This window comes from Amphiprion ocellaris, chromosome 2 (genome assembly GCF_022539595.1).
Source record: "Amphiprion ocellaris isolate individual 3 ecotype Okinawa chromosome 2, ASM2253959v1, whole genome shotgun sequence".
Classification (NCBI taxonomy): domain Eukaryota; kingdom Metazoa; phylum Chordata; class Actinopteri; family Pomacentridae; genus Amphiprion; species Amphiprion ocellaris.
The window spans coordinates 12,217,516-12,361,694 of record NC_072767.1 but is presented as its reverse complement, the minus strand read 5'-3'; the positions used below and the strand labels follow the sequence as shown (position 1 = coordinate 12,361,694).

General features: G+C 40.1%; 3 protein-coding genes and 1 long non-coding RNA gene across 5 annotated transcripts in view; 2 read left to right on the top strand and 2 right to left on the bottom strand.

Annotated features, from left to right (window-relative positions):
- Positions 1-47,220: 47,220 nt before the first annotated feature.
- On the bottom strand, positions 47,221-50,788 carry mafaa (MAF bZIP transcription factor Aa). The gene has a single exon (XM_023269683.3). It carries the CDS (start codon positions 49,815-49,817, stop codon positions 48,882-48,884), a length of 936 nt encoding a protein of 311 aa, XP_023125451.2. The 5' UTR covers positions 49,818-50,788; the 3' UTR covers positions 47,221-48,881.
- A 12,050-nt stretch (positions 50,789-62,838) lies between these two features.
- On the bottom strand, positions 62,839-140,673 carry zc3h3 (zinc finger CCCH-type containing 3). The gene is made up of 12 exons (XM_055004696.1): positions 140,554-140,673; positions 138,341-139,763; positions 137,914-138,086; positions 97,701-97,851; positions 84,757-84,914; positions 81,568-81,643; positions 80,947-81,102; positions 80,058-80,127; positions 77,589-77,720; positions 66,996-67,159; positions 66,733-66,881; positions 62,839-63,103 (listed from the first exon to the last, which is right to left on the bottom strand). The coding sequence occupies exons 1-12, from the start codon at positions 140,597-140,599 to the stop codon at positions 63,072-63,074; spliced, it is 2,730 nt and encodes a 909-aa protein (XP_054860671.1). The 5' UTR covers positions 140,600-140,673; the 3' UTR covers positions 62,839-63,071.
- On the top strand, positions 81,406-101,670 carry LOC129347425 (uncharacterized). Its single transcript, XR_008599529.1, has 3 exons — positions 81,406-81,743; positions 83,732-83,806; positions 100,935-101,670. It is a non-coding gene; the product is annotated as an uncharacterized LOC129347425 (long non-coding RNA).
- Positions 140,674-143,563: 2,890 nt separating the features above from the next.
- The window catches only part of cyldl (cylindromatosis (turban tumor syndrome), like), a 14,951-nt gene continuing 14,335 nt past the window's right edge, over positions 143,564-144,179 (top strand). Inside the window, exons 1-2 of one of the 2 annotated variants that reach the window (XM_023290919.3) lie at positions 143,564-143,805; positions 144,100-144,179. The exon at positions 144,100-144,179 is cut by the window's right edge and continues 381 nt beyond it. In XM_023290919.3, coding sequence (XP_023146687.2) covers positions 144,120-144,179 — 60 coding nt within the window. In that variant the 5' untranslated portion in view covers positions 143,564-143,805; positions 144,100-144,119. Of the gene's footprint in view, positions 143,840-144,099 lie in introns of both variants that reach the window. The other variant, XM_023290918.3, reaches the window with a different exon arrangement.

The following is a 144,179-nucleotide window of genomic DNA, read 5'->3' as shown; positions in this document are numbered from 1 at the left end:
TTTCTCTCGCTTTTTTAGATCAATTAATACTACATTTTGTAAAATGATACCGTCTTGTAATCCCATATAGGATGAGACAGACATTTAATATGATTAAAAAATGTAAAATTTACAATAGGAATGCAGTATTGTTAAAAAAATGCTGTGAGGTAATTCATATTTGGCAAAAAAAATAGAGCAAGGCTGTATAAAAGCAAAAATTGCTAATGATTTTTTGTTGTTGTTGTTCTTGTTTGTGAGGGGGAGAAATTCTGTGGCTCACAATAAAACATTAATGTTAAAATAAGTTATCCAAGAAAACTGATACTCCTCAAAAGCTGTGAGTATCCACTGATAACTAACAAGTGTTACTGGGCATACATATGAAGGACCATGTAGATAACCACACGGTGGCGCTATGCAAGTCAACAACTCATTGCTCCTTCTAGATCTGTGCGTTAACAGTGAATCTAATTGAATTTCACTTCAATACTTTGAGATTTCTTACTGACAAACAGACCAGCAAATATACACAGCTCAGAACCTCCTTCTTGTACTTAAAAATTGAATCGAGACACAGGCAAGCACACACACTGGCACACACACACTTGCTTGTTGCAGAAGCGGCGACAGGGGAGGGGGTTCGTTCACCCACTGTGAAAGCTCTTTGGACATCCCTGGGATGAGGGAGGACTGTCAAATCCGTCCTGACGGCATTGCGGCTCTCCTCTGTGGGATGAGGAGCCGGCTGCAGAGGCCCAAAGCCGAGGATTTCAGGCCAGTGGCCGACCGACAGAGCACGGCTGTCAGTCTGAACAGGCACAAGGAATGAAACTCTTCGAACAGCTTCCACAGGATCAAGAGGACCACTTTCCCTGGCTTAGAGAGAGGCTGCTTTAGACACAGATTTGAGAGGAGAAGAGAAAAAGACGTCATGTGAGACAGTCTGAAGTCCACAATCAGGCCTCAGCCTCCTTTTGTTTGAGGATAAAGAACAAAATAACTTATTTAGATAAAGATGAAGGTTCTGTGCACAGTGTGATGATAAGAACAGCAAGCACAGACGGGGTCAAATTATGTATAATGTAGGATTGTTGTTTATATCAGAACACACTCACTGATACTGACCCACTGTCAGTTTTTACATTCAATATGTGACCACACCACAGATATCACATTACACTCACAAAAAAACAAAAACAGGGGCACATAGGTCATATAGAGTTAACTGATTAAAGTATGGGTTTAATCCCCGTCAAAGAGGCTGTGATAAACACAAATACTCAGAACACACATGACAGTGAAATGCAGATCAGTACCGTTCAAACTATTTGTAGTGACAATGGTCTTAAGTGAACCTGTGTGAGACAGCAGGGTCATGAATAAGTCATGTCAATAAAATCACAGAGCATGGAGAGCATCTGGGAGCTCTCTCTCTCACATACTGTGTACTGTACATGCTATGAGGCTTTCAAGACAATATGTTAATTACAGCTACTCTGAGCTGGAACTGGAGTAAGTGTTTATAGTTTATTTTCAGATTTGTCTGAGTAAATGAGTTTTATGGGGCACTGAGTCTAAACCTGTATGTGACAGGTCTTTTTAATTTAGTAGATAAACTCATATTTGGCATGTTTATCCACAGGAAAAGTAGGTTCACATTTACAAATAGGTGGCAGCTGTCACCAAACCGCTGTACAACGGGTCAGACGGCATGAAATTCTCATACAAAAATTTTTAGTAATTTTGATTGTAAGCATTATTGCGTACTCTGACAAGAAAATACATGGAAACTATGCACAGGGCTCAGTTTCAGCGGCATCTGTTTTGACACGATTGAAATTTGTTATATATATGTGTGTGTATGATGCAATACATTGTATGCATTTGTTACTGTTGCTCCTTTTCAGCCAACAAATCATAATCAGCTGGGACTTGTTATAATGCTATCAGAGAAAATGGATATGAATGAATGGATATAAAAACTTAAGCATAATCACACAGCAGTTTTCACAAGAAATGTTTGGGGAAAAAAATATAAAATGTATTTATCTCAATGAAGATGTATAAAAATGTTGAATTAAACATTTAATTGGCATCTTTTCAAGGTGAAGACTGGTTTCTTGTTCATGTGATAATAAGGTTTTTTTAATGATATTTTCAAGATATTTTTGTAACTTACAAAAAGCAACATGTGAACAAACTGTAAATGTGGTGTCCACACACTAGAAGGTGCTGCAGAAAGGTTCAACTGCTGCTGGTAAATGTAGTGAAAAAGACAAGCATCTTTACCAAACTGTCCCTGTGTACACTGACTGGGTAATTCAGATAAACTGTCTCTGCATGTCCAGTTATTTGTTGTTGCTTTTTAGCAATGTGCCTCTTTGGTCACTTTTACCTCTTCTCCATGCTGTAGTTGGTAATGGCTTGCACAACATAAATACAGGAGATGATAATAATCAAGATGTGCTGATGTAAGGAATTCATATGTTTTGTTGTTTTTAAATATACAGTTTTTAGTTACTCAGTTAGTTGTAGAACTGACACTGCAACCAGGAGGCAACTTCTGGGCTGAAAATTTAAACCAAGGTGGAGTGCAGTTCATTGAATTTCCACTTGAGGCTGGCTTCAGAAGTGAGTCAGTCCCCAAAGACCTCCATGTTAAAATGTCTAACTTTACAGCAAAAATAAACATGTTTGCAGCCTGTCTACTGGTTTCTGTAGCTAATTTCCCTGCTTCATGGCAACAGTATGAGGGATACATTCTTATATAACTCATGTAATTAAATAGTATTGAGGCACTGAGTGGCAGGTGGGACCGCTAAACATCAAGCTGACTGGGACAAAGTACTATATAATATATAAGTCAGATTAAATTAAGCATTAATTGAGACAAAATTTGCACTACCAGTGGACTATCCAAGGCTATGGTCAAGTAATATCTGCAACAATCAAAGGTTTCTGGGAAGAAGAGCATCACATGTATACATATAGAGACATGCATGATCAGCTCATATTTATTGAATTTTCAGGAATATATCTGTTTATTTTGGATGTTTGCAATAAGCTAAATAAAAATTACATGCAACAACTACAACCAAGTTGCATTATAAATGTGTTTTACCACCACCCCACCCCCATCCCCCCTTCTGCAGCGCCCCCTGGTGTGTGGATACCAGCAGGTGCTATATTTTTTTGCATGTTAGACAAGTTGTTCATCAACCAACACCAAGGACTATTCTATTTGTGGAATATGTTGTTTATCTGTGAGCTCACAGCCTAAGCACCTTTTTCACGCTAAATTATGATGGTCAGAAGCTATTTCTAACAGGACACTGTTGGATGTGTGGTACATAAAACTCAAATCATCCTTATATACGCTATGGTTCAAAGTATGGGGTCACCCAGACAATTTCATATTTTCCATGAAAACTCACACTTTTATTCATGTGCTAACATAACTGCACAAGGGTTTTCTAATCATCAGTTAGCCTTTCAACACCATTAGCTAACACAATGTAGCATTAGAACACAGGAGTGATGGTTGCTGGAAATGTTCCTCTGTACCTCTACGTAGATATTCCATTAAAAATCAGCTGTTTCTGTCTAAAATAGTCATTCACCACATGAACAATGTCTAGAATGGGTTTATGATTCATTTCATGTTGTCTTCATTGAAATAACCTGATTTTCTTTCAAAAATAAGGACATTTCTAAGTGACCCCAAACATTTGAACAGTGGTGTACATACTGACAAATCATGTTTTGCTTCATGTTTCGTTTCTGATTGTCAAAGGAGAGTACAAGAAAGAAATCCTCGCAACATGACTTCTGACCTCTCTCAGAGCTCAAGAGGGCTGACAGGAGAAATGGGAGTACGAGGAGGGGAGGAAGGAGGTGGAAGAGGGGATGGGGTGGGTGAGGAGAGGGAGTTTAATTTTTCAATAGGACTGTCAAGGACACACAGAGGTTCACCAGCTCCGCTCACCTGAAAGAATGTGTTCGGAGACCAAAAGAAGCGCATGTGTGCATTTGTTCATCTTTTCTGGAGAACTAAGAATGAAGTCATCAAATAACACAGAGCAGTTTATGAGCTGTGGAAAAAATGAAATGCTTTCTTACAAAGATTATCAAAGCATGGAAGTAAATAGTTTATTTATTCATCCCATGGTCACAGGAGGGGATTTGAAAGGACACACACACACACACACACACACACACACACACACACACACACACACACACACACACACACACGCACACACACACACACACACACACACACACACACACACACAGTCCTCCTCCTCCTCCTCCTTCTCCCTGGGTAGCTGTTAGCAGTGTTTCACATGTGTGGAGAAGCTCCCAGCAGAGACGGCGGGGAGAACATTCGAGGGTCTGCCACTTACATCAGAGATCACCACTGTGAAAAATTTATATCAGATGCTGTGCACCCACTGTGTCTCTGTGTGTGTGTGGTTGTGGTACAGGAAGGAGGGGTGGCTGGGGGCAGTAGAGGGGCACTTAAGCCAGTACATGTTGAATGAGTGAGATACATGTGTTACTGCAATGCAACAACATATACATGTGTGATTTGTTTTCTGTGTCGCGTTTCATGTTTATTCTGATGGCACATCATCATTCATCCATTCAAACATCTACCAGTCCATTTACCAGTCAAGCTGTTCATCCGTCTACACAGCTATAAACCACAAAGTGCTTCACACAAGCAACGAAAACAAAAAGAAGGAAAACCAATACAGTCACACATATCCACCATTTGTTATGCATTTTCCATAGTCATCATTAGTCATCAATCTATTTATCCATTTGACCACTCATCAGTCCTTCTGTCCTTCATCAATCTGCTTATTTATTATCTATCTATCTATCTATATCTATCTATCTATCTATCTATCTATCTATCTATCTATCTATCTATCTATCTATCTATCTATCTATCTATCTATCTATCTATCTATCTATCTATCTATCTATCATCCCACTAATCATCCTTTTGTCAATCCATCATTCAGTCATCCTTCATCTTTTGATCTATCTATCCTCCATTCATCTACTTGTATATCCATTCAACTATTCATTATTCATCCATCCATTTTTCTACACTGCCGTTCAAAAGTTTGGGGTCACTTAGAAATGTCCTTATTTTTTGACAAACAAGCATTTTTTTCAATGAAGATAACATTAAATGAATCATAAATACAGTCTAGACATTGTTAATGTGGTAAACGAATATTTTAGATGGAAACGGCTGATTTTTAATGGAATATCTACATAAAGGTACAGAGGAACATTTCCAGCAACCATCACTCCTGTGTTCTAATGCTACATTGTGTTAGCTAATGGTGCTGAAAGGCTAATTGATGATTAGAAAACCCTTTAGCAATTATGGTAGCACATGAATAACAGTGTGAGTTTTCATGGAAAACATGAAATTGTCTGGGTGACCCCAATCTTTTGAATGGTAGTGTATGTATCAGTCATTTCATCATCTTGTCCATTCCCACCCATCTTTCTCCCAATCCATCCATCAATCATCCATCAGTCAATCTTTTTACTCATATTTTTTCCAAAGACTTAACGCGACAAAGGTACATACTGATGTCTTGATCTTTTAACTTGAGCTGGATGTCTCTCCAGTCACCAGAATTTAAATAATAACTTCCGTGTGTTGTCTGACACAGTGAAAGAATGTTAAACAAGTTTTTCAGGGAGGCAAAGTGAGCGCAACATTTCCCCACATGCCGCCCCGTCAGATTAGATTAGGATTAGACTGAAGCAAACAGGATGTCATTCTGTGTTAATCTCCCCTAAACTCAGTTTAGCTCTACCACAGCTGACAGCTGAGGCCCATTTGGTCTGAGAGACGGCTGGTCGCTGCTGCCATTATCAACCTTTCCTCTCCATCTGCACATGCACACACACAAACATACAAAGTTTAGAGAGTTGGGAAGGCCTGGAAGGAACGTACCAAAGCTGGCATCCACCTGAGAGAGTTGATCCACACAAGTGCCTCCATCAGCAACTTCCTCAGAGCTTTTTAGCCACTTTCCTCCTCTAATTCAGCTCCTCGTCACGGGTTCACAGTGTTCCACTCTGGACACGTTTTGGGTTTGATGTCCCTGAGGTCTGAGGAGAAAAGTTACATGAGTCTTTCCATGTGTGAGGAGAGCATTCTTATTTCCACCAACCCCCAAGCCTTAATTCCATATCTGACCGTCTTTTCTCCGATGCCCTTTTTCCATCCATTCCCTCCATGTCTGGTCCATCAGCACCTCAGCACCCAATGACAGGGAAGTCTGGACTGACTGACAGGTGGTTCATTAGAAGGGACATGTTCAGCCTATTGAAATGTACTTATTATCAATTATTCAGACACACACCTCTCTCTCCCTTTCATTCATCCAACAGCATGGCAGGTGGAAGCTGAAAGAGTTCCTCAGTGACTCTTCAACTTGCCTGCACTCAAACAAACCCACAAACACACAGACATACACGCATTTATAAAAACCCTTTTCATAAATGTTTTTTAAACAATGTTACTGACCATCTCAACTGCATAATTTAAACAGAAACTCCTTTCAATAGTGACAAAATGGTCCTCATTTTCCAAAATCATCTTCACTCCAACGGCTGCAAGTAGGTCCTCACAGAAGTGAAAGCATGAGAGCATAAACACATCATCTGAAGTTCTAATAGCAGTGTTGGAAGAAGTAAAGAGATCGTTTACATGAGCACTACAATGCAAATTGTTTTATCAAATGAAAATTATATGAAAATCTTCAGCAAATTTGATTAAGGTATTAGAAAAAAAATCACTTGGCGGAATGGACACGTCATCTATTTGTTCAGTGTGTTATATATGTATTACTGAATTATTATTAATGCTTTGACACATGCAGCATTTTTATGTTGAAGCTGGTGGAAGTGGAGACAATATTATTCACTCTATCCTATGCTTGGCAACTGAATTTGTAACAAAGGTTTATGTTTTATGATTTGATTATTTATGTTTTGGATGTAGTATTTCAAAGCAGCCAGTGGTAATGCTGGTCATACATTGTACATGTAGTGGAGCTTAAGGAAGGAAATTTACCTTGACAGAAAAAAAAATTAGAAAGTGCCTCAAATTTATAAAAGCAATAACCCAAAATAAGGTTTATAAGGAACAAAAAAAATACCAAGGTATTGACCTGACACCCTGGGAAGCTTTTACACATTTAGTCCTTCAGTAAACCTTATTGTCCTATTTGTTTGTTTGACAGAAAAAAGAATAGCAATTCATCACCTTTATAAAATATTTTTATTTTAAGTTTATTTTAACCAGCAAGAATTAATTAAAGCACAAGTATTGTCTCCTTTGACGAGACAACTTCATCTACTTGTCCATCTATTTCCAGTAGCTTCCAAACACCTCACACAGTTTTATCAGCAGGTAGTGTTAGTTCAGATATGATGGAGATAGTTATGCTGGTTAGGGAACTCAGTAACTGCTGATTTTACTACAGACTTTTTGTCCCTGAGGGTAAAGCATTTAAGTTTATTCTTGATCTTTGACAAAACAATTTCAACAAAAACTTAACCATATTACCTGGTCTACATTAGAGTAAGGAGTATGTTCAGTTGTCATATACACTATCGTTCAAAAGTTTGGGGTCACACTTTTTATTCATGTGCTAACATAACTGCACAAGGGTTTTCTAATCATCAATTAGCCTTTCAACACCATTAGCTAACACAATGTAGCATTAGAACACAGGAGTGATGGTTGCTGGAAATGTTCCTCTGTACCTCTATGGAGATATTCCATTAAAAATCAGCCGTTTCCATCTAAAATAGTCATTTACCACATAAACAATGTTTAGACTGGATTTCTGATTCATTTAATGTTATCGTCATTGAAAAAAAATGCTTTTCTTTCAAAAATAAGGACATTTCTAAGTGTCTCCAAATTTTTTGAACAGTAGTGTAGATGTGCCAAAGGTTCTGCACAGATGCTTGAAACTTATGAAAATGTTCGTCATGTTGTCTCTGGCAGACCCCCATGCAGGAGGAAGGAGGGGAGGATGGAGTTTATGTCTTGTTTGGGGCCATTATTCTTGTACTTCATTTCCTTTTCACTCACTGTTAAGTTAGGGTTAGGCGCCAAAACTCGTTAGTTGGGTAAAGTCATGCCTTATGCTAAAATGCAACCCTCCCAACATATTTGAAGCTTCTTCTCTGGGTTACCAGTATAACAAACCTACCGCATCTAATATATGACTGTTGGGCTGAAAAGGAGTGAAAGTAAAGCAATGAAATAAATGGTAACAATGTGTTAATTTGAAACACATCTATGTCAGGTTAAACACAATTTAACCTGACACAAACTATGTTACTTTCAAAACATATATGAGAATGCAGTGGAGTTGTATAAAAAGGTAGTTTTTGGGATACAGGACTGCCTCTTCTCATTCTGTAGTTTCTTGGTGGTGTATCAGCTACACCAGCTTATTTTTGCTAATTTTCTGGAAATTTGAGAAAATAATCAGAAAAAAAAACTGTACTACCTTTGGATGGAAACCTGACTTTGAAAAAAAATCTTCTGCTGAACACGAAAAAGCAAAATGAATATCAGCAGCTGCAAAGGTTGTATTAACTTTGTATCAGGATATTAAGACAGTTTGGCTTTAAAACGCAAAATGAAACATATCCAGCAGATAACAGCTCCAAGCCTCTCTCCCCTCCTGTTACATCCCAGCTGGCCTAATAAAAGGATTTCCAGCACTGTGTAGAGAGGAGTACAGCTCCTGTTCCTTTTGATGCTTCTATTGAACACTTCTTGTTTTCTAAGGTGAGCTAAAAGTCTCCTCCTCCTTCCTTCATTTCCTACCTCTTAGCTTCCTATTAACCCTTCCACACCCGACCCCAGTCTGTCCAAATCCGGGCTCAGGAGGAGACATGCCAAAATGAATAAGGAGGCCGAGGAGGGTCAGCTGAAAGGCATGATGGGACTTATCATGGAGCACATATGGGAATTGTGGAGGATTTTAGCGGCAGCGTAGCGGACACAGGAATGGATCAGCCAGTGACATCATTAACCACAGGGAGCTTCCATCCTCTTGGATTTCTGGGATTTCTGTAAGCCAGTTGGTGAAGGGTTGGGAGAGGCCGAACGGTTGGGGGGAAGCGGTGCTGTGACATTGAGAGACCCTAGTGTGTGATTGGCCAAAAAGCTGATATTATGATTAAATTTGAAATATAAAAATGAAAGTTAAAGATGGAGCGGAAAGCAATCCAGAAAATTCTTTATTTCTGTCCTCTTTGTTTCTGGTTGCTTTCTTTTTGTTCCTTATCACTGAAAATGAATCAAAATATCCTAAAGCTCACACACACATACACATTCCCACTTATGTGGCAGTGCACCCCAGGCAGAATTTGGGCATGTCAGTGGATAAGTTTGTCTCCGTCAGCAGGTCTGGTGTTTGATGGTTGGACTTTGTCGAGGTGTTGTTTTTTCTCCCTTCGTTAGACTCGGCGTTAATTACTAATCTCACGGTCCAGCGCAGGACACTTGTGCTAACGTTAACTCTCTCTTACTAATGAGGGGGAAACCAGACAAACAGAGCGGATTTACAGCACAACACGTGCGCGCTATTTCACTGTCACACACACAAACAGATGCAAAAACATTCAGCAGCAGAGGAGACAGACGCTTCGAGAAGCACCAGGGAAGGTGGGAATATAGACTGGGCGAGCATTTATTAATTTAACTACACACTAAAGCACATCTGTGTGCAAAAGTGAAACAGAGTCCATTTAGATTTGTGTGTTTTACTTTCTTGGGCTTTGTGATTTTTGCACATTTGTAACATGTTATCTCCAAAGAAAGGTTGTTATGAGGCTGACCCATTCATACGCTGACATTCACTTACTCAATCAGAGAAACACAATCCACACATGTTCCTCTGCATGTACAGTGCACACACAAGTCAGGCAGTAGCATGCTAAACTGCTAAAACAGCAAAAATGTCCACCCCACGCCAGATGCAGCATCACACACCCCACACACACCCACAAATATGTTTGCATTTCTATACATTTGAGGACCCTCATTCTGTTAACATTATTCTAGCCCCAATTTTAAATCCTAATCTTCCACAAAGAATAAAATGTGATCTCATCCTAAAACTATCCCCAACACCCAAAATGAACTACTTAAAAGAGGTCCTTCTCAACATTTTTAATCATGTCCTCACTTTCTAAAATAGCCAGTTCTTTCAATAATATACATACTTTAGCATTTTCTTAAAAGTCTGTTTCTTTGCATATATGTATTTCCAACATGTCATCAACTTATAAATATATCTTTATGTTTTATTTAATGTCATCATGATCTAAAAAAGACTTCATGCTGAGTTCAGTGGCCTGTTTCTGCAATTGCAGACAATTGCAACATCTCTAGCTCAGAACACAATGGCAAGCTGCTGTTTTTTTTTTTTTCTTTTTATGTTTGGCTGGACAGCACGAAAAGTCAAAAAGAGAAAACAGTGTGTCCAGCCGCTTAATGAAAACAAGGACGTGGAACAGAACAAACCTGACAAAGTACATACGGAGCACAAAACAAATGTGCAGTCAGTGCAGCCCCAAATCCAGAGATACATGCAGATGTCCACAGAGAGGTCTGAGTGGAATCTTGTAGAAAATATGATTGGCCTCATGCCATTGCAATTTAATTTGTGATATCATTTTTAAAGTTTTTAAATGTGTGATGGAGCATTACCACATTAGTCACATTCAAAAGTGTGACTGTCGCATAAGGAGGGCGGTATGAATTTGTAAACTATGTACACAGCAGTTTAAACCATGGCTTAGATGTGCTGTGCATACTCTAAATTGCAGCTATTGATTTATTCTAAAAATAACTAATCAGAATTAGAATCAGCTTTAATGGCCAAGTATGTACACAACATACAAGGAATTTGGTTTTGGCTGTTTTTGTCACCCTAGGAGTATGGAAGAGAATAATAAAAAAAATAAATAAAGAAACTATAGAAAGAGGAACAGGGAGGAAAAAATAGTAGTAATAAAATTATATATAATGCAATATATACAGAAATTTACAGCTGGAAAGGAAGATATAAACACAGTAGTGCAAAAATAATAATTGCATGATGCAGTGCAAAAAGCAGAGAATGCTGTTCATGGTGCAAAAAAGAAAATACTGTACATGTCCATTGGAATACTATGTGTTGTACAGGTGTGTAGGAATAGCTCAGCTGTTTATCAGGGTGATGGCAGTGGGGAAGACATTCTCAATGTTCCCAAAATGCTCAAGATTTGCAAAAATAATCACACTTTCCAAATATGTTCTATAAATATACTCACTTTAAAAAAAAAACGCTTTACTTCTTGAAAATGTCTAACTTTTCCAAGATGGCTCCAGAAAGGCCTCACTTTACAATAAAGTCCTCACTTTCTAAAAATGCCCATGACTCCCCAAAACATTCTCACGTTCTCTAATGCGCTCTCTCTCGAGGGCTGAAGCCAGTCCTCACAGAGATACATGTACAACAACGAACACAACACCTTTCCCATCCCGCCTCAGTGCTCTGTTCCCTGAGGGACACCACAATTAATGACCCTACTGATGACCGCGGTGCTGGAGGGGCAGGTGGCGTCCTCCGAGGGTCTACATCACCACCATGTGTGCGTGATAGGCGCATATGGAAGAGCTGAGGGAGGCACCTCTGGGCCCAGCTGATGTCACCCGGCGTTGTCGGTGGCTGCACGTGTCTTAGGTCACTCTCCTGTGTGTTGTTCACACTTTACTTGCCGGCTTCCCAGCGCCAGGTGACGGGTCTGTATCGACGGACCAAGTGTGTGTTTTTGCTGAGGTGTGTGTGGACGTGTGAGGCAGACACAGCATTTTAAAGCTCGTGCTTCAGCACAAAGGGAGCTGTGCTAGCTAACCATCAGCGCTTTAGCAGCAGCGCCCAGCTCCATGGAGGGGTGGGGGTGGGGATGTCAAACTGCCTCCCCCCTCCTGTCCCACCCGGGAGCTCCCTGCCCTGCCCTCCCCTCCACACCCCCCACCCACACCTCCCCGTGGCCCCGCAGCCTGGCAGGGTGATGAAGGAGAAGCTGTCGAAGAGAAAACAGGCCACGCATAGGTTCAAACAAACTGCTGTTAGAGACACAAACTAACAAGCCTCAGGCCAAGGCCTCTTCTTCTCTGTTCTTCTTCTTCTGTGGTCTTCAGCGTCGGCTTTTTAGTTTCTCAAAGAGTCCTTTTATCATGCATGTCACAGATTCCACCCTCTTCAGCACTTTGTGCGTTTGATTACACCTGTTTATGTGCTGGTGATGTTGTTTGCTCAGACACTCTGTGGATGTGTGTGTGTGTGTGTGTGTTCACGATGCTGGTGTGCATGTGTGTGTGCGTTCTCTTAAACCAACCTGCTGACACAAGGTCTGTCCAGTTTAGATACCACACACTGAGGGCACTGCTGAACTTGAAACTCTCCTCTATTTCTTCAAAGTTCACACTGATGTAAGTATCCACCTTTACGCTGTTATTCAGTTTCTGCATGTACACATCGCCTCAGTGTTTATCGTAGCTCCAGTTGTGTAATTGAAAGTGTGCTAACCAGCTCTTTTATTGTGTGGTTTGGTAATCTCACTCTGAAAGAAAAGAAGGTTCTGGACAAAGTGGTTCGCTCAGCCAGAAGGACCATCGGCTGCACTTTGCCGCTCCTGGAGGCCACATATAAAGCGAGACTTTTACACCGTGCTTTACAGATTGTAAACGATTCTTCAGGCCATCCTGCCAGGGCCATGTTTGAAGTTCTTCCCTCAGGGAAAAGATATCGGTCAATTAAATGCACCACGTCTCGTCATTTTAAGAGCTTCTTCCCACAAGCCGTGATGACTTTAAATAATGCACCTTGATTCTGACATGGTTTTTTTTGTTTGTTTGTTTTTTTATGAACTATTTATTGGATCTTAGTACCTTATTCTTAAGTATTTTATGTGGCATTTGTTCTCTGTTCTTTTTACTGCCCTATTTTCTCCTGTATTTATTGTTTTTAGATGTTGACAATGCACTTGAGCTTCTTGCACCTCTTTCCAGTGTGGTTTTATACTGCAAATGGCAAATAAACTGAACTGAACTGAACTGAACTATTAGCAACATTACTCAGAAACAAACTACCGGATTTAGATGAAATTTTCAGGGGAGGTCACAAATGCCACAAGGACCAAGTGATTAGATTTTGGCAGCGACTTACAGTCTGGATCCATGGATTTGTTAAAGATTTCTGTATAGCGGCACGGCGTCACTGTAACTATGACAACAAGTGTACACTACATCAGCTGTCTACTGACGATCACATGATTGCGATCCTACTACAAATCCACCGCTGTGGATTTATCAGGACTTAGTCATCAGAAATCTTACAATGAACAACTGATTAAATTGTGGGGGTGTTTTTGAGTCCCATCAATTCCCGCTGCCTGCTACGTATTTATAACGTACACATGCATAACACACACCTGTGCTCAGCGCAAGGTCATTTTATTTGTGGGTACATCTATATTAAATTGCTACATTCTATAGTGCTGTGATTTCTGCTACGAATTTTTTCAAGATTTCAGCCGTCAGAAATAATTCAACTGAGCAGCCATGGTGGAGTACTGCTCTCTGAGTGCTTTTCTTGTTTCATTAGTGACAACACAAAAATACAGTATGTACACACAATGCACAAGAAGAAATCTGAATTACAGAATACACAGACAATACATACCAAATACATGCATAATACATAGAGCATACATATACACAACTTTTACTGAACCAAAGAAGCAAACAACACACAATTCTCCCACACTGAATCATCATAAGAATAGATTTTGTCCTACTGCAAAGATGCCATGACCCAACAATAACAATGATCAAAGAATGGTTTGCCATAGAAAGTAACCATGATTTCAGTCTCTTGAACAATGAAACACTCATTAGTAGTGTTGGAAGTACTTCTAATTACAAACAGCTGGAGGAATACAGTGCGCTTGTTGACAGCTGGTTGTGAATGAAAAAGTGAGTTTCATGTGGGTCATTAAAAACAATGGCTAAACTCATCCCACACTCCTTAAAAACTATCTCCCCATCAGTCAGTTTTTCAGATTAAGAAGGATCTGCTGCTCCACTGATGACTTCATTAAGAAGACGCGCAAAACAGGTTTGCAGAAAAGTGGTTTCCAGCTCTGTGGATTGGACATATGAGCTGGCCCTCAAGAAAATGTGCTCTGATCTTTCTTTTTTTTTTCAAAGAGTGCAAAAAATAAGAGCGATTACCTGGTACATGCCCACTTTGACCAGAGGGATACATCCAGTCCACTAACACAGACAACGTTGCAACAATTTCCAATATAAACTAAAATTACTGCAGCAGCTTATGTCAGGAAAACCTTCAGAAAAGTCAAACAAAGAATATTAAAAACAAAAGCACAATTTGCAAAACTGATCTTGACTATCCTGTAGCTATGAATTTTAGTGATGCTCATCATAACATCTCATCACTACATTTCTGAGGGATTTACATTTCACTTTACCATCATGAGACAGGAACCATAACAAAATACTAAAACAGTGTGAGGCCTACTGAACCTATACCCTCCAAACACTCCAAACACTGGCTCCTAAGGGACTGAATCACATTATAGATAGAGATTGGGTAGATTGTTGTCATTTTACTATATCCCCCCCCCTTCTTTAGGTGTAAATATGGGTCTGTTGGTCTTCCATACCGTAGACAGTCTCTGATACATGTGAATGTACACAAACATGACTTTTCAGCATATATAAGAACCTGGACTCTGTTTTAAGGCCAGACTCAGGAGCTCTGGTGAGTGAAGAACATATCGAGAAGCTGCTGAGTGTCTCATCCAGCATGTTGTCATGCAGGTCTGTGTGTCCTGTGACCTTAGTTGCTGCCCATGATTAGTTTTTATGAGGCCTAATGAATGCTTATGCATTCTCTGGCCATCTGTGATTAATATTGATGAGATCCAGGGACTGCTGACATGCACCTTTCTAGAAAGACTTGATTATGACCCGTGCATGTTAACACACAAGTCGGCTTGAAGAGGGACAATAGGGACAGTCAGGTGATGCTTTTCAACCAAAGTGTAACATCACAATGCCGTATAACAAATTATGGTAATGTCATGGTGTGGAAAATTACTGCCAGGTTGCTTTGAAAGCAGGTAAAGGCCACTATCAAAGCAACCTGGCCTTCAATAACACCTCAGAAGTCCCACAGGCTGCTCGGCTCCAATCCACACCACACGATACAGTAATTTGTGGCAAGGAAGCCCCAACCAAGTATTACAGTGTATAAAAGAACATACCGTTTAGAAGTTGGACATGTCTCTATTGTAAAATGTTGTTTGATTGATATTAAATATGGTTATAATTTGAGATGCTGGATTTTTGATTTTCATAAGCTGTAAGTCACAATAATTTAAATTAAACCAATAAAAGGATTAAAATATTTCATTTTTGACGTAATTAACACAGAATTTACGAATGATTATCTTCTTGACAAGGTACAAAAAAATGACTTTTTATGATATTTTATTTCTTTGAGCTGCATCTGTATTGGTATAAGCTGTACATTTGGTGTTTGGTGGAAGATCAGAAGAAAATAAAAAAGGATTTAATTATCCCAAAATAAAATACAGCCACAGTCTTGAATTTTCTTTCATGCCAGTCAAGTTGCATGGATTTGGCTCTATCACTCTGCTGTATAGTTGTTTTATTTTTTGTTTTGTTTGCTTTTATTCCAAAAATCCATCTGAATTTGAAGGCGTTAAAAGGGAGATACTTCTCTTCCAGTAAGATACATTAATGATGAGTGCATACTGTAGCTTACAGGGAGCACATTAACGGCCAAATTTCATTTTAACCATTAATGAATTAGCATGAATTAGGTACAGATAATAAAATCTGTCACCAGGAAAAGTTGTCATTTCAACGAGTGACTCATAGAGCAGCCGAAAAACAAGAAGGCTGCTAAAGTTACCTGTTGTGACGGGACGTTTCTTCTAGGCTCAGAAGACATGATAAGCCTGAGCTGAAAGATGAAAATGGCCTTCACAGATTACAATTTGCTTCATCCTATGCAGCACTTTCCATATATGCATCATCTATCCATCCATCTATCCATCCATTATCTATACACCACTTCATCCTCCTTAGGGTCGTGGGGGCTGGAGTTTATCCCAGCTGACTTAACCTTGTTTTAGCCATTTTTGACACCCTGGACAGGTTACTAGTCTATCACAGGGCTACACAGAGAGACAAACAATCACACTAGCATTCACACTTACGGACAATTTAGAATTATCAATTAACCTAAGCATGTTTTTGGACTGTGGGAGGAAGCTGGAGAACCCAGAGAAAACCCACACATGCACAGGGAGAACATGCAAACTCCATGCAGAAAGATCCCGGGAAGGCCGGGATGCAAACCGGGGATCCTCTAGCTGCAAGGCAAAAGTGCTAACCACCAAGCCACTGTGCAGCCAGACCCAAACAGAGAGATCAAATTATTCCAGGTGCAGCCCATGCATCATCCAAACAAACAAACAAAAACATAATGCATATCAGAATTTAGTCTTACATTCTCTTATATCATCTTGCAGTTTTGATATTATGCTTTTCATGGCGCTGACCAATAGGAGCACGGTGTGCTCAAACATGAAGAAGCCAGCAAAGTAAAATACAGGCTCATTAAGAACAGGTGATCTATTTTGTTATCTCAGTGTGAGCCACAGATGTGTCCACAACCCTCCTTTCCTTTTCAAGGCATTTCTAGCCAGCCTTGGAATCTATTATTTGCTTACATCCATCTCTCTGGAAGTTGGTTCCTGGCACCTCCTTCTTTTAATATCCCACATGTCATGAAAGACAGCAGGTTGTGATTGGTCAGGGTCCATTGTGTTGTGTAGTCTTGGCCACATTATGACAAGTTGTGACTCCTCAACCACAGAATTTGAAACCATTTCAAACAGGGACCATTAGACACAAACAGCATGTACTCTGAACTGGGACTACAGCTCACTTTGTTAGAATTGCAGATGTTCAAAATGGAAGCAGTTATCAGAACCCAACACTAGTAGAAAGTAGTTTAAAAACTTAATGAGGAAATGAAAAGCTTGAGGGGTAAGTTTTCTGTGAGAGCAGCTTGATGTTGGATATTAAGAAATAAGTGAATGTGCTTGGTAAGAGGCAGAAAATGCATTAATGATCTCAAAGTGTAGTCATCGCACTCAGGTGTAAGTTCAGCTGTCGATCACCCACAGCACCTGGATTTAGCCCCGCCTTCAATAATTCAGGAAAATGGAACACAGAAATGGACATGCCATTAGAGTCACCTGTCTGTCCAAGACCTGTCATACAGCAGGACGATGATCCACTCACATTTACACCACATCACATTCAAATCCAGGCTGTATCCATTAATCAGTAGCCCCTGGCTTACAGAAAGTAACTGTTAAATGAAAATTTCCCCCTCTTTTCAAACACAGAACAAACAATCACCATGTTCCAAGAGAGAGACAGGAGGTACGGCTGTGGAATGACAGGTGCAGAAAAGGAAGACCTGAATAATTCATTGAATGGTCTGGCAAGACCATTCAATGTGTAAATGTGTAAATGTGTAAATTCAGATCACAAACAAACCACACTAGTTTGCTCCGTCTGATCAACCAGACTAACTGGAAAAACAGACCAGAGCTCCTTTTAACCAAACCAAACAGATTAGGCATGAAAACACCATAAGACACAATCTGAACATGTATTGTCTAAAATGCATTCAGAAAAATAAAGCTGCTAAATGGAACCGAAAATGGTTCTTTACAGTGATGCCACAGAAGAAACTTTTTTACTTACCACACTTGGCCTTTTTCTTACTTTACCACAAAGAGCTTTATAGCAAGAGGTTCTGCAAAGAACCAGCCTGTTAAACAAAAGTCAAACGCTTAAAAGACATGAAGCATAAATAGGCTCTTTCTATAAGGAACCATTTTCAAGAGAGTTTGTAGACTTTGTAGACCCACTTGGTTTCATTTTGATAATGAGAATTAATATCACATAAGTGGTTTTCAGTTTGCAACATTTCTCATTGTTTCTTGATTATTTATAGATCAAATTATTAATCAATTAATTGAAAAATAAATCAGATTGATTAACAATGAAAAAAACATCACTGATTGCAGCTCTAGTTTTATGGTATTACTTGCCACTAAACCTGATGAGTTCAATATAATGAAGAACCTTTACTACTTTTGAGAACCACATAAAATGCAGTAAATAAGGAGGTTCTTTCATTGGTGATGATACTTTGAAGAACCAGAGAGGCCCCTAAAGAGAGCAATTTAAAAATCATTATTTTGGGAGAATTTTGAACTGTTCCTTAAAGAATGTTTTCAATTCAACATATTTTAAGTTCTTTAGTAACATAGTGATTATTTGCACACCCTTATGTATAGATTCAAAAAATAATCATGAATAGACATGGAGTTTTCTACATTTTCTCCTGGAAAACGTGGATTTTAGTACTTTATGAGGAGCTTTTGGTAGCCTTTTCAGCCCCTGTGTGGTCCTATTACAACTTGACGTTGAGGTGTCCAAAGTATTACGTGCTGAATCCTGGAAGTCATAGTTTGCTGGGCTGATGGTGTGAACACATTAACTTACTGTATGTGGTGTTATAATCCCTGAAACAGGAGTTATTAATTAAAAAACAGCTCTAAGTATTAATGTGTATGCAGTGGTTGCAATAGTGTGTGTGTGTGTGTGTGTGTGTGTGTGTGTGCGCGTGTGTGTGTGTGTGTGTGTGTGTGTGTGTGTGTGTGTGTGTGTGTGTGTGTGTGTGTGTGTGTGTGTGTGTGTGTGTGTGTGTGTGTGTGTGTGTGCGCGCGCTGTCACTCTGCCTGGCTGAAGTGAGAACTATCTCCTTGGTAACTCAGCACCTTTCCCCTCTCCTGATGATGACCTCCCACTGAGTGCATCAACACCCCATCACATCCTTCCCCACTATAATACAGTGACACACACAAACACACACCGCCGCTGCATGCTTCATGAATGTTTAATCACAACTGGTCCTATGACATGCAGTATCAGACCAGTGCAGGAACATCCCATCTGAGCTACACAGAGGCTGATGATGATGCTTTAGGGACACACCCACCTCCACAGAGAGATCATACACATAGAAATATGTTCCCCTTCCTTTTACAAACACACATCAGGTATAACATTATGATCACCTGCTTAATATTGTGTTGGTCCCCCTTTTGCTGCCCAAACAGTCCTGACCCATTAAGGCATGGACTCCACTAGATCCCTGAAGGTGTGCTGTGGTATCTGGACCAAGACATTAGCAGCAGATCCTTTAAGTCCTGGAAGTTGTGAGGTGGGGCTTCAGTGGATCGGACCTGTTTGTCCAGCATATTCCACAGATGCTGGATTGGATTGAGATCTGGGGAATATGGAGGCCAAGTCAACACCTCAAACTGGTTGTTGTGGTCCTGGTTGCTTTGTGGCACAGCACATTAGGGAATACCGTTTCTATGAAAGGGTCTGCAATAATGCTTAGGTAGGTGGTACATGTTAAAGTAACATCCACGTGGATGGCAAGATCCAAGGTTTCCCAGCAAAACTTTGCCCAAAGCATCACACTGCCTCCACCGACTTGCCTTCTTCCCATAGTGCATCCTGGTGCCATGTGTTGCCCAGGTAAGCGATGCACCCAGCCATCCACATGATGTAAAAGAATACATGATTCATCAGACCATGCCACTTTATTCCATTTCTCCATGGTCCAGTTCTGATGCTCACATATCCATTGTTGGAGCTTTCGGCAGTGCACAGGGATCCACATGGTCACCCTGACTGATCTGTAGCTATGCAGCTCCATACACAACAGACTGTGATGCACTGAGTATTCTGACACCTTTCTGTCAGAACCAGCATTAACTTCTTCAGCCATTTGAACAACAGCAACTCATCATTTGGATCAGACCACATGGACCAGCCTTCGTTCCCCACATGCATCAATGAGCCTTGGCCGCTAGTGACCCTGTTGCTGGTTCACCACTGTTCCTTCCTTGTACCACTTTTGATAGATGCTGACCAGTGCAGACCAGGCACGACTGACTTCTTTGACGTCTCGTGGTTCTGCCTCTAGTTATGCTGCTATAGGCCGAGGCTGCTGGGGGACCTCTCTTGATGCACTGAGCCCTTCTCTAACTACCTATGTATTTACTATATATACCATTATTGCATTACACTCACTCTGTTTCTTTCTGTGTCCTTCTCCGAGTGTCCCTGGTCCCAGAGCTGGATGCTTCAGATCTGTGGTTGCTGTCCCACCAACTGGCTTAGTTTCCATCATGTCCACTGTGGGATGCTGCTGCTGACCTTCCTCCAGCCCACTGCTTCCAGCTGCCCATTTCCACCAGTCTGTTCTGCATAGCTCTGTTCTGACATGCTCATCTACACACTGTTTGCATCTTACTTCCGGCTATATATGTAATATTTTTAATGTCAGAGCCTTACACTATGACAATAAACTTGTGAATCAGTTTCAATGTTGGCTTGTACTTTGTATGTATCAACTATCTTATCATGCATGTATCCCATGCATGTGTTATGTGTTCCTTGTTCCCCAGCCCCCTCTTCTCCCATCCCTCTCCCTCCCCCTCCCTCACCCCCTCTACCTCTTATGTCCCTCTCAACCAGGCAGCCAGTGGCAGATGGGTCCTCCCAAATAAAAGAGCCGGGTTCTGCTCAAGGTTTCTTCCCGTTGAAAGGGAGTTTTTTCTTGCCACTGCTGTCGCCTTAGGGCTTGCTCTGGGGGTTCAGGCATATGGGTTCTGTAAAGCATCTTGAGACAATCTGAATTGTATTTGGCACTATATAAATAAAACTGAATTGGATTGAAATTGAATTGAACACCCTACAAGAGCTGCAGTTCAAGAGATGCTCTGACCCAGTGGCTAACCATCACAATTTGGTCCTTGTCAAACTCACTCAAATCCTTACGCTTTCCCATTTTTCCTGCTTCTAACGCATCAACTTTGAGGACAAAATATTTACTTGCTGTCTCATATATCCAACCCACTAACAGGTGCCATGATGAAGGGATGATCACTGTTATTCACCTGTCAGTGGTCAGAATGTTATGTCTGATCGGTGTATATACAGATGTGTCACACATTTTGTTTTTGATTTTAAGCATTTTAAAAGTGCATGTCATTGCTAAAAATTGTGTCACATGGAGCAAACTCATCTCTGCTTCTTTCATTTGACTTGAAATTTCACTTCAGTCAGTCTGCACACACCTGTACACCACTAGGACTCTCCTACTCCATTCAGTCATTCAATAGAGCAAAGCTGTCTCCCAAAAATTAGGTTCCTATACCAGACTTCTTTCATATTTACATTTTCAGACAAACAGATTTTCTCCCCAAAATGCAAGATGGTGACATAGTTGAAAAGGCTTGTAGTTTGAAGGAGCCACAAAGTTTGTGTAGAGAGCATGGAGGCACAAGTCAGCATCAGGACTCTAACCTCAGAGATTGTCTTGTGTTATTCTTACACTTGAGTTTCGTTTTCACTCACTGTTTGGTTAGATGAAGGCAACCAAGCTACATGATTAGGACTGGGAAAATAGCTCACTATTTGTTAAAATATTACCCTTTCCCAATATGTTTGAAGCATTTTCTGGGTTACCAGGGTGACATGTTCCACTCTGTCTAATATATAATTGATTGGCTGTAAAGGCACAACAGTACAGCTTTACCGTAAATGACAAAGATGTATTGACTAAAAATGTATTTAGGATACATTTAAAACAAAACTAATCCAGGACAAAGGTAATAATTCATGTGGTGTCATTATTCTGTAATTTATCATCCTGCTGAAACAGATGGGGGTTTTTATCCACTCACATGTTGGTTGTACCTTTTCCTTTGATTTAAACCTGCTGATGGATGGAATTGGGGATTTAAAATGGTAGCTATGAATTTTACATTTCTTTTATAAGCTCTTAACATTCAGCTTATTGTGTTACTCCAAAAACAAGAAAGACTAAAAGCTTGAGATCATTTTGTTCAGATAAGTTTTGCAAAGTGAGAAGCTATTGTTGCTGTTGTATTGATATCTTGAAATGGTTTACAGGTTTGAAATGAGAGGCTTTCTACTTCATAACAGTGTATCATTTGTTAGACATGATTCTGAATAAATCAGTTCCATTCAAAATCCTGCATCAGAGTTTTCACTTGGTCCATTTCAGAGCTCGTGAATGTTATTGTGATCTCATAAAATCTTAAAACTGCAATCATTGGAGCTTTTGAATGGCACAGAAGTTATAAAAATTATTATTTCAAATATTTCAATATTAAGGAATTAAGGAAGCATGTTGTGGTCTAAAAAATACTTCATCCATGATCCTTAGTTGCTGTGACAATTTTTTTTTTTTTAAATTACAGTTGCTTTGCAGCAAAGCACTGTATTTACTCAATCAATTTACTCAGTCAATTTTAACGACGGGCTGCACAGTGGCTTGGTGGTTAGCACTTTCACCTTGCAGCTAGAAGATCCCTGGTTTGCGTCCCGACCTTCCTTGGATCTTTCTGCATGGAGTTTGCATGTTCTCCCTGTGCATGTGTGGGTTTTCTCCAGGTTCTCCAGCTTCCTCCCACAGTCCAAAAACATGCTGAGGTTCATTGATTATTCTAAATTGTCCGTAGGTGTGAATGTGAGTGTGATTGTGTGTCTCTATGTGTAGCCCTGTGATAGACTGGTTACCTGTCCAGGTGTCCTCTGTCTTCACCCTATAAGTCAGCTGGGAGAGACTCCAGCCCTCCATGACCCTAATGAGGATTAAGCAGTGTATAGATGATGGATAGATGGATAATTTTAACTGCTGAATTTTTTGCCAAAAAAAAAAAAAAAAATAGAAGCTCCACTTCTTTGCTTTGCTGAAGCATTAAACCTTACAGAGCAGATGGATTTGCTCCTCTGTTATGGTTTCACAGTTATCATGTGACCTTAATATGAGGTTTTGGTCATGTGGTATCATATGAATTTTTCATCAGGTTTCTACAAAAAGTAAACAGCCTGCTGTTAGCAACACACGCAACAGAATTTTCAGCATGGCCTGAATGTTTCTTTTACCAGAACACTCTTTTATCATTTTATTAAATAATCTGATCCTGATTTCCAGCTGTTCATCCTCTGGACAAATAATTCAACCAGAAGAATACCAGGTGAATCTAATCTCTGAAATGCTTCAGCCGTGAGTCGACTAATACTGGGCCTCACGCAGCAGCCACTCGTACCAACACATTTGTTTTTAAGTGGCAGGTATGAATTTTTTAACAGAATTTGTGGCATTCAGCAGTTGCTTGAATTTACTCCTATAGACAGTCTGCCTTTGGTCACAGGAGGGAAACACACTCGCTTGCTGAATGAGCGTATAAATCAGGAGGTTATATGATACTGAAGGTTAACACACACTTTCCCTTTTCATTTCTTGGTAGTTAGCTTGAAAGTTGTTAAAATCATTTTATTCCTCACCGTCTGACAGCATCAGCTTCTTCAAGTTAAAATTACAGTGATTGCACTGAGAAGAACTGAGCAAGGTTTGGATGTGCAGCAGAAGTTTGTAATGACTGAAACACCAGTGACAAACTGCTTGTTATGAAGTTAAGTGAAATCAAATTTAAATGAAATGAATCTTCTGTTTATGTAATCATCATAATAACTTGCCAATTTACTTATAGTCCAGGTGATTTGTAGAGACCACCTGGTAGCCATGGCAGCCATATTACTTTCTGCAATAATCAAATGCTATATTTTGCATCATATCTACTGAACCAACATGGTACCCCAGAAAAGCCTTGCCTTCAGTAGGTTCCTAAGGCAGCATTTTATGGGGAGTAATTCCCCATGTAACGTTGTTCTAAATTCCCATCACCCTCCTATTGCCCTTGCCACACTGAATCTGAATACTGTCTCAAAACCCTCACTTTTTTCTTGTTGACTCCTTTTATGTTTGAGCTCTTAACATTAAAAATGATGGAACAACAGGTAAAGGTACTTTTGTTCTGAATTTGTTGTTCAGGCAGTGCTTGTTGCTAGAGTTTTTAGTTTCTATTTGAATTTTATCAGGGTGCTAATGTTCCTGTAGGTGCTGCCTTATAGACTGAAGTCAGGGCACAAAAGTCTAGTGGTTAAGTAAAAACCATGAAAGACTGGAACATGACTGATTGCAGTCTTACTTTGTAGGGTATGCAATGATATGTACCAGTGGGTGTTTGTACAGAGGTGTGTAGTATTTATCACTGCACAGGTACGTACACACTGCATTCCTGGTATACACCCCATGAACACCTCTGACTGCCTCTTATAGTCGCACATTGTCTACAAATGTGTTAATATTTTCTGATTTGACTTAGGGGACTTGCTGTCTGAAGGCATTTCCACCCCTGTGGTATGCAGCCCAACCATGAAGTCACTGGACTGCCAAGAAAAATCTTTAAATTTTGTGGCAAATATGTGACTTAAACTTTCCTGCAGAAAAAAGTATACCAATTTGATGTGTAGATTATGCTAATGATGAACCCTACAAACAGGTACTGTTTAACAGATTATCATCTTTAGGCTGAAACAGATTTTATTACCTTTTTGTTGCTCAAAAATGATGAATATATGGAATAGGAAAAATGTGTATTGGATAAGAAAGCAATATTCTTGCAGGAGGTTCATTGTTTATTAAATATGAGCAGGGTTTTACCTCATGAACCACACATGTCTACAGGACCGCCACAGGTACTTCCCTCTCTGGTTGTCCTGACAACGACCCTGCATGCTCCACCCGAGTCCTGCCATTCATTCCCACTCTGGATTCTCCTCAGCTGTCACACTCATTATTCTCCTTACATAACCATGGAGGGCCATTGGTCTGACAAGATGCGGAAGATGAATTTGTCTCATCAGGAGCAGTGTGAGTTCCCTCTCCAGGGGGGATTCCCACCCACTCCTCTTCTGACAGGTTTGATGAATCTCCACTACGCCTGTTCTCTGGACACAAATACAGAGGTTTTAACCAAACGCATCACTGCTCTATCGTTCAGACGGGTTAGAGATACACTGTGGGGCATTTCACTAATGAGAGACATGACATTTTAACCTTAATTTCAGCCCAGCTCGACCTGACAAGTTGCAGATGTGTCTTGTCCTTCTGCTCAAAGTCATCGGATCCCAGGGGTGCAGCAAACATTCAAATATTACTTGTATAAAAAAAAGTTACCCACTTAGAAGTTCTGGTTTCAGATCTTTACTTCAATCAGAGTATTTGCTGTAAAGTGTAGGCTATCCAAATTATAGGTATCCATAATGAAGAATAGCTTTGTTTCAATGTCATTCATTTAGTAAAGTCCTGCATCTCTATGGAAATGGCGCAACCATGGCAAGAAGTAGGAAGAAATCATATGTCCTCTGTGTAGTACGTTGTAATGTGACCCCAGGCGTTACCAGTGCTGGGAAAAATGTGGGCTCCACATGCTATTGACGGGCTTTTTGGCTTGGCCTATTTACATTTTTAAAACCTTTACAAATCAAACATTTTCACTCTACTCTGCACAGGTGTGCTAGAAAGATATTTCCCCATGCTGAGTGTATCCTCCAATGATTTGCTGACAACTGTTGCCTTTGTACACTGTTTCTGACACATGTTGCATTTATTTAATTGAATATATTTTCTCTATCTAGTCATTTCCTCTCTGCTCTGTGTAACACATCCAAACATTCTCTGAATTTTTGCCATGTGACTGTTGGTAGCAGCTGAGTGGCTTTTCCATTGTGTCAAGCAGTACAGAATTTCACATTTGCACAGGATCTGGTGCAGCATTTTTGTTATAGTGGAATTTTCCATTTAGACATTCAAAATAAAGTAATTTCAATTGAATGTCACAGTTTTAACATGAGATTTGGGTAATTTTTTGGTGTAACTTTGGCAATTTTTTTGAAAGCATACCTTTCAAACCTGTTTAGGGTTCAGAGGATTAATCCTTTTGGCCGCATGTAAGGATTAGTGTTCAGCATTTAGTTTTGTTGGAACACATTTGTAGGCAACAGGTACAAAAATCACTTACGTATGGGACAGCACAATCTCAGAGACAGCCTTTGTCTGAAGATATTATTATTTCTGCAGTTCCTCCAGGTATATGGATGCCGGCGTGATGTCAGCAGTGATTGGTTTTCCAAAGCAGAAAAAGGAGTAAGCATAGCGATGGAGATAGTATCGGCTACAGCAAGTAAGAGTATGGTGGAAAAAACTCAAGTATTCAAGGAAAGTTTTTAATGCTCCTGATGACAAAAGAACCCTGTGCACAGAGAAAAGATTACAGTAAAAAAAAAAGATCATTGTCAAGACAGGCTTCACGTCATATGTAGGCAACAACAGTTTTTGAGTAATTACTCTCACTGCCAGAAGGGGGAGACAAAAGTTCCACACTGCAGATGAAGTTCGCACATATTTACAGTTCTCATGTGTACAAAAAGAAGCAGCTGTGTGAAGTCTTTAACTCATGCCCCTTGAGTCAGCCTTGAGCTGAAAACTAAAAGTCTGCAAGTAAAAAAATGAAAAAACTAGGTGAGCTCAATTCAACAGAAGGGAGCCCAGTAGCTTGCTCAAAATCTCTGCTTAAGATTAGCGGCTAAATTAGTGGCTATGACATAACATCTAAATCTCTGACCTAACTGTTGGCAATCAAGCTGTGTTTTCAATAATGTAGGCTCCAGAAAGAAGAATGTGTGGAAGTCAAAAACCTCATATATGTGTGTGTCCTGGCTGCAGCCATCTGTTTCAATCACACTTCTCTCTTAGTGTTACAGTTAAATCACGTTGAGATAAAGGTAAAACTTTCTATCTGCCATGCTTCATTTCCTGTGTAAATGGAGGTGCAGATGATCTGACGGAAAATTCAAATCATCAGTGTTTAAGAGGCAGAACTGGATACAAGAAGAAAAGTGAGGAAAGACATGGAAAGAAACATAGAACGTATAATTTTCTGTTCTGTGTAAACATCTGAATCAGTACAGTGTGACAGGTCAGTCTGAGATGTCAACATGACAGCTTTAGGAAAATGCATTGTGCTAAAATGCAGCATGTCCGTCTAAAATGTACATGTGGAAAACTGAAGGAACACAATGACTACATTGGAACAATACAAAGCTCGCTGATTACTAAAGGACAAAACAACAGATTAGAGGTAAACTGCCAAAGACTGGAAACTATGTAGGTTTGTCGATGTTTGATGCCAAGTTGCTTTTTTGGACGTCATTAAACACTGAGGAGAGTGCCCACAGTCATTGCTGTAAAGGAACTACTTTTTTTTCTGTTTGAGTAAATGTGCTTAATTACGTCCCCTTTCAGCAGAATCCAAGAAGTGGAAGAGTGCAAGTAAAAGGAAATTCTTAGAATTTTATTTCCTTCTCAGATATTTGTGCAGTGCAACACTATTTTAAAGCACTGATCTCCACCCAAGCCTGTAGTTCCGCCTTGTCAGAGCCTTTAGTCTTTCCACAATGTAACATCACCTCAACACTAACAGGACACATCTGCAAATAATTCTTCTCACCCCCCGAACAAGCAGGAATACTAATGTGACCCCCAAAAACCCTGTTGTGTTTGGATCAAAAGGATTAGATCAGAGGTGCAACCTGAAGTCCTTAAATCTTAATAAAGGTCATGCAAATTTAATCCATGTAAACAGGGCCAGGTGAGTGGACTGTGGAGAATGACTTATTCATGGAGGCCTATCTGACCCAGACCTGCTGGCAGAGAGGCAGATGCTCATCAGGCTGATAGCGTGTGAGTGTAACTATGCTCGATTGCTTATCTACACCACTGAGAATCGCAGGTTGTGGTGTGAACATATGGATGAGTGAGTCTGAGACGCCACAGGGATGAAGGACGATGATTTTCTGTAACAAGGATAGCAAATAAGGCTTTTAGAACCAAAATATGGCAACATAAAGAATGGCTGCTGCCTATTTATGCTATGATCCAGTCACCAATCAGGTGGCAGCAGATGAGTATTTGGCATGAACAGTATGAATCCATGGAGCCACCCTGTCTTGTGTCAGGTGCCACAGTCTGTTGTTTTGACCATGTGCATCACTTTGACGATGGCCACAGTTTACCACCTTCTAATGGCTGCTTCCAGCAGGATAGTGCAGCATTTCACAGAAAAAAGAAAGGCAAACTCAGATTCAGATTCAGATTACTTTATTGTCATTCAGGCAAATTACATCAGAGATGCACTGCAAAATAAAATGATGATGCTGGGTCAGCAATAAAAATACACACAATTAAAAAAAACACCTGAGATAAAATAAATAAGTTCTAAATACTGGTGCCGCAATGCAGTGAATGAAATAAACAAGTGAAAACGAGAGAATAAATAAGAAGTTATTTCACATGTCCAAGGTGATTGCACTTGTGAAAGGCAGTAGAGAGTGTATGTGTTTAATATTTGCAGTTCTCTGTTTAAAAGATGGATGGTGGTGGGAAAGAAACTCTTCCTGAACTGTTTATATGACAGTGAATTTGGTGGTATGAATGTGCAGCTGTCAATATGCAGAATATTGTGACGCAGTCATATCAGCCTGTAGCACAACCCCTTGATGCCTGTTGTCGTGAATTCTCATCATACCACTTTCATTCAGACTGCAGCAGAGCTAGCGTATCCATTCCCCCAATGCCGGTTTGTGCATATTCAATACGTACCTCGGAACCTTTTGCAAGCACTGGTTTCTCATAGCATCGGTCGGAGTGGAACCTAATTATTATATATCTGTTATTATTATTATTATTATTATTATTATTATTATTATTATTATTATTATATATCTGTTATTATTATATATCTATGTATCTGTGTTCTATGTGCAATAGATAAATTAAAAATCTCCCCTTATTTTAGCATCAGCTAGAAAGCAAAAACAAGCAAAAAAATGTTTTTTATTTAACTGTAAATAATTTCAGGCATCAAGAGGATGATCTCAACAAAATTCTCAATATTCTTGTGGAATTCATGATATCAAACACTGATACTGTTCTGACAACAAAGGAAAGATCAGCGTTTTAAGATTAATGATTACATCATTAATGTCAGACAACAGGAGTCAGTAACATCCCAGCAAAATGAATACAGCTTTAGTGGCTCAAAAAGTTTATATTGTACCTGTCAAGTAATGTCAAGTCAAAGTACTATTTTTATCCTACCTAAGTATACTTACTTAGCTAACATAGTCTCACATAACTGGAGCAGTCTCCAGAGTGATGAGTCAGCACTGGAGAATGCTGAACTGAAGGAATCTTTAAACTAGTGGCTGAGACCTAGAACCTTTTCAGAACAAGTTTACTGTGGTAACAGATGAAGTGAGTGGTAGATTCTATTTCATAGACTCCTATTTAATCAAACTACTTCCTACATCCACAGGAGTCGCCCCCTTGCTGTTAGAAAGAACACCGGTTTAATGCACTTTTACGTTACGTTCGCTGTTCAGACGCAGAAGGTAACTCCATCTTTAAGATTAAGTCTGTGGACTGCAACCCATTATCATCCTGCTATAGAAGAACAAAAGGCTCTGACTTCCTTCTATTTCTTTAAGCAAGCCACAACTGTCTTGGGGTGCACTGAGCACTGGGATGCAGCAATGGTGCCGGTGCCAAATAGGAAGGGACTTCTGGGGGTCTCGCTTTGATGGAACATCCATCCATTATCTAAACACCGCTTAATCCTCATTAGGGTCGTGGGGGGCTGGAGTCTATCCCAGCTGACTTAGGGTGAAGACAGGGGACACCCTGGACAGATCACCAGTCTATCACAGGGCTACACAGAGAGACAAACAATCACATTCACATTCACACCTATGGACAATTTAGAGCTATCAGTTAACCTCAGTATGTTTTTGGAATGTTGGAGGAAACCAGAGAACCCAGAGAAAACCCACGTATGCACAGGGAAGGTCAGGACATGAACCAGGGACCAGGGCTAATCACTTGTTGGAACATCCTTGGAAAATTAGTCTTCTTCCTTGACTAATTAGTAAACAGGCAAGAATGTTTCTATTAGACAACAAAGGTTAGAAATATATTCCTTACAGATCTTTGCAGCAATTTAACAAAAGATTCAAGCAGGTCTGCAGATCCAGATTTTCGTTAGAGTTGCTCAGACATTGTTGTCGATCAGTCAAATGCTCTGACATTAGCGAGTAAGAACCTTGAGCTGAGAGTGTTTTCTTGACCAAAATAAGCTTGTTCAACAGTCTTTCACTACCAGTGCATTCTTTTCCATATATGACAGAGGTTTTGGGCAACAGGTACACTGAAAAACCAGAAGAGCACTCAGAGAGCGCAGTACTCTGCCACGGCTGCTCAGTCGTTGTATCATTTCCGATGGATGAAATCTTTGAAAAAATTTGTGGTTTGCAGTGGTCAATTTGTAGTAGGATTTCAATCATGTGATTGTCAGCAGGCAGCTGAGGTAGTGTTCACTTGTAGTCATGGTTACAGTGATACAGAAATCTTATCAGATCCGTGGATCCAGACTATAACCACATCACTGCCAAAATCTATTAAGTTGGTCTTTGTTCTGACCTTCCCTGAAAATTTCATCCAAGTCTGTTAGTCCATTTTTGAGTAATGTTGTGAACAGATAAACAGATGGACAGATAAACCAACGCCGATCATCACATAACTCGTTCCTTGGTGGAGTAAATAAAAGGTTAAAGTAAAATCCATTGTAATAATATTGTTCTACAGATTGAATTAGAGTGTTTGGCTTAGAATTTTAAAAAAAACAACAGGAAAAGAAAGATAGTTAAAGATTTATTACCGTTACATTGAACCAAGAATGAGAATGAACAGAAACGAATTGAATCAACTTAAACCCCTGAGCGGAAACAGAAAAGCAAAAACAGAACAACGAGTCTGACAACAACAGCAACAACTAGCACAGCAGCATCGGCGAAGGAAGAGAAAATGATCAGTTAGAGAAACAAAGACAGAAGGAATAGAACAGCTGGCCCCAAACTGCCAACATCTCTCACCACAAAAAATAGCACTAAATGAAAAGGCAACATGTCAGACAAGTAGCTCCTCTCTTTCACTGACTCCCTTTACTTTGTCTCTGTTTCTAGCTGCTTTGCCTCTGCTGTGTGACGGCTCACAGCGCTCTGTCACTGAGCGAGGGCTGCCATGACAGTTCCAGCACTCGGTCTCTGTCTCTTCTGCACGCCGCCGGCAGAGCTGAGTCTGCACTCCTTCACCGCAATCACTTCTTCATTCTGTTTATTTCTCCTCGTCTGTCTCATCCTGCAGAACGGTTTCTCTGCTCCGTACTAAACAGGCTAAATGAGGACGTGCTTTTATAAGGCGCAGGCTTTGAGTGTACCCCAGTTTAAGTTACATCGCAGAAGAAAGAAGATGTTGTACTGCCGCTTTCTGTCACTCTGGCAGTGTCTGTCACACAGTGGGATTGAGTTTAGATGCTTCCTCCCACTCTGATACTCATATTTTACATTTAACTGAGAAAAACTTTTAGTGACACACTCTAAACTTTTGCCACCACATGTAAAGTACTATTCTAAGACTGTCAGCACTGATCATTTGTCATGCACCTGGCCAGTGTCTGTGTTTTCCTGACTCCTTGGTTGTCTCCATCTGGTCTTTTCTGGTCAAATACTGTAGTTCTGGGCTTATGTCCACTGAAAAAGGCAATTTCCCCAGTAACCAATTAGAGTTTCACTTTCTTCCATACAAAAATGTTGACATACGTTGATCAAAACAAATGTAGCGATGTGAGTTGTTATTGCCAAGAAAGAGAAAAAAAGACAAAGATTAATGTTCCAAATAACTATTACAACTGTTACAGCTATAAACTGGGATGGAAGTTTGCTCCTGTCACAAATAATTTTACTCACTATGGGTTCTTTATCAGTGATTAGCGTCCTGGCCTTCTTGGGATCTTTCTGCATATAGTTTGCATGTTCTCTCTGTTTGGTGGGTTTTCTCCGGGTTCTCTAGCTTCCTCCCACAGTCCATAAACATGCTGAGGTTAATTGGTGACTTTAAAATGTCCGTACATGTGAATGTGAGTGAATGTTTGTCTCTATGTGTAGCCCTGTGATAGACTGGTGACCTGTCCAGGGTGTCCCCTGTCTTCACTCTAAGTCAGCTGGGATAGACTCCAGCCCCCCACGACCCTAATGAGGATTAAGCTGTATTTAGATAATAGATGGATGGATATATCTTCCAACACTTTGCTGTCAATTTGCTCCTCTGTATACTCTTTTGAACCATGCTGCAATTATTTAATTAATCCAGTTTTATATAATTTTATTTTTCTCTTCTGTTGTCTACCCTTTATGTGAACACAGCCTGCAGTTCACCCCAAAAGTCCCTAAATCTAATGTTTAAAGGTTTTGGAAGATAACTGGGTGTAGTGGAATGCATCCGTTGGCCTCTGAGTGCAATAGTCTTTCTTTCTTTCTTTCTTTCTTTAAACTATGATACTATTTAACCAGGATATGTTTGTGTACCCTTTGCACTTCCAAGCTTTCTTTTTTCACGTTACACCAGAGTGGCACAAGTCTCTTTGTAGCGTATCTATTTGACATCGCCTATGAACACTTTTATCATTAATTTTAAAGAAGGAGATGCTAAAGAGATTACATATGTATCTGAATTCCTGCCTAATTAACTTGTTCACTGCTCTGTGTTGATATAACAGAGAGAGGAGGCTAAAGATTACACATTAGAGCCGGGTTCTGCTCGAGGTTTTTTTTCCCTGTTAAAAGGGTGTTTTTCTTGCCACTGTCGCCTTTTGGCTTGCTCTGGGGGTCAGGCATATGGGTTCTGTAAAGCGTCTCGAGACAATTTGACTGTAATTGGCGCTATATAAATAAAATTGAATTGAATTGAATTGAATTGAAGATTAAATATTCAGTGATGCACATTTAACATCTATTTATCTGTCTGTTATACCCAGTGTGCCCCACAGAGGGTCATGGAGGCTATTCCAGGTGAATTAGGAGAGATGATAGGTCTCCATCCCCCCTCAGGGTTAACACACAGAAACAGATGACATGCACACTCACATCTAAGGCCGATTTAGAACCAGTTAAGCTGTAGTGCATGTCACAGTACTGTGGGAAGTAGCCAGAGCACTTGGAGAAAACCCATCCAGACACAGGGAGAAAATGCAAACTCTACTGATCTACTAATATAGATGACAGGAAACATGGTCACAGCTAGTTTTGAAAAAGTTTGCATCTCTTCACCCCAAGTCTTGCTGCAGTGGAGGAGTCTTTTGATTTCATTTTTTTCCTGCTAGTGTCTGTCCACACTCTTGACTCTGCATCCTCTTGCATGACAAACAAGGCAAAACCCATTTAACAAACATAACACTGACACAGACATACACAGAGTCTGTCTGTCCGGGGAGCTAGCTTTTAGATGGGCATCAGTGTGGACAGTGTGTGTCTGCCTCTGGGTCCAGGTCCTCAGTGTGTGTCAGGCTCAGTGACACCTCAGTCACTTTGGCTGTGCAGCTGCACCATGTTCACTAACATGAGTGCCTGCGTGGCATTTTGCGGGTGCAGAGGGTGACAGGGTGCGTGACAGCAGGCGGCGTGGTACTGGCACTCCCCTGTCATCTGTGAGAGTGTGTTTAGCATTGGGCAAACAGATTCACCCGCTGGGCTGAAGAGGAGTCATTTGAAGATGAAAGCAGCTCCTGAGCTGCACAGGATGGGACTGTGTTTAAATGGGTTCTGGGTACATTGATTGATATTCACACAGTCCTAGTGAGAGAGAACAGCAGACTGAAGAGCTGAGAGCACCACTAGGATCTACAAAGGCAGCAAATGTTCAATTAAAAATGTACAAACTCAGAAATAATGTGTTGTGGTCTATCACTGATAGTCTGGTTGTCTAAAAATGCAGGTAAATGTCTTTTTGAGGACACGTGCAAAGGAAGTTGCATGTTGCACAAGATCTGACACACACAAATAAACACCCCAACTCTCAACAGCATATGCATGAATGATCAATCAATCAAGAGGCAGATGCATGATGGAAAAGAAAAAAAAAATGCAAATATTATAGTAAAAATCTGCACAGGTGTAAAGGACAGTTACATAAATGTCTTCAAATGACCGCTGTAGAGCCTGATGAGGCCTGCTTCAGCCACAGACTGTATGTAAAAGATGGACAGAGGCTCCTGGTCTGAAGAGTGAAGTCAACGCTCAGGTGCCTTAAAGCTTAATTCCCTCTAACAGCCAACAGAGGGGGACTCCTCCGGCTGAAAAAATGAGCCAGATTGTATAGAAGTCGATGAGAAGACAACCACCTCCTCACTTGATCTGTTACCCCAGTAAACATTTTCCTAATAAGTTTATAGTATGAATTACTAGTTTCAAGTCTCCTTCAATACAGTATGGTGTTCATTTTATAAATTATCTTGCTGCTAGAATCTTTGTCTTTGACAGCAGCTGATTGGCTGGTGCTCCTGCCAGAGTTGCTCAGTGACCTTGTAGACGACACTCAACTCGCCTCTTGCAGCATCACACTCAGCATCGCCTGCCAGCTCCTCAACAAAGGCATCAAAACGGTACTTCACAAACTAATGAGTGACATCAGCCTAAAGATGTATGTATGCCAGGCAAAACTTCACCAGGTCGGCACACTTTTATTCTGCTAATGCTTCTGGTTTGTCTTTCAACTATGTATAAGTGAACGCAAAAGTCTAATTGAACCTCAGATCCTACCAGTGGGTCCGGGTGCATGTTTTCTTTTAAAAGAAACCAAAACCGCATCATGTAGCAGAGTCAGAATCCAACTTTCTGTCCTTCAGTGTATCATGTGCGATACAGTTCCATCAGGAAAAATAAACAAATTAAGTATAAAATTGTGATATTTCATAAAAATTACTCTGTTCTACATGTACAAAAAAAAAACAGAAACTGCTTGGGGTTTGGCGTTAAAAACATACTAAGATATTAAAGATGGAAAGACTACATGACCAGGGTTGGGTGATGAGAACAATTCCTGCAGTGGAGCACTTGGATGTTTGATTCCAAATATGCAAGAAGAAGGAATTTGATAGTGAGTTTCTATTTCTGAGACAGTTCTATTTCAGGATAAGGAGTGGTGGCCTATAGGGCAATAAGAGGAACTAAAACATTCTAATTCTCAAGACCGTCAGCAGAATCACTGCCAATCTTCTGCTGAAAACACATCTTTTCTCACTGCACCTCGACATCAGGTCGCATTTCTACACATCATTTCGTATATAAAAAGAGGATGAAGTTACAGTTTGATGTTATCCAGCTCTTTCCTCTCTCAAGTTGAAATGCATTTATTGTATGGAATCTTGTACAAAAACATCTGCGATGGACAGTTCTGGATCCACTAAGCATTAGTCTTTATTCCCTGAAAGCACATGTGTTTACAATATGGCAAGCCAAAGTACGAGTTTAAAACGGTGTCTGAGCATCCCAGTGTCAGGTCTGACACTGCAAAATGTATTCACTGTACCATAATAATGCTGATCAAACACGATAAAGCAAAATGTCCCAGAATCAGCTGATGTAAATGTATCCAACTAAAGTAATTATAGAAAACAACAGCAAATCTACTCCTCCACGTGCACACAGTTATTTGTCTCTAGTTTTTTAAAAAAATGATCATGTATGAAACATGTTTAAAAGAGAAAATACATTTGCTTTCAGCATATTTTCTTTTCTTTTATTAATCTCTGAAAAAGATTCGAAATGAATAAAAGACTGTTTGTGTCTCATTGACTTTCCAAACTGAAACACCTTGATCTAAGTTGCTTCAAATTGGGTTTAAACTACCTGGTTTCCATAAAATGATGTTCCCTCAAATAAACTGTCACTCTATTATACTTCCTGTGAACATAGTACTGAAATGTTGGTAATTAATATCTCTGGAATGCAGCAAAATACACTGATACTGAAAGTATGTGATATATGTGCATTGCTACCAAATTTTTTGATTTTTAATAAAACTATTCAATTTTAAAGTACTTTAAAGTAAAATTTAAAACAATTTATTCTGCTTACATTACAGTTAGTTCTAATAAGTTGTAGACATATGGATGAATATGTGAATACCTTTAAGCCACATGTTTTAAAATGATAAAGTTTTAGCCCTGACTAGAGTCTCTATCTTGTGAAGCATCTTTACACCACTTAAAAATGTAACCAGCTAATTATGATTTTCCATCCATTCGTTATCTATACACCACTTAATCCTCATTAGGGTCATGGGGGGCTGGAGTCTATCCCAGCTGACTGAGGGTGAAGGCAGGGGACACCTGGACAGATCATCAGTCTATCACAGGGCTACATACAGAGACAAACAATCACACTCACATTCACACCTACAGATAATTTAGAATCGCCAATTAACCTCGGTCTGTTTTTGGACTGTGGGAGGAAGCTGGAGAACCTGGAGAAACCCACACATGCACAGGGAGAGCATGCAAACTCCATGCAGAAAGATCCCGGGAAGGTTGGGACGCAAACCGGGGATCTTCTAGTTGCAAGACGAAAGTGCTAACCACCGAGCAACTGCGCATAATTATGATTTATTAACATGAGACACATTCTCATTATTATGACATGTTGTGTGGCTTCATTTTGGCTAATGTGTAATGGCACCAAATACTGCAGGACCCACTGAGCCTACCCACACTTGGTCTCATTCAAGTTGTATTCCAGCCTGAGGACCAGCCCAGACTCCCACAGCACCTTCAGAAACCAACAAGAAATCTTCAGAATCAGTTTGATGACTGCATCAGTCTCACCAACACCTCAGTCAGAGACACATTAAACATGAAGAGCTGCTCAGTAAAGGCTGTGTAGCATGATGGGGGTAGGCGGGTGAGGTTTCCCAGCAAGCTCTTAGACAAAATGTTGTGGACATGAGCTAGAAAGAAGTGTGTTATAAGTCTCCAGAATTTCTATTTCTTATGTTTTGGTGCCACAGTTCTTTACTGGTTCTACAATGTTGCCTGTGCTTACAGTTGTTGTTGTTGTGAAAGAATTAGTGAGGCTTGATGCATGACTGCTGATCAAGTGTTGAATGTAGAATTAAATTTGATTAAAAAGACTTTAAGTGTATTTGTTTTCTTAATTAATTTATCTAGATTAAATAATTAGGAAACAAATAAATGTTTGGTTCATTTTACTTAAACCAAACACTGGCCAGTCAGTGTGTTAAACATCTAATAACAGTTACAGCCCTTTAGGTATCTAAGTGAATTTATCTCAAGTATTGATTGCCGTTTTTTCTCCTCTACAACATCCGATCTTGTAATAAACCATCCAGTCTTGCAGTGACTGCAGCAGTGATTTTTGTTTATTTTTTCACTAATTTTAATTGCTATTACAATTCTTTTTATATTACTTTGTCTCTCTTAGTTTGTTGTCATGACTTCCTTAACTTTGTTAAGAAAAAAACAGTGATGTACAGATAAAGTTAAAAGAATGGATTAAACATTTTTTAACACAGATTGTATTTGTGCACTCACAGCATTCACTAAAGGTTAGAAAAAGAGGCTGATCTGCTTAAGTCCTTGATTTGACCCCTCCATCAACGTGGACATGAGGGAGAATATTTGTGTCTATAAGGTGACTATCCTAGAATGCACATGCTTGACAGTAGTATGTGTACAAAATACATAAATACAACCAACTCTGCAATCCACCCTTCACTCTAACTCCAAGAGGACTAGAAAGTAGCCTGATTACAACAGCTACATGTCTGTGATGTCCACAGCCGTCTCTGTTTGCTTTGCAAGGGTGAATAAAGCCTTGATTGTACTTCCGAATGTTTGACTGCATGTGGACATCCATGAAGGTTCCATGTGGACTCCAGTAGACTTAACAAATGACAAAACTTACATCACATGGACCCCTTCACACTCGTGGATGTGGAAAGCATAACAATAATTTTAAATCAGAGAAAGTCCACAGTGAACTGAGTGAGAGTGGTGCATTTGTACGTCCATCCATCTATCCCAGCTCAGAAATGGAGCCCTTCATTCATTGAAGTGAAACATTGCCTCAGAATATAATCCAACCTGTAACTACAGCGCACCAAAACATTACACTGCTAGAAGACACAGCTGGTTTGAAACTTTTGTAACTGTGGGCTCAATCAAGCTGATTTCAATCCAGGACTCACACAAGGAGGCTATTAAGACTTGCTAATCCATGTGTTTGGATGCAGGATCTCAACACATTCATGGGATGGATACAGCTGTCCAGTTCAAACCAAGAACCTCCTTGCTGTGAGGCAACTGCACCACTGTGTCACCCAAGAATGAACTGTGTGGATCGATTTAGGGAGTCAGACCACGATGCCATTAGCCAAATTAACTGGACCTAACTTTTAAACCAAAAATCTTGAGTCCAGCCTAATTATTTTTTCATTCATAAATCTGTGGGTTTTGTATGAAGTGAAGCCAGGAGGAATGTGAGTGTAGTGTCTCTGATGGTGTGTAAGTGTGTGTTTGCTTGGTGAGTCTGTGGTGTGGCTGCAGGCCAGGCTGAATGGAATAATTGATTGCCGATTGACCCTCCCCTGCCACTGAGGACAGTCCTCCCTACTGCATTACTGCACACACTCATCTGGTCCACAGCATGTGTGCAGCTTCAAAGCTCGGTGTATGTATATACTCTATTGGATGTGTGTGTGTGTGTGTGTGTGTGTGTGTGTGTGTGTGTGTGTGTGTGTGTGTGTGTGTGTGTGTGTGTGTGTGTGTGTGTGTGTGTGTGTGTCATTTCTCTGCCCACAAACCGTAGTGCAAACCAGCTACTGTTATCGAAACACAAGGAACCGTGTGACCTGTGACACAATAAAATGAATGAAGTTTGACAAACAATGACTGGCTGTTTGGGACAAAAGTGCTGAATCACAGACACACACAGAGACACACAGAGGTGAGGAAGTGGAGCATGAAGGGAAGTGATAGTGGTGGTTTGAGGGATTCAGCAGGAACTCGACCCCTCGTTAAAAGGTTGACTCAGTAAATCGCCTCGTGACCATCGTCAACGGGAAATAAAATAACATGAAGGAAATTCTCTTTAAGTGAATTCATGGCAACAAATGCTGAGCTGAAACTACTACTGGGCATAAACCAGACAGAAAATGCACAAAACAAAACATAAATATGGAATCATAACACCAATTGTAGTTATTTGTGAAGCTGCAAATGGCATTGATGACAGTTATTTTGCTTAAATAGTTTAAAGAGAGTATCTGGAGGCAATTCTCTCCTTACGGCACATTTTAAAAGCCTCATTTTCCAGCTTCAGGTGAAAAAACAGCCTATTTTGTGTGATTCACGCACCCTCCCTCTTCCTCCTCCTCCTAGTTTAGAGATCAGCATATCATCCCACCGCTCTCATTTATTTGTTTGTTTGTTTGCCAGTTAGTTTATTACTGTATTTTCAAAGCATGGGACAAGGTTGGATTTGCTGTTTGGGCATATTTTCTCCTGTGATAGCATGTTTGAATTTGTCTACTCAGCATGCAGCGTGTCAGGGTGTGTGTGTGTGTGTGTGTCTCGGTGTGTGTGTGTGTGTGTGTGTGTGTGTGTGTGTCTCTGTGTGTGTGTGTGTGTGTGTGTGTGTGTGTGTGTGTGTGTGTGTGTGTGTGTGACAGCGTGGAGTCGGTGCAGGCAGGGCATGCGCTCAGTCAGGGGTCGCAGCAGCTCTACGGCGCCAACCCTGCCAAATTGCTTTCCTGGGTGTGCCGGGCGGGGACAGCACCCCACCCCAGCCCCGCTCTGTGGGGGCTCGTGGCCCCGGGTCACTAACTCCATCACCAGATCAGGAGTAATAATTATTAATACCCCGTGAGTGTTAACGGCACGCAGGTGATTTATCAAAAATGTCGATTACATTTTGTGCGGGGTGACAACTTTTTAAAGCTGAACACCTCCCTGGGGAGCAGATCTAAGGGGAGCACCAGCACACCTCTGCTGGATGGAGCTGGTGGGTTTCTGCTAAATAAAAAGGGCTGGATGGCACCTGGGAGGGTGTTACTAATACAGCAACCAGCATCTTTCATCTCCAGCTGTTAGATGTAGGTTCAGTATTTGAAGATTGTTCAGCTCAGAAACACATGCTCCCTTACTGCCTTAAAAATACACTACCTTTCAAAAGTTTGGGGTCACCCAGACAATTTCATGTTTTCCATGAAAACTCACACTTTCATTCATGTGCTAACATAACTGCACAAGGGTTTTCTAATCATCAATTAGCCTTTCAACACCATTAGCTAACACAATGTAGCATTAGAACACAGGAGTGATGGTTGCTGGAAATGTTCCTCTGTACCCCTATGGAGATATTCCATTAAAAATCTGCTGTTTCCAGCTAGAATAGTCATTTACCACATTAACAATGTCTAGATTGGATTTATCATTCATTTAATGTTATCTTCATTGAAAAGAATAAAGACATTTCTAAGTGACCCCAAACTTTTGAACAGTAGTGTATTAACTGAACTGAAGCTAAACAATTATTTCAATATAATCTTATTTTTGAAATGTTTCTCAATTTAAGTAATATATTTGACATAAAGAAATATCAGCTGCAAGTGTTAAAACCATTTTACACCCAATGTGACGCTTCTTTCGGTTACTTTGTTTTAAAGCCAGTATAGAGAAGCAGGGATTGAATTCATACTAACCTTCCTCGTGGTTTGCTCTGTTTTCATTATTATGTAAAGAGCAACCAGGATTTAACGAGCCTTAAGTGACACATGGCAAGTTCTTTTTGTGAATGGGTTTTTGAAGATGCAACAGAAGAGTTTTAAGAGCAGTTTAAGTCTCACACTGTGCATTCTGGGAAGTCTGCAGGTTCTGTTTATCCTAAACTTTAAAGATGTAGGGAATTGATTAAATTCTTAGCTATAAATTAATTCAGGTCCATAGTTATTTTAGGTTGAATTCTCTTGAAAATAGCAAAACTTCTGTACTTTTATTAAATTAACAAGAAACAAGTTAATTCTACTAAATTCCTATTTATTATTTGACTGTGTAGTTTTAATGGATTGTGAATGTTTTCATTCTAAACGCTGTCAGAAAACATGAGTGAACAGATTGAAGGATTGATGGAGTATTGCTACTGATCACAGAAACAGCCTATCTATGCAGAGATCACATGTAGGTGGGATGCTCATGCGTGATGGCATTAATTAAAAGATTTACAGCTGCAAACTGATATAAAATACATTTAATTCAATGTTTTGATGCCTGTCTGTGCACCATGTTGGGACAATACAACCTAAGATAACTATAACATCCACTCTCTGCAAGTCTGTCCTATAACTATATGAAGGGGTCCCTGTGAACATGGAAACAGGTTTTGCTTATTTTAATCACTTCTGTTCATGCTGGATATTTAAAGGATCTCTTTCTTGAGAAATGATGGTTTAGTGATATGGAATTAATTCTACAGCCCTCATTCTGCAAACAGACACACTAAGCTTTAGCTGAAGTTAATATGGATAAATTATAATAGTCATACATAGCCACATTCAGAATTTAGCCAAGTCAAGTCAGGGTGTCTACACTGGGATCAACCTGTCCTGCCAAGGGACTGCAGATGGAAATGAGCTTAAAGCTAACTCTGGTGCAATACATCAAATGGAAACATTTATGTTTAATATTGTACATGGTCCCTTTTTAAATAAACTGACAATAATAATAATAATAATAATAATAATAATAATAATAATAATAATAATAATAATAATAATAATAATAATAATAATAATAATAATAACCAAATATCAATCTATTATATTCAGTATTTTCCCAGTTATTGTTAGTTGTTGTTGTATTAAGTTAATCTGAAAAATGTGCTTCCCTTAGCAAGTTTTGTGTTGGAGTTGTGTAAAAAACCAAAATTTTCATTTTAACTGCAAATATACTATTTCCAAGTATAAGTTGTTGGTGTCCTTGAATCAATATAATAATTAGTGTCAGTCATCCAAAAAATGCCCAAACAGCGCACTTCCAAATAACAAAAACAAGCTTTGAAGTCCTCAGAACGGAACATGTAACACTGCAGCAGAATGAATGCACAGGGCTGGTGGCATGTCAGTATGTCAGACACTATCATGCATTACAGAAAACTAAACTTCAGGAATTAACAGTAGAAAATGCACAGAAAGATGCACAACTAATTCTTCCAGCTTTTAGGTGCAGTTTGCTTGAAATCCTTAATGAGGGCAGCAGATGTGTGCAACAGTTGAAAACAAGAGCATTAAATCCACAAGAGCTGATGTTTCTCAAACGTGTCTCATAGGTCTGAAGGTTTGAAACATTCCATAATTAGAAATATACATCATATTATGAATAATGGAATTCAGATTTAAGACTTTTAAAGGATCCATTGCAAGCGGGGATCTTCTAACCATGGAGCCTTTTCTGTGTAGAACTCCCCCTTTGTCTTTCCACAGGGAAGGATCGTAACACACAGAGAGATTTTTACATTGGTTTGTCTGACAGACTGTCTATATTGGCTTCAAACTAATTTTTGAAAATGTTTTTTGCAAAAAACACAGACTGTGGGTTTTGTCTCTCACCACTTTCACTAAAACTACATTAGCATCTGTGTCTCACATCATGATGAGCTTTAATGCTCACTTCCAGTTTTGTAGTCAGACCCCATCATTTTCTGTTGATTCTGTTTTCATGCTCATGTTTGCACATGATATGTATGTGTGAACACACCCTTTACTGTCACATATGTCCACACTGAACTGAAATTTGAGTCCCGTGTGTAAAAGAATAACAAAAATAATATAATTTATGTAGACATAAACCATGATGACGTAGCTGTGCTTATATGCATGTCAGGGATTAAGTTCCTTCCAGTGTGTCGTCAATGTCCTTCTCCAGAAATGTTCAACAGATTTGCTTGTCTCTCCTCTCATGCCTGTTGCTGATATATTTACCAGGCTGTGAGGTGCTGGTGCTGAATGATGATGATGATGATGGGCAATATGCACAAGGAAATGACTGAAAAACACACATGAACTGCCGTCTGACTTTTCTGAAAGTGGCCACTAGATGTTGATTTGAATCAAATCTAGGATGGCAAATGCAAATGGACCAGACCTTAGAAATAAAAATCTGATTTAGATTCCCTAACAGAAACTCAATATCAAGTATCAACAATAGGCATGATTACTGCAAACAAAACCTGTTTCACTTTTGATACAGTCACATGACTATTACTTCAAGACCGGTATGAAAAACTGTGAACGTACTGTTTAAGGGCCACAACTTTAACACCGCCTGCATTAGCTGATGAGGTACATTTGTGTGTGTAAATATATATATATATATATATATATATATATATATATATATATATATATATATATATATATATATATATATATATATATATATATATATATATATATATATATATATATATATATATATACACTCTTCCATAAGAAATCAGCCATTTTTGTCATTTTGGTTAAGAATAATAATTTGTATCATTGTTTTTATTACATTTTGGTCCACACAAAAACAATTTCACTTTTGAAATATATTTATTTTTCACTTTGTAACAGATTTTGAACATTTTAATAATTGAAAAAGAAAAATATTACACAGAACAGCAATAGAAGAATGTCCACAACCATTTTATTGCCATTTTCCACTCTTTTCCTCCGGCTGTTGCTGCTGCATCACCTCTTGTATGATAATATCAGTGATACAGAGGTTGGGTTAGTGATACAAATATTGCAATTTCTCTAAAGGAAACGACCTCACCGGGTCATTTTTGACCCACTTATGCATCTAAGGGTTCAGAGTGTGAGCTGGTAACCCAGCCTTCACAACAACAACAACAACAACAACAACAACAACAATAACAACAGCAGGTAAAGAGGTGGAGGCTGAGGTCACCATCAGTGTTATTAAAAGGATGAGAATCTAACAGCTGCATGCAGCTTCCACACTGATTGTCTGGCCTCTCTGTTTATGATGTGTGTGTATGTGTGTGTGTGTGTGTGTGTGTGTGTGTGTGTGTGTTTGTGTGTGTGTGTGTGTGTGTGTGTGTGTGTGTGTGTGTGTAGGTGGGTATGCTGTAGGTAAGCTGAGCCGAAGAGACGCTGACTGTGTTGAATCTTAGCAGCAGCAGCTCCAGACGCCAGAGACACACTGCACCCCCCTCTCTCTCTCTCTCTCTCTCTCTCTCTCTCTCTCTCTCTCTCTCTCTCTCTCCCTCTCTCTCTCTCTCTCTATGCTTCACTCGCTTTGTTTCTCAGATGCAGCTCAGATGGACTCTGGCCTGATTTATGGAAAGAAAAGCCCACAGTGTAGCCTCACTGATGTCTCTCTCTGTCTCCTACACACACACACTGAATGCACGTCCGTTCACTCAGTCCACTGCATACCCACAACCTGTGTTTGTGTGTGTTCTCAGTGCACACACACACACACACACACACACACACACACACACACACACACACACACACACCCTCTGAGTCTCAGTGAGGTGACGGCTGTCACACTGCTCAATGTTTCCTCTGAGTCAGCAAAAATAAGAAGAGGAGGAGAGTGATGAGGAGGCTGGAAGGAGGGAGAGAGCGAGGAGGAGAAAGAAGAGAGGAGGAGCGGGACAGATATTAAGAGAAAATTAAAATTTGAACTGAGGTGAGAGGGGAATGTGTTCTCTAGAGAAAAAGCTCAGCAAAAAAAGGGGATTTTAAGTTGGTGAAATGCATTGAAGATAGATAACAGTCAGACAGATGGTTTATTGGAAACTGAAGTCATTGAAATTTGCTGAGAATGAATCTACAGGTTTGTGTGAGTAAACAGGTGTGTTATAAATTTGCAGTAAATATATGGAAGAAGGTTTCATATTTGTTTTTACATATTACATTCATGATATGAAAAATGATGTGTTGCAAAGAAATGAATAGGAAAACGGATATTCTAAGCCTTTTTGGAAGAAGGAAAACATAAAAACCTGCACCCCTCCATTTGCTTTTTCATGGACACAAATGCTAGTAAAGACCAGTAATCAGAGCAGCATGTGAAACACATGAAAGACAGGAAGCTATTAAACCTGGGGATTCTAAATCAGCCTGCAGGAGAAAAATCACACCTCAGCTTGGAAACTGAATGCTGTAAAGTAAATAAAGTTTTTAAAATTCAAAACACACAGCTGCATACATGCAAGCAGCCTGAACTGCAGGTGGGAAGATGCAGCTGCAGGAGCTGCAGTGTGGGCAACATCACTGACTTCCTCCAGTCCATCTAACATCTCCTGACCCCAACACACACACACGCACGCACGCACACACACACACACACACACACACACACACACACACACACACACACACACACACACACACACACGGTGATACGTGCTTGAAGTGAGCCGCCACCCATCGGGCCTGACGGCGGTGTCACATCAGCACCAACTCGGGCTGGCATCCGTCTCAGGCCGCGTCCAGCTCGGGCCGCGCGCGCGAGTGCACGCACACATGCTATGGGGACACATCGCGGGTATCATGCAGAAGTGCCCTATGGACACACTCTAAACATGAAGTGAGTGAGAAAGAGCTGCTCACCTGCTTCTCTGTCCGGTGGCGGCAGGCAGCAGCTCGGCGTCCTCCATCCATCACCGGCTGACGAGGCGCTCAGAGGCCCGCTGACAGGCGGCCAGAGCCGGGCCAGCGGAGCGGAGGAAAGGAGGAGGGCAGCTCCGTGCGCCTCCGCTGCTGCTGCTGCTGCTTCTGCTGCTTCTGCCTCTCAAACACACAGAGACAAATCTGGAAATGTGGGCTGTGATGCAGGAGGTGAGAGCAGCTTGCAGGCCGACATGCTGCACTCCGCTCCGGCTGCACCAAACTCAGCCAGCCCGGTGCCAAACCTGGTCCTCCGCCTCAGACAGCAGAGGAGCAGTCACAGCAGAGCGGGCTGCTCTGGAAAATATACAAGAATTACAAGCAGCCAGAGAAAAGCCGAAAATAAATGAGGGAATGATTTACTTAAGGGTCAAATAATGATGAGATTCAGTGCTATTTTTGCGCCTTTACGCTGCAAATAATATATTTCTACTACTGCTGCTGCTAATAATATTAACAACTATAATTACATTATTTTCCTTAATAATAATAATAATAATAATAATAATAATAATAATAATAATAATAATAATAATAATAATAATAATAATAATAATAATAAAATAGTTTTTATAACATCTTCATTATATTCTGATTTTTGTCACCCTCGACAAAATGCTCATTTGTCATAAAACAATCAAATATATTTGCCACATTAGCTGTATTTTTTTAATATATTTTAACAACTAACATTTTAAAACAGTCTCTCATATTATTATAAACCGAGGATATAGTTTAGATGCAGGTTAAACTCGAGCAAGTCATTTTTGTTGTTCTTTCGCTAACAAACACGTCACATTTAATAAATAATGTTCGGATAGGTTAACAATAATACAAATGTTATTTAACAGGCTCATTTGAAGGATTATTATTAGTTTTTATCTACTGTCGGCAAAACGCAGCTGGCCTAAAATAACCAAAAGACGGGAGCAGATTTGTGACATTTTTCTATAAATCATTTAAGACCGGAGTGTCTTTGGGTTGTTTTCTTTTTCTAAATCCAACCTGCACTGGAACAATGACGGCAGCAGCAGTCTGACAGGTTTGGGACAGAACTTTTTATTAAACATTATGAAAACAAGATTCTCAACAACGATCCACTTTGTAGGGTTTTCACTTGTTGACACGTCAGGACACGTTCATTGAATAAATATAGAAATCATATGTACAGATATACATTTACAGCACTGTGCAGAAGTCTGTTTTATTCCCCTTTTATTTATTCCCTTCGAGTTTACATTATTTTTGTCGCTTTAAGAAAAAAAATAATAGTCAAATTTCACCCCAAAAATCGAATTAAAACAAATAAGATCACCGAGGATGATTTATTGTTCGATTAAATTTTTAGAAAATAAATACAGAAACAGAAATCGCAAGAATGAAGTCACGTTTGATTGTTGTTTTATTTCACATAAAAAAAAAGATTTTGGACGAAATAAAGAAACCAAAAAAAAAAAAACTATGAATAATCTGAGTTATATTGTTGCATTTTGCGCTTGTTTGTGGATGTGAATGGAACATTTGCAGTCTGAACCTCCAACAGGTTGGCTGAGCATCGGACACTTCTGCACAATATTGCACATATATCTAGGCAGCAGAAAACACACGAACCGGGGATTTCTTGTTGACAGAATAATGTATAGAGTTACTCCAAGAACATTAAACTCTCACCACCAGGCTCCTCTTTCCTAACAATCAAGCATCCTCCTATCACACACTGGATCTTATTAAGACACGGGGCTGGAGAAGGAACCCACAGGCCCGACACATTTTTGTCTACAAATATTTAAAGTTAAAAAAAAAAAGAATCATTAAACTAAGTCTTTTTAATCATCGGGTTGATGCATAGAGTTTTAGCAGCGAATGCAGTCCTTGTCCATTTCATAAATGAGGATTTCCGCCTCATCAAATTTACATCCAGGATTTTAAGAGTAACAGATCAAAGGTCCTATGAGTAGAAAACAAAAGTCCAGTTTGATCTCTTTTTAGTGCAGTATAGGCTTGTCTTTGACATTACACATGTTCAGGAGGAGGAGGAGGATACCATAGACGATTTGCATGCTGTAACATACAAACATTTGTATTAAGACATTTCGAATAATCCAAGCAACAAAAGCAGTTTTCTTTAAAAAGAGAGAAGGTAAAATAACACAGTTAACTGTTTTTTTTCTCTACACATTATGTACAGGTGGAAATAAATACAGTCTAAAATCTGGCTCAGATAATCTCTTTTTGTCGTTTTTCTTTTCTTTTTAAAACAATAGAAAAATTGATTGAAAATAGCAGTTAAAGACGCATCCATGTTTCGCAGTAGCAGATTGTTTTGCATTTTTGTCCGCAGTCCTTGCACCTCTCTGGGATTGTGGGGGGCAGGGGGAACATTTTGGTGGCTTTTTTTGCATACCCAGGCCTTACTGATGGCAGAGGAGGAAGAGGAGGAGGAGGAGAGGACCATGGGTCATGCTTTTTCCATACATGTGGGGGGGATTGTGGGAGATGACTGGAGGTTACCATACATGTCCTGCATGCAGGGTTGCAAATAGGGATCTATTAGACTTGCATTATTGAAAGGTCTCTTCTCTGCATCACAGACCGCCTCTCTTTCACATCAACAGTCTGTGGAGCTTTCTGGAGCGAAAGGAGAGGAGGAGTATTGCTTCTTCTGCTTCTGTTTCAGTTCTTTCAGACTTTTAAAACAAAAAAACTTTCTTTGCCCCAGTTTTAAGACAAAATCGTCGCTCTCTCTTAATTAAGACAGTCATGTCAAATGTCATATTGGTTCAGTAAGACTTCTGACTAGAGAACAGTCTACAGGCTAAGTGATCCCATGTGAACAGAAGTTTAGCCGAAACATCTTTAAGACTCAAAATGCGCAAAAGGTTCACGTCTGTGCGCATCAAATGTTAAGATGTTGAGTTTAAAAGTCTTTTTCTGTCGGGGGAATAACTGTAAACAAAATACAAACGCAGAAAAATATAAATTAATGTAAGAAGGATGTTTAGGTGGGGGTGTACTTCAGAGTCTATGCTACAAACCATCAGTCTCTCACATGAAGAACTCGGTGTTGGCCTGTTTCCCAGACGGATCTCTCGTGTTCGCAGGTCCAGCGGCATTGTAGGTCCGGCTGGCCAGCTTCTCATACTTCTCCTTGTATAGATCCCTTTCCTTGACAAGGCGCGCCACGTCCTGCTTCAGCTGCTCCACCTGGTTCTGCAGGGTGCACTTCTCGGTCTCTAGCATGTGCCTCTGCTGCACACGTTTGAAGCGGCAAGACTGCGCGTAGCCCCGGTTCTTCAGGGTGCGTCTCTTCTGCTTCAGGCGGATCACCTCCTCCTTGCTGAAGCCCCGCAGCTGCCGGTTCAGCTCCCGCACCGTCATGCTGACCAGCTGCTCGTCGGAGAAGCGGTCCTCCAGGCGGGCGTGGTGGCCGTGGTGGTGGTGATGGTGGTGGTGATGGGCTTGGTGGTGGTGGGCCGCCGAGGCCGTGGACAGGTCCTCGCCGACGTACTGCTGCCCGCGGAAGCCCTCGTAGGCCTGGTGGTGGTGGTGATGGTGGTGCGCGTTGCCGATCAGGGCCTCCACCGCGTCCTCCGGGGTCAGGTTGAGCGCCTCGGGGTTGATGTGGTGCTGGTAGCTGGGGATCCAGTACAGGTCCTCCAGCTGAGGCTTGCCCGCGTTGCTGTGATTGTTGTTGCCGCTGCTGTTGTTGCTGCTCCCGCTGCTGTTGACGCCGCTGGCGAGGCCCTGGTTGGGCTGCGCGCCCGGGCTCGGGGCGCAGAAGCTGGGCGAGGAAGGCACTGAGGAGCAGGGTGTGCTGATCGGGGTGGAGGACAGAGAGCCGGACGGGAGGCGGTGGCAGTAGCGGTCGGCCTCCGGCGGCTCCTTCTTCACCTCAAACTTCATCAGGTCAAAGTCGTTGACGTACTCGATGGCCAGAGGGCTGTTGGGCAGCTCTGCGCTCATGGCGAGGTCGGTGGCCATGTCAGTCCATGCGACTACTCCTGCCCTTACAGCCAAACCGACGGCAGGCAGCCCTCTCGGATACAGATTGCGAAGAGGAATAAAAGCCTGTATGGTGTATATATAGACACACGCACACGCCCGGTGCGTGGAGCTGCTGCAGGGCCGGCGGGTGGGTGGGTGGAGAAACTTATTACGGCTGCTCGTCCCTAAGACAACTTCTATATATAGTGGCGTGAATATACGTATGCATGTAAATCAACTTGTACACCTGCCAGTTTGCCTCCGCTCGCTGCTCTTGTTGACAACTTATCCCAGGTCAAATGCACGCTTTAATACCAGGAGCCCCCGGGGCGGCTGAAACTCGAGCCCGGTGAATTTGGAGACACCAACCTGTCTTGTCCTCGCTTCACCTCTGCAGTCCACTTGCCTCCTCGTGATTTACTGTCCTCGGTTCTGCTCGATCAGGTATCACGAAAAGGTTTCTCTCTCCTCCGCTCGGTGTGTTATAAATATTTTCCAAGCATCCTTCTTCGCTTGTTTACAACTTGATCATGAAGTCCCAGCAGCGGGCTGAAGTCACCGCAGCATGGCCCGGACTGAAACTTTCTCACACAATCACATCAAGCAGTGTGAGGCAGTCACAGAGTGCGTAAAGGTGCCAAACGTCCCAGGAATCCAAAACGGAATGGCACGTTCAGATTCTTTCAAAGTTCGTATGGTTCATATGAGGTTGCAGGTCTTACTGGAGGGACGGGGATCTGGTCCCTTGTTGTTGTGGTCTGTCCATATATTTAATAGTAGCAGCGTCTACTTACAGGCTCGGTCCCCACGCTCCTGCCCCCCCTTGTCGGGCCGCGCTGTTGACCTTACGTGTTGACTGTGTGTGGAATTTTACGGAAGAGGTGATAAATTCCAGTTGGTTTTGCCTCTAATATACCTCAAACTATTTCTAATAGCTTCACGGTGCAACAACGTAGTGTCACTGAGGCGCTGGAAGGCAATCTGCACTTATAAAGGCAGCGTGGCCCCCGACCCTCCCACACAGAGGTGTGACGGGCCAATGGGAGGAGATCGCAGGCGAACATTTGCATTCTCCTATAGCAGAGCCTCCGCTCTGACAGCGGCCGGCCGAGGAGAGCCGAGCTGTGCCGAAGGGAGAGCAGCGCGCCTGGAGAACAGGTGCAGCAGATCCCCCCCTCTAGTGACCGAGCCAACGCTACTGCACGGAGGAGCGCGGAGTAAGATGAGAGGTCCGGGAGTTTCTCAGAGAAAAATGTTTACTCGCTACAGAGAAGCACCTTTCACCGTTTCAAAGCGCCTGTCAGCTGTGAAGTCAGATTTCACAGACAGAACATAGCTTCCTAGTCTTTAATTCGTGCCATTCCTCTGAGTACATTTAAGTTCATATGGACTTTAAATGGCTCTGCTTTACACTCTTAAAGGCTCTGATCAGTATGAAACGCATCTAAGGTTTTACTAATTGCCATATTTGCGTTTTTTAGGAACTTATACTGATATGTCAATAGAAAACAGTTAAAAAAACAAATATGTAATGTGACAAAATACAATTTATCCAGAACACATTCACTGATTTCATAAATCCAGGGTGTATTTTACATTTGCTTGTACGACGTGACCCATAAATGTATCGAATGTCGATTGACCCCTAAAAAGAAACCTACTGATATTCAGATTAAATTAGAATCAAGGTAATTGGCTGTATATGGACACTCATAAACGGACTGTCTCTGGTAGCTACAGAAATCAGGAAATAAAAGGGGAGAAATACCGCGAAAGATGAAAAAATCCACTTAAAACAGGAGAAAGCAGTATAACCACGGCAAATATGGATGAACATAAAATATATAACTGCAGCTGAACAGGGAAAGAGTTGCTCCTATAAACACAGAGGTCAGGTGGGTGAGCAAACCTGCGCGTAAAACTTCATGTTGTTGATGGGACAGGGAAAAGTGAGAATATGACACCGGATGAAGCATCTTCTGTCCTATTAACTTTATTAAAAACAGCTTATTATGTCCACTGTAGTCCCTCGGGTCTCACAAAGGAGGCCCTGAGATTCCTCTGACACCACAAACCACCAAATCTATCAATCACTGATCGATTTAAGGGCGCGCGCCCCTCTGACAAAAATCAATCGGCATTTCCGCGGGTCTATGAGGAGGCCGGGATGTGGCTGCGTGCGGGTTACGCGTGATTGGATGGTTTTCATTCGCAATTAAACACAAATTGCATCCCAACTCATCTCCGCGCGGATCGACGGATAATTAAGCCCCGCTGCCTTCTCCTCTCTGGACGCGTGTTTTTCTCTGGGGGGGGAAAGACGCTTTCAGGCGGGGGTTAAAGCAAATCAGAGCAGGAGGCTGAGCAGGATGTCGATAGCGCTGATAAGCATCATGGGAGCAGGACTTAAACAGGGACACCGCTGCACCTGACCCGTTTAGCCTCTTCAGCAGCGGCCGCCCCCGGAGTCCCATCCGCTCCCCGGTATGTGAGTGATATATCTGCGCTGCAAAGTGCCGATCCGAGGGAAAAAAAACAGGTGGCAGTAAGTTTCACTTGGTCAGATGTGAACAGGAAAACCTTGCACAGCTGCTGAGCTTAACTTCCAGTCCGAACTAGCCATGAAATACGCGCCCCCCCTCTGCCTCAAATCTGCTGGCAAGGATGAAAAGGAGTGTATGAGATGAAGGGATGGAAATCATATCAAGGTATTTGAAGTTAGGTGCACTAAGTCATTAGGAGAGTTTTTTTTTTTTTTTTTTCATCAAATAAGCAGGAGCTGGCCCTCAAACGCCAAGCTAAGCAGTCCGCATTGAAATGGCACATTTAAGAAGATCTGCTGTGGTCCATTCATTGTCAGGGGAAGGGGAGTGTCTGCGGCCGAGGGCTTGAGACATAAATTTTTGAAGTCAGGGTTTTCTTTGTGCCTTTGCATATTGGGACTTCGCTGCAAGTGCAGTTCTACCGACTTAAGCAAAACGGACATCAGCAAGGTGGAGGATCGACGGCGCGCTTTGAGCCAAAGGTAGCCAGCATCCAGACCAAAGAGAGCAGCTCCAGGAGGTGGCTCGGGGTTATCTGAGGCCTGGAGGCTCTTTGTCACCGCCGGTAAGTCACTAATGCCGCGGCGGAGGAATCAGCTTTAATTGTGCAGGAGATGTGACACGCACGCAGGCATGCGCACGGACAGTGAAGTTGCAGGGAGGCTTACTTTAGAAATGAGGAGTTTCACCACGTTTGAGGAGAAAGCTTGTATAGAAATCATGTTTGTTCCCCACAGCGATGAAAGGTTTCTGGTCTCAAAGAGGCAAAGAATAAAAATGTGACAACGCCGAGTCTGGGCTGAAAGGAGGAGAATAAGAAAGCACAGCTGGAGGATAACAGCAACCTGGCTACTATTTTAGTAGTTTTGGCCACAGTTTCTGTCAGTTATGATCACACTGCATTCACCAAAATGAATGCCTACATTTGGGAACAGGGTGACATCTGAATCTGAGGACACACAAGAAACAGTGAAACCTTTGGGGACTGGACAAACTACAAATAACAGCTGTTCCCACCAAGACACAGATTTCAAATCAGAAAGGAGCACATTATAAAACAGATGAATACATTGAATGTGATCAAACATGAAAAAACTTCAGATGTTAATGAGGTTTCAACCAGCGTGACTCCAGAGACCAGCTCTGTTAGTTTTCTGTGACTTTCACTCATCACAGTTCTGGTTTCTGTCAAATACAGAAACATTTTAAATGCTACAGTCTTCATTAATTCTTCCCTGAGCCATGTTTAAGTCCTACTGTGACCCTGATCAGAGGATGCATTCCACATCAGCTAGATTCAGATTATTTAAGAAACTTTAACTGTATGTTAACCTACAAACGAGCACATGACATTAGGGCTGCAAAATGTCTTGATTTCAAAATATTCACATTTGGGAGACTGGATTTAGAGAATTTTGACTGTTTTTCATAAAAAAAAATCCTCAAACTAGTGAATTAATAATAAAAATAGCTGGCGATTAACCGACTGTGTTATAGCTCTACCTCAAATGTCAGTAAAATTTCTCATTGGAGAGGAAAACTGCTCACAAATGTTCAGTAAACTGTGACTCAAGGTTATAACAGGTTGGACCACAAGTTTACAGTTCAAGAAGAGTTTTCTTTTTCACAAGTTTGCTTCATCTGGGGCATTTCTTTTTAGGTGCTGCTACCATTCTGTCAGATCTCTCTAATAGTTTGGTGCTGAAGAAATAATGTTTATTATCTGAACCTCAGCATCAGTAAGATTAAGGAGCTACTTTTTGACTTTAAATTTGGAGTTGTGTGCCTTTTATGCTGGTCTTTGTGATACGGAGGTGATTGTGTTCTAAAAAGGATGATTCAGTAACAGTTTTATTACCCAGTTCACAATGTTTTGTAGAAAATAATGAAGAAGAGAGTTTTAAACTGTACTTCAGGCTGGAGATCATCCTTTAATGTGTCTTTCGAAACTTTTTAGGTATTGAATGGTTTGTAGATGATGCATTTGTTTTCTGTGCATAATCTCTTTATAGTTTGCTTTATACATTAACATTCAAAAGTTTGGGGTCACTTAGAAATGTCTTTATTTTTGAAAGGAAAGCATTTTTTTCAGTGAAGATATCATCAAATGAATCAGAAGTACAGTCTAGACATTGTTAATGTGGTAAATGACTATTCTAGCTGGAAACAGCTCGTTTTTAATGGAATATCTTCCCATCCTCCCCTCTTTCCTCCTAAGGTCACTGTTATACTTCACACATCTGTCAGTGTAGGGGGGTCTGCCAGGGTCAACATGATGTACATTTTCACAAATCTACCTTTGGCACATCTACACCACTGTTCAAAAGCTTGGGGACACTTAAAATGTCCTTATTTTTGAAAGAAAAGCAGTTTTTTAAAACGAAGATAACATGAAATTAATCAGAAATACAATCTAGACATTGTTAATGCGGTAAATGATTAGTATCCAGTACGCTGATCGGACCTGGACTAAACACTGGTCAGATACTGCCTGGATCTGCTGTACAGGTGTTTATAATAAACAGTCAACTGATGTCATGCACAACATAGAAGGCAGATGCAAAAACCATACCAATCTGAAAGAACTGATTATGAGGCCACTGTTTGACAGGTAAAGCAGAGCTACAATACAATTTAAAACATTCAGTTACATTAGGAAAAAAAATACTTTACTATGTTCAGCTCAGATTTCAAAGCGCTTTATGAGGTCTCAGAAATGAAAACACTTCCAGTGAAAGGAGACACAGGATATCTAGTTGCATAATATGTATTAAGATGCCAAAGCCTGAGACATAAGCATGCATCTGCACACATGAAAATAAACTGTATGTAATTATGTAATAATGATGTTACATAAATGCTGAAATTACTAGTATTCTACACTGTCCTAATATTTGGATAATTCTGAGGCATAAGTGAGGCAATGTCAAGTTGTATTCCACTGCAGGAACTTGTGGGATGTATCAGGGTGACCTAAAACTTTGTGCCTGTTCTGACTGCAAGACCTCAGGGCAGCAAAATCTACTCCAGGGTAGGTACCTCAGAGTGGCGATGAAAAGCTGCTGTGCAGGGTTTGTCGTAGATTAGTTCAACTCAAGGAACACAAATTCTGATTAGTTTAAAATGGAGAGGGCAGCAAGCACCACTTTTCTGTCCTCTTTATATGCTCATCAACCAGCATTCTTCTCCTCTCTAACATCTCTATCAACAGCACAAAAACTGTCACATAACAAACCTCCATTGTTCATTTATCTAGTGGCCCATAGAACTGGAGTTACATCTAGTACCTAAAATTTATTGCTGTTTTGGCAGAGAGGGAGACAATATGGTCATGGCTGAGCACAACAGAAAACCAGCAGAGTGAAGTATAAAGTGAAATGTTCGATGGTTTGGTGCTTCCTCAGTGTAACCTTTAGATCTAGAGTAGCAAACATGATTCTGTGAATACTGCCAAACACAAGTCACCTGTGACCTGTTGTCTATGAAGTACTGGTGTATTCAGAAAACCAGCGTCAGACACACTTTTGCTCTCTGTACGGGGTTTAAGACCCCCAGGCATTGATCAGGGTTAAATGCATTTTGATGCTGCACATGTCATCAGCATATGTCACAACTACACTACCGGTCGAAAGTTTGGGGCCTTTCAGAAATGTCCTTATTGTTGAAAGAAAAGCATTTTTTTTCAGTGAAGACAACATTAAATTAATCATAAATCCAGTATAGACATTGTTAATGTGGTAAATGACTATTCTAGCTGGAAACGACTGATTTTTAATGGAATATCTACATAGAGGTAGAGGAACATTTCCAGCAACCATCACTCCTGTGTTCTAATGCTACATTGTGTTAGCTAATGGTGTTGAAAGACTAATTGATGATTCGAAAACCTTTGTACAATGATGTTAGCAAATGAATAAAAGTGTGAGTTTTCATGGAAAACATGAAATTGCCTGGTTGACCCCAAACTTTTGAACGCTAGTGTATGTGCTGCCTGTATCTTGTTCTCAGGTCAGTTAGCTATTAGTAATTAACTTAGCGGCGAGGCAGGTTCTTATCTAAACTAATGTACTCTTTTATTATGCATTGGTTTATATGCAGTATGTCTTTCATATGTTATATGTTATGACCCATCAGGAATACTTCTCTTTTTATAAAATTCCACCTGAGCATCCAAACAACTCTCCCCTTTGACTACTAGCTCAGTTAGCCAGTCAGTCAGTCAGTCAGTCCATTCATGATGTTATCATAGCTCATAAGAATGAAGGCCAACTCCACCAAAAGAACATCCAAGTTGTAAAAAAAAGTGGAATTTTCCTTCAGTGAACTTCAGTATAACTGAAGAGGACAAATCTCATAGAAAGAAAGAAAGCAGGATTTCTGAACCCACATCATGTTCACAGAAATGATTCTTATCAAGTCTCTCGAGCACACACTTTCACACAAACACACACGATGAAGGATCACAGTTGACCTTTCTTTTTGTCTCTTTGAGTCTCCGTGGACAGATGATTTCTCTCCCTCTGTCTTCTCTCCATCTCGTGCGCTTTTACTAAAAATTGAAATATTGATCTTAATTAGAGTTTGCCGAGCTCAGCAGCTCACGTTGAGGGTTTTAGACAAGAGGCAGCAGTGATCTGTCTAAGGCACTTACGTCTTCAGCGCGGCAGAAGAGCAGCGTGGGTGAGGAGGAGTAGGAGGAGGAGGAAAGGGGAAAAAACGTGTGGTGAGAACAGAAGAGTGATGGCTCCCTGTCTCCTGCTTTTTCTTAGAAACATGTCGAGCTCTCCATCTCTGCTCGCTGCTGTCAATACAACTGAGAGAGAAGCGAGTTGAAAAGTGACTCACACACATACACACCAACACACACACACACCCACAACTCAAATATTCACCCTGACAAAATGTGCTCAACATGGTTTAACTGGCAGAATGTGACAATCTGTACATGAAGTAAAGTTTTCAAGTTCTTCTCATGTGAGTGATGCCGGGTCCACACCGAGGCCTGATGTGTCTATGGCAAGTCTTCTTCTGACGGTATATCTTAAAATTACAGACATCAGTGTCAGTATGATAACACTTTGAATTTTTTCTCAACATACACTACCAGTGAAAAGTCTTAGAACGCCCCAATTTTCCCTTTTTTTAATTGGAAATTCCGCATGTTAATGTCTCATTGTACTCTGAAATGAAAGTATAGAACAAATAAACAAATGAAGTTAAAAAAAAATCAATTTAGAAACCAAAATGTATTCAAAACTTTTGACTCATCAAAGTAGCCTCCTTTGGCAGATATAACAGCTGAACACACTCCTGGCATTATTTCCACAATGGAAATCAAATATTCTCCAGAAAGTTCTTCCTAACTCTGTTGCAGAAGTTCCCATAAATGTGTGGCATTTGTAGGTTGATTTGCTTTCACTCTTCTGTCCAGTTCATCCCAAACCAGCTCCATGGGGTTTAAGTCTGGAGACTGTGCTGCCACTCCATGTTTTCAAGTTTACCATCTTGTTCTTTTTTCCTAAGGTAGTTCTGGCATAGCTTGGACTTATGTTTTGGGTCATTATCTTGCTGTAGGATGAACCTCTGACCAACTAGGAACATACCAGAGGGTACTGCATGGTGCTGCAGAATGCTGTGGGAGCTGTTTAGGTTCAGGGTTCCTCTCATTCTATACAAGTCACCGACCCTGGATCCAGCAAAACAGCCCCAGACCATCACACTTCCTCCTCCATGTTTGACAGTTGATGTCACACACTGTGGAACCATCCTTTCTCCTACTCGACGACGTACAAAAATTCTGCGTGATGAACCAAAGCTTCAAATTTTGATTCATCAGTCCATAATACCATCTTCCAGTCTTCAGTTGTCCATTGGTGTTTCATGGCCCAAGCAAACCTCTTTTTCTTATTCTGATGTCTTACCAATGGCTTTCTTGCTGCAGCTCCACCTGTCAAACCTGCAACTCCAAGTCTTCTCTTCACAGTTGAAACTGAGACTTCTTACTATGACCACTATTAAGCTGTGCTTGAAGCTGTTGTCCTGTGAGCTCCTATCACCAAGCTGTTGACTCTCAGAAACTTGTCTTCTGATTCTGTTGTGTCTTTGGGTCTTCCAGACCTCTTCCTGTCAGAGTTTCCTCCAGTTTCTGAGTGCCTTTTGATGGTGAAGAAAACTGGACTCACTGACACCTTGATTTTCTTTGCAGTTTCTCTGTAGGAAAGACCTACATTTTTAAGTGTTATGATGGTCTGTCTTTCTTCTATTGTTAATTGCCTTTTCCTCTCCATTTTTATAGCAACACACTACTTTCTGCAGTACAGTACTGTTCAAATAATGCTCTAGAGGATATGGTGCCACAGTGTGTTCCAGCACTACTTTCATGCAGACAGAGGGGGTTGGAAGTAATCAAGAAAAGTTGGGATATCTGCAGGATTTGGTAGCACCAACTTTCAAGGCTTGATCAACCTCCAATGCTGCAGAACAGCTTTAAGTTCTTAACCTATTTCTTGTTCCCTGAAAAAGTCCTTTTTGCATAATTCTGAAATGTACATTATTTTTCAGTTTTGGGTAACCTTAACTTTTTTTTTTTTTAACCTCTGGCAGTTCACCACTTATCTTTGTACCATTTCAAGCTATTCATTGGACTTGAACTGCTTGAATTTCAATAAAAAACTGGAAAAATTGGGGCGCTGTAAAACTTTGGACTGGTAATGTATTTATAAAGTCATTCTCTATGGTCTGAATTTGGAGCTTAAAACAAATGCTTGTTATGAAGATAGGCTGCACAAGCTGATTTTCCATCATAATTTATCAATAAAAGATATAATTGGAGTAGTGGTTGCTGGACTATAGATGTGATTTACAGGTGCTTTCTTGATGGTGCTCAAACACAGTAGGAAGTTCTAAATTCTCCAGAAATCCTGTGCTATTTCTGCCTGCAGTGTTCAGAGAACTTCAGGAATACTTTAAAAAAACAATGCAGCCGCACTCCAGTCTGTAACTAACTACTATATCCTGTAAAAACTACAATGTCACAGCCAGCCCTTGTGTTCTGTATGGGGGTCAATGCTACCAAATGCAGCAGACTGATGCATACGTATTGTAGTATAAAAAAAAACAACTGGTCTTGCTAGATCATACTTAGGTTTTAATTAGGTTTGGATGTTGACTGGACCCATGGAATCTGAAATGAACATATTCCTGCCTTTTAAGAAGCATTTTCCAGAATACATTTAGCAGTTTCACAATGTCATGTGAACAAAGCAAACTTACACAAGACCAGAGTCAGCCTAGAGACACACAAGTAGCTCTGTGAGGTTGCTCTAAATGCTTTGAGCTGAATGCTGACGTCAACATACCAACAGACCCATGAGGGCAGTTTTAACATGCTGATGTTAAGCAGGTATTAAGTTTGGGAATGCCATTGGTGTTGCAGACATTTGGCCATGACCTGATGATCACATTAGAGGAAAGTCAGCGGATCACCACAGTCTTTAGACTTCATCCCCTGTTCACAAGGAAGGAATGCCTGCACTAAATTTCATGTCAATCCATCCAATTGTTGAGATATTCAAATATTATTTGAGCAACACTGGCCCCCACAGAGACATGTCACTAATTAAGGTATACATAAGCCTTTACAAAAGTGGTTTAGACATTAAAATGTCAATCAGCAATAGGTGACTTTTAGCTGCCGGAACTTACAGATTTTGTAGAAATGGTACAGATGTTTCCACAACAGCTCCATAATCAAACCATTCAGCCTTTCTGTTTTTATTGCTGTGTGCGATCAGATGACTTTGACTGTGCTATATGTTAGCCTTTACACTAAATTTTGTCTTGTTGATGGTGATATTGGGGAGGTGAAGACCACTACGTCATGAGCAACATCGAGTGGCCAGAAAACTGACACTCGTTGTTGAGTTCAACCAATCAGTGTCGAACCAGCAGTTCTTCTTTTCTTTCTGAAATAGGTTCTACAGAGGCAGTTCTTGAGGTCGGAACACATACAAAGGTTTGAGCTGACCGAAAATGACCCGCAAGCTTCTGCAGTGCAAAACTGCCTATTCATGTGAACCAGTCAAGGCAAACTTTGATACCTACATTTTTCTGTGATCTCTTGTTTTGTTGGAAAGTGTAGATTATCAAACCCTACAGACATTGTCACTTAAAAGACATGTCCACGTCCTTAATGAAGAGAGCTTCATTTTATCTTTTTATTATCATTACCAAATTCAATTAAATGGCCGAAACTAACAATAAAATGATCTAAAGCGGCAGTATGTTCATGTGGCTCACTCCTTTAGGCTGTAAAACTCCATTGTTGCATTTAAAAACAGTTCAATACACATATTTGAGTCACACATGAAAGTGACATATTTCCTGACTGCCATGAACACAGCCACTGAGGCTGAATCCCTTATTAGTTTGACAAATTAGCGAAGAAGTGGAAACATGGAAGGGTGTCACTGAGACCAGTGACATCCTGACATGTAACTACTTTCCTAGGACCAAAGTGCAGTTGGGGGCTTGTTTCATAATGAACACATTGCATTCATCATGACGGGAAATCAGTGTAACAGTTGTTGATATGCAACATTTCCCGAGCAGCCCATCGTGAAAATAAGAAGTTACGATTACTCAAAAGACGTGAGTATAAAATAATGATCCGAAGAGCAGCGGCACAAGATGACATTTGAAATTATTTGTGTGGACATGCTCTGGGATGTGTTACCTTTGGACAAGAATGAGCACTCACACACCCACTCCCACATATGCAGTGCCATTTTTTCATTCTGCTGGATGATAACTAATACTGTACAGCACACGTGCATGTTTCTAATCTAAAGTGTCACACCGCTTGCTTGCTGAAATTATGCCTTGGTTAAATAGCCCATTTACATTGTATATCTGTGACTTAAACACACAAACAGAGTAGTAATATTTTTATTAGTGGCGCCTGTGCTTTGCAGGACATCCGAGGAGTTACATCTTTGCACTCAATCACTGACATCACATAAGAGATGAAGAGAAATAATGGGCACAGAAATGACAAACACACAGGAATAACTGAGGTACACCACCGTTCAAAAGTTTGGGGTCACTAAGAAATATCCTTATTTTTTATAGAAAAGCATTTTTTCCCCCAATGAAGATAACATTAAATGAATCAGAAATCTGTGCTTTGGTCCGATGAGTCCAAATTTCAGATCTTTGGTTCCACCCGCCGTGTCTTTGTGCGATGCAGAAAAGGTGAACGGATGGACTCTACATGCATGGTTCCCACCGTGAAGCATGGAGGAGGAGGTGTGATGGTGTGGGGGTGCTTTGCTGGCGACACTGTTGGGGATTTATTCAAAACTGAAGGCACACTGAACCAGCATGGCTACCACAGCATCCTGCAGCGACATGCCATCCCATCCAGTTTGGTTTAGTTGGACAATCATTTATTTTTTAACAGGACAATGATCCTAAACACACCTCCAGGCTGTGTAAGGGCTGTTTGACCAAGAGAGAGAGAGTGATGGAGTGCTGCATCAGATGACCTGGCCTCCACAGTTACCTGACCTAAACCCAATCCAGATGGTTTGGAATGAGATGGACCACAGAGTGAAGGAAAAAGGGCCAATAAGAGCTCAGCATCTCTGGGAACTCCTTCAAGACTGTTGGAAAACCATTTCAGGTGACTCCCTTATGAAGCTCATCCAGAGAATGCCAAGAGGGTACAAAGCAGTAATCAAAGCAAAGCATCTAAAATATAAAACATGTTTTGACTCATTTCACACTTTTTTGTTTACTACATAATTCCATATGTGTTCATTCATAGTTTTGATGCCTTCAGTGAGAATCTACAAAGTCATGAAAAGTCAGGAAAACAATTAAATGAGAAGGTGTGTCCAAACTTTCGACTGGTAGTGTATATTTTGTGTAAAAAATGTGGGGACACCAAATAGATGGTAACATGCCATCAGGAGAACAGTGCATGTAAAAGATCATCAAATGTGCTATTACACTGTCAGCCACAGGCAAATGCAGGTCTTTTCTTTAGACCACATCTATTACAGACCATATACTGCAATTTTGTGATAATTAAAATACCATTCAGAGCTTGTCATGTTAATTCTATCTCAGTGGGGCTTTAGTGAAAATTGAATCATGTAACTAAATTATATGTCTGGCATTTAAACACATGAAGCAAACAAGAAAAAGATTATTGTGTACACTTTCTCTCAAACACACAGAGACACACTCACAGCATGGTGAGGATGAAGTCACTGTGTGCTCATGTGTCTCATGTCCAGGCTTTAAAATGAGGGGCACTGCTGCCTCTGTCACCACCTTCCCGACGAAACCGCTCACAAACACGCTTGAGTCATGTGACGACATTGCTGCTCCGAAAGAGAAACACACTCACAAGCTATAAACACTTTCACAGCGCTGGCTTCACAAAAAAGAGTCTGTGAAACAAACACAGATTAAAAGTTGATTCTTTATTTTTCTTTTTAAAATTTACAAAACCTGATGAAAAAAACTGCGCTGTAAACACCCAAGTATTTATGTAAACCAGGTTTTTTGATAAAGAAAAAACTCTCAGGCCCTGAGTGAAATCATTCAAAGGGAAGAGACAGGAATATATCTGTCAGGACAAACCTAAAAATCACTGATCAATAAGATCTTTTCACCTCCATTGTTGCTGGTCTCTGCAGTCTTACAGCCGAGGCTTGATCTGCAGCTTTTTCCCTGTGAAAGAAAAAACAATAAAAAAGCATAAGAAGAGTATTTGCAAAAAAATAAATGACAAAAAGATCCTGTTATAAAATGACAAATTGTTTACATTTGCCCATGTGTAGCACACTCTGATCTACTGTGTGTTAAAGTGCTTGAAACCTGCTGAAATGTTGAGTGATGACATCTCAGCTGATGAGTAAATGAGGACAACAGCGATGGATGAAAATGTGTATGTGTGTGTACAAAAAAAGAGTGTGTGTGTGGGGTTGTACTCTGGCAGTGATACATTGCATCTGGGCTAATTTATGCAAAGTGAAGAGCATGTTTGGCTGAGTTCCACCTTTAATGAGGATCTGGGCGGTACAGTGTGTTAGTGACAGACTAGAGTGTCATTAGTAATACTTAAGAGCACAAACCAGCCGGACAGCAGGGGTGGAGGATGAGCAAATGATCAGCGGTTCATCTGCATGTGTCTTTCTGTAAAGCAACAGCCTAATTCTGGTCTTGGATGTTTTTTCCACAGAAAAGAGCAAGAGAGAAAAACTTTTCCCATTCATTCACTTTTTCTGGTTTCCGTGTGTTTCCTAGTCATTAAGAGGTAATCTAAAAGCATCATAGCAGACATGGTTCAGCATGGATCCTCTGATTAATCTCATCAGCAGCAAACTGTGATGCTGTGTGTGTTCTGACACCTTTCTATGGTAGCTTAAGGTTTTCAGCAGCCTGTGCTACTGTAGCTCTTCTCTGGAATTGGACCACATGGACTAGCCTTCGCTCCCCAGTTGCATCACTGAGTCTCTACAACCCTTTCGCAGATTTTCAGTTGTCCTTCTTTGGAAGGTACTACCCACTGCATACTGGAAAAACCCCACAACAGCTGCCTTTTTGGAGATGATCTGACCCACTCGTGTAGACATCACAATTTGGCTCTTGTCCATGTCTCTCAGACATTTTTCTGCTTTCAACACATCAACTTGAAGTACTGACTGTTCACTTACTGTTTCATGTAACCACCCCTTGACAGGTGCCACTTTAACCAGATAATCAATGTTACTCACTTCACCTGTCAGCGTATTAATGCTGCAGTTGATCAGAGTTTAAAACCTAGAAGAACTGGCTGGCCAACAATGAAAAAATAAATGTGACCAGAACCAGAACTGCTTACAGAATTCTCTGGTTAAGAGGAAATACTGACAGATTTGTTACAGTCTAGCAGGACTGTGATCAAGATGACAGAATGAATCAGCTCCTGCTCAGGTTAATTACAATTTATGTGCAATTCAAATACTATCAGCATTCATTATATTTCCATTATCTATACACCGCTTAATCCTCACTAGGGTCGCGGGGGGGGCTGGAGTCTATCCCAGCTGACTCGGGCGAAGGCAGGGGACACCCTAGACAGGTCGCCAGTCTGTCGCAGGGCTACATACAAAGACAAACAAGCACTCTCACATTCACACCTACGGGCAATTTAGAATAATCAATTAACCTTAGCATATTTTTGGACTGTGGGAGGAAGCCGGAGTACCCGGAGAAAACCCACGCATGCACAGGGAGAACATGCAAACTCCATGCAGAAAGATCCCGGGAAAGCCGGGACGCGAACCAGGGATCTTCTTGCTGCAAGGCGAAAGTGCTAACCACTACGCCACTGTGCAGCCCGCATTCATTATATTTCAATTAGTAAATAGTTTGATTAAAAAAAAGACTGTAGAGAGGAAACTTTCAGTTTGAACAAATATGGGAAAAAAAACCCAAAACAAAACACAAGGCAAACTTAAGAAAAAAACAACTGAAAAAACTAAGAGGTTAAAAGTAGAGTATTAATTTAAGGGACTTTTCCTCAGTAAATTTAAATCACTTAATACATGCAATTAAAAAATGTACCTAAAGAATTTTTAAAAAATTGTAAATAAAACTAATTGTAAATTAAAATAACTGTAAATCAAAATTTGATGGTTAGGGGAGAAATTGGAACTGTGTTTAGTTATTTGTGTTGCGTGATGTGCAGACAGGTTGAACACAGGTGTTAGACGCAGTATGTGTGTGTGTGTGTGTGTCTGTGCGAGCATGTGTGCGTATGCATGTGTGTTGAGCAGGCAGGGGCAGGTGGATGGTCGAGCCTGGGGAAAGACAGGAAGAGGAGGAGGGAAGAATGGGAGGGATCAGGGGAGGCAGCCTCTCTCCTAATCCTCTATCTGTCAAGTCTGTCAACAGAGAGCTCAGCTGTGCCTCCGTCCAGCCCAAAACCTAAATATTATTGCCTCTGTCCTCAGACCATGATTGTTGTTCCTCCCCTTAGCATCATCACACACACACTACAGCCCAATTCCAGCCCCATGAATTAAGAAACTGATCCTGTTCCTTTCACAACAAACAAGATATTTTTATAAGTCGTTTGTGGACAATACTCCATACAGTCAGCACTTTTACACCAAGTAAAGCACAGTTACTTTTTGCCATTATTCTTGTCTGAAGATACAGAATTCAGCATGGGTTGAACCTATCAGAAAACTAAGGCTGGCTCGAATAGCAATTTCTGGGCTCCGGATATTCAGTCCCGATTAATGACGAATATCTGAATGACGACGAAGGGACGAAGGGATGAGTCGAATACCGATTACGTGACATCGTTCGGGGGGGTTATCGGAATATTCGGATCTCAAAATACATATTCTTATACCACTGTAGCGACTGAATATTCAGGTCCAGCCCTACAGAAAACCAGACCAGAAGTTAGAAACAAGCCTCATATTTAACTATCCATCCATCCATTATCTGTATACTGCTTAATCCTCATTAGGGTCGTGGGGGATGGAGTCAATCCCAGCTGACTTAGTGTGAAGGCAGGGGATACCTGGACAGATCACCAGTCTATAACAGGGCTACACATAGAGACAAACAATCACTCTCACATTCACACCGACAGTCACTTTAGAATGACCAGTTAACCTTAGCATGTTTTTGGACTGTGAGAGGAAGCTGGAGAACCTGGAGAAAACCCACACATGCACAGGAAGCATATTTAACTAGATTATCTGAAACACTTGATTTGGAAGTGAACATATAAGCGAGTACAGTGACATGATTCCATGTCAGTAACACTGTTTTTTTTTCTGAGAAAAACAACCATTGTTGTCAAAGTTCACAAATCAAAGTTAAGGAGTTTGCAGATTATGCACAAAAGACAAACTATAAAAATGTGCGTTTTTCTCAAAAAAAGACACAAGGTTTGTGTGATTTGACCAGTTGATTTCCCTGCAGTCTTGTTGGGACATCCGCAATTGACAGGAATGATTGCCCAAAACAAACAAATAAAAGCAAACAACAGACATCCACTTGTCAGAGAAAATTACTTTCCTTTGTTGTCTTGGTCAAAACTTCAAATTGGTTGGAATGATCTGCTGGTATGACAAATGCTGGTTAGATTTAATCTAAAATGTTTTATATTTCAAACAACTCTAGCTCATTCTCAACCTAAATATCTAGAAATCTTGACAGCTGCAAATCACTAAATCAATACTTTTGATGACTTTTATAGAGGGCTGGTAGATGGTGGTGTTTTCATGACATAAAATTTCTTTGACCACTGGTCACTCTGAAGAGCTCTGTCTTTGTTGAGTTCTGCATGTTTCTACCCTTGACTTGTGAAGTGTCCGCTGGCGGCGTGTCTGGTGCATCTGCCTCCTCTGGAGAGCTGGACAGGGAGATGAATGATGGCAGTGCCAGAGTGGGCATCCCTGGAGCTGTCTGAGGGTCCTGTGGCATGACGACAGACAGACAAGGCCTAGCAGAGAAAAAATACAGAATTAGCCATGACTAACCAAAGTTTAACTGTCAGTCAGATAGATGATGATAAGAATCTGTAATAATTTAAGACCCAGCATTTTGTGTTTCTAACCTCTTCGAAGGCTCCTTAGGGCGTGTTTTCTTGGCTGGAGTGGTGGAGGTGTTGCTGGCGCTTCGTTTGACTCGTTGGCGGTGCTGCAGCTTACAGCGGGAGCCCCGTGGGCAGGAGCCAGTTTTAGAGAAGTCTGGACACACCAGAGTGTGCTTCTTCTTACACTGGTGGAAAAAAAACACACATCAGGTTTAAAACAGTAAAAGAAAATCTCAAAGGCTCAAACAGAAACAAAAAAAATGCAATATTGGGGGAATTTGCTTCTGACCGCTGTGAACTAAAGTACCCACATGTGTGTTTGTCTGTCAACATAAAAAATATACACAAACAGAAAAGAAGACCAAATTTGAAGTTAACTCACACACATAAAGTTATGAAGAAGCTAAGTGGAAGGAATCCATGTTATGCTGAATGGAGTCTTGCCGTACGCTTTAACTTAATAAGGCCTGACAACCATAGTTTGACTCAGTGAAAAGCCACAAGGTGCCGCACAAACGGCATCACAAGGGAATCAAAACGACAAGAGACAAAAACAGCTTAAACATTAGAAAGTGATTCAACATCTCTGAAAAAAAAAAATTGTGTGTGTAGTTGATACTATGACATTATCAAGAGTGTGGCTCCCATTTTAAGCATCAATTCAAATACGTATGATCTAGTTTTAGTAAAAGTGTCAAGTAATAAAAGCTGGCGATGAATGTTAGGTACTAATATTGTACATATCTATATCTATCTATATCTATATCTATATCGATCGATCGATCGATCGATCTATCTATCTATCTATCTATCTATCTATCTATCTATCTATCTATCTATCTATCTATCTATCTATCTATCTATCTATCTATCTATCTATCTATCTATCTATCTATCTATCTATCTATCTATCTATCTATCTATCTATCTATCTATCTATCTATCTATCTATATATATATATATATATATATATATATACATATATACACTTATATATACACACATATACACAAACACACACACACACACACACACATATATATATATATATATATATATATATATATATATATATATATATAAATATATATATATATATATATGAACCTCTTGTTTGGCTACTTGCAATTTGATAACATTTAACATGAAAGAACATGGTGGGCCTCTTAAGTTTGCTAGCACTATGCTATTGTTAAGGACGTAACTGTCTGCATGCAGTTAAAGTCCTCTAGAAATATTTTACAGGAGCATGTACAAGCAATAAAGACAACAGTGTTTCCATATACTAAAAGATGATACTGCCTGTTTAAATTTTAGATTAAAGACTGATTCATAAACACTTATACTGGATCCAGTTACTTGAGTGTCTAAATTGCAATAAAAAGCTCTAAAAATGGACTTAGTGGAAAAGATGTCCTCGGTTTCCAGAAGCAGTTCGTTTATCTTACTAGTCACAGAGCAGGACTTATTAACAAGATTTCAAGTGGGAAAAGTGAGACCCATCTCCTGATTAAACACTTAAAATGATACTCTCGTAAGTTGGAACTTTTAAGACATTACGTTTGTGTCACCCTTTCTTTTAATGTGCAAGTTGAGCAAGTGGGTCACAGTTAGTGTCATTCTAAGGGGAACTGTGCATGAGAGAGTGAGCTTTCACATGCATGTTTGCAAGTGAGTGTGTATGACAGTGTAATACGGGTGTAAATTGGTAGCTTCATTCTCTACGAGATCCGATCCCTCCCACCTGTCAGAAAAGCTAATTATATTCACTCTGGGTTGCAAGCTGCAAGGAGTGTGTGTGTCTGTGGAGGGGTGAGGAGTGCAGGACTGGGAAGCAGATTGGTCCTGAAATAGAGTGTGTACCGGGACATGTGTGTGGAAGGGAGAGGGACCTGGAGATCGATTTTCCAGGAACACTGTGGACTCTTGGTCAACTGTCTCTGGAGCCCAGCGGTCCTGACTCACTGCCATCAGAGCCCCTCTCACCACTCTCACACCCATGTTCCTGCACCGACGGGTGCCAGGGCAGCCCAGGATCAGCTCGCTGTCAAATGTTTCTCTGGATCATCTTATAGGGCTGCGGTTTTGACACAACATTTCGCTCAACAAATGAGGTCTGCTGCTGGAGTCGATGATGATCGTTTTATATTTGGTGCACGACGTCACTCCTGAACATGCTCAGTCCTCTTGTGTTGTAAATGAAGGCGCGAAATTTTATGGCTTCAGCCAATTATTACTGTACCATCAAAAAACTGTCAAGCTAAAAGTCCTAACTCCATAGAGAGTCAATATATACTGATACAAAACACTAAAAGCTGCATGTTCTCATGTTTAAGTAGCTGAAACCAGAGAATCTTGAGCAGTTTTGCTTAATTTAAATGATTTATCAATTACCAAATAACCATAAGTGAATAATTGGCTCAACAGTATGGATTTCTCATTCTGACAAGGGCTGCACACTGAACTACACAATACCCTTGATCCTAATGTTATTTAAGTTAGCCCTGGTCTGTCAAACTCAGTATTCACACTGAGTTGGTGAACAGCCCATGCAATCACAGATTTGTTTTAAGTAGGTTTGTACTTGAACATAATGTAGGTGTAGCTGCAGGCCTGACTTTTTACACTACACAGAAACCTGCAAGATTTATATTTAAAGGTGACAGGTTTTTATTAGTTTTTTGAGCTTAAAAAATAAGCTCAAGCCTAAATATGGTTTATAACATTGGATAAACTAGAATTATCATATCTGCTAACCAGTCAAGATGCACTGAGCATCCAATCACCCAATCAGCTCATCCTCAAATCCAAATAAGCATTGGTGCCATTTCAAAGAAATTTCAGGGTTTCAAGTGATACTGCTCGCAAGACTGGGGACAGACAGAGGGATAGACAACCCAAAACTGCAAGCCCCTCTCAGACACACAGTCCTTGGAATGTGTCAGCTTTACGTCTGACAGACATGCTGCACACTTTTCCATAAAAGGCTCAATAGCAATCTTACTGAGTAAGACCTAGTTTTTGTATCACTTTCAACATGGCACAAGTTGGAACTTCGATTTGTGCGAGTAGTTGGGGAGGGTTTTCTTCACATTTCAGCATCAATATCAGGCCAAAAGCACCACAGAGAGTGCAAGAGACACAGTTTGCTGCCAAAAATCACAACATACCTTTCTTATTCACTTTTCCGGACAACTTCACATCGATTACAAACTGAAAAGTTTCTAAAAAATAAAACTACTGTGATAAAAACAGTGAAGAGATCTACAGCAGCTTTGCAATTTTAAGGCCACTCTGTAAATCTATAAACACGACAATGACATAATATGTATCTACTGAGAAATTGACGGTTACAGTTGTTTAGGGCTGATACAGATACTGATTATTGGTAATTTGATTGATAAATGATATTCGGAACTGATATACACTACCTTTCAAAAGTTTGGGGTCACCCAGACAACTTCATGTTTTCCATGAAAACTCACACTTGTATTCATGTGCTAACATAATTGCACAAAGGTTTTCTAATCATCAATTAGCCTTTCAACACCATTAGCTAACACAATGTAGCATTAGAACACAGGAGTGATGGTTGCTGGAAATGTTCCTCTGTACCCCTATGGAGATATTCCATTAAAAATCAAACGTTTCCAGCTAGAATAGTCATTTAGAATCAGAATCAGAAAAGCCTTTATTGCCTTTATTTTAAGTAAGTACACACAAGGGATTTGACTTGGTGTATAGAGAGCAGTACCTAGCAACAACAACAGACAGTAAAAGAATAAATATGCCAAAAAATTACCACATTAATAATTTCTAGACTGTATTTCTGATTCATTTAATGTTATCTTCATTGAAAAAACACTAAGGGACCCCAAACTTTTGAACGACAGTGTACATTTGCAGCAATTTCCTCGAAATGACTGTTATGACTGGGTATTTATGTTTTACATGTTTACTGCGAGAACAATTACCAATTAGCTAATGAATAAAAACAAAAACAAACAACCAAAACACTCAAAAACAACAGCGATAATCAGAAAATGCTGAATATCCAATCTCATTATTAAGCTGATAATCAGTAAACCTTGCTAGTGTTAAAAGATCATCATGTTTATTTGTCACATGCAGGGTCTCGTAGCGTCTGCTCAAACTTTACTGACAGACAAATTAAAACTGGAACTGTCACATAAGCATCACTCACAGGAGGACTGAGTACTACTCTGGAGGACTGTGATGGGTTAAAGCCCAAGTACTTAACCAGTGTGAGAAACAGAAAGTGTCGGAGAAATTGACTGCAGAAGCTCAGTCCACTCCCCACAGCTCCATACAGCCTCATTTTCATAAAAAGACAGAGAGGGAAAGAGAGAGAGAGGGAGAGGGAGAGAGATGGGAAATGGGAGGAAAAAGCTAAAGTGGACAGAACATCTTTATCTCACACCAAGTTAACAATTTTCCACTTGATTTAAGGAATGCTGGGATGTCTCTGGGGCCTATTAGAGAGCTCTCTGCTGGGCCAAAACCAGGAGGAGTCAGCACATTTACCAAGAGACTGAGAGAAGGAGCAAAAGAAGCAAGAAAGGAAAAGACAGGAAGGGAGGGTGGAAGATGGAAAAGACGGTAAAACAAAAAAGGGACATCACATGCATTTACAACTTGGGCATTATGCCAACACTCATTGAGAGCAACTTACAGTGAGTGGAATAGAACAATAAATGAACCCAGGCTGATACATTATTAAGATCAGACAAAAATATTAAGAAAATGGGGGTTCACCGTGTCACTACTTCAGGCTGTGATCAGATCAACATTAGTAACCTCCTGATTTCTTTCAGTGACAGCACTGTGTTGACGCAGTGGAGGTGCAAATGCAGGGAGTTTAAGTAAAAGAAAAAGCATGGCCATCCTGTTGCATTGTGTTGCAGCAAAAAGCAAAAACTAGAACCTAGTTTCACTTTTGCCCCAGTATTGCCATTGCTCATATTCCACTGCAAGCAAAATGTAGAATCTTGTCCTTTTCTAATTTTTGGACTTTTCACTATGTTTTAGGTCATATTTAGAATTTTCTATAATTCCATAAAAAGGGTTCCCAAACTTTCAAACACCACTGTATAATGCCAGCTTTCCAAAAACCTTAGATGACAGCTGGCCATAGAGAATGAATGATTCCTGGCATCTGTCAGCTTATTGTGTCAAGGAATATGAAAGAAGATAAACCTGATACAGATGCTACACAGAGGTGACAAATTAAAGTCCCAGTGTGGTCATTGGTTAAACCCCTAATGACTCATCTCTATGTATTAAAGTTACATATTTTGAAGTTTTTCCATGAAAATAATTTCTCTGTACCTACAATGGCTTGATGATGTAACTTTCAAATGTTGGTTCCTCAGATCAGTAAGCCTCTGCTTCTCTCTCCATGCATCACTGTCCACTTGCTGCAGCTTAAGCACGCCAGCTCATCTACGCCTCTGCTCACTGTAAAACCACTCTACGCAGCACAATTAGAAGCTGCATTATTGGAGAAATTCAACCGTACTGGAGGAAGATTCTGCAATATTAGAGTAATTCATTCAAACTGGAGGAAGATTGTGAAGGAGAAGAATGATACAGAAAACCCTACCCTGCAAGTTCTTCAGGATTGTTTAACGGTGGAAAAGCTCAGTCATTTTGCCAATTGCTTTTTTCTCTAAAACACCACATGGACAGGTTGCCAAGGTAAAACTTTGATTTTTTAATGTATTTATTTCAGTCGTGGGACACAATTAAGAAAAATAAATTCACTACAGGCTTTGCAATTAATTAATTGCAATTAATCACATTTTGTCAAATAGCAATATTTGAAGCAATAAGGAAAGTTTTTCAGTTCAAATAAATTTTGGTTGACAGATGAATCAATGAATAGACATATACCCGTTTATCATTTAAAATGTATAAAATTTTAAAATGGGACCTAAAGGGAAAAAAAGCGATTTTGAACATTTAAAGCCTGGATGGAGTTTGTTTTTTTCCCACTGTATGGCTCATTACAGAAGCATAAGTAGTTCCAGGACCTTCAAACAGGAAAAAATTCATAGATTCAATCTGTTTTCATAGTTTCTGGTTCTTATAAGATCTTATAAGAAAACTGTTTGTTGCCCAATTTGCACACAATCATGCTTTTATCCAAGATGCCATCGGGAAGTTTTTTAAAAGAAAACTTTCCTCCCAACAAGCTCAATTCAGTCTCATCTTCCTTGACTGTTCACCAAACTTTCTTGTGCTCTGACATCACTTAGTGCATCCTGTGCATCAGTGTTACCAGTGTGCCAGAAATTAAGGTACTGAGAAAGGTGAGATTAAATGCGTTATTTTTTTAAAGCATTTTTATTTTCTGTAATTAATTAATTAAAATGAACGCATTAAAGCCCCAGCCCTAATATAATTATTGTTATAAAGGCCAATTCATGTTTTTTAGGGGCTGGGTGCACAAGGGTCCATAATGTTATGTGTTACATAAATTTTGTCATGCGTTCAAATTTGCAACGGTCTGTATCAACCCCTGTCCTAATGTCCTTGTGCATCCCAAAATCTGTGATTGCCTGGACTGCTGGCACAGCAAGCATGAGAACTGCACATACATTGGGAAAACAAACTATGTTTGAAACAAATGCTTGTTATGAGGAAAGACTATAAGGATATTCTCTGTCATCCACACCTGTATTATTCATTGTGTAAACTGTTGTAATTAAAGTAGTTGCTGCTGGACTTGTTTCAATTGCTTTGTACCTGCTTTTCATTTGCGTTGCCCAAACACTATAAGAAGTTCTAAATTCTCCAGAAATCCTGTGCTATGTCCAACCAGTACGACACAGTGGTACAGCCAAACTGTAACTAACTGTTATGGCCTGTAAAAAGTGCAGGAGTCCTGTGTTTTTCTCTGTATTGGATATGAGGTGACTGTCTGACCAACGCATGTCTATTGTAGTGTCAGTACAGCCTCATATATGTCTGCTGTGTGCTGTTAAGATCTCCATCAGTAACACAGAAAACAAGAATTGGCCTTTAGTCAGGTGTTGGACCAGTATGTGCCACAGAACAGCTTCACTGCTTCTTAACATTGATTCTCCAAGTTTCTGGAACACCATGTTTCCAAACGATAATCCATCATTTGGTGTTTCGATGAGGGTGAGTGCATTATCTAACTCGTTAGTCCAAAGTCTTGACAAAGGTGTTCAGCTGGGACAGAACAAGTAGATTCAAACCATGGCAGCAAAATATCCCCACAGGCACCCAGGCCCACAATGTAAGGGCCAAACATTCAGTTTTTCACTTCAGACTGTCACTCATCTGTATGTTTGAGGTAATGAAAAAACAGAAATAAGTAGAAATAGTTTTAAATGAATATTGTGGAGTAAAGGAATAACACGGCCAATTAGGAAAGCACACACAGTCCTGTGAGGTGGAGGGTGAGCGTTAGACAAAGCCAGGATGAGGCGGGATGGTAGCAGGGCTGTGAGGAGGAGGAAGAGGAGGAGGACGAGGATAGAGGCGAGGAGCAGACTTAACCCCTGAGCTGCTGGAGTGTCTGCCTGCCTGGCCCATAGTGCCATCCTCAGCAGTTTTCCCATCTATAATTACTGCCTGCTATCCATCATAGAAGCACCAGAGCCTCACAGCGTAGCACTCCATAAACACACACACATATGCTCCCAGGCACAAACACACACAAACACACACGGGGGAAAATCACAGACCTAAGCACTTCAGCTAATAGAATAAATATTAATATCCCTTTTGTTTTCTATATCCTCATTTCCCCATGCACTATTTAAATGAGGTCTGACAGTGTGAAAAAGCATCTGTTTCACACTCAACGCTCAAAAACAAGCAGAGAAAGGGAGAGGGGGAGACAAAGGGAGGTAAAAACACAGCAGGGGGGAGGAGGAAGCAGGGAGGGTGTGTTTGAGGTGGACATAGGGACAGTGAGTGTGTGTGTGTGTGTGTGTGTGTGTGTGTGCGTGTGTGTGTGTGTGTGTGTTTGGGGTGACATGAGAGTCTTGAGTCATGTGTAGGTGTCTCTCTGTTACCCATCAGGCCCTCAATGTGTCACTCAGACACTACAGTTATGCCATTATGGACCACCACCCCCTGCAGCTGTTCCTGCCTGTGTGTCACTGTGTACATGTGTGTGTGTATGTGGGGTGGGGGGGTGGGGGGTTGGTTACCAAACTGCTTGTTTACCTAGGCTTTAGTTTAACTTCAGTGGAACTTTATACATGTTATAAAATATATGTGTGTTCTAATAAAGAGCACAGCTTAAAGAAATAACTTGTAATCAGATAATAGTGTCAGTGAAGCGGCAACTCAAAATATAGCGAGAGCAAACCAACATGAGGTCTAAAAAAGACTTAAATGCATATTATTATTATTATATCTTTTGGTTCAGTTATTCCATTCAGACTGACTCTGTGATACAAGTCACAGCTGTGCAGGCAGAAGAGCAGTATCCAGTACGCTGATTGGACCTGGACTAAACACTGGTCAGATACTGCCTGGATCTGCTGTACAGGTGTTTATAATAAATAGTCAACTGATGTCATGCACAAAATAGAAGGCAGATGCAAAAACCATACCAATCTGAAAGAACTGATTATGAGGCCACTGTTTGACAGGTAAAGCAGAGCTACAATACAATTTAAAACATTCAGTTACATTAGGAAAAAAAATACTTTACTATGTTCAGCTCGGATTTCAAAGAGCTTTATGAGGTCTCAGAAATGAAAACACTTCCAGTGAAAGGAGACACAGGATATCTAGTTGCATAATATGTATTAAGATGCCAAAGCCTGAGACATAAGCATGCATCTGCACACATGCAAATAAACTGTATGTAATTATGTAATAATGATGTTACATAAATGCTGAAATTACTAGTATTCTACACTGTCCTAATATTTGGATAATTCTGAGGCACAAGTGAGGCAATGTCAAGTTGTATTCCACTGCAGGAACTTGTGGGATGTATCAGGGTGACCTAAAACTTTGTGCCTGTTCTGACTGCAAGACCTCAGGGCAGCAAAATCTACTCCAGGGTAGGTACCTCAGAGTGGCGATGAAAAGCTGCTGTGCAGGGTTTGTCGTAGATTAGTTCAACTCAAGGAACACAAATTCTGATTAGTTTAAAATGGAGACGGCAGCAAGCACCACTTTCCTGTCCTCTTTATATGCTCATCAACCAGCATTCTTCTCCTCTCCAACATCTCTATCAACAGCACAAAAACTGTCACATAACAAACCTCCATTGTTCATTTATCTAGTGGCCCATAGAACTGGAGTTACATCTAGTACCTAAAATTTATTGCTGTTTTGGCAGAGAGGGAGACAATATGGTCATGGCTGAGCACAACAGAAAACCAGCAGAGTGAAGTGTAAAGTGAAATGTTCGATGGTTTGGTGCTTCCTCAGTGTAACCTTTAGATCTAGAGTAGCAAACATGATTCTATGAATACTGCCAAACACAAGTCACCTGTGACCTGTTGCCTATGAAGTACTGGTGTATTCAGAAAACCAGCGTCAGACACACTTTTGCTCTCTGTACGGGGTTTAAGACCCCCAGGCATTGATCAGGGTTAAATGCATTTTGATGCTGCATGTCATCAGCATATGTCACAACTACACTACCAGTCGAAATGTCTGTGTAGTTTCTCATTCATCCAGGTCATGGTTATCCAGTTCAGAACTGAAGAAGCCTCTTGGATGAGAAGTGAAACGTCTTCAAGGAACTTTCTTAAAGTCCAGTTGGATTGATTTAAACAACTTTGGATACCGGTCAAAAGTTTGGAGCCATTGAGAAATGTCCGTATTTTTGAAAGAAAAGCATTTTTCTCAGTGAAGATAGCATTAAATGAATCAGAAATCCATCTAGATATTGTTAATGTTATAAATGACTATTCTAGGTGGAAACGGCTGATTTTTAATGGAATATCTCCATAGGGGTACAGAGGAACATTTCCAGCAACCATCACTCCTGTGTTCTAATGCTACATTGAGTTAGCTAATGGTGTTTAAAGGCTAATTGATTATTAGAAAACCCTTGTGCAATTATGTTAGCACATCAACAAAAGTGTGAGTTTTCACGGAAAACATGAAATTGCCTGGTTGACCCCAAACTTTTGAAAGGTAGTGTATGTTTTCCAACATCAGCACTACAAACCTACCAATTTTTCAAACGTATAACTCGATGAACTGGCAAATCCTAGCTACTGTCTTTACTCTACTTCTTGTTTTGCCTGATTAAAGTACATCTTTTTTCTGGTCAGCTGGCAGTAAATGAAGAGAAACTTACGACAATATCCAGAGCTCTCTGATACTGTCACCGAGTTCACGATGTCACTGCCATGTAAACACAATCTTTAAAAAGAATTGGTGAGCTATTGTGAATGCATTGAGAAGCTAGGACATATGTGCTTGTCCTCATGATCAGGTTGTTTGAATTCAAATTAAAAGCAAACAAGCATAAATTGAATAGGTGGGACATACAGCTCACATACTCATAAGGAGCCTATGACATGTTTTGCACAGTCTGCAATGCTCTCAGATGAAATGTCTTTCATATGTTCGTATGTTTTTACCTTCTCTCCTGCAGGACAGTAGCCTCTGACAAAATCCTCACACACTTCAGCGTTGCGGGAGACATAAACATGACTGTAGGGACAGTCACTGTTGTTGCAGATGCCCTTGAGGAAGTAGGAACACACTGGCATCTAGAAAAAGACAGGCAATCAGATCACATCCCAAGAAACTGTGGATACTCTAATGCTGGGCAAAGTCAAGGTGCAGAGAGACAGTCTACGAAAAATAAGTAAAACTCATCACAACATAGGCTAAGAGATGCGTTCTACAGAAAACAATGATTACTGTGACTGGTGAAGGGGCTGAACCAGGAGTAGCTGACTTTCTTCCAGTATTCTGTGACTGCCCAGATCTCTCAGATTATTTGCAAAACACCCAAAAACAAACTTAATTGATTTGAGTGTCTGATTGAATAAAGCATTTGGCATTATTCCTAGAAATCTATCAGATAATAAGTGAAAGGTATTTATTGAAATGTGGTTCTGATAGCAAAAAAAAGAGAAACTGCAGCCTCGTAATATTGGGCAGTCAAAGGAAAGGGTAGAGGTGGTTTATGCGTTCGAAAAAGGAATGGCAATACATCAGCTAGGAACAGTGTTTTATGTAAATCTAGATGAAAAAGAAAATCAACACAGAGAGAAGAGAGCAGGGGTGATGAGAGGGTGAGATTAAATGAGATTATACGACTTTGTAAACAGACGTGTGGTTCTAAAACCACACCACCGTTCTATACAGTTCAGACGTGTCCTGTGTGCCAAGCAATCTGTCACACTGAGCAGCTAAATGACCTTAACTGCAGTTGACAGCGGCAGAGTGAGAGTGAATGTGTGTCTTGACAGCATGTGTGTGAGTGCGTGTGCAGAGAGATGTCTACTGTTTGGTGTGTGGGGGCGAGCCTGGTGGAGGCCGGTCTAAATATACCTCTGAGGGGGTTTGGCAAGTTTGAAGGGGGGGGAGGTCGGGGGAGGCGGAGTGTAAGAGGGACTCCTCCTCGTTGAGTTGGGATCAGTTCTACTTAATTAACTGCTACAGAAATATTTATCCAGGCTGCAGCTCGGCCAGCTCTCATGATGTGTTTATGTGCTCTGGATGTGTGCACCGGGTAGAACAGGGGTGGAGCGCAGGTGGTGTTTGCGGGTGTGGGAGGGGGGGGTTGTAATGCCAGGGGAGTTGGCTCAGGGGAGTCTGGTTTCAAGGTATTTGTGGTAGTGGGGGGACAGGAGGGTGGGGTGCAAGAATCGGGAATCAGGCTCATCTATCCGCACTAGAGCCTGGATCAAGTTTGGAGGGGTGCTGGGTGCATAACCCTGCACCCTGCGCACCCTGCGAACCCCCCCAAGGCCTGCATACAGTCCTGCTTAAAGGATCCGCATGAAATAAGAGCGGGAGTATCCTGTGGAGGGAGGGGCCAAAGGTTTGGGGTTAGGGGTGGCTGTTGGAGAGGTGGCATTACAAACAGACAGCTGGGCTCTCAGCACTCACAGGCAGCAGTGTGACAAACAACACAGGTGCTGGCCATTGTGTGTTTGTGTGTGTTGGTCAGTAGTGCACCTGTTGTAAGGTTGTTTGTCTGAAGAATAAAAAGCTAAAAAGACAGCTTTCTCTTTCTGAGTGCCACAGTTTCCCTCTGAAGGCCAACAATATTTACTAAAACACACACAGAGACATACATTCAAACAGATCAGCAAGGCTTTGCCCATTCGTAGATACAGCTTCCAGGTAGCACAAATTCATATCAGTCAAGACTGATCCGATAATTGACAAACTGTTTGACCTAACCTGGACCCTAACCCAATTTGCCACAATTGGAAAGGGTCTAAGAAGTCATTCAAATGTGTTTGTCTAGCTTAAAGATGAGTTGGGGCTGTGTAATAACTCAGTACTATAAACCTGTGGCTGAATCATACCATGACACGAAAATATTCATTGAAAGAAAAAGTTCAAATCAAATGATGAAATTGTGGTTAAAACCACAATAACAAAATAAGTTTTGCACCTGAAGCTGCACCACAGAGGAAAAATGTACGTGATCTCAGGTCTGTGGCAAAGATCGTGTTTCATGTTGCTGTATATGCCAGACACCTGTGCTACACTCTGGCATTGAAAATTACATCAATCATCGCAAGTGTTTTTTTTAATATCTCCAGTAGTATACACAGTTACAAGATTCACTTAAAAGTAGGCGGTTTGGAGATTGGGTGACCTTAAAGCACAAGTCTAACATTTAGGCTGCTCATTTACCCATAAGCCCCTCCCCGAATCCCCCATCAGCTTAAGTCTTCCTCATGCCATCCTGTGCCATGGAAACAGGAGACATGCCAAGTGTGCGAATACGACCCAACGGCGACTGTACCTAATAGTATGTCATCTTATATCTACACACTGTACCCAACTTTGGCCTTTGCAATGAAAACCCATAAAACACTGTGTTGTTCAACATCTAGGCCGTGAGTGTGCATATATGTTACCTTCTCCTTCGCCACCTTATGGGAGAACGGGCAGACGCCGTCTGCCTGCTTGCACGTCCCTCTCAAGAATCTGCAGATGAAAAACAAAAACAAGCCTGAAATGACAAATGCTAATAAATGGCAGGAGTCAGTGGTATTCCAAATGCTTTCCCTACTGTAAATGTTTTATTTTTTTAAAACATCTTCCTTGCTTGTCCTCCGGATCGTGATACGTTACATTTATCCCAACTTTGTTCCTAAGAAATGATGTGTTTTCAATCAATTTAGATAACAAATGGTTGTGAAATACTACAGTACCAAAGTGCCTTAGGGGGCCATTGCTCTGAATAAACAATTAGAAATGCTGATCAAACTGTATCCTATTTGGAAGATTTGCAGTTGCAACAGGAACCAAAAAATTATCACAGCAGCTAAATCTATCCAAAGCTGACCCAGAAAGTGAAAGTGATTTTTACTATTGAATGTTTCACTGGATTCCTACAAAGTCTAAACTTTAGCCTGAGAGTGGCATTAGCAGTGTACTCAACTGGATTTGAAACCCTGATTTGATGCTTGTAATTGACTTCTTTCCTCAAAGTTCTTCCAAACTTGTTCCTTAATGCTAACTTTGCTGAAGAACCAAACACAACTGCCTATCTGTTTGCATTAATTCAATCAGGAGATTTTTACGCAGAAAACAGGACTTTATCAACTGAAACTGTGGATTTCTGAAATAAGTTGCCACTTCACTACCATCATATGTACATCGGGCACATTGCAAAGAGAGAAGGTTTCCTCTCAATATTGAGGATCGTACATCAAAAAGCATCTAACTTGTCAATGCTGTTGCTCATCAATATGATTCTCTTCTGATTTGACAAAATGGGATGTTCTTGTGTCTTTGTGGTACCTGGTGCAGACGGCCACCTTGTCCGGGTCGTGTATGTAGGGACAGTTTGTGCCACGGTTACACTTGCCGAAGCGGTTGTAGTACATGCAATACTGCTTTTGCTGCTTCTTCTGACGAGCATGTCTAATGATGGCAAGACTCCGCTGGACTGCCCGGCTGGATTCAGGAAACAAAGACAAACCACAAGCATCCACAATCAATAATAACAAGCCTGTGGTAACCAAAGAGGACAAACCATGCAAGGATTAAAGTTTCACCTGTCACCCCTGTTAGGGTTTCTAAGTAAAAGTATCTACCATGTACTAATTTTAATTTTAAAAGATTACTTCTGGCTTTACAGCTCTTCGTTGACAGTGATGAAAGGCAGTTAATATTGGAAGACAGAGAGAGAGAGAGAGAGAGAGAGAGAGAGAGAGAGAGAGAGAGAGAGAGAGAGAGAGAGAGAGAGAGAGAGAAGGATCAAATGCAAAAGTCATGACTGGATTCAATTTCACGATGGTGCTGTATGCATGAAGAGAGCCAGGATGGCCCACATATACTGTAGGTGGTAATGAAAAAAAATTGGACAATTTCTTCCACTTTTAACATACATGTGCTTTTATTTTTGTGTATAAGTGTTACCTGGCTAAGTGACGAGTGCTGGAGGGCCGTGTCAAGGCAGGAGTTATGTGTGAGCTCTGGGCGCTGGAAAACTGTCCTAAATATGGAGGAAAGAAGAGAGACAAAACAACAACTGAAAGGCAGACTGTGTTCAGCTTGCTTTAGTTGACAATCTACACACCAACTCCACAGAAACGGTAGAGAGATTCATTCAATCAGCTAATTCCTTACAATTTTTTTTGGATTGCATTTGTCACATTCATGAAGTAAAAATGTCTTTGTTTGGGTTTTGTTTGTTTGTTTGTTGTTTTACAAAATGTAATATGTTCTTTTCTACCACTGGAATCACAGTTACATCACAGAAATGCTCAGATCCAACAATAGTCACCCACATGAAACAACAGGTTTTCAGTGCCAAACTATTATAGTAGCAAACCAACATGCAATTAAACATATGTGGGTTTGTTTCTCAAACTGCTTTCACACAAGGAGGTATCAACTGGCATTGGTAAAGGGCATGTAAGATGTCCAGATGGCTTATTTGAATTGAATTTCTAATCATTTTCATGCATTGATATTTACTAATATCAACATTGTTTTAGTCAACTGAAATTACCCACACAATGTCCACTAAGTGTATCCCTCTATGAAGATACACTACTCCTTAGGAAAGCACGAGTATAAGAAGCCATAATATCACCATAGGGTGTAGCTTAACTATTCATATTACATGAATATATATTTAAAAGAAGAGCCAAGAGGTGCTTCTTACTTGATTTATTCCAAATTTTTTGAAAATTTTATATTGTAGCATTTCCCATTGGGATTATCTGAAGCTGGAAGACTTAAAACATTTTTAAAGTTCTATTTAGATCATATATGACAGGACTGAAGCTGTCTGACAGTGGGTTTGTGCAGCCAGAAGCAATAACAACTTGATATGTGATTGGTTATTTATACCGTGGTGGTTTGACGCATTGGTGCCAAAGCCAAACGTGACGTTCAGCTCTGTCTGAGAGCATCATAAACACTATGTACCCAATGCACTCCACAAACACTGGAAGGAAAGGTGTGTGTGTGTGTGTGTGTGTGTGTGTGTGTGTGTGTGTGTGTGTGTGTGTGTGTGTGTGTGTGTGTGTGTGTGTGTAGGGTTGTTCGAGGCTATGCGGAATGGACAAGAGGACAAGGAGACGAGGAGGTTATGGTTACAGATGGCAGTTGATCTAATTCAGGCCTCTAATTTTGGAACTTTTTTGGCTGTTAAGGCTCTCATCAAGTGTGTGCTCTGGTGTGATTTAAGCAGAGCAGGATTACACCCTGGTGGCTCAGTACCAAGAACAAATGTGAAGCTTGCCACAGGATGATGTGATATCACAACCCCTGCTGGGAAGACACTTGAGGTGTGTTCCTAGAGGAAGAGAGAATGTGTGTGAGTGTGTTGTGATGCTGGTCACGAGTTGAGCAGAATGGAGCTCTTCAATTTCACCTGCAGGTTGAGTTGCACCAGAATGTCTAAAAGAGAGGTAGAGGAGTGTGAAGGTGCAGAGGCAGATCTGGGCTTTAATCTGCACCATCCAGTTCTCCAGACCCTCCCCCTTGCCACTCTGACAGATGACAACTTTATTATTTTAGATGGCAAATCCAGCTAGCTCCGCTAAGTCTATTAGAGGCCATGTGGACAGAGCTACAGCCACAAACATGAATAAACACTCCTGTGTCACCTCGGTGTGTACATAGTCTTGCTGCCCTGTACTCACACTCTATGTCCACAGCAGGGCTGGTTACCACCCTTCTGTATAACCTTTCTGTATGTGTCTAAAGCCCTGACTACCAAAAGCTACTAAGGAGCAAATGCTTGCATGAAACAATGGTCACATTTATGCTCTGTTCACTTATTATTCATTCAGATTGTTATGGTATTCATTATGGAATTAGAGTTATGGTTCTTGTGCAGCTGCTATCATTAAGAAGTCGGTGCCTAAATAAAGCTTTAATGGCAAAAACAAGGTTTTGTTTCGCATTCATATTGACTTAAGTATTGCTTTTGGTACTGGTGGTGTTCTAATGACTTGACTATGAAAAGATTTAAAATGATACCCTGCCATAGTTTTGTAAAAACTTGCAATGTACTTATGTATTGAACCCTTATAATCTCTCACTCTTTAATCTGATCTCCTTTTACCAGAATGACAACTTGAATTGATGACCACAGGGGAGTCCAGTGATGCCTGGTCCAGCACAGTCACTAAGAGAAGCCTCAGTAAGTACATTTATATTTGTAAATTTATCTAAGTGTTTTTCATTATGGTATGAACATTAAAATTGCTACATGTCAACACTGATAAATACTAGTCTTTATGAAGAATAGGTAATTAAATGTGATCAAAATGATCAATATTTATTGAAACAATGCATTTTCAGCTATCTAGTCATATTAATCTAAAAATGCTGAATTAAAAAAAAGTACATCATCACATTTAGTCTTTAATTTTTTGTTGACAATAGACACTATCAGCACATAAAACTCTTCCCTGACAGCTCTCAGAATCAACAACTATTCCATGTTAACGTTTGCATTTAGTTTTTTTTCCTAAGGAAATAAAAATTAAAACTCAGGTGTGCAAATTAATATTCAAAAATGTTTTCAAAATATGGATTGCACAGGGCAGGTTAGCACTTTTGCCTTGCAGATAGATCCCTGGTTCGTGTCCCGGCCTTCGTGGGATCATTCTGGATGGAGTTTGCATGTTCTCCCTTTGCACATGTGGATTTTCTCCAGGTTCTTCAGCTTCCTCCCACAGTCCAAAAGCATGCTGAGGTTAATTAAATTGTCTAAATTGTCCGTAGGTGTGAATGTGAGTGTGATTGTTTGTCTCTATATGTAGCCCTGTTATAGCCTGGTGACCTGTCCAGGGTGTCCCCTGCCTTCACCCTCAGTCAGCTGGGATAGATTCCAGCCCCCCACGATCCTAATGAGGATTAAGGTGTATAGATACTGGATGGATGGACGGATATTCAAAATATTTAAACTTGATGCATAAACTCAAATCCTTTTTCTCTTGATTAGTACTTATGGTGGAAAAAAAATTAAGATTACAATTTTAGGAATATTTTTAACTTAAACATTTTAGTTAATTAGTGAATTATCAGCACTCTCAATTATTCTGATCGAATCAACCAATAAACAGTAAGACTCCACAACATTTGTACCTGTTCGGTTGATTGACATGTTAGCGGTGCGGGACAGCTTATTGGCCGACACACGGTACAAAGAACCACGAATCCAACACATGCCACTTCCTCTCCACTGCTGGGTGGATGATGGGTGTCTGTCATGGGGAGCTCGAAGTCGGCTCTGAAGGAAATTCCTAAGACAAACAGAGATAAAAAAAAAAAAGAATATTTCCTTGACTCATACATGTCAACTTGAAGTCAAGTTTTTACTAATTTTAGTTTATTACTCTTGGAACAGAGATCTGAATTGTCAGTTTAGCTCAATTCACAAACTGTGTGAAATTTTTCAGTCATGCTTTCCCCCAACGAGAATATTATCTGCTTATCCCTCTCTCAGCTTCACCCCTTTCGCTCATCCTCCCTCCAGCTCTTCCACTATATATCCCTTCTTCACTTTATGTTTCCCATCCTGTAGTTTCTCCCGTCCCTCCCCCTTTCTCTCTCTCTCTCTCTCCCTCCCATGTCACAGCACTCTGTTAAATTGCTCCTCTAATGGAAAGGACGGCAGTGTGGAAATGGAGAGAATTGAAAAGAGGAGAGGAGGAAATCAATGAGATAATAGGCAGGGCAGGGGGCCAGAGCAGTGAGGTTGGCCCCTACACTGGAGTGTAGAGACCACACACACACACACACACACACACACACACACACACACACACACACACACACACACACACACACACACACACACACACACACACACACACACACACACACACACACACACACACACACACACACACACACACACACAGCATTATAACACACTCCTACTACAGTATGTACAGTCCACACAATCACAGGACTTTGCACACACACTCACCATTCAGGAGTCACTCAGTAGGCTTGTGTATGTGTGCAGCAGATGTACATGCGAGCCTGCAGTGTGTATGGGACTGCTGGGTGGTGGTGGGGCGGTGCAGGGGTTATGGCGATAAATTGCGCTGTCCTGTCACTTCTATTTGGGGTGGACTGGGGCTGGTGTGCAGGGCGCCGCTGGAGGTAATTTGCTGCCGTATTTCAGATGGGCTGGAAATGGGTTTAGAGCGAGAGTTCATGCCTCCCATTACAGAGAAGAGAGAGGGTTACCCCGAACGCATGCCGCGCGCAAAACAACTGACACAGACGCTTAACACGTGGAGAGCTGCTGCACTGCTGCAAATAAGAAAAAAAACGACCAAATATCAGCCTTCAGTTGCGTTCACATACACAGTCTACCTGACTCTGTGCCATAACTCAGCAGCACAGACACTGAGTTTCACCGATACAAGATCAGTGGCTGCCCTACATAGGGCAAGTGCAGCCAGGGGAGCTGTAATGGAGGCTAATGTTGGAGCGCTGACTGCCACCCAGGGAGGCTTAAACAAGGACCCAGTGGCCTGGGGAGCCACAATGGAGGTTAATGGGGATATGACATGAACAGTTAACACAGACGGCAGTTAACCCTGATACAGGGCTGCAGTCAGGGGGTGACTGGGGGTGTGACACCCAGTCTGTTAGCATGCTTTCTCACTGGGTTCATATGCTTAAGTCCAAACCTCAGAGTGACTGTCCTACTGATCTCACACTCTTGTTCATTACTGCTTCAATCCCTGGTATGTTTACAGGCTCTCCTCATCAAAATGCTGTTGTTCATTATTGTTTTCCAGAAAAGATGATGGGACATCTTATGGTTTCATTTGACTGCTTGTCATGAATAGATTTCTCTGAATGTAAACATTCACAACAAAGGCAAAGAGTGTCACAGAGGCCCCCAGAGAAGTGTACAAACACCTACCAAACTTCCACAATGTGATGCAAGTCAAACTGTTTGATGAGGTCATTGTTCGAGGAAGGGTTCAAAATGGAAGACTGGAGCTTACCAGTACACATTAATGTACAGGTATAAAACAAAACAGCCACGTGAACGATTCTGAACAACTCCCAAGCATGTTCATTTGTGTGCAGACAAACAAGTATGTACCACTTTTACCAAACTGAAAATGTATTCAGACCAAACTGCCTGTGTTAAAGTATTGATAACATTTAGAAATATGCACAGATCTGAAACAGCTGTGACCATATAAGTGATTTTTTATTATTGTTCCTGTGATGATTTCTGGAAGGCTCATTTGTGCATAAACTAAGTTGTTAGATTTCTGTGTGGCTGCACATACAGCCACGTCCATAGGTTCCACTCTCAGGCCGAATATCGTTAGTGAAAATGGCCTTTGCAGAGGCAGATTAGCAACTCAAAGAGTTAATCAATAAAACAAGCAAGAAGGAAGTATAAAATCAAACAGTCCAAACACATACATCCCATAAATAATGACATAATCCACAAACAAGTATGCTCTTTTTCTCTTCGACCCCAGATACAGGGTAGCCTGCTTTCCCTGATGTCCTTGACCTCCAGAGGAATGCCAGTTATCAGAAACACTCCAGGTTGGTCTCATGCTGGACAGTCAAGTTGTCTGGAAGGACTTTCAGTGTTGCACACTATACAGATACGCTATTGCCTTTGTTCCTGCTACAAGACAAATCATGGTCATATTGGATAGAGCTAAGTGAAGGATGTGGCTTCAGTGTTCCCTCAAAATAGGAGCGGACAGAATCACTGTGATGGGATACTTGCAGACAAGGAGACGACTACTGGGATTAAAATGGACAATCCACCGAAAAAAAAATAGCGAGGCTGCCTTATACAAATGCTCAACAATACTTTTAGTGTACTGGGTTGCAGCCCAAAGGTGGTTGTTGTTAATATTAACTAGTGCTGTCAAAAGATTAAAATGTGTAATCAGATTAATCCATGGTTGCTGTGGATAAATTTCGATTAATCGTGATTAAATGTCGCAGATTTTTAATCTATATTAATCGCATTTCATTTTTCTTGAGCAGATTCCATAAAGAAGGGAATATATATGTACTTAACATGTTTATTAAACACGTGCTTCAGTTGAAAAGAAAACTCCTTCCTGTAGAGTGTTCATATTACTGTAAGTTGGTGGATTATTCCATCTTTGGGAAGTGTTTTGTATTCAAAAAGAGGGCCAACATGCTGTTTAGCGCAAGGATATTCAACTAAAATTCAAAGAGGTCCAGTCAGAGAAAATGTATTAAAGCAAAGGTCCAGAAAATCTTAATATCTAACTTGAATTAGTGTGGTATATGTTGATGTAACCTAGTAGTTTTATTAGTGTCTGCATGTAATCAATTACTAACCATCAAATCAAATAAGTTCAGTACGATTCAAAAACATTTTGACAGCATTTATTAATAAATAACTTTTGATATAACTGTACATCTGAAAATAAAGTGAAAAATAATGACTGAACAACCTGAACCAACTTATATACATCTTTAACAATACCTAAATCTCAAAAAATTTAAACAGTTGAACACTTTTACATTTTTTTCTCTTATATCACTCCCCTTATACTCCTGCTGCTTAATGGGAGAACTGAGCTGCCAGTATTCTGAATCGTGGTCTGAATGGTGTCAGGGTCATTCCCAAACACATTTAGAGCTCATTGATGAGTCTGGAACCATATTTAGTTTGGATTATATTCATAGTTGAGAAGCTGGCTTTCAGCTGTATGTTGATCCAAACATGGTAAACATGTGCAGGGCGACTTTCCTCTCAGTGCCGATTTGTTTATTACTCCGCCAAGGAGTGCAGTGGAGTTATGTGACGATCGGCGTACGTTTGTCTGTGAATCTGTCTGTCCGTCTGCAAATTTACTCAAAAACAGACAAACGGATTTGAAAGAAATTTTCAGGGAAGGTCAGAAATGACACAAGGACCACCTCATTAGATTTTGGCAGTGATGCAGCTTATAGTCTGGATCCACGGATTTGTTCAGGATTTTCCATTGCCAGATATAACGGCCGGCACGGCGTCACCGTAACCATGACAACAAGTGAACGCTGTTTCAGTTCCCTGCATCAATTCACTCAACCCACTACATATTTAGGTCATGCAATTCGGTATCTGTACTAGATAACGTACACATGTATAACACATGCCTGTGCTCACGCAAGGCAATTTTGTATTTGTGTAGTTAGTTTGTGGGTCGATCTATATTAAATGGCCAGATTCTATGTTGCTGTGATTTCTGAATACACAAATTGAGGAATGAACAGTCTTGGCGGAGCACTGCACTCTCTGAGTGCTTTTCTTGTTCATCTTTTTGTCCGTCCTCCTCTCATCTGTCCCTCACCTGGTTTCTGAACTCAGATGTGATGTTTAGCGACTTCTGCAATCTGTGTGTTATCAATTTCAAAATCCCCCTCAAAACAACAACGTCTAAGCAGCAACCTACACGCTGAAAATGGTAAGTTTTGTCTAGGACTTATATTGTGTGATAAAGCAGGCCAACTTGGTTCTTGTGGTGAATTTACTATTTTCATGACAGTGCTTGCCAATGTTCCACCAAAACAATTTCTCTCAGCATTGCCCAAAACAATTGTTATTGGCGTAAACAAACACAAATAAGCCCCAACATTTTTTCTCCTATAGCATAGTAAAAATGAGGTTCAGCTGGACCATTATCAGAACTGACACAGCACTGTGGAGATAGATATGATGAGATAAAATTTTATTAATCTTGAAGGAAGTTCTTGCACCCTTCTGCTCAGAAAAAAGAAAAAAAAAAAACTGACATAAGAAATACAGTTCCTAAAAACCAATGACCCAAAAGGTCACAGTGGTGACTTTTCAGCTTAAAAGCTGATCCCATTCACATACAACAGCCGATTTTAACTTTCATACTGGGTGAATAGCTTAGTACTTATAGGTTCTGCTTTAATTCCAACTTCAATTCTTACATACATTCTTCACTCAAGACAGATGTTAACTACTAAAATAACAGCTGAATACAAAATTTCAGTTCAATATTCTCTGTGTAATAGATTTGAAGCATGTGATAGAGAATTACCATCAAAATTGTGACCTCCGCCCATGGAAGATGGTATTCATTTGTAGACCCACTGACACAGTTAAACCCAGGGTCAGACCTGCTACAAAAAGTACAAGTTGTGGCTATTAAATGAGATTGGGCTTATGTCACTCGAAACACAATGCACACAGAAAAACGGAAAAGAAATAAATCCCAAAATTAGAGAAAGTAGAGGCAGAGCGATCGGTATGTTTTCTTAATTAATGACCTACATGATAAACCATATTTATTGTCAGTAAAATTTCTATAAATAACCTCATTATTTAACTGAGTCAGCATTAAAGTACAGTGCATAGTGCACTCTTTTAGGTATGTTATAAAGTAGAAAAATATTCACTGGAGGTCAGAGTAAAAGAACTTTAAGTCATCAAAAAAGAACAGTAAAAAATATGGAGGGAAAAAAGGAAGACATAGAGGACGTGGCAAGGGTGAAAAGAAACTCCCTTGAGACTAGTCTGTATGTGTGTGTATATGTGTGTGCAGGTGTGTGTATGTGCAATGCTCTGACCATGCGATGCACAGATAAAGGAGAGCGCAATTCAGCACTACCGGTGCCGTTGATGAATGATCCGACTTTTGTTTTAGTGACAGGGAAGAATTTGGAGGGTCGTGCGACTGCTCAGAATAATGCTGCCCTTGTCTATTTGTCTGCAACCCAAGCATTAGGAAGCTCATATTGGGAAACAGTTACCCTTGAAACAGAGCGCAGCAAAAACAGTCATCTGGCTAATTCCAGCCGTTAGACTGCTCTGCTGCTCTTCCTCAGGCACTTAAAGGAAATCCAAAGCAGCATCATTATGCATCACAACGCTATCAAATCCAGCTCAAAGGAAGAAAACTGCAATGAAAAAAACCCTATTTTACTGTAGAAAGCAAACTTAAAAACACCACAGACAGTGTTTGTGTAGAATACAGTGTGAACAGCAGCAGAAGAGAATCATAGCCCATCACTCCGGGTGACAGGTGAATGACTAATGTGATAAGTAATGAGGAATTAAATGAATTGGGGTATAAAAAGGGATGAATGAGGGAGTGAATGCGGGGAAAGGAGGAGAGAAGTGAAGAAGAGGGAGTGCTGCTTCACTTTATTGCCCAGTCTTCTACATCCTGTACTGATCAATACTGAAGCACTAAAGGAGATGAGCGCCTGGACCAACTGTGTGTGTGTGTGTGTGTGTGTGTGTGTGTGTGTGTGTGTGTGTATAGATATCTAAATATATATGCACACGCAATGAAAGAACACTTATTTGCGGTTGGGGTGTCTCCTCATGTTGGATGCTTTAACATGTATATGCCAGAAATAAAGCACAAAAAATAAAAAGCAAGAGGCAAATGGAGGACACTGAGGCAAATGTTGATCACATGAAAGAATATAAAACCAAAGAAAGAACAGCAACAGTGCAAACATTAGGGTATAGAATATTAAAGACGAGTTCAGAGGAGGGAAAAATAGGGAGGGCATGAGAGAGATAGAGGGAGGGTTGGGCTGTAATTTATCCTCCGTGTGCATGCTTTACGGCTTTCTTAATTCAACTCCTGCTACTATTAATGGAGTTAATGTTGAGATTATATCTATTTTCTGGTGGCAGGGTCTGAAATACTGCAGCCGATTCCCCCGCCTCTTCAAACTGCCACCCAGCACTAAATCACCCGCCATTGCTCGTTATGGCTAAAACTAGGTAAGAGCACTGCATGTTGGGTAGGGAGAGAGACACTTCCTGGTGGCCTGTGAACAGGACAATTCTGAGACTAGGTGGATTAAAGGGCTTGGCTAAACAGGATTGTTAGTCTGATGTAGAAGTGAAACGAATCATAAATTAACAGTTAAATTGTTGTAATACAAAAAGCATTTGATGTGGAGCATGATGGGCAATAAAAGAATAAGGAGGAGCTGAGGAGCTACTGAGGGTGACAGCCTATGGAACTGGTCAGGCGTTATAAAGCGATCCTTTCAGCTGACACCTAACACAAAAAAGGTTTGAGTTGCTACTGAATAACACTACATTCTATGATATGATACAATTTCTACAGCACATAAAATACTTTGTCAAAATTCCAGAACACACTATAAATTCCTAAAAAAAATAGTGTTTTGTCTTCCATGTGGATTATGAGTTTGCTTGAATTTGACTCGAAACATGTTGTTAGGTTAGCAAGAAAAGCAATACAAATTAGGTCTGCATAATGTGGACAGTCTGTGCTGTGCACCAACATTGTTCAATATTGCAATGCTAAAATCCCTTGCAACAAATAAGCAAATATTGAAGTCACACAGTTCTTATGTCTTTCTTTATTGTGGTGCGAGGGTATCCATGCCAAACGAATCAAATGTCAAAGGACCCATCTGCATAAATAAAAGTTGATTGACTCAGTGAATGAAAATAATGGAATGAAAGAGATTTAAAACTTCCCCTTTGATACATGAAGCCGCTAACGAAGCATGTCAGTTGCAAATTTTTCTGCACTGTTGTTACTCCACCAAGGATCGTGGTGGGGTCATGTGACAGTCACCGTTGGTTTGTCTGTCTGTACACAACATTGCTCAAAAATGGACCAACAGATTTGGATGAAATTTTCAAGCAAGGTCAGAAATGACACAAGGCATAGTCTGGATCCATGATTTCTGTATCATTGATAACGGCATGGGGTCACTGTAACTATGACAACAAGTGAACTCTACGTCAACTGCTTGCTGATGAACATATGATTGCGATCCTACTACAAATTGACCGCTGCGGACTTACCAGGATCTACCCATTGGAAATAATGGAAGGAATGAGCAGCCTTGGCAGAGACCTGTGCTCTCTGAGTGTTTCTCTAGTTGACCATGCAAACAAAGGAGCTTGATTTCAACCCTGCTTTACCCTTTTCGATACCTATTCTAAAATGTGTCAACAGTTTTAAAAATATGGCCTTTATTTTTGTTTACAGTAAGCACATGTAAAACACTTTGCTCCATTCTTAAAGGTGCTAATAAAGTTATCATGAACATATTATTACCACTTGTCAGACAGCCTGTAATGTTTAGGTTGTTTTAATAGTCAGTGACTCATAGTTGTCGTGGTTCTATGGCTTGGAGTAGCATGTAACACGGCCAGTTAAATCATAAGGACAAATACTTATTAACTGCAACAATCTCTTGTTGGGAGAAACAAGAAAAGCACTCAGAGAGCAGTTTTCCGCTAAGGCTGCTCAGTGGCTTGATTTCCGATGGATGAAAATTGTAAACAATTCGTGGTCCACAGCAGTAGATTTGTAGTAGGATCGCAATCCTGTGATTGTCAGCAGGCAGCTGATGTAGTGCTCACTTGTTGTCATGGTTACAGTGACGCTGTGCCACTATCTCGGAATGATACAGAAATCTTTAACAAATACGTGGATCCAGACTACAAGCAGCATCACTGCTAAAATCTAATCACTTCGTCCTTGTGTCATTTCGGATATTCCCTGAAACCTTTTTTCTGTTTTTGAGTAATGTTGCAAACAGACATACAAACCAACACCGATCATCACATAACTGCGCCGCGTTCCTTGATGGAGTAAATATCAGGTTCACTAATAAAAAATCAAAAGTACAAGCCTTTGCACAGAAAAAAAATCAATGTGAACATGAACAGTGACTCCCAAGATGCATTACGGCAAGCAACATCCCGGCCTTAAAAAATTCAGTCCCATGAAACAAAACTCAAAACACAATGTGCAGCTTAAACCAAACTTGTAAATTGTGGGTCAGTTGTGAATGGGTTCAGCAACTATGGCATTGTATTTTATCATCAACACTGATGACAAAGCGTGACATCATCCTAGGTTCATGTTTATTATAGCATGTAGTCCAGTCTTCTCATGAACAAAGCTGAAATAATTACAACGTGTGGCATAAAATAACCTGTAAGACCAGAATATTATCTTGGAGAGAACTGTGTTTCAGTAACATTAAAGACATTGTTCAAAAAATTGAAATCACATCACAGATTAGGGCGAAAACACTTGTGGAACTATTCTTAACTCTTTCCAGCAATCATCTAATCTTAATGTAGGCAATGACGGTCATTGAATCTGTCTCATCAAATGATGTGTCCTGTATGGCTGGAAAAAGTCAGCGCAACCACATCAGAACTAAAATGCAACATTGTGTAGTGTTTCTGTTTGTTCTGGCCCCAAAAAAACAATCTACAGGAATAAATGATTATTGTATGCATGCTTGAGTTTAAAATTTCGAAACTTTGGCTTCATATTGAAATGAATGACAAAAGTGGGAGAAATACATGCTTAGATTTCTCAATGATTTTTTAACCCTAACACGAATATCAAAAGGCCTCATTTAAACATCCATGGGAAGGTGGAGTCTGTCTCGACAAGACATTAGTGTTATGTCACCATGTCAAATCTATAGAGGTTGTACTATATAATACAAGGGTGGTGTTTTGTTTTAACAATGCATTGGGTGCTGCTATGAACAGGCACAGAGATAAGAGCTGAGAACATATGAGGACAGGCATCAGTGAGTCTGATAGGCCAAAGATGAAGAGCAGCACTCAGTAGTTAAGAGCAGAGAATATGAGCTTATGCTCCACTCAATAGCTTCAAATTGATAAAAGTGGTGGTCTTTGGAATTAAACAGATAGATAAGCATGAGAAAGGAGTGGGAGAGAGGGTGAGGAGAGAGGAGAGGGAGTGGACTCTCCCTGGGGACCCAACCTGTCCCCCTCCCTCCCTATCTCTTTCCTCACTTCTACACACTCGGTGATATTTCACAGGATGTCACAGGGCTCAAATTGAAAATCCCTTGATGAATCAATATTTACTGCAGTGGCTAAATGAATAGTAATAAGTCACCAGAGACTGAATCCAGCCACAGTCCAGGCCCCTCTTTCTCACCAAATCTGGATTACACAAATGAACCCCCATCACTAACACACACTGAACACACATACACAAAATGCTTGGAGTCTAAATTGCTATCTGAACCAACAAAAACTTAATTTCTTCCACATGCAGACATTTGGAATAACTTTCCAAAGAAACAGCACATATATGAAATCTGTTTACAGTGATGTTTGTGGGTGATCCTCAGTAACAGAGACATTGTTTCTGAAGGCAGACGTTTGACGTGGATCTCTCAAAATCTCAGGACCTCACACTCAAAATATCTAATGGCTAAATACCACTAGGGGTAAAAGACCACATATGCTTTTTAATAACTAGGATAAACTGACCCTTGACAGAGTTCATATTATGTTTTTTCACTTCCTGAAGTGTGCTGTAGATTTTTTGCACATGTAAAAGGTCTGCAAAGTCCACACCAAAAAATTGATTCTCTCTGATAGAAAGCACTACCTGTTACCTCCCTTAAACACCTTGTTTGAAGTTCAGAAGCGCTTATCTATGCCGCCATGTGAAACATTTGCATAAAGCCTGCCCAGTGGCTAGTTTGGCATGGTCTCAAAGAAAGGGTGAGCTGCTTCTGCTTCTTCTAAGGCTAAAATGTGTCAACCACAAGGAAAGCATACAAAATGTTCTGCTGGTGTCTGCAAGAGTAAACACAAGAGTCTCCATGCACTCCCATGACCCAGTGGACATCCCAGTGGGGATGTTCAGAAATGGTGGACACTTCAACAATGATATGAAACCAATAAGTCAGGACTGAGTAGAATTTAGAGGTATGGTTTGAATGAATGATGCCCACCAGCTGCTGAATCAGAGCTGGATGGGCTTTTCGAGCAGGCGGAGTCTGTGATTCTAGAGTCAGTAGAGATTTTGACAGTTATCATATTTAGATGGTTAGCATCTCTCACTACAACTGCCTGATTTACTCCCCCTCCCTTCCCCCTCCCTTCCCCCCTGTCCTGTGCATGAGCACCAACATGAAGGAGCATGAATGTGTACAGGACACGATGGAACAGTGTCGAGTAGATTAGCCCAAGTTGCTTTGTGTAAAAACAAAGGATTTTTCCAGCGCATACACAGAACAGACAGCTAGCAGACTATAATCTGTCAATAAGCAGAAAAAGGGCATTCAAGAGCACAAAAATGAGAAAATTACAATATTTTCAATATAAAAAGTTCCCAAATTATGAATGCTTAACCTTCTGAAACCAAGTTCGCTTGCAGGTTTGAAGGGTATGTTATCTTTACAGAATATCGCCTAAATTACACCACACAGAGTCTGTAAAAATACAAGAATGACTTCAGCAAAAATTCAGTTACTATTCCACTGAACTTGGCTGAACAGCAGCCTGTCTACAAAGACAAGATAGGAGACAAGTATGGGAACAAATTACAAGTGTGAGTGGTGAAAGATCTGTAACATGTTTTAACATATATAACTTCCAGTATTGGCAATACCTGTGGGCAATTGGAGAAATGTTGGACATGTTGGCTCCAATTTTTTTCAACTTTTGTAAAATAAATAAAAGAACTGAACATGATATGAGTCAATGCTTTTCCTTTTTAAAATTTTATAGCATTACAAGTTTGGTATACTGCAAAAAAGCCCATTGTGAATTATCTTTACTTTTATCCATGGTTGGACTGTTTCCATTGAGGCGTGGGATAAGCTGCTTCTACTCAGTACTGCTGTAAATACTTAAAATCAAATAATAAAAATGCAACAAAACACAAAAGAAAAAGAAAAATCTGTAATGTAGTTGTGCAAACCTACAGCTAAATGACATATTATTATCATCATTATCCAAGCTATTAAATTAGATTGAACAGTCCAAATTCAACAGTGTGTCAACTCATGCAATGAGACATCACCCTCTGACAACCAGGAATGTGGTGAGCAGTGAGTGACAGGTGATGGGAATAAAGTAGAGTGAAAATAAAAAGGGCACAAAGAAAGAAACCACCAATGATACAGTGTTTCCTACATTGTTCAAGGTTGTTCTACAAGTCAATTTTACAAAGCCTCTGATTAAAAGAGACAGCGTGATATTGCAGTAGAAAATGATACTTCATAACAAAATACTTACAATAACATACCACTACTAATGGCATTGTTAATCTACAACTAAGGAATTTGTGTACATTAACAGAAAAACGTGTGTCATGCTTTGGATTTAGCAAAAGGCAAAGCTCAGCACATCCTAGTTAATAAATCCTGTTTTAACGTATCTTTTTCAGCGGGACAAAGCTATGAATGAGGTGTTAATGTCCATCACCCGCTAATGATCTCATCTTAAACATTAATTAACTCACTACCTCAGAAATGACCTCAATGCCACAAAATGTCATATCACACAAAAAGACTTTCTCCATTATATAGGCCTTAAATATGGGTACTGAAAAACAGATATTGAGATAACTGTCTGTCCCCAGCTTTTCAAATATGATAGAAATGGAATCTTTTTAAATTCTGGAGTATTTGTCAAACAAAACAAGCAACGTATACGTAATATAAGGACAACACTTGTGGCTGATGGAAACTGTGATAGACATTTTACAATATAGTGACATTTTTGATTGACCAAAAAAAAAAAAGAAGACTGAAATTAACCGGTAACAAAAATAATTACTAACAACAGTCCAATTCAAGTGTTTTTACTGTAAAATCAAGACTCATTGGTAGTTTATTATCTTGAGTGAGAGCGTGGAACTGACAGAAGAATGAGTGCAGAGACAGAGGAGATGAAAGTTAGATTAATGAAAGTAGAAAAAAAGACAAGATGGGGCTGTAATGACATTAAGAAAAAGACCCAGCCCCCTACTCGTCTCTCCCTCTCTGTATCTGTCCTGGGTTTGATGCTTTCCCTGCTGGTGTAAACTAATGTGAGGAGCACATTGGTGTAAATGGTTTATTCTCTCTGTTGTCTACAAAAATGAGCACAATAAATTTGTGACCTCTTCCACTCATGCTACTCATGACGGTGACAAAAAAGACGGGGTGCTGATCTGCACCAAGAGTCCTAGCCACTGAGTCACATTAAAGGAAGACCTGCAGGAAGTCTGTGTGTATTTGTGTCTGCTAAAATGTGCTACCTGGCAGACTGGATCCTCTTGGTTCGCCAGGAGAGGGCTGGATTATAGTGCAACGTGTGCGTGGTGCTGAACCCCGGGCGGGTCACCATCTTGTAGTGTCCCCTGAACACCCGTTGGGAGGCGGGGCTACGATGGAAGGAAGAGGCGGGATCTAGGAACAGCAATAATTACAAACAGATGAGTGAGAAACTCTGCATATGCAAATCTGACCATACACAGACACATCCAGTTAAAAATCTAGCCAGTGTGTGTGTGTGAAAAGATGCACATTTACACATCATTTTGAATGCAAAAAAACCATGTACACACCCACAAACACACATACACACTAACACACATACACACTCATATACACACACGCAAGTTTGTCTGAGGACTCTGGCAGGTGTGCTCTTTAATAAGCTTCACGTATAAAAATGAGAGGGAATAACAAAGGCAGAATTTTTATGAGTCTAATAAATCATATGCTCTGTCTCTTTCCTCGCTGCCTTCATTCCTCCTGCCCAGCCTCCCTCCTTCCCTCTCACTTTAAGTCTCATTCGTTATATCATTTTACAAATCCATCAGAGAGGCTGCATAACAGTCGAGCGATCGGAATAGAAAAAAAAGGGGACTAAGTGTTTTTATTTATTTATTTATTTGGCTGTGTATCCATCATGTTGTTTTATGATGGCCGGGGCTGGCTGACGCACTTGCACAAAGAACAGAATTTGCATTGTGGATCGTCAAAGTCCCTGTTTGCATTAGTTTACCAAGATCAAAGACTACATGGACCAGGAGCCTGTCTACGAAAATCTGAATCATAAGTTGCTTAGAATATTTACAGGAGTTATGTTTCTTTTTAGGTCTAAACCTCTGCCCCTACAATAATTGATGGTAATCACTTGGTGTACGTCAGATTTGTCATGAAACAATCTTTTCCTATAAAGCTGTAGAAAGCCTGTAGAGTCAAGAGAAGATAGCAGCATTTCTTTATTTAGAGGTAAAAACAAAAAGTTGGCACAGACTTGAAATGTCCATCATTGTACATTATCACTATACACACAACTGTGGTAAGAACAGTAGGTCAAACTGAAGTAGTCTATAAACTGGTTTTCATTTCAGTCAGAATTATCTTTTTGAGCCAATTATCTCATCTAAGTTTGAACTGTTCCTGTCTCTGCTGCACACTAGTGTCAGAATGATGTAAATCCTTCTTACCCTGCCAAAACTCAACCGTCTAGCTAGTCCCATTCTTCACATTTTCATCACTAGAGTCCAGCCTTGTCACCGGCTGTGTAAAATGATGACTTAACAATGGTGTCTAATCGCCAGTCTCCCCTCACATATCTTTTCAGCTGTTCTTTTTGTGCACACTATATCAAACAAATTCATTTTTAATAACTCTTTAATGTGTTCTTTCAATGAAGTCTCTCCTAACTGAATTAAATTTGGCCAATCTTGGGTTTTACTTTTTTTTTTTTGACCATGCTCCCACATCTCAGCTGTTGACTTAGTATGTGTGTACAATGCATTCACGATCCAAGAGAAACAAGAATCCAAGTTGTAGTAAACTAAAAATAGACTTCAGGGACAAGCATTCACACAAAGGAAATTAACACTTTGTGGAAAATTGCATTTGTAAAAAGGCTTTCATGAATTAAAAGGTACAAAACATCCATAACTACAGGTTGAAAAGTGGCATTTCATGCAACACGAATCAGTTACAAAACATATTCATTCAAATTATTCCACCACAAAAAAATCTGCACTACCTCTACCCCTGTCTACATATCATTCACTGGGGTGGTCAGTGATGGCACTCTGTCTACCTAATGAGTAAAGAAAAGATAGTGAGGAGAGGTGTGAAAGAGGGATAACAAATGAGTTTATGTACCCGCTGAGGAGCTCATTTCCTATCACCTCTTTCACAAGTTTTTAATTGCCAATTGTCAGGATTGTTGCCATTTTAATTAGCATCCAATAACAAACCGTGACCACACGGGCTGCAGTGACAAACAATAAAATGATTCGATTTCCACATCTGCACATTCCACCTCTCTCTCCACTCCTCCCCCTCATTCTTCCTCCCCCCACGGGCACTGGTTTCATTTGTCAGCTGTGATGCAGCTCTGGATCAGCTGGAGAATTCATCTCAGACAAACATTTACTGTTCAACAAATCATTGAGAGCTTGGGGGGGCTGCCGAAATACTGACTGCATCTTTGTGACACACACATACACAAAAATGCACACACTGTGGTTTGCACATGTAGACTTAGGCAGATGTATCACATGTTTATATAAGGTTCATTACAAAAACCTGAATTCTATGTTATTCTGCCTATTCCATTCTGATGGAGGCAGGTTCCCAGGACATCTAAACAAAGATCTAGCTAATAACTGTTTTATGAGATCAGCATTGCTACATTTCAGTAGTAGATTGCATTTTGGATCTGGATCTTCCCATCAAACCTTGGATCTCTGCTCATTGTTGTTTTTTTTTTTTTTTTTTATTAGTAAAGACCAGTTCATATTAGAAAGCATATCATATACTGTCTAAAAAGGGCAATGTGAATTCTGACACATCCATCCATCCATCCATCCATCGGTAAATCGTGAGGACTGCCTTCTGACTCAGCTCCTTCTTCATCACAATGTCCCGGTACAATGGCCACATTGCTGTTGACGCTGCACCAACCCATTTGTCCATCCCATGCTTCATTTTACCATCACTTGTAAACAAGATCCCAAGATGCTTAAAACTCCTCTGCTTTGGGCAGCATCTCACCAAGTCACAGGGATCAATCCGTTGGGTCGCAGCAGAGAACCATGTGACTACGACTTAGAAGTGCTGACTCTCATCCTGGAAGCATCGTGTTTGGCTGCTCACGATCTGATGAAGCCAACTGACCCACATCATCCACAAAAAGCAGAGACGGGACTCTAAAGTACTGAAATCAGGCACCCTTCTCACCCTGGTTGTGCCATGAGATACCCTCCGTGACTGATATATATATATATATATATATATATATATATATATATATATATATATATACTCAATAATTATTTTGTGTGTATATATATATATATATATATATATATATATATATATATATATACATATACATATATATATATATATATATATATATATATACACATACACACACACAAAATAATTATTGAGTTATTGTAAATTGTGCTATAATACATACTCATGCTATACTATCTTTCTCATTTTATCAACAGCAAAAAATGACAGGCTTCATGATGAGAAAGACATCATGTCCACCACAGCAAGCAGCTGTCTTGACTGATCATCACTGACATGAGGCCTCTGTTGATGGTTGAAGATGAAGGCTTCACTACAATGATCTTATTTGCTCTGTCAGTCCAAATCTTCCATTTCTGAATAAAGCGGCAGAAAAAAAATGTGTTGTTTTTTAAAATCCGATTAATCGGAAAAAAAATAATTGACCAATTAATCGATTATTAAAATAATCATTAGTTGCAGCCCTACCTACCTTTGCACAACACAACTGATGATCTCAAACACGTTAAGAAGACAAGAAATTGAACAAACTGACCCTTCACAAGGAGCATTTGTTAATTCAAACCATTCCAGGGAGACTACCTCTTGAAGCTGGCTGAGAGAATGCCAAGTGTGTGCAAAGCTGGCATCAAAGGAAAAGGGGGGTACTTTAATGAATCTAAAATATTAAAAATATTCTGGTCTGTTTAACACTTTTTGTTTACTACATAATTCCATATGTGTTCTTTCATAGTAGCATCATAGCATGGTAAGTCAGATCAGGTCGTGTTACCTGCTACTGGTACTAATTAAGCCAGTACAACCTGCCACATTGAAAATGGGTAGATGGCTTACCCAGGTCTCAGTCTCCAAAGGGTGTATGAACTCAATAGTTACCGGCCAACCATCAGACATGGAGTGGGGCCCCATGTAAAGTTAAGTTTACATTCCAACTTAACGGCCCCTGCACCTGCAGGACATAGCAGACGTATTGGCCATGCCTCTCTGATTAAGATGCACTGCAGGCGAGAGAAGCATTTGATAAGTACGAGGACAACCCAAGTTGCTTTAAATGTCCTGGCTTGAAGATCAGCCCATCTGAAGAGACGACGGAGATGCCTGTCTACCACTATCTATAAAACCTAGCTGATCTTCTTCCGCATAGTCAGCAATGACTGAGGCTGACCTGAATTGAACTGTTCTTTCATAGTTTTGATGTCTTCAGTATTACAGTTTTTCTCAATTGATAAGACACTAAATTCCATTCACTGCACACAGCCACCAACTGACTGCACACATTTCTCAACAGGACTCTGCTGTCCAAATATTGGACACTATTCATGGTTTTCACAGTTTCCAAAATTCTTGCACTCTTTTTGCAAAAGACTGAACATGTTTTTTGGTCATTTGAACACACTTTTTCACTCATAGCACACATTTTTCAAAAAGTGAACCCTAGGAAGCAGAATTGGGACACTGTTCCAACACTGCTGTCACAATTAAGACACAACAGGTCAAAGCTTAAAACACTTTTACCAATCAACTGCACACGATAAAACCTGCTGGGAAACAGCATTCGCTGTTCAGAATGCAATCGTTGTTAAGGTCAGCAGATGGTAAGAATGGTCCATAAAGTAAATGGTTTCAGGTTTACTGTGGTTTACTTTACATGTATGTAAATGTTGTTTGTCACTTCAGTGACATGTCTATGCTGGAACAATACAAGCAGTCAGAAATGTCCTGAGAATACTGTAAAAAATCTAATGTATAATTCTGGTACACAAGTGCTGGTAAAATTACAGAAAGTGTACATGACTGACTTTTTCTGTGTTTTGTGTGTGTTTGTTCCAGAGAGTTTTTCAGTTGTATTCTGATGATACACATGAATACATCTGGGACAATGTTAGTTTTCATAGAGGACTATTGATTTGGGAATGTTTCAACATGAACCCTCAAGTTATTGTGGTTTTTCTGCCACCATATTCTCCCTTTCTGAATCCTATAGAAGAATTCTTCTCTACATGGAGGTGGAAGGTATATGAGTGGCAGCCATACTTAGAAAATCTCTTGCAATCAGAGAAAACATAGCTTGTGATGTTGATGAGGTCCTGTGGCCTGACCAGGCTGAAAGAATTGATGCAGACGTGGTGTAAATATTTGCATACTGTACTGTGTACAATACAGTGCTGTATTTTTTGTCTAGCATTATTTTCATTTTATAATGTACAGTCAGGCACTGCAATGGCCCCCTCGGAGTCATTTATAGGATGCATTTGTGTTTAAGTTGTCATTTCTGAGGAATGTATCGTTTTTTTTACCCTTCATGTGAAAACACAGTGAGAGAAGAGTGTTTTGTATTTAGCAGTGCAGTGTCCTAGTTTTGCTTCGTGTGTCTTAATTTTGAAAACAAAGTTCAGATTTTGACAATAAAGTGCGCTTTTGACACAAGTGTGCAGTGCTTTGTGAATGGTGTTCAAATTAAAAAAATGGTGTGCAGTGTGTTGGGAAATGTGTGCTAATTTCCAGGAAGAGTGTCTTATCAATTGAGAAAAACTGTAATTAGAAAATAAATAAAATAAAATAAAAACTATTGAATGAAAAGGTGTGTCCAAACTTTTGACTGGTACTGTATATCATTTTCAGAAAAAAATCTGTACAATAAAATTGGTACTGATTTCAGCTACATTGCTTGTTCTGTAGGTGAAAGTATGTGTGTTGGGTTACAAAAGAGAGATCTAGTTTAAAAAAAAAGAAAAAGAAAGAAAAAAGAAAGACAGCACAAGAGAAAGAGGTAGAAAGAGTATATGGGTGGGGGTAATGGTTTGTACAGGATTAGTTGCCTGGCTTGTAGTCACTTTTTCTCCCACAATCCATCCGTACTGCAGTCAGAGCTATTTGGGTGTCCTGGCAGATGACAAATAGGGCTTGTCAAAGGTGCTGCCACGATTCCCACCCTGCAACCTCATACACCCCTCTCACACCCTTCCCCCCGCATATCTAACCTGCACCTCAATCTGCCTCTAAACGCTCACTGCAAACATCATGACACCCACCGTGTCCAAGACGCAGTCACACAGCTGTTCCAGCTTGGCTACTGTTTAATGATATCTATAGTGAGCTGTGTTATGGGTGTGTGTTTGTGAGTGCGAGTGCAAGCGAGAGAGAGAGAGAGAGAGAGTGTGAGTGTGAGTGTGAGTGTGAGTGTGAGTGTGTGTGTGTGTGTGTGTGTGTGTGTGTGTGTGTGTGTGTGTGTGTGTGTGTGTGTGTGTGTGTGTGTCAGCAGGGATGGATGGACGGTGTTGCTCTGATTGTAAACCACTGCAGGTTGTGTTGGTTGAGTGGCTCTAGGAGCAATGGGGTCTCAATCTTCCGCTATAGGACCATGACCAATGAGCATGTGAACACATACACGCACACACAAACGCACACTTACTCACACATATACACCTGGGGTCTCAATCTTCCCTTAATAGACCTTTGACAGTGGCCTGCCTTGCAAGCGGTGCCCTGCACTGTAAAGACACCATTTGCAGACGCATGCAGCTCGCACGCCATTCATCCATCTCTCACTGACTTGCTGCTGTGAATCCACAGATAATCTACTCTCGTCGCCTCACGCTGAACTCATCGCTCCTTCTGAAAGTGCTCTGGCTTCCCATCACAGTCCCACATTAATGGTTCGGTCAACACGTTCTCTCTGTTACTGGGCCAGGAATTCCCTGCTCCTGGCCCAGTACAACAGATGTGATAAGAATTTTGTTTGTGATGACACTAGCTCAGCATATATCAAGATTGATGCCAGTCCTGTCTTGATAAACTAGAGTGGCTAGCAGCAATGATGTGAGCAGTTCAGTTCATTTGTTCCCTCATTTTATTAGCAGTTAACACTGGATGTTTAACCAGTTATTCAGTTTTTAGTCCCACAGTAATCCTTGTCCTTATAGTCCTTTACACAACAGCAGACAGGTCTTTCGTCCCTTCATGATATTCATTACAAGAGAACATGTATCCTCAGAGTGCTATTGGTTTGTCATCAAAAATACAAAGTTTAAAAAAATAGTCTTGCCCTCTCTCCTCCTTATTACGGACAATTTCTGCATTAAAGTAAGAGTCAGCAATTATAATTTTACACACTTTATTCAAATCAGTGAATATCTACTAAAGTTCTCTAGCTGGTCATTCTGTGTGTGCACTGGAAAAAAATATCTAAACAATCTTCCTCCTCGACAATGACGGAGTTCAGCTTTCATTATTTTTTCATACCAACATGCTTTGTCTTTGCATACGAGGGATGTGCTTTTAATGACCTTGTGAGTTAAAAGTGTCAGAAAGCATTTGCGGATTTCAACATTAATAGGTCCAATTATGTAGTACAGTGCTGGAAAATATAATAAGATCAACTACTCCACATTGAATACCTGTGATGTGAGTATGGAGGTTGTACTATGTATCATTCTTGAGATATGATATTTATAAGACATTGTGAATTTATAGGGAATATAAAAAATATTCAAATAAGTTCCACACAATGACATATCTACAGATTCTAATAATGCTCGAAAAGAGAGAACACTGGTATTTGATATGTAGGTGTTACTGGCAGATAGAGTAGAAGTATCATAATTAATACTTGGAGAGAAATGCACCCAATAAATGTCTGGAGGGAAAACATTTGGTGCATTCATGACATTTAAAAATTCTACAGCATCAATCTGTTGAATCAGTATCCATGTTAAGATTATGTTATGCCCGATCAGAAATCATTCAGAAGATGTCGCAATGCATTGGAAAACAAAAGCGCTGATAGTTGTTCTGAAAGGCCATAGTGGAATGAAGTCAGCCATCCTAGACGATTGGTGGGATGCAAGACTATGCATACTATAAAGAAGTGCAATGAGACAAGAAATGTGAGCAGTCAGCGGATCAGACAGATTTTAAGAAAACCCCACAAAACTTGGAGGCATGGAGGCAGACATCTGACAGATATCACAAATAGAACCACAACAATCTGCATATCAGACCAGTAGAGTTCAAGACCTAACTTTAAGACTTTGAGACCTCTAAATGCAACACGGTTCAACCAACCTCTCAAAGCAACATCATGTTCTTTCCTTGTTAATCCTCTATATGATATAGATTGGTCTGATCCTCTTTTGTTAGTCCAGCTGAGGAATCCACTTAAAACTCCTGACAAATCACTAATGCAGATCCTGCTTTTTCAACATGAAGAGACAGATGTAGCATCACAGAAGTGGATCTGAGAGTGTTGAACTAGTCCCATCCCTAAGATGACTGAGCCTCATCTAAGCAGTGTGGACTAGACTTTGAGTTAAGTTCCATGCTCTATGTGTCTCTCCTCAGCCCTCTAACTGGGACTACTGACAGGGCACTGCACTGCACCTCCAATCCTCCATCCTCTTAAGGATACCCCACAAGTCTGCCTCCCCATACCTGATGGCTAATTCCAGAGAACTGCGGTCTCTGCCTGCCCCCTCCCTGGGACAATCCGATGGATAATAAATCTTAGTATTGACAGCGCCTGTTTCCCCTGCCATCGCTGTTCCTGTCCCCTGGGGCTCATCCTCTGACTCCCACAGCTCCAGCGCTCTTACAGAAGACAGCAGTGTCATGCTAACATCAGATTTAACAAGAGAGTTACCACAATTTAATAGCCCACTGTAAGCCAACACAGTTATGATAATATGATTTCTGCATGTCTGACATCCACTGATACTTTCTGACAGACTACCCAGATGTCAACAGAGTTTGCTGCCCCACCCTGCCAACACAGAGCTGCATTCCCTGGTGTTTAATATACTGCATCAGGCACTCCAAGGGTATGGCCAGAATGTGAGGGGAGCAGTATATATTGCATGTGAATGAGTTTAACATCTTGTTTTAGGAAGATTAAGAAAGATGAAGAAGTGTGCCGACAGAGCATATAACGTGAATATATTTTTGTGTAAAATTCCCCGAATGCTAGAGTCTTCTCAGTCTGGAAAGTTTCAGAGTACCTCATTGTTACAGGATGGTAGAAGAGGTCATTTGGTCCACAGAAGACATCTGCCAACTGAGCCAATCATTCCAAAAGCAACACTGACAACCACATCAACTCTATATGTCACAGTATGTGGCACTGCATGACTCAAATGGTGGATACACTTTTTACTGACTTGTGATTTCTGGTCTCTGATCCCAGTCTGTATTAGCTTATTATCATTTTCAAAATAGTTGTACTTGGCTGTTTCAAGTTGTCAGTTTCGTTGTAGATACACCGTGTGTTGGTACAAAAAATACCTTTTCCTATACATAAAAAAGGGGTTGATAATGTAAAAAGTTATTACAAGTTAGATGTCAGACAATAATAATGATATACAGTGCTGAACAAATTTATTAGATTACCACTCAGTGTAAGGTGTTTGCCACTGGTGTCCTAAATGAACAGAATTGCTGATTACCAAAATATTTTTTTTTATGTTTCTGTAATGGTTAATCTACCAGTATGTGCAGCTCTTTAATGAAAATATCTTTAAGGCTAAAATAGAATTATTGTTGTTGTCCATGAAGTGTTAAATTGTTTTACAAAAAAGCAAAAAAAGAAAGTAAAGGACATTATTATTTTTTGATTGAGATGCAAAATGGCAGTTATTTTCTTGCATTCCTCAACAGAAAAAAATGTTTTAGTGGTTGTATGTTATTCTTGATTCATTTCTGACTTCTCAGAGAATTCCAGTGTGCTGGCTCAAATTTGGGTATAAAAACATGAATTCAGTTTGAAATTCCTCACTCCTATTCAAAATGGTGAAGCGTAGGGAACTCACTGAGAAATACAAAGTCCGAATTAAAGCACTTCATGTTGCTGGATGGTCTTTGAGACAAATAGGGCAAGACATAAAATGTTCCCACAGTGTGGTCAAGTATGCCTTGAACTCGATTGCAGAGACTGGTACTTCCAAAAGGCATGAAGGAAGAGGCTGAAAACAAAGCTAACTGAAGCAGATGTCAGACACCTCAAGATTTGAAGGACTAGAGACAGAAAGCAGACCAAATGCTGGTCTTCAGGCAGAGATTAATGCTTCTAGATCACAATCTGAGAAAGTCTCCAGAATGACCACAAGCAGATGACTGAAGGAACAAGGCTTAAAGGGAAGAATAGGCACTAAGAAGCCATTTTTGAGGTCTACAAACATCCAAAAACGCCTAAAATTTGCCAGGGAATACAAACACTGGACTGTAGATGACTGGAAGAAGATGCTCTGGACAGATGAGTCCAAGTTGAAACTCTTTGGTCAGCATCGTCATGTTTACGTCCGCAGAAAAGCTGTGAACGTTTTCATGTTAGATGCATTGCAGACACAGTGAAACATGGTGGAGATTCCTTTATGGTATGGGGTTCCATTTGTGGAAACGCCATTAGAAAATGAGTTAAAATGGATGGTATAATAAACAAGAAGGTTTACCACAACATCTCAGTGCATCATAGAATCCCTTCTGGATTGAACCTGATTGGTCGTGGGTTCATACCAAGAAGACAACGACCCCAAGCATACTACAAAGCTGTGCAGAGAGGTCTGACCAAAAAAAAAGGAATCTGGAGTACTGGAACTTATGGACTGGCCAAATTAAAGTCCAAACTTGATTCCAATTGAACAGATCTGGGATTTATTGACTTCAAAAATAAATCTCACAAAAGTTGCATCCAAAGCATGTCTCAAGGAACAGTTAGAAACTATTTGGAACTCAATAACAAAAGAAATTGTGGAAAAGTCCATAAAAACAAGGGCAGCAAGAATGCAAGCTGTTATCTGGGCCAAAGGAGGTCATACTAAATGAGATTAACCAAAGATGTTTGGTTAATATATGTGAATAAGGATTATTGAGTTGTTCCATTTTGTTATTTGCTTAATAAATAACAAAACATGTTTTAGTTTGAAACAAGTTTTTAACAGATTTCTAAAATATTTGTGTTCTCTCATTTTTATGACAGGTGGTCTAATAAATTTGTTGGCCACTGTACATATGTAGTATTTCTGTGCAATGGACTAGTCTTTTTAAAGGAACACTCGTGGGCTTCATTAGTGTGTATGTGGATGAAGTAGTGGGTTGTTGCGAACTGACAGGCTGATGAAACTACACACGACACAGGAGGGCCAGGGTGCGTGCCATCAGCAGATGCTGTCAGTCGTGGCAGTGATGTCACCACACAGAAGCGTGTTCAGGGGAAGAGTGTACTTTGGGAAGGAGAATGGCTGCAGTGGTTGGGTGGTGGGTGGTGGGTGGGTTACTGGCTTGTGGCCTCGTCCATCATCGCAGTGGAGCCATCAGCTGTAACATATACCAGCTGACCCAGGGAACCTCAGGCTGATCAGGGGAGGGGGGACTCTTCCACTTGGCCAAATGCAAATACAAACACATGCTGGTGGGCTGTTGCTAATAAAAACAAGAAACTGCAAGATGATATGAGAGAAATGATAAGACTAAAGAATAAAAGTAGTATCTTAATACCAATAAACTTCTCACGTACTGCTGTTGTGTTGAAGTCCACAAAAAAAAGTTTTTTTATAAAATGATCTAAGAAAACTGGGGCCAGATGCAATATAACTAGTTATGGTTTATTCTAGTGCCAATATTGGATACATTTCTTTTTACATTAGTGTATGTGCGATACAAAACAAATAATTTTTAATTACTGAGCTTTAGAGGTATTGCTAAAAGTGATTTTGATTCTGCTTCTGGTCCTCATCATCAGGTCGGGCTTCAGCTTCCCGATCAACTCAGATAGGTAACAGGTGTATCAACCCTCTGAACAAAGTAAAATCACACATTTCCCCAAATGTCCAATGTTACTTTTAAAAATAAATCCAAAATTCAAATAATGATAAATGTCTGGACACAGTTGGTTCAACATTACATTCAAAACTGCCTAATGTTGGCAAATTTGGGTTGAAATCAGGTCCTATTGGATTAAAGAATAGGTGGGCCACAAAATAGATTAAAAAAAAAATACATTAAATTCATGACAGAGTTTTCATCAAGATTTCCTAAACAGTTTTTAAGGTTGGATACATTTATAGTCATACTACATTAATAATGAGAGCTGCAAATTTGCTTTCAGTTTTATGTGTATTTAGTATTAGGTTTAATTTTTACACTATACATAAATAGTTTCAAAAAATTATGCAACCTATTTGAAAAGTAAGGAATAAAATGGTCAATCTGAACATTGAGAGGTCAATGCTAAAGTATTTTTCCAAATATTGAATAATATGCAAGGAGACCTGACAACATCCTTGATGAATAATTAAATGATAATAGCCCCTATGTGAGCGTTTCCAGAGTAGCCATATGCTCCTGTAGCCATCAAGAGCATCAATAACGTAAATAAGACATGATGAAAACATGCATTTCCTGTGAACTCAACCTTGACCCTGACCCCAACCCTGAAAGCTGACGAAGTCTTTAGTGGTGATCGGGACTCCGTCAGGTTGTGATTCGCCTCAAATATTCCATGTGTGTCCCATGACGTTTGTGTCACACACACAGTGTCGTGTTTGGTCAAAGGGATGACTGTGGCTGTCAATCATCAGATCCCATTAGAAGCATCCAGAGGAAGAGCCTGGGGCTTTGTCCACTTAAGGACTGCCATTATTACATATGTTATATATGCATCTATTTGTGAGTACAGAGAGTGTGCGGGTATTTGCGAGAGATGGTAGGGGTAAGAGCATCTCAGAAAACCTTTTCGAAGTGTGACTGGGGCACTTGAAGGTTAAGTGAGTGTATCCCTAAAGGGCAATACAAGATTCCTCCAGGGATGTGAACTTCTGCCCTGAACAATACACATCAAGACCCCCAAGCACATAAGCAGTGCTGGACAGTCAAAAGACAGCAGAGCGAGTTATAGAATAGAGAGAGAGCAAAGAGATGTGCACAAAAAAGCAGGCTACTGATGGGTCTAAGGATATTTTTTTTCTTATTGTTTTTCTGTTTTTGGATCTTCATAATGCTGCACTGACAATGATTCAGATGTCTTTATGAGACCTGAGAACAGAAAACCTCAAATCAGTGACACCGAGCTCAAAAACACTGCCAACTTGGGAAGAAATGGTTTTCATTCGAGAGCTGCAACTTACAATTGTTTTCATTTCACAATTATTTTAATTCTAATTAATTTGCTGATTATTTATTGATCAGTAAAATGCCAGATATTAGTAAAAAATAGCCAATATGATATTTTACAGTTGCAATGTCCAAAACACGCCCAAAAGATATTCAGGTTAGTATTATATATATGAGCAAAAACAAATCTTTACATCTGATATTGGAATAAATTGATCATTTTCTTCACTCCTGATCAAGTTTAATCATTTTTTTATATTTGAACTTATTTTTAGTCATTAAAAAATCTTTTCAATTATATTTTTTATTTTCATTAATACATTTTCATTTTAATATTTTGTACTTACTTGTTTTAGCTCAGTACTTCATACTAGGGCAATAACTTCACTGCTAAATTTTTTTTTAACAAAAATGCATTGCTTCCCAATTTCAGTCTTTCAATATCTTATATGCCTTCTTCTGCCACAAACAAACACAATTTATGAATATGTCTATATTTGGATGTATCAGTGTGCAACAAATACAGCACAATAACAATGTATGACAGCTGACAAGCTACAAAAATGCCAATAAAAAATGCCAAAAAAAAAAAGAATATACACTAAAATCAGGTATGGTTTCTAGAGTGTGGGTCCTGGTCCTTGGTCTAAAACGTGGCTGTCTGAACTGTGATACTGTTTTGCTGAGAAGTGTCGTTACATCAAGAAGTACTTTGTGCCTTGAATGTCTTGGCTGACAGCAGTCTTGCACAGAAATAAAGCAATATTCAGAAAGAGGAGCCGGTGTGCGGACCTACACTATGCTGGTTTGACTTTGATTCATCATACTGAGTGATGGCTTAGAAACACATGCAGGGCCCTGCAGTTTGTCAGTCACCACACACACAGGGAGCAGAGCACAGTGGCTCACTGGTATAGACTTAAAGTAAGACTGAGGTTCTGGTTGCAAATGCCAGCACGGTGCGCATCCATCATGCTGCCGATCCGTTTGGGCCAGTGAGTGATGGACCCCAGTCAGCCGGTCGGACACCGGCCCTCAACTTCTGTTTCAGCCACAGAGTGAGAGACAAGGAGGTGATGTACAAGCCCGCTGGGAGACACACAAGCACCATGAAGGTGTCAAAGTGTTAAGAGAGAAGGGGGGCAGAGCACAAGCCGAGCAGAAGTTGTAGGAGGTGGAGGGTCAGGGTGTCGAAAAGGGAACTACAAAGGTGGGAGAGTGACACTGCCATAAGGTGTATTTACAGTGGCTGTTCTTTACACTCATCTGAAAGCACAGGCATATCTTTGAGTGGATAAAAGTTAGTCTCACATGCAGCCCCACTTCTTCAAGGTCAGACAACGGAAACACTAACAACGGTTTGCCATTTAGCTCTCGCACAATCAGACCTTCAGCATCATGTGCACCATCATTTCAGTTTGTAAAGAAGAAGCAGGAATGGAGTTTTTATGTTAGATGTGCTAAATAGTACTTGTCTGGATTTCTATTGCATGTGTAAAAGTAAATAGATGGCATTCTCCACATAGTTACAAGTCTTTGTGTTTAGTTCTTATTTTGGAAAGAATGATTTACTTGTACATTGCTAATTCCATTCTCATTTGGTGTACCTGACAATACTTTGTTTTCTTATCTAGATTAGATTTTAGATTAGATTTTTTTTATTTATCACATGCACATACAGTATGGCAGTGAAATGCAGTGACTGTCCACTAGGCTTTCTAAATACAAAATGCTAAAATAGGTAAAAATATAAAATACAAATAATATTATACATAATACAAGAAATACAAATAGGTAAAACTATAATATACAAGAAATAAAAACAGGTTAAATGGACATATTTATGGAATATACAGAGTGCAAAAGGTAGCAGATATGCAAAAGTGAGGATGTGCATTCACACAGAGAATGTGCAGTCTGTGTGACGTCCATGTTCAATGTTGTAATATTTACAGTTATGTGTTTATAGTCCTTGTTTGTGAGGGGCTGACTAAAACCCAAATCTCTTCTTACTGCACGATCACTTATTTCTTGTGTTTATTTAAAGTTACGGCTTAGTCTGCAGTTCGACTACTTTCTTTTTAAACAATTAGATTTTTGCAATAGTGTTTTTTTTTCCAACACTGACAATGTGCTTAATCATTTGGATATTGTGTTTTTGCTTTCCTTTTGTATGGTTTTCGTGTGTTTTCACAGGTAGCCTTTAAGTTATTGCTCTGATCTTTACTTTAAAACTGTAATCACTCATAGTTAGACACGTTGTGCTTTAGCTTTTATCCCTCCAAGTTTCTGCACAACAATCACAGATCTCTATCTTAGTGAGCCATGCACCATTTGACAGAAGCATGAAAATAAGAAAGTCCTTTTGTTACTGTAAAGGATTGCATGTCCAGTAATATAGAGGGTGTAGATTTACAGATGACCCTGCGCAATGATGCTGATATTTGACCTTTGAATCTGAGTGTAATGAAGAGGGCCTGCTGGAACAAATACAGAACTTGTGTCTGACAGTTCACTCTGGCCCCAGGCCATGATCAGCTCAGCAACAGGGGTTCGGCTCCTGACATGGCACCGCATTACCAGGGTGAAAAGTGAGGGTTCAGGGGCTAAAGGTCAGAAGAGAGAAAGGGGAAAGACGGTGTGATGAGGAACAGTTGAGTCTCTGGTCGGCTTGGGCGCTAATTTGGTGAGTGCAGAGGGCCAAGGGGCTTCCACTCTCCCCTTTCTAGTCCCATAGAGGATGAGCAGGTGCTCTGATGAAGACAGGCACCACATAAGAAAAGTGCCCCTCTAAAGGTTTTCCACCTTTCTCTTCAACATCAACTCTTCTCCGGGTCATCTTCTGCTCACATCAAACTATCCTTTCTTTAGCTTCCATAGTGGATCATTTCTGCAGCTACTCACTGTTGTTGTTCGTGACATCTACATGTGTGTCCTTAGTGCGAGTGCCCTTCTCATGTGCAACATCCTCGCCCACTCGTGGCCCCCTCTTTCCATGGCGGCATTCTGGGTGCAGCTGCCAGGGCCTAATTGGTCCCTTTGGGCCAGAGAAGAGCTGGCAGCAGCCCGCTAAAATGCTGATCACAACCAGGAGGAGCGGGCATCTGCTAAGAGCGGACACTGCTGCTGAACCACTGGCATAGTCCGCTCATAAACACATACACAAAGGCATATGTACTAATAAAGGTCCTTCAAAGTCACAGCAAACCTTAGCTTAACAGCTGAATGCATCAGTTCAGTGATGTAAGATTAGACAAAGTCACTCATTATAAATCATAGCAAGATTACATTAATTCTGTTGTTGCTTTGCTTACCCACTACATTAACATCAGAGACTACAATAAAGAGTAACAGAAAATCAGAAACTTACTGAAACTGCTTCATGTATGAAGTCATAGCATGATTTGATAACAGAAAATGACAAACATATCTACAACATTCATCACAATTTAGCATATTTTGCAGAAATGACTCTTATCTGGGATTTCAGTCAAGCTAGCAGGTACCAACTTAAGGTTGCAACAATAATTTTCCATATTCTCCAAGATACTTGACATTATATGGGCAAATAATAATTTCAGTAAATCTGTGTCTTTTATCTTTCAGTAACGAAGAATGCTTATTTAAGTTCAAGCAATGAATCATTATTCCGTCAATTTGCCAATGTGATAAGTCACATTAAGCCTTGACTCCAATTAAAGATGTATACTGTGAATGCATGCACCAATGTGTAACTTCTGCGTAACGGAAGCTTCAAGGTTTTAGAGTAACTAATACTAGAAAGAAGATGGAACTGACTAAAATTGTGACAACATTACAGGATATTCTTTCTCTGTGGGCATCACCATTGTGGTAATTCAATCCACTCTTCTCCCTAACTGGTCATTATATGTACAAACTCATTAAAGCAAGAATGCAATGAAAGACAAGCTTCAATGTGAGACAGATAAGCGTGGAAATAGCACATGGTAATCCTCTCTAAAATAGACCCAGGGTCATGAACCTCAAGTGCGCAAGCTAAACTGTAAGAGAGGAGCTATGCTATTAAGTATCACAGGCACAGATGCATATATAGGAGAGCAGCTGTAAACGGAAGGTGTTAGCAGGAGGCACTGATCTAATTAAAACAAGAGACAGAAAGATGATAAGGAAGTATGTAACTTCTTGACGTCACTGTATGTTCTGACTACAGATGTTAGTGATTGATTGATTTGTTGCTCTTAATAATTTAACCAATTAAAAATATATTAAACGATAAGACAAAAATGAAGGACATGCATGTCAGAAAATGTATAGTAGATTAGCTGCTTGCGTCCTCCATTTGAGCCTTTTACTGTTTATTGAGAATAAATCTGCAGCTCATTTGCTGTGTTTATTACGGCAGTGCTCAGATGAGGCGGTTGTTTGGTCTACAGGTAGGATGTGCTGACAAGCAGAAAGCATGGTAGTGGTTTAGCTTGTACAGGGCCACCATGACAAAGACTTCTGTGGCAATTAATGGTTTTTGGCCAACGATCATGCACTGAAGATGAACTGAAGTTTACCAGGTCCGCGCTTTTACAATTAAGTGACTAATGTTAGGGGAAGGCTACGAATGTCTTTTGAGAGGAAAAAACACCCGGTAATAAGTTTAAATCAATCTTTATTATAAAACAAGAAGATATCCTAGCTTTATTTTTCTGAGTGGTTTTGCTTCTTGTGGCTACTGGCATTTTTTCATTATTCCAGAGAATGTTCAATATGCATCCTTGTATGTCTGGCACACAAAAGGCTGTGCTCATTCAGCCAAGACCTAATGTAAGGGGAGTTCCTCCATGGCTAAAGAAAAGTCTCTCAGTGTCACTGTAGACCTCTCCTTAGTCCTGCCTAACAGAACTTTAAGGTTGGCACCAAATTGTTCGGGGGTAAGCTTCTGCCACTTTCGTCCTTCAGTGTTGAACACCTGAAGACATGGCTTGTTCTGGGTAGTGATACTGAGGTATCTCTGGCATACATCCATTCATCTCTCATTCTCTTGGTCTTTGTCTTTAGATCATCTGCTGTATTTTGCAGGTACTCTACTTATTTTTGCCTCTCAGTGTCAATCCTGCTGCAAAGCTAGTATGATGGTGTGTGATCTGACTGGATACAGAAATACAGTAGCTTGTTTATCGTATTGACAAAATGTTTACAAAATGCTGGTTAGACACAGGGGCTGCACAGTGGCTTGGTGGTTAGCACTTTCGCCTTGCAGCTAGAAGATCCCCGGTTTGCGTCCCGGCCTTCCCAGGATCTTTCAGCATGGAGTTTGCATGCTCTCTCTGTGCATGCATGGGTTTTTTCCAGGTTCTCCAGCTTCCTCCCACAGTCCAAAAACATGCTGAGGTTAATTGTCAACTCTAAATTGTCTGTAGGTGTGAATGTGAGTGTGATTGTTTGTCTTTATATGTAGCCCTGTGATAGACTGGTGACCTGTCCAGGGTGTCCCCTGCCTTTGCCTTAAATCAACTGGGATAGGCTCCAGCCCTGTGTGACCCTAATGAGGATTAAGCATGTTTAGATAATGGATAGATGGATGGATGGGATGGTTAAACACAGCCACTTGTGACTTGCAACAATACACTGAAAGCAATATAGTACATGGAGGACTATGTGTTTTGTGAGTGGTCATATGTTAACTTATGTTTATGGTCTATCAAGTGGCAAGCTTTCCTTAAAATCTTGTAGACATTCCCCAGTCAAATGAGTAATTGATTGTGTGCATTCATTTTGGCCACATGATGGTCAACATGACTTTGATTATATACTCTGTGTGTTTAGGCGAAAATGCACATATCTATGGTTTTCACATATATGCCAGCAGGCAAGAGAAGCAGACTCTACAAAATAAAAGTAAAAGTTGAGTTTTTAGGGATATGTGGTTAATTTGAACTCATAACCGGCATTTTCTGGAATTACAGCCCTCCCCTACTAATGTACTATACTATATGTATTATAGGATATGTCAGAGGGGCTTATGAAATGGCAGTGATGTTTCAGTTTAATGTATGTACTTGTTGGTCATTTTTTATGTTGATGTGTAGACTAGTGGTTGAGCCGGTTAAACATACCATGCAAGTCGGCTCCACATTATGTTTGGTGGTGGACAGGGAAGCAATGGGAATAATCTTAAGAGGAGAAACTAACATTGTTTTCCTTACTGGATTATATTACTTTTAGTTTTCTATATGTACTTTGTAGTTATTAATGAAGGCTATTTGGCAATCGGTCCCGCATTACTGTCATCGAACAAGACGATCAATGATATCAGTGCGTGTCTCTGCAGAGACAGAGCGAGGTATTTAACAGCTAAGCCCCCCAAAGACAGACACAAATTACCCACACACACCACAGGCATACACACACATATAGAGAGAAGCCCCCTGGACAGGAGACAAATTAACCACTTCCCACAGAGCAATTCACAAGGGAACCGGGGACAGTAAATGGCAAATGATCAATACCACCTTCTTCGGGAGAGCCCACACAATATTAGCCCCACATGTAGATACATATAGCAGATCACAAGCGCATGTGCAAACACACAAGTATATGTCCAGGGGATAGTGCATCAAACCTCCATATAAAAGTAATATTTTAAGAACAAATGAGGACAGCTTAGTCCCGGAGCTCCCCTGTGACTGAGCAGGTCTTTGTGGTCGTGATGCTCTTGTCTCGGTTCGACAAGTGGCTTTCTTTCTCCAACTCTTTTTTTTTTTTTTTTTTTTTTTTTTTTTAATACTCCTCTTTAACTCTGAAGCTACAATGACAGGAGACAAACTAGCTATTTCCCCCAGAGCAAGTCACCGGGGACAGCAGAAAATGAACTGCCCCAGATCAATACTGTACTCTCTCACACAGTCACTCTGCTCTCCTCCACAGACACACAGTAAAGACCGGGGCACTGTGAAAAAGACACTTTCACTTTTAATTTGATTTCAGAAATGGATGTAAGAATGATCATGTTTCCATGAGTTGGCTTGCTTAAGTGACAACTAAAAAGATCATCTTATGCCACAAGTGGTAATTCTGGAGACTAATAAAGACCCAGGTATCCAATGTACAAATGTTTCTCTATGTTTACATTCATGATGCAGCTCAGCAATTTGTCATGCTCTGGTTAAGGTCAACCTGCTTACATGCAACTTTGATATACCGCAACTCAATATCCACTTTCATGAATAAACCAATTTACCTGGAGCAACAGCCCACAAATAGGAAAATCCCCTCACAGAAGTAAAAAGCTTTTTTTAAAAAGTCATCTTTGACCACACTGATTGCTTCGCCCAAACATGTTTTCGTTCACACTGATAATATGTGATTATTTATTCATCTTGCCTGTCCACATGTGATATACAATACTGACAAGCTGCTACGCTATATAAAATGTTTACTGTTGCATATTGCTTTTCTGTGCTTGCTACAGTATACAGTACTGTGGTTAAAGTTTTAGGAACTTCAGATGCATCTGATCAGTCCCAAAACATTGTGCTACAGGATGACAGCCTCAGACATGCAGCCACAGTTATGAAGAATTACCCTAATGACAATAACAACTGGTAATCTTGCAACAGACGGTATGGCCTCCAGTGCATTGTGATCTCGATCTGTAAAGTCACTTGAAGTAGTTTTAAAGAACCGTCAGATCCTAGAATCAACTGCGCAAAAAATTGTTTGTGGGGGGCTGTTGGAACTGGTGCTTTACACAAAGTAAATTGCATAATCAAAAAGTAAGAGTACTTCCATATTCTTCAGGAAAACCTAAAATTATTAGGCAGAAGGTTGGGTCTTGGACAAAATTTGGTGCTCCAAGAAGAAGATGACCACAAACACACATCAAAAGCAAAAAAGTTTTATTTTGTCATTAAATATATTACTTTGAATTGCACTCTTTAGCCTGTTTATCAAGGTACATATGCAATAATTTTAATGTTCACACTACAATAATGATTAGATATTTGCACAAAAAAAATAAAAAAGAACAAAGAAATGACCTCATCTTGATATACAATAAAAAAAAAAAAGAGAGAATCGAAAACAATGGCGGCCAGTTTTTTTTGTTATTGCTATTAATGAAGTGTCTATTACTGGTATATATTGCTACCGTTTAATTGCCATCATTTTATTGTCCAGACCTAGCATGACATCAGTTGATAAATTAAAAACTATTCATTGCATTACTGAAAATATTCTCCCTTGTCCGCATAAAACTGTTGCAGAGTGCCTGCTTTTGCTTGTAACTGCCTGCACTGCAGCTCAGTCTGGTCTGTTGTAATATTCAGATGCATTCGGCTTTGCTTCCTGTTAATTACATTATGCTTTGTAGATGTGCTTTTTAAGCTGCCGTTTGATTTGTCCACATGACTACTGTATCGTTTATACCCAAACTGCACCAGATACATGGGTTAAAAATTCAGTATTTAGAGCAATTTTTCATACATGAAAAGCTGTGACTTGCTATAAATGAAAACTGAAATCTATTTTCAAGTTCAACCTTATTGTTTCTGCATTTTCGAGTATCAAATCACGAATGTGATAAAACAAAGGAATGAAACTGTGCTTACCTAAGATTTAAGATAATTAAAATTAAATTTCTAATCAAATCTAAGCTTTTCTAATGTGATGGAACAACGTTATATCTCTTTTGTCAGTGACCAATTCAGAAATCGGACAAAGTATGTGAATTACCCATTACTGCAGTAAACAGAACCAGTAGAATTGCATTAAGGAGTTTTAACTGATAGCTAAAAAAAATAAATAAATAGTAACGCTCCTTAATCACAGTTTTCAAAGATTTCTAAAGATGGGTGTATAGTATAAAAGGTTGCTATAGATGCTTGAGATTTTATGTGCCAATACCTGTGCACATAAAACACTAAATAAACCTTATTGTGGTGAAGCAACAGTTTGCAGTTCTACCTTGAGCAAGGCACTAGTTCATCAGCTACTCAAGATGCTGAGCTAGCAGCACACAGTCCATTTGGAGAACCTCCTCTGCAGCATGCTGGCAGGAATGCACAAGAAGGATCTGCTGGTGCACATATGCGTGCATGTGCGGGTGTGTGTTTAAATGGGCATACTTAGGTTTCTGTGTGAGAATCTCTGATCTGGCTGTACACCCTGACCTACTCACAGGTGAGTATAAATAGGACTGAACCCCGATTCTGCGTTTCCCTGCCAAGTCTGTGCTGGCCCAGAAAGACATGACAGAATCAACAGCAGCAGTCGTCGCTGACCAATGAATGCTGCCTGCTGCAGTCCACAGCCAGCCACTATGGGACTACAGTCAAACATAATCACTGCCAGCAGACTCCAATCACTGCTGATGCCCAACTGCAAGCCAGGCTTTAAATGAAGATCAGACCAACAAATCATCAACACGTCCTTAAATTACTAAATTTACAGAGATTAATCTGCGCTTTTATTTTTATTCAGCTATGTAGTGGTGAAACTGTTACTTGATCACAGTCAATCAGAAACCAATCGACTGTTACTCAACAACAGCTTTTGTAAGAAATACATTTTTTACGTCAGGGCCGGACAATAAAACAATGTGACCTGACACAAAAAGGTTCCCTTGATAGAAATGATCCACTGATGAGTAATTTACAATAAATGTATCAGTTCTATTTGGGTCAGTTCTCATCTCCATAATCACTCTATCAAGCTGGAGCAACAAGGGTATGTGCCTGACATTTGCAGGGCCAAAACATGGAAACACACGTACACACACACGCACACACGCGCACACATGCACACACGCACACACAGGCACACACATGCACACACACGTTGTTGGAAATGTACAAATAAGCGACCGTCATGAGAGTCAAACAAAAAATCCGTCAAAAACAAGTGACAAATTTGATTTGGAAATGGGCTAGTTAAACAGCAGAGTCAATACCCACTGCAAGAAATGCAGTTAGGTCATGCTGAAAAAGACAATAATAAATAAATAAATAAAATTTAAAAAAAGAGAATTTTTTAGGGTTCTCACCAGTACATTTAGCAAAGGTAAAACTAATATAGCTATTAGTAACAGTGCACATGGACTGTGTGCTGCTAGCTCAGCATCTTGAGTAGCTGATGAACTAGTGCCTTGCTCAAGGTAGAACTGCAAACTGTTGCTTCACCACAATAAGGTTTATTTAGTGTTTTATGTGCACAGATAGCCAGAAATGTGCTTTGGTATTGGCACATAAAATCTCAAGCATCTATAGCAACCTTTTATACTATACACCCATCTTTAGAAATCTTTGAAAACTGTGATTAAGGAGCGTTACTATTTATTTATTTTTTTTAGCTATCAGTTAAAACTCCTTAATGCCATTCTACTGGTTCTGTTTACTGCAGTAATGGGTAATTCACATACTTTGATTTCTGAATTGGTCACTGACAAATGAGATATAACGTTGTTCCATCACATGAGAAAAGCTTAGATTTGATTAGAAATTTAATTTTAATTATCTTAAATCTTAGGTAAGCACAGTTTCGTTCCTTCTTTTTATCACATTCGTGATTTGATACTCGAAAATGCAGAAACAATAAGGTTGAACTTGAAAATAGATTTCAGTTTTCATTTATAGCAAGTCACAGCTTTTCATGTATGAAAAATTGCTCTAAATACTGAATTTTTAACCCATGTATCTGGTGCAGTTTGGGTATAAACGATACAGTAGTCATGTGGACAAATCAAACGGCAGCTTAAAAAGCACATCTACAAAGCATAATGTAATTAACAGGAAGCAAAGCCGAATGAATCTGAATATTACAACAGACCAGACTGAGCTGCAGTGCAGGCAGTTACAAGCAAAAGCAGGCACTCTGCAACAGTTTTATGCGGACAAGGGAGAATATTTTCAGTAATGCAATGAATAGTTTTTAATTTATCAACTGATGTCATGCTAGGTGTGTGACATTAATTTAAAACTATTATTGCTGTTATCTTGTGTAAATGCTATATCATGTTAGCTACAGAGAGAATTGATTTATTGATGATTAAGATTTATTAATTCAAGACTAAATTCAGCAGTAGCCGTTTCCAACCATAATAAACCTTGTTTACTTCAACAATAACAGCACTAAATGCATATTGTAGTCAGCCCTAATGTACATGTTTTACACACATAATTATACACTTCCGTTCAAAAGTTTGGGGTCACTCAGACAATTTAATGTTTTCCATGAAAACACACACTTTTATTCATGTGCTAACATAACTGCACAGGGGTTTTCTAATCATCAATTAGCCTTTCAACACCATTAGCTAACACAATGTAGCATTAGAACACAGGAGTGATGGTTGCTGGAAATGTTCCTCTGTACCTCTATGGAGATATTCCATTAAAAATCAGCTGTTTCCAGCTAGAATAGTCATTTGCCACGTTAACAATGTCTAGACTGGATTTCTGATTCATTTAATGTTATCGTAACTGAGGAAAAAATACTGCTTCTTTCAAAAATAAGGACCTTTCTCAATGACCCCAGACTTTTGAATGGTAGTGTATGTTTGCAGTTGTAAATTGTGAGAATGTGATGGTTTTTCTTGGTTTATACCATTCAATATCTGGGGACATTTGCTTCCACAAAAGCAAATAACTTGAAAGGATTTTTTTTGGATACTGTGAAATTGTGAGGGGCATTTCTTACTGTATTCTCTCATTTTACCGACTATAGAAATATTTATAACACTCTCTAATACCTACAAAAGCAAAAAATATTAAAATGTATCAGTTATTCATAAGCGCTACTGCTATGCAAATATGATGTATGTTAGTCAAACATGTACTAAAATATATTTTCTTAACAAAAATCTAACATTGGCCACTGGCATTTTGATGCCAGCAGAAGCATTTGCTTCAGCTAAAAATGGTGAATAAAAGGAATGACAGGACAACAAAACAATGTCTTCCAAAAATGCAGGATAAGAAGAAAATCATAGTAGGAAAATTAAAGCCTAAACTGACCTCTGTGACTCCTGGAACATTCAAAATGTGTCTATTCTACCAGAATGCGGTGTCCAAGTGTTGAGCCCCAATTACAACACCAACGATCAACAACTCTTTTGTTGTTGTTCTGGCCCATAGTACAAGTTATAAATATCACAACCACAGTTCATAGTCTGAGTTCTCCACCTGTTACTGCTAACTCCCTTGTGGCTGTCTATGCCAACCCTGCTGGCATGATGGCTGCAGGAAACAGCAGCTTCCAAGGCTGGAGTTGCCATACCAAAATGGTTACACCTCTGCCGCTACAAATGCCCCCACCACTAATGCCACTTTACTGACAGTTACATTGAAGCCACAGAGCAACTTTAAATCATAAGAGCTGCTTCAATTGAGCAAACAGGACAAAGTGAGCTACTTCACGGTGCAATCACCTTACATGCAACAGTGACACACAGATAAACACAAATATATTTCCCCCAACCACACACGAGTTGAGGACTCAATTACTCCGCTTCTGTTCAGAGAAAATCTCGCTAATTAAATAGGTTAGCCATTAATTATTCAACCAGAGAGTGAGAGGGACTCTTGACGAGGAGAGCAGGCACTGAAGGAGCATGGGAAGGGGGTGATGGAGGGGATGAAGTGTTCTTCTCAGGCTATTAAACAATCCACACCAAGCGCGGCTAATCAATACAGCCCTGTTGGAATTAGCAGTTATCTTAAAGCCCTTTAACATGAGCATGCTGACTGACAAACACAAACAGTCATCTATTATTAAATACCAAAACACAATCCAGGCCCTGCAAAGGGGAGGGGGGAGGGAGAGACACATGAAAACACTGCTGGTATGGGTGATGTGTCAGTGGTAGTAGAGTGAGGGGTGGGAAGATGAATGAAAGGATGGGTGAAGTTAAGAATTAGGGAAAAATAGATGAAAGAAATGGAAAAAAAGTTTTTTTTTAAACTAAAGGATAATCCTACTTTATTTTTTATTTTTGTAGCATTTGACAATCACTGAACTCAATAACATTGTTACCCAAGAAGTGAAATTACAGACCTCAAACATCTGAAACACGGCTCAGCAAGACTAAAAACATCAGACAGATTAAAAAGATGCAAATAGTTCCAGAAAAAACTACCTAAACCTTGTGACAAAAGACAAAGAAAACATCTTAAAAGTAAATAGTAATACTTTATTGAACGGGAAACTGTGTATGAGTAAGACTGGGAAATAGAATAGGATTAAATCATTTTGTAAAACTGTTTGAGTGATCATTTCGCTATCTGTATTGTCACCTTCAAGTACATCTGGCAAGGAGTTTGTTAGAAGATTGTCTGACTGTTTGTGCAGCAAACTTCTTAAAAGCCGGGAAAAGTTGGTAAAATACGCTTCCAAAAGATTTTCATGGTTGCAACCGATGTTACATTATTAATAAATATAATGCTTGCAGTATGCAGGAATTCACTGCTTGAACTAATCAAATTAAAACACTATAAAGACACAAATATGACAATAACAAAGAGGCTAAATTATAAGTTAATTAATCAACTAGTCACAATGAAAACAATTAGCAACTAGTTCTAAGTAGTTTTTTCAAGCACAAATCAAACTTACTTAGTTCCAGCTTCTGAGCTGTGAAGATTTTATGTTATTTTTTTCTTGTCTTATGTGATTGCAAAGTAAATATCTTTGTTGGTCAAAGAAAATTAACCATCTGTTGCCATCGAATGGTTTGCCAGGGCTCAACATTAAGGCTTGTCCAAGATAACTGTATTTTTTGATAGCTAATGTCAGCAGCTGTGCAACTGTGAATGTTACAGTTCACTTCACATTTTAGTATATGATAATCTTAGCTAAGCACGAACCTAGACAACTGACACACATCCTCACTGAATCGATCACATTGACCACTGACCCTAAAATACAATTGAGATTATATCAGAAGTATAAACATACCTAACTGGAAAGAGGAAAGAACTAGCTAGCTAGCTAGTCAAGGCTGCCATTACCTAAACACAACATAACTGTCATATCATGTTGAAAATATTCTAACAAAGTAATCAGAATAGACTAGACCATTAGCTGCTTAAAAGGCAGGTTAAGAAATTGTGATGGGCATTTTTCACTATTTTATTTCATTTCCAGACCAAACAATTTATTGAGAAAATGGCTGTGTGATGAGTCCAGAACCAAAATGGCCAATAGTTTCATCTCTGCAACAGCATAAATAAACATTTAAGTTAAAAATAATAATAACTTAGCATTCCACTGTTCTATGATATCCTGGATATCCAATGTCATAGCCCATTTAATTAATCCCAAAACAGCAAATGCTCTGTTGACTGCTGACAAACATTAAGTTTTACTAATGAACAATTACAAAAGATTCCTCAAGACATTCAGTCAAATCTAAAAAATTCACAGTGTGAGAGAATTCAATTCAACAGTCTCATGTTTGTAAATGAATTTTTGTGTTTTAGTTGGAGCAAAAAAAAAACTACTGAAATGTAGCTGAACTGCAAAAATGAGACCAGTGTTGACAGAATCTGAAATTTTATGGAAAATTGAAAAAAGAAAAGTGACAGAGGTTGACAACATCTATTGAGTGGGCTTAGCTGAAGAATTCACTCCATATTTGCTCCAAACTCTGAGAACAATATTCATAATGGTTAAATTTAAAAGGACATCTGTAGGGAGGTTGTGTTGGGCTCAGAAACTCTGCCCTTTGCATGCAAGCAGGGAGGTCAGGGACATTAAGGAAAGCTGGGGCATTGAGCTCAGAGATTTGGATGCCAATCATGGCAGAAGCTACACAGTCAAATACCACAGGGGCCCCAAGAGACAGGAGAAAACTTAACTTTCCCCATGGGAAGGACATACATTCAAAGGAGAGAAACGAAAGGAGGGAACAAGTGGTGAACAGGAGAGTAGGGAAGGTACTTAGATGGATGGGAAAGGAGCATTAGGGTGGGGGAGACAGTAGGGGGTCAGTGAATAACTCACTAAGACCAGAATAGACTTGGGGGGGTTCGGATGTCCAGACCAGTATGACTGAAATGGAAAGTTGGAAAGCCTGAAAAAAAGTCAAGATGATAAGGGGTCTGGTTTCTCTTTCGCCAGGGGCCTCGATCTGAAGCTTGGCTCTGAGACTTGGATGGAGAGCCATGTGGAGCAGACGGGTTTGGAGAGGGCATGAGATTCAAACAAGGACAGAGAGATGGAGACACACAGAAAGACAGAGACAACAAAGACAAGAGCTGAGTACTTCGCTAGAAGGGATGATCAGTTCACCTGACTATAGGGACGTGGATCTTCGCCCCTACTTGGCAGTACCAGCCTACCGAGACATGTAGCCAAGTCATCAATTAGGACAATACATTTAATCCCTGTGGACAAGGAGGAAGCCGAGAAATAGATGGAGGGTGTGGTTTAGCAATTACAGAATGTGACTACAGTAGATAAGAAAAAAAGGGATAGTGTTGAGAGAAAAGGATGAAAGCACTCCAAATGGCCTGCATATGTGTGACCACTATGATCAGTGCAGTGGTGGCACAATGTAAGTTTTCTGCCTGAAGATCCCCGATGCTTAATAAGACCGGACTGACAAACACAATCACACAAAAGATTCCACACAATTTTTCCATGACAAATGCAACATCATAACAAATACTCGGAATTAAATGGGAAGATTCTGACTTAAAGAATAAACAATGTTGTCATTTACCAAATAACCAGATTTATGAATCTGACTAAACATTTAACACCAGGATGAGGTGCAGTTTTCGATACTTTTTATTACAACCACACTAGCCATGATTCTAGAACTTACGGTGCATTTTAAAAGATCATTAGAGCATTACAAAAAGTTACTGAAGAGAAAAAAAAGATGTAAATGAAAGGGGTTTTTACACTCCCTTGTTTTGTGTTGTGTAGGAGACAAAACACTTTATTTTAATAAATTCTGATGTAGCAAACATTTAACTGACATGACTGATCAGCTGTTTTGGCCCCTTTGATTGTCATTGGCTAATGAAAGCATGAAACATGGTCAATAAGACTTCTCTCCATTTTTCTCTTGGACAAATACAATGTTTTACTTATTCTTCTTTTTATTGTTTTCTTGGCATGGGCAAATAATTGATTAACTGAAGTAACATCATTATTAAACCTCTGTGACCAGCACCATTGCTGTGTTTTTTTTCCTCAAGGCTGTAATGGATACTGTTTTGCCCATTCCTTATATCATCATCATATTTAAACCACTAATATTTGTGCAAATACATTTTGAAGAACCGATATTTACTGAAATAGCATAAACACACACATTACTGATAACCAGGTATTGTAGCCTAAATATTTATGGCGTTTAAAGCCTACGTCGCGTTTCCATATATTGTACACCTCATATTTCATAAGCCTCTTGCACATTGGAAATCATGAGGTTTTACTTTATTCACATCAAACCAGATCAAAACCAGACCTTTTCTTCCAGAGCATCATGATAAAGCTTTAGGAATAAAAAAAAAGTAGACTATTATTGGTACATGACAGTGTTTTTTTAATGTTATTTTTATCTCCCTTATTGTCAAGAGCAAAACTGAAATTGTGTCAAAAATGCACTTAACAATCAGAACACTAATTCATCAGTGTTTTAGAAGTTTGACTGTGTGAGGCATGTGTTCCCATGTGTCCATATCCATGTTCATGTGTGTGTAGGACATAATTAACATGGCAAGCACTCTTCAGACTCTTTGCTCATCTTCCCACATAAACAGTAAACCCCCAATGATTATTATGGCAACATGTCAGTGTGTGCAGACATATGGAGGAGAGCTGGGCCGGGTAGTGTTACTGTCATAGGGTCGGGGTACAGCAGGGGAAGCGGCTGAGCAGCTATACCGGCATCCTCTCCAGCTGACAAAAGGCGAAGATTTATGGGGGAGCTCCGAACAGCCCCTGACTTTCCCCTACTCTGATGCCAGAACAAACACCTTTATGTAACACAACAAGACCTGTTACGACACAGGGCTAACGTACACTGATTAGTTGATTTAGAATAGCAGCTCAAGAATGTATGGTGATGTGTTTAAAAGGGTAAGTGGTAAAAGTCTGTTCCACTGCTATGTGTTTTTGTTTCTTATACCCATTTACTAAAAAATTAACTTCACATTACTGTAGACTATTCTTTCAAGCAGATGTTGGTGTCCACTTGTTTTATTAGGAAAAACATATGGCTCATATGGTTTACTTTTGTTATCAATCATAGCGAAGTCTACATTTGTTTGTGTGTCAAAGTAGATCCAAGGCAAATGAACATGTGTTTATCTGTCCGCAGGATTATGCAGAAACTACCAAGCTGAATTTCATAACACTTGGTAGCGAGGTGGAGCATAAACAAGGGAAGAAGACCATCACATTTTGGTGTGGATTAGGATTACTTTATTTAAAACGGTAAGGCAGGGCAATGGCCGGAGCAGAGGATGTGCTCTAAGTAGGAACAAAAATGTTAGACTGCAAGTGATTACTTCAGTTAAATAAATTACAAATCACTGACTGTAGGCAGGATGTTAAGGCGACAAACATAATGAGAAAGTGGGAGTTAGTGTAAACTAAGCAAAGTATCAGCAGGATTCAAATTCTGTACTATTATAATGAAGGACGGCAACACCTCTTGCCCCAGCCAAGCCATTTACCAGTAAGTGACACCTGTATCGCCTGCCATGTGTTCTCAAATAATTAGTAGGTCTCTGCCTGTGTCCTGTTAGGTTTCTGATTTATTCAGACAGCTTGACACATGTGCCACCCCTCTATATACCAAGAAAACATTTACCTCCTTAACTGGGAAGGAGGATCAAGTTTCCAGACTCGATAGTATTAATTACACATTTCAACACATGTCGCTCCCTGCTCGCCTGCTTCCTCCCCCATGCATGATAAAAACACATGATGGCACATAGTACTTTGAGCTCATCTTAAAGAGTTCAGTCCCAACAAATAATGACAAAAATAACACGCAAACAAAAATGTAACACAGTTTCAGTGACATGAATAAAATGCTGAAAGAAGTGTCTAGAACTTGGCAAAAAAAATTTAAACTACAACTATCGCTACCCAGTCAGTTGACCAGGTTAAAGAAAGGGCTACAAGTATTTACTACTCCTTGTGTGTCTTCAGAAAGGCTGGTGAGATCTGCTGGCATGCTGAACTCAAATGAGTCCCAATTTTAATTATGGACAGTTGACAGTTTGATGAGAGGAGGGGCCTGACAACGCAGTCGGGGAGAAGTTACTCATGTGGGCATACAGTGGTCAGATCATTGGCATGCACAGCTCCTTGGGTCCTTCGAGGTTAATCAAAATGCCAAATGTTACCGTGCAGCATGGCAGAGAGCTATACTGAGCATGTCCTGCACAAGACACCATCTTACATGGGAAACTGAATCATTCATGCAACTGAATAGTCATACTATTTATATATAGGCACAAAGACAAATGTGTGCAGAGGTCCACGGTACTTCTTCCTTTTAAATGACTCCACAGAAAAGTGTGGTGATTGAAAATAAATAAATAAATATAATGTGGATTTCTTCAATCCCCGTCTATTGCTTAATCACTTTAATTTAGAACAATGCTGTTTGAGTAAAGTGTATGTAATGTGAAATGCTGTGTGTTCTCTCACGCAAAGGAAATAAAAATTAAATACTGCAGACATTCTGCTTTGTTTGTTGTCCTTTTTTTGTCTGCAGAGACAACAGCAGTCGGTGCTTAAATCATTAAGGCTGTACTACAATTCTGGACGTGCGGTTTGTTCGTGTGTGTGTGTGTGTGTGGGTGCACATGTCTTGTAGAGCATGTGTGTGAGGGACAAATGGTGACAGATATAAAGAGAAAGGAAGAGAGAGAAAGCCACAAGCACTTCAAGACAGACAGAGTGAGAAGACAGAGGTCCACCTGTTTGACACAGAGAGCCTGAGAAAGTGCAGAGGAATGAGCAGAATGCCCGTGTGTGTTTGTGTGTGCGATAGGTTGAGGTCCATACGGTGCAAGTGTGTGTGTTTCAACCAACTGATAATACTATGGGAGCACTGGGGAATGGCATTTCGAGAAGGGTATGCAGAAAAGCAGCTGATGGGAGGATCATACACACCAACACTCACACACATACACACCAGCGTGCACACTAGCAAAGCAACTATTAAAATCATTTGAGCAATAAAAAGTTCAGGGAAAGATCAGCATACGAATACATATGAGTGATGCTTCCAGTATGCACACAGCACACCCAGCTTTGTATGAGCTCCAAACAAACAGTAAGTAACTGTCCTCTATGAGCTGCCTCTGTGTGCGTGCAATGCTCTGTGTGTGTTAATGTGGGAGAGTGAGTCAGTGAGAAGAAACCATAGGACAAGTGGCCACAGTGTGAAGGAAAAGTGGGAGAAACTGGAGCAAGTGTGAATCAGAGAGTGATGCAAATAAACAAACAAAAATAAACAAATCTACGCTGTGCCAAGCTGAAGTCATAAAAGGACAGACAGGGCACTTGCACATGTGACAATGCCTGAAAAATGTATTGGCTGCTATACTTGTGTGATTACTGTCTTGTAGCAGCTGAAGGAAAGCTCTATATCCCTAAACATAATTCACAGAGCATATGCTTAAAGAAAAAGAAAAACTGTCAGAACCAGAAATTGTGAAACCAGAAAGAATTGTCCAATATTGAACCAGTCTTTGAATTACTTATGTGTAACGTGCAGCAGCTCTGACAGGAAAAATAACTAAAAAAATAGAGCTAGAATTGTGATATTTCATCATAATAATTTGATTCGATGTGTTTCATTCAAAAATTCTTCAAAAATAAACCACTTGCACTGGAGCTAGTAAAATACAAAAATTCTGAATTTCTCAACACAACTGAGAAGACATGACTGACTCGTAACCAACAGCCAGGTGATAAAAAATAAGTAACTTTTCAGGTGAACTGCAGGCTGTGTTTACACAGACAACAAGAGAGACTGAGAGGAAAGAAAAAAAAACAGTGGATCAAAAAATGTATTCTGGGTGAAAGTTGTTGGAGTATACATTCAGAATGGTGGCACATCATTGTAGAGTGGATGTGCTGAGCAGTGTGTTTTTAGAGGCTGTAACAATGCAAATAATAAAATAACTATGGCATGTGGAACCACAGTTTTTTTTTCAATATCTGTAACTTGGCACTTGGGGAAATGTGGAGTTATTTCAATTTTAGTGAAATAAATGATGAAAGAAATTCAACTCTTTGCTGTGGGGTAACTAGTTCTCCAGTTCCACACAAAAAGAACAATCATTTTACTCATATTTCAAATAGAATAAAGTAGTAATGAGCATAACTTGGGCTCATCACCAAAAGATTGGACAAGTGTCAAAAACTTCAACCCTATACATTCTTCATAAGGTGCTTTCGCAAGATTGTGTTACAAAAATGATTATATATTTTCCATAAGATGACAAATGTACTAATTTGTACTATGCATGGGCTGAACTTTTTTTATTGGAGGGCAGCTATCTTAACTTTACTTGTCCAGAATTGACTTAACTTTTTATAGTATTGCAGGCGTACTGTTTACTACTCCCAACACTTCTGTCTCTATTAAGCCGGGCTCCTTGATACAGTTCACAAACACACACTTCACATTAGCTGGGAGGACTCTGTTTATTGCATGTACAGTAGATTATATCTACTTTTTAGGGCAGACACACTACTGCTGTCATAAAGTAGCTGTTGCACAGACAAAATAATCTGAGCTCTAAGCAAAGGGGGTCGCACGGACTGTCACGGACTTGGGTGGATGAAGTAATTTACGTCATGCAGCCCCTGGCGCACATGTAAACTGCAACACTGGCCATAGGCTGCTTCTCTCCTACAGTTACCTGTGCCAACATCACTGATGGCTTCATCTTAACCATAAACATGTCTTTCTGACCTCATTCCAACTAAACTGCCCAGAGATGTGTTTCCTTTAATTGACACTTTCTTCTTAGATCTACATTCCGACTAAACTGAAGCTATTGGAACTGGCCTAAAACATGTCAGGAACACACCAGCTAACCATATAGGTACTGTGCATTCTATTGCCTTGCTTTTAGCAGCACTGTAAGGAATGTTTGTGTTATTTTACACCATGATATATCCTGTAAGTTACAGATGGGACTTTTCTTCAGTACCTTGGGGTTACTGTGACTACTAATTTTGATAGTAAGATCCACTCCAATCTGTGTTAAGGGTTTTGTAGCAGTATTTGTTAAAGTCACGTTGATGAGGCAATCACACAGTTTGTCCTGTTCATCTTCTATTCAAGCAACTCAGACACAGCCTGCTAATGCTAACTGACTAATGCTAGATTTACATTTTATTGAGACAAGTGCATCAGCAGACAGGAAGATATACAAGTATTCAACTCAAATGACTAATTGTGCAAATGGTTAGTGGCAGAACAAACAAAGGTGTTTTCAGTACATTGTTTATTTGAAACAAGAGAGTGGTATTTGTTTTGGAAGCACATCTCTGCACTTTTAAACTTTATTTTTATTTTTTCTGTTAAAAATTTTTTTCACCCTTGTATATATTGTAAATAAAGCTGCTGTAACAATGTAAATTTCCCCTGGAGTGGGGAGAAATAAAGAACTTTATCTTATCTTATCTTATCTTATCAAAGCAGAATCAAAATTAGAATTTCTTAAGGATTCCTTTAGTATTGGAATTTTCTAACTTAGAAGCAGTTCTTGATGGAATATAATTCAATTCACGTTGTGCACCTCATTACAGAGTGCTACACAGCATTGCACAGTCAGTAGCTGTTGGTTGCATCCCATCTCTGTTTGCATGTGTCCGTACGTACAGTAGCGTGTACATGCATATCACTGGAGAAAGTGGAAAATGTCAGTGAGAGCGGGGCCTCATGGTAGAGCAGTACATATGATTTATGGGCGAAATAAATGGGATCACTGTAGGCACAGTAACAGGATCCCTGTAGAAGGGGGGTGAGAAGGGAAGATTCTTTTGTGGTGGTAATGGGTTCCATGGTGTCGGGGGGGGCAAAATGTTGGTAAGCTGATGCTGATAGAGCAAAGGTAGCAGCTTTACCACTGTGAGAGAGCCGCTCCTAGTACAACACACAAACAAGTCAACAATCTCACCCTGTGAGAGAGAGTGTGCACAGAGCACTTTCTGATTTGTATTAAACGGAGCTTGACACTAAATGAAATAAACAACTTTGGTAACCAATGTATACTTTGACATCAAACTACTCATTTCGAGAAATAAGAGGGGGTCAGGTGTTCATTTTGAATACGGTGGTACACAAAAGGCACAAGGGGCTGCGTAAGTGGATGTATGTATTTTACAGTTACAGGATAAGAAACAAAATATGATCCAGGTTTAAATACAGTTTTTGGAATGCATGCATGACTTTGAATCTGCCTTTATCATCACAACAGTTAAATGACACCATTTAGGGAATCTGTCTGGAATCTCGACGTAAATTATTTTAATTTTTGCCACACACCCAGGAGTCCTGCATGTGAATGTGAAAACCTAAACTTTATTGCCAGAAATGGTCCTGAGCTACCACTTGGTCTAAATCAGACGGAATGATGTGTGCCCGTCCACACAGCACAGGTAGCAGTCAACACAGGTAGTGTTTCGACACTGTTTAAAGCCACATTTGGCTGCTTCTACCTGTGCTCTGTGGATGGATGCAATGTCCTGGAGCAATAACACAACAGCTCATAGCTCTCCTGTACTGTTCTCTTTGATTCCTTTAAACATTTCAGTTTTTATCTACAGTAATTAAAGGCTTTATAGACATATACATACACAGTTACGTCCCTTGTTTCCATGTGAGGCCCAGAATTCTTTGATGTACCCTCATACAACCTACCTAAACCATACCCCAGACCAAACACACAGCAATGGCCCTCCCTGACAGCAGTGGCCTCCCCCAGCAGTACAACGCATGCTGCAAAATGCTCGGGAACAATATGAGGAACATGACAGTGAGATGAAGGCATTAACCCAGCCTCCAATCTCTCCAGATCCCAACAAGCCTGATCCACGAAGGCCCCATCCCATTACCTAGAAGACCCAAAGGATCTTCTGACACCACACAACACCCTGAGCTCCCAGGTCCATGAGCTGTTTTGGCACCACTGGGAGGACCAACACAGTAGTGGGCAGGTGGTTTTAATGCGGATCTGCTGATCGGTGTACACATTACACTCCGATGCCTAATTACAAGCTTCAAGCGAGCAGTCCAAAATACACCAACTGTTACCAAACCAGGAGCTGAAACGACTACTTGATTAAGTGATTTTCTGAACAGCAGACACATAATGGGCAGCTATTCTGATAATTGACTGGCTTTCATTTTGGAAAACAACAGTTACTTATTTACAGCCTCTAAAATGCAACTAATTTTCTTTCTTGTAAACTAGTGAGCTGAATATTTTGGGGGTTTGAATGGACACACCACAATATTTACAGCCATTACCTTGAGAATGAGAATCCTTCCCCACTCTGTGCCATTTCAAAGATAAAACTATCGAAAAAACAACTGCTACTAATAATTGGGACTAATTGTTTATTAAAGCCAAGAGCTATTGCTGAACTTGACATGCTGATGTTTCAATATCTTGTTAAAATGTTTTTTCTGGTTATTTATTCCCAAACAAAGTACGAATCTGAATTATGAAAGTCCGATTAACTATCATAACTAAATCAGTGTTCAGACCAAATGTGGCTGCAGCCTGCAAAGTGACATACAGTACTAGGCTTGTAAAAAGGAACGAAAAAAAACCCCACAAGGTACATTAACAGAACAGTGAAGACAGCAACAGAAAGAAAAAGACGGAGCGGGACTGGATGAAAAATGGTGAGGGAGGAAAGAAACCGGAGTGAGATAGAGACCTAAAACGCTCCAGAAGCCTGTCACATGGGGCCTGAAGCCGCAAGGCTCAGCACTCTCTCCCTCTGTGTTCTGTCCGTTCCTGACATTTTTCTGCTTTATTAGATTATCTGGGCTACATGGCTGTCTGTGGGTGAATACACACACACATACACACAGACACACATACGCACCTCGATTCATTAAGAGGCCTAACTGCTTACTTAGGTGTATGCCCTCTTTAAATTAAACCACAGATAACCGAGCACCTCTAAAAACACCACCCCTTAACGTGGTCAGGAAGGCTAAAACCAGCCATTGAGGAGGAAATTAAGAAACATTGTTTGTGAGTGTATTATCATGCATGTGTGAGTGGTCATAAGGTTGTTTTTTAACGGTCTCATCTAGAGGGACTCTGCTTCACATCATTAGTAATTCAATTTGCTCTTTATTAGCAGCTCTTATCAGAGGCACAGACGGCTAAGAGCAGCTTTCCTCACTCCATCTTCCTCTGCACTCACCCCTGCTCCACCTTTTCTGTGTCTCTGATTCTGAATGCCTGTCTTTAATTAGAGATGCATTTGCTCCTGCTGTAAGCGATTCAGCTTCTTCATATGATAGAAAAAACATGGAGAGAAGATGAAGACGAAGGGAAGGGAGGAAAGGTTCAGGAAGTGTGAGAAAGCATACATGAAGTTGGGTTAAAAAACCCAAAAAAGAGAAGTGTACTGAGATACACAGAGCCATGGATACGAATAAAGCCTAATGTTAATAGTGATGGCTTTTCTAATGTCTTCTGACTCCATTGAGTATGGGAGATTACACCAAGATGGGCATGAGCCGTGTAGGGTACGCACAGAATGACCGGAGGGTTGGAGGGGCAAGTGGAGGGAGGGAGGGAGGGAGGGAGGGAGGGAGGGAGGGAGAAGGAGTGAGGGGGGCTGTAAAAACAATGATTGCTTTCCATCAGGTTAGGCCTATATTCTACAGTTCGTTAAAACAATCCAATTTGCAAAAGGATAATTATGCATTAGCTCCTTTTTATCTACTGGAGGGAGAGTGGTGCCAGGGCTTGATAGCAGTGGCGCTGCCTGCCTCCACCTCTGCAAATTACCCGCTATCGGCACTTGTTCGCCATCACGGCTGAATTGGGCAATCAATTAACCCCCACCCCTCCCCTCCCCCACCCTATAGTCTGCCTGTACACCTCTCCTGTGACAGCAGGAAACACAAAGCCTCTACAAGGACTACGTGGATGTGAGCTGCTGCCCTCTGCTGGAAATTTGCTGTAATCGCTGCTGTCAGAATGCAGCTAGACGGCCAGTAACTTAGTAGTTTTATACTAACACTGGAAAAATTTAAAGCATTAAGTACACACAACAAAAAAGAAATCAGCATGCATTACTGAATGTGCTGTTAAGATAGAACATTCTCCCATCAAATTAAATGGATACAAACAATACATTTTGGATGGTTGTAAAAACAGCGCAGAAGGATCATGGAAAAAATACACTGTCAAATCTTTAGAAAAATGTTTTTCTTAAAACTGTTGGTATCATTTCAAAACCACAGCTTGGCTGAACTGTCAGCACATTAATTCAACATGTTGTTTTCGATTTTTAAAAAAAAAGGCAAAATATCATGATTTCTTAAAAACTATTTGTAGAACCAATTCACTTAGACAATTAGTATACAGTACAAACCGTACCCTACTAAAAGGAGAAGCACTGAGGGGAGACACAGTAAGTAAAGACAACAAAACTAAACAAGCCCATAAAAAGTAAGAAATTAAGCAAGTAAAGAACCAAGGGACAACCCAAAGAAATATTCTGAAATGCTCTGGGCTGTCTTAAGCTTCTTTTAGACCGATTTCCATGAATCTGACGGCAACCAAACTTGTCGGCATCATATCTGAAAGAATGCCCTGCTCTATTTTCTGCAAAAGTTGTGACAGCAATCTTATTAGGTCAGATCTAGTAACATTTCCATAGCACTTTCAGCATGGTACAAGTCTGAGCCGCATGTAGCCGCATTAAAGATAGACACACATAAGTAGCGTAGTTCAAGTTAGATGAAAGAGAGTACAAAAGACACAGTTTGCAGCTATAATCACAAAAAAAGTAAAAATTGCCCCCGACATGGAAGCAGGGTGGACTGGAATCTTACAGAAAATCTCAAGTCTGCGTACTTCACTTCTCTTTACTTCAGACGTCTGAGCTGCACAGTGTATCAGCTGCAGTTAAATCATTTATGTCATAGCAGCCATCCTCAGGTTAAGTCCTGAATTCTATCATAGCTATTTTAAACAGTTCGTATGGTTCGATAATCATCACAAACAGAATATTTAGTGTTTAGGAAATCATAAAAAAACAAGCTTATTTGTTATTTGGACCATTTAATAAAGTTTGTTGTTAGTCTACAATTAGCCTTTTGCTTTTTAGAGCATTATCATGCATGATACTACATCATTTGATGTACTGTCCACTTGCATGCATGACAAATATTGCATTTGCCATATAGTCATGCAACTGGAAGCACCAAAATAAAGTCCAGTCAAGACCGTGCCACGAGTAAGTCACTCACAGAGTGTGTAAAATATTTTGCGAGGATCTAAAGACCAAAAAGTAAGTAATTATTTCTAAGATTTTGTGAAGCTACAGTAAGGAGAGACCCGTCACTTTCAGAGAATAGCCAATGTTAGTGAAATTGAAAAGAATTTTAGACTAATTGTGACTAATTTGGTTCCCACTGTGGTTGAAATGTAAGATCCCAGAGGACCTGAGAACAGTATGTGCATGTAAAGTTTTTGAATGTCTGGTTGAATGTGTGAGTTGCTGGCTTAAAGAAGTTAATACAGCACAAAAAATAAATACATGGTTTTAACATTTCTGCTAAAAGACCACAGACAATAAAAGCATATCACAAACAAACTCTTGGCAGAAAACTCTTGGTCCCAATGTGGCCACTGTTGGGCCCTTCCTGCTCCAGGGGCGCTGTACCGACGCTGACCCTGCGCTCTGACCCCCCCCCCCCCCAGTTGGGGTGATATGCGAAAATCAGAATTTCCCCTCGTGGGATTAAGAAGGGATAATAAAAAAAATAAAAATAATTTAAAAAAAAAAAAAAACATTGAAAAATAAATAAGCAAGAAACAAGTATACTTTTTACTTTTGTCTGTAGTGTGTGTTCCTTACTTGTCCTTGATAATGTGGGAGATAGCCGCCTCAACTTGTGTCTACCAAAAGAGACAAGTTCCCTGGAGGGTGTCCTCTTAACTCCCATGGGACTCTTGGTGAAGGCGTGTATTCGGCCTCGTGGGGAGAACTTTAGAGGTGACGGGCCACTACCCCTCTCTGACCCACTGCCACTGTGGTCACAATGCAGGGGGCAAACAGAACAGTACAAACAGTAAGACACTGAAAGCTACTATCAAGACAACAACACAGAAAAATGTATTTAATCAGTGTATAAACAAACAGCTGTCGAACATGGACAGAAAATACTTTGCTGCCACCTTCTGGCAATAGACTGCAAAGTGCATGATTCAAGAAGGTCTGAGTCAGCACAGAAATAGGCCAAGATGAAAGTACATCAGGTCATCTGCATGTTGCAATTGTTTACCTGCTAGCAGACTTCCTAATGATTTTCATCCTGCTGCGGAGCTTGAACCCTCCAGGGGACGATGAGGAGGAGGCACGTTGAGGAAAAGTTGGGGAAACAACCAAACCTGCCTTCAGTCCTTTGTTGCTTTTCTCTGCAGTCCAGTGGAAGGCAGATCTACGACGGGCCACTGTGGCCCCTTCTGTCACTACCACAGAGGCGCTCTGTCCCCCAGCCTTCCAGCGGTAACGGCTACTAAGTGGAGAACTGGAAGAGCAGCCTGCAGTTCCCTTTTTCAATTTTGCAGAAGGAAAAGCACATGGTTTAAGCCTTTTGGAGGTGTCTCCCTTTTCCAGGGTTCTCTGAGCAGGAGTCAAAGCTTTGGGAGACAGAGACTTTCTAGGTGTCTTAGCTTGGGCTCCAGCAGAGGAGACCCATTTGTACTTTGAGGTCTTCTGGGCTACACTGAGTGGGCTGAGCTTTCGAGCCATCTTCTTAGCCGGGGTTCTCTTACTGACTGAAGGACTTCCACTGGCAACTCCAGCCTTTAAGGCTGATGTTGGGGCAACAGCTTTACCCGCAATGGAGGGAATGGCCTGGCTTTTTACCCAAGTGAACTTGGATTTTTTCAAAAAAGATGTACTGATTTGGGCCTGGCTGTTCTGGGATGAGGGGTTAAGGGAAAGTGGTTTCACTACTCTTGATAGAGCAGACAAAGCTGGTGTGGAATTTACAGCTGTGACAACTGCTGGAGTTGCAGTAGTAATGGTCTGTTTAGTCGCAGTGGTGGTTTTGCTGGTCAGGGATGGTTGGACCTGTACTTGGGAGGTGCTCTGCAAACTGGCTGAGGTGTTCACTGTGGCTGATGATGGCACTACTGAAGAACAACCAACATTCTTTCCTGGCAGGACTACATGTCTGGTTTCAGTCCTCTGCTGAAATTCTTGAGAGTTTTTGAGTAGAGTTTCATGTTGCACACTAGTCCCTGTTGAACTTGAAGCCTGTTTTCCATTTTCATCCTGAGATACCACTGCACCTAATTCTCTAAGAGTATCTGTGTTTTTGCTGTTTATATGCCCCTTTTTCTTCTGTTGAGCAATGTCTGATGATGAAGTGGCATCACTCTCCTTTCCTCTGCTATGGCTGGACAGTGAGATGCTATGAGTGGCACTTTGGGAAGCAGACTGGTGAACAGAGAAGGAGGAGGAGGTAGAAGCTGAAGGACGTCCAACAGACGACTGCGGGCTCTTATTTCTCAGCGAGTACGTTTTCTTCCAGCATCCTCTGCTCTGAGGATAGTACGGCCGACCTCTGGAGCTGTGAGGATGGATAACAGATGCACCTTGACCTCTGCCTCTGGCTGATGTTGAAGCCTCAGGATGACTCTGCTCAGTTCCAGTAAATGGTGCATCACCATGGATGCTCTTATGTTTATTGATGAGATCTGTGAATTAATTTTAAAAAAAAATGATGTGATTTGGTTTTGTAATCATTTGCAGATTAAGGGACAAAAATAAGTAATCAAAAATTGGGTTAAGTTGAACCAACAAAACATATTTAACACTTTCTGTTAGTAGTATTTAGTCATCTAAAAGTTCTGCTTTAGTTTAGATATGAAAGGCAGTTAGCTTGTTGTGATCAAGACATCAAAATGTTCCATCAAACAAAAGCTAAATAACATATTTTTACAATCAGTGTCCCTGTTACTCTGGATGATCCACACAACATGCTATCTCCACTTCTTTACTAAAAAGAATTCTCACGAATATGAGAATGAATATATCTTGATGCCTTCGACAAAATAAATAGCGGCATTTATAAGCGAAAACAATGTTGTTGCTTTTTCTGAAAATGTAGGCTATCTACTGTTATGTCTTGCAGTTACAATTATATATGAAAATGTAGCTTGTTCTTCAACTGTGTTACGGCAGTAAATTATAGCATAGCACATAGCGCTATTAAGCTGTTCGAGGAAGCCAACCGAATCCAGCGCAAACGGCGAACTGATCGCTTATTAAAATGAATTTAATAACTCACACTAACGCCTCTATTAAGTCAGGTGAGTAACGTTAACAGGTACAAACCTAACGGTTCAAGTTTGTTTTCGAAATGCTTAAAAAAACACGGCCTGACAACATACAAGCGGCTCTGAATTCAGAAAGCACAAGATTTAAAATGTTTTCTAACCCGCCTGTTACAGTTCCAGTCGTCGATATTTATCAAGAGAGACTTACTTTGTAAAAGTTCAATTTGTCTCTTCAGAGCTTCCCTCTCCTCCATGTTTACGACTGAAACGGCTTGTCATCAGAAAGCGACAGAGATAAGCCCTTAAGGATGACGCATTTTATACTGGCCAATCAGAGACTTGCGAGACAACAGAGAGAACCCACCGCGTTGACTTACAGGCTTCAAAAGACTCGCTCGTAAAGAGAGGCGTGAAACTCATTTTAGTTCAGGGGTCACATAAAGCCCAATTTGATCTCAAGTGGGCAGGACCAGTAAAATCACAGCATAATAGCCTATAAATCATAACAGCTCCAAATATTTCCTTTTGTTTCTGTGTAAAAAAATACATTCTGAAAATGTTCACATTTAATGAACAATCTTTTTACAAAACATTTTGAACAAATTGAAATTTCTTAAGAAAAATAAGTGGAATTTCAACAAAATTATGCCCCAGTTTATCATTTACACATTTCAACTTACAGATCACAAAGTATCTACAAAGGCAAAAAAAAAAAAAAAAAAAAAGTTTAGTCACAGGTATCTGGAATTGAACAATATAGTATTTTACTTTATGATCAAAACAATTTGTCAAGATCTAGAAATTATTTTAAATTTACATTCATTTACACATCTGTGTAGTAATCCTGACCACCACACCAAACAAACTAAAGTGGGAGCTATAAAGAAAGAAGGTTAATGTATCCCTCTGCCTTGTACATGTATAAAATTTATACATAAAAAAATACATAAAAGTTGTGGTAGTACAGTGGACAAATAATAGCAGTTACTTTTATTGAAAATTGCACTAAATGTTGTCTCTCTAATTTTTACACTTTGCAAAGTCATCCCCCAGGCAGGATTAGACCCTTTGGCGGGTCTGTTTTGACCGGCAGGCCATATGTTTGACACCCCTGGTATACACTGTATAAGAAAGAACATTTTAATAAATTAGTTGTTTCTGTAACTTCCCATACAGACTGGTGGATGCTGGAAACTGTCTGTATGACTGTTGAATTTTAGCTCCACTTCCTTTTTTTTTTTTTTGTCTGCATTTATTCTCATAGTTTAACTCCACAATAGGGGTGTCAACATTATATGAGACTGATGCATATATTAGTCTTGCAGCCAAATATTTTAATATTTAGTGCATGTGTGTGACCATCACCAGCCCTCCCTGAAAGCTAAGCAAACATTCTTTATTAGAATTCCCTATTATGAGCCAGGGAGGGCAGTGCTACTTCCTACTTCTGCCACCTGCTTCCATTCACTTTCCAGGTACGGTTCACCTTGAATGAGCCTAGTGACTTTATGTTGACAACATGCTATCTACAGCAAAATTTCTATATTTCTGTTTGACAGAACTGGTGGTGAGGACTTTATGAAGACACAATGTACCTGACTTAGTTAAATAAAGAACAAAACAGCAAGAAAAAAAAACAAACACACCAAAATATATATCTATACTGGCAAACATGTAATGTCACTATGGTTTTTAAAACAATATTTCACCCCATTCTTTAACAATGAATAATTTCAAAGCTAGTTATTATTTTACTTGGATATTTCTGAATACTGACTTTGCATATACCCTGATTATAGGCTTCAAATATATCATTTGTTGTGCTTTAAGTAGTTGCCTTGGTTATCAATACTTTTCAGCTTTAAGAGTGTGTTTAGTCTTTATGTTTTTTAGCATATGTGCTTGAATATGAAAAGCTGAAAACTCCAATTGGAAAATACTTTTCTGGAAACAGTGATTAGTATAATGCACTCATACATTTCAGAAAGGCTTCTTCTTTGTCAGAAAGTAGGTAGAATGAAACATTTCACACACAATCAAGACATCAGTTCACCTATACTTGTTGGGGTTATCGCAGAAATCCCAACAACAAATATATCTCAAAACTTCAACTGTCTGCATGGATGGATGCCGAAGGAGGTAAATGAGAAAATACACAATTTGCATATTTTTAGAATGTGAGTGAACATGTGATCTGTTGAATGTAAAAGCACTAGTCTAATGATAAAATAGTAAGTTGGCATTGTTAACTGCAGTGAAAATTTCTCATTTCAAAAGTTACAACTGAAACAGTTTTGCAGTGAAGCGGACCATTCTGAACTACCTTCAGCTACAACAAGCTGAAAAGGTCAGCAGCAAACAAGAAGATAATCACGTCTAAATGATAAATCCTTTATAACAGGAATAACACAGAGCACAGTTAGGGGAGACGTCAAGAAATGGCCATGGTTATCTCAGACTAAAATCTGGCCACCTCACACAACCAACAGTGACACTAATGCTATAATAACTTGTGATATCAACAACTAAAAATGCATACCTTGGACCAACCCTTCCAGTTTTTCAGTTTTCGGTTTCATAAAAAAAAAATTGACAGATAGATATCAATGGCGTACTTTTATATGTCAGTCATCCTTCATCCATCCATCCATCCATTAACTACTTCGCTTAATCCTCATTAGGGTCGCGGTGGGCTGGAATCTATTCCAGCTGACTTAGGGTGAAGACAAGGGACACCCTGGACAGGTCACCAGTCTATCACAGGTCCACATATACAGACAAACAAACACAATCACACTCACACCTATACTGACAATTTAGAGTTAGCAATTTACCTCAGCATGTTTGTGGACTATGGCTGGAAGCCAGAGTGTCTGGAGAAAACCCATGCATGCACAGGGAGAACATGCAAACTCCATGCAGAAAGATCCCAGTCCCAGGCCGAACCAAGGATCTTCTAGCTGCAAGGTGACAGTACTAACCACTGGTCCACTGTGCAGCCCTCCGTCATCCCTGCATAAGCAAATTAAAAGTGACCACAATAGTTGACCAGTGTGAGTAATGGTCCCAGCCTGACCACACCTATAAAAGTTACTTGGCTTAGTCACGGCGGGCAAGAAGACTAAAACAGCAGAGTTTATATTTTCATGTTTAATTCTATGCGAGCCGCTGGTTGCCTGTCAGACCGCACTGAGGGACGCACAACACCACGGCTGTCAACCGAACAGCGTCACTTTGAAAACATTCCTGGGATTGTGCTTTATAACATATCTAACCTCTCTCCGGAAAGGACATTGTGACTAAAAAGAAGTAGTTTTGTGGTTTAAAATTTTTGTCACAACGTGTGTTTTCATGAGGAGAGTGTTATACCAGTGACACGGCTCTGAAATGTGAATTGAAACGAAAGGGGAAGTGAAACTTAAGGCGGCTGTCGTGAAGCGAAAAGAGTGAAGACACAACAGTAAGCAAACTCTGAAGTTGCTTAAGAAGTGAAGGTAAAGCTAACTAACACTAACTTTGCCCAACTAACACTAACTTTGCCCCAAGTGCTTGTTGGAGAAAGTAAGACAGACACTGTGAACTATTCTTGACTGAAGTTATTCAAGTACCGTTTAGCCTTAACAGTGTTAGCTGTGATTTTATTGTGACGACGTTAACTTGGTAGCTAGTTAGCGAGCTAGCTTAGAGTTACTTGCCACATTTATGCTAGGCTTGTTGTTGTTGTTTTAACACTCGTGTGTTTATTCCCGTACAGGACCACCTGGCGTCAGCAACATGACATCAACAGAATATCATTACTACATCATAACTAAGAAGCCTCAATTCCTAGAACAC

Excerpts from the sequence above, each read along its gene's own strand:
- zc3h3 (XM_055004696.1), bottom strand. The coding sequence starts at position 140,599 with ATGGAGGAGAGGGAAGCTCTGAAGAGACAAATTGAACTTTTACAAA. Across the intron at positions 84,915-97,700 it reads AAGAGGATCCAGTCTGCCAG|GAATTTCCTTCAGAGCCGAC; the intron begins GTAGCACATTTT and ends TGTTTGTCTTAG. Across the intron at positions 67,160-77,588 it reads ACTGTCCTGCAGGAGAGAAG|TGTAAGAAGAAGCACACTCT; the intron begins GTAAAAACATAC and ends TTTTTCCACCAG.
- mafaa (XM_023269683.3), bottom strand. The coding sequence starts at position 49,817 with ATGGCCACCGACCTCGCCATGAGCGCAGAGCTGCCCAACAGCCCTCTG.